Source organism: Rhododendron vialii, chromosome 12a (assembly GCF_030253575.1).
Source record: "Rhododendron vialii isolate Sample 1 chromosome 12a, ASM3025357v1".
NCBI classification, from domain to species: Eukaryota; Viridiplantae; Streptophyta; class Magnoliopsida; order Ericales; family Ericaceae; genus Rhododendron; species Rhododendron vialii.
In genome coordinates, this window is record NC_080568.1 from 16,209,506 (window position 1) to 16,323,104 (window position 113,599).

Below are 113,599 nucleotides of genomic sequence, written 5' to 3' on the forward strand. Positions count from 1 at the left end.
AAAATGTAACGAATTGTAATCAAAATACTTACACATGGACAAAACAACATCAACCAATAGTGAATTTTTCATTAAACCTACGACCAGATAAAGCAATGAAAGATTCGATTCGTTTACAGAAGATAGAGTATATAATACTCCAGTTGTTAGCCATCAAGTCTACGGAGATACTACGTACTAGCTAGTACTATAACAAAAGAAAGTGCGAGGAAGGAGAAGTCCCAATTGACGAAGTCGCCCTTCTCTTCCACTTGGTTGTTTGTTTGTAAGACAATAACTAAAACGTGCATTTGGGGAGAAATAAAGTGATATTCAAAGTCAGCTAGCTGGCCTTAATTAATAAAGATATCAAGAGATTTAGTAATTGTTATATGGTCGTCGATCGTTTCCAGCTTTCTAACACGTCTCTCTCTCTCTCCAGCTCTCTAACACCTCTCTCTCTCTCTTCCTAATCTCCATCATGTGCTTTAAGTATTCTTCCCAGAAATTCCATGCTCCCTCGGATTACCGCAAGGCGAAACTAGAGTAAGCCTGCAAGCAATTCCAAACTCGTTACTAGGACTACTTCGTTGGAGAACAGTAGTACTCCAGTTAGTTACTGTAATGTGTATTTGACACACGCGTATATTGGAATACGTATGGGAAATTACTTATTGAATATTGATCTCCTGTGATAATTAGGCCACCTAACCCATGTTGTAAGGTGGTTTATTAGTAAAAATAATCACCATAGGCGACACATACTTCCAAATAGCTAGCTGTCTAAACAAAACATAAATAACCAAGTTTCCAGGTCACTTTCAGTTTTTACACAACTACTTAGACTCAGGTATACTCTCCGTGTAAACCTTTCACTTCTATTTCTCCCCTTGGACGAGGGGGCAAGGATTTCTTCCTCAAAATCCCTAATCAAAAATTAAAAAATAAAAAAGCGAAATCCTCCTCTCCAAGAATTTCTTCCACTATTATCAGCTAAAAGTGGAGAAAAGAAAAAAAAAATCTCTTTATTGTTCCAATTTTATCCAATGTCCCCAAAAGGAGAAAAAAGAAATCCATATGCACTCAACTGGTGTGTCTCAGCCATCAGCCAAACCTCCGTGCATACTCAAGTGAATAACTAGAAATTAGCTGCCAAATAATCTGCTGAGAAACCTTATATCCTTTAAAATCTGAAATGAAATTGAGCTAGCAGTCCAAGAATTAATATGCAGCTCCAATGCTCCATACAACCTTTTATCTAACTGTTCCATTAGTCTGCTCCAATTAAGATCCAAACTGGGAAGGCTACTTAATGAAGGACCTTAAGAGTGCAAGTATCTAATTTTAGTGCTACTTCAGTTATCTTTGTTACGTTTTTGCCCACTTAATTCATGCATTGTAAATGGTTAATTTGAAAACAATTACACTAAGTTATCTATGTTGCAATGGCATGAATATTACATTTGCGATCCCAATTTTGGTTTAGAAGCCAGACGATTGGACCATCCCTAAAACGTTTCCCCATTTCATATAGGATCCATGGTTGCAGTTCACTTAGATTGATGAGATAAATGATACACATAATTGTTGCAAAAATATAGAGAAAAGTACTTCTTAAGTCTCTCTTGGTCTCATAATTTTACCTCTCGTTGGTGATATTATCAATACAATTCCAGTTTAACTTTAAAATAAGTTATCACTAGTTATCACTCCACTTCAAAAGAGTGGAACAAAAGAAGGGAAGTAGTAATTTTCACACGCTCCTTTTTTCAATCCACACTTTTTTTTTTGTCTTTATCTACATGAATTTACAATATATGTTACCCATTTTCAATACTCCCTCCGTCCCTTTTTTTGTGTCCAGTATTCCATTTTGGGCTGTCCCTTAATAAGTGTCCATTTTGTAAAGTTAGAGGGGTAAAAGTTGGTGTATTGTCTATTTTGTCCCTAAAAGTAGATTTTATTTTGAAAAGTTAGTGAGTAAAAGTGTAATGATGATGGGTAAGTAGGAAAAGTGGAGGAAAAAGTTGATATGAAAGATGTAATAATGATGTCTTTTTAATAAATTGAAGTTACAAAGCAGGACATTTAAAAATGGACGGAGGGAGTATATATTTTTCAACATCCAAGGACAACATTATAATTCATGTGGATAAAGACAAAAAATGAATTGTGGATTGTAAAAAGAGGAGTGTGAAAATCATTTCAAACAGTGGAACAATGAACTAACAAATTACAGGCGGAGGGTGAGTACTTCAAAAAATTAAACCAAAACAATATTTTTTGTTGTTTTTTAGAACACATATTTGTTGGTTCAACTACGTTTTATGCTATTCGTTTAATTGGTAGTGACATTTTTCGATTTCCGTCCATTTCAACTTAATTAGATGCATATACATAAGACCAGAATTTCCGAAGTACAAAAAAAAAAAAAAAGTATACACGAGATCTTTGACATGACCAATCAGGTGCAAAAGATCACAAGGGGGTAAATTATAGAAAAACGCGGGAAATAGTAGAAAAAGACGTTTAGAATTTCAAAAAGCCCAAGGCAAAGCATCAAGGAAAGGATAAGATCTGATGGGAGAGGGAGCACTACCTCTCTTTACGCTTCTCCAGAAACCTCTGTAGCGACTTTCTACGGGCGATTGGGAGATCTGCGCATGCACCCAAAAAAAACAAACACCAATCTAATTATTTGCTCATTTTCCTGGCTCTTCTTTATTCTCAAGTTTTACACAATCGTCACGAGTTCCTATTCCCATGCCTATAAACTTCAACCAAGGCAAGAATTTAAGGGTCGTACTATGAGTATGAGTATAGAAGGGTGGACTATAGCCATGATTAGCTTTGAAAAAAAAGAAATTTTATATGAAAATTTTAGTTCAAATAATTTTGCAGTCTGTTTGAAACTTATGGAAAAGAAAAGAAAATTAAAAAAAATTTCATTCCGCTGTTTGGTTGGAAAAGAAAGAGGTTGAAAAAGAAAAAGAGAAGAAAATAAAAGTTTTAAGTTCAATGAATAGTAAATTTTTTCTCCTATTTTCCTCTCATTTTCTTTTTCTTTCCTTTTTTTTCTTTTCTATAAGTTCCAAACAAAGCCTTAATTCAACCCATTCCATCCACCAATCCATTTTAGCCTAGGCTGAAATTCCCTGTTTCGCTTTCCATCAACAAAGAAGACAAGATAATGAATTAATGGTTATCCAACAGAACAGGGGCTGACCTCCGTGAAGGGTTTCCAGTAGTTGGCGTCCATCTCCTCCCTCAAAAATTTTGGAGACTCCTCCCTCAGCAAGTTTCAATATATTCTCTGCCTGAACGATTAATTTATCGCCAGTTTTTAATCAGTCAACGTACACTGATGAACCAAATAATCAATCAAGACAGAAAAAAAAAAAACTAAAAAACGAAAAGAAAAGAACTTAATTAGATTGTTTACGGACATTGTGGCGATGGACATTGAAGACGGTAACGGTTCCGTTGTAGAAGATCGTCAGTGGAGCTGTTTCAGGGGTACTGCTTTCAGAATTTCCACAACTATTGCTCCTGGCAGGCAAAACAAGAAAAACGAATGTCATCATTTCGCATGCGATTTGGAACATACTCCTATATAGAGTAAGAAAGATTAAAACCGAAATTTATTACTGATTGAAAATGATTCCATACCAAAAGGCTGGAGTGTAGACAGGCAAAGAGGGAAACGGATTCCCGTCGTGCTTGGGGGTTGAGGGGACCGAAAACGACGAGGTTTTCGACGGGAGAGAGGTCTGATCGACGGAGCCAGTTGCTATCACAGCCTTGAGAAGCTCAGGGTTCAACTTCGAAATCACACTCTGAATATCTGCAGCAGAGACATAATACTAATAATCAATAAACAGGTGCCCGGCGTGCATACATATATACATACAACCGCGACGATTCCAAAGAAGGAAAACAAAAGGAAGACAAGATTAAAAAGTAATGTAGTACTAGTAAATGTTGTCGAAGGTAGGGACCTCGGAAGCTTGTACGGCGATGGAAGAGTTTTTTGGGCGTTGGTTTGGTGGAGGTGGTTTCCTTCTCCATTTGAAAGAAATCGAGTTCTACAGCTGCTGCTGATCCTGTTGCCATTGCCAGCTAGCTAACTAATCTGGTTCAACAACAACTACCACTCTTTTTTGTTTCCTGATTGATGATGACGACGACGATTTGGGCGTGTCCCTATTTAACCGCTACTGCGAATTTATAGGAGTAGTGGTAATAAATTGCGAGAGGCAGAAAGGGGGTGAGTAGTTGTTGTAGTTTTTTTGTTTGTGGAGGGAGGAGGCACGAGATAAACGAGAGAGAGAGAGAGAGAGAGAGAGAGACAGAGAGAGAGAGAAGCCGAGAATGGTAAGAGAAGGAGAGTTGGTGGTGGGGTCTAGTACCGAGATGGCACGTATTCCACGAGAGTTGTCATAATTTTAAGGAAGCAGCAACAGGACGCGGCAGAAATTACGGGACAGGTATACATAAGGGTGTTCGGACAAATAAATTAAAGTGATTTATTTTTTATTTTTATTTAAATTTTTTTTTTATTATTAGGTTTATTTTTATTTTTTTGAAATTATTGCATCATCATGACGAGAGGAATCTAAAAAGTATAAAATTTTGATCGAAATCCAATATTTTTTGAATAAAAACGAAAAAAATGACTTATTGACTTATTTTTATTTTTATGTGGATTTGTTTGACTCATTTTTTGCGAAAAGCCAATGACTTTTTTAGAAGAACAAGCCCATAGTGAGTATACATGCACTGGGCATCAAACGGGCCCCACGCTTTCTACTTTTTAGATCCGACTTCACTATTATTAGCTCCGGTTTCACATAGATTAGCTTTTGAGGCTTTATCATTTTTTAAAAAAGAATGTGTTATGTTTAGATGAGGCGGAAACTTGTGGGCCTTACCGAGCATTACTTGTAATAATTTAAACCGTTCATCTCAAAAGACTCGCAATGTAATATGTCTACGCAAAAAATTGGCTTGATTGGATATCAATAACTATGTCAAAAAGTGAATTTTGATTTATAAAACGAACGGCCTGATTCTGTCACTAGTATTTTAAGTTATATTGTCCATGACCGTCAATTTTATGAAGCAAATTTTAAATTTGGGGACATATAACTTTTTAGGCCCTACAAGATGAACGATTCAGATTACTACAGTAAATGCTCAATATGACCCACAATGAGTCATGGTTTCCACCTATTCCGAAAAGAATTTAATCTCTTTTAAAAAATGAGAGGACTCATAATATCCAAACCATGAAAGTAAATGATTGTTCTTGATTCACATAGCAATGAATCTATGAATCTGGATCATTCATTTATTTTTATAGATATTTTCATGGTCCAAATGTCATGGATTGTATTTGGGGACATATAACTTTTTGGGCCCAAAATGAACGGTTCAGATTACTACAGTGAATGCTCAATAGGACCTACATGGTTTCCACTTCATCCGAAAAGAATTTAATCTCTTTTAAAAAAAATGAGATAACTCATAATATCCAAACCATGAAAGTAAATGATTTGTCTAGATTCACAGTGCAATAAATCTGGATCATTCATTTATTTTTATAGATATTTTCATGGTCCGAATGTCATAGATTGTATTTAGAGACATATAACTTTTTGGGCCCTACAAGATGAACGATTCAGATTACTACAGTAAATGCTCAAAAGGACCCAAAATGGGTCATGGTTTCCACCTCATCCAGAAAGAATTTAATCTCTTTTAAAAAATGAGAGGACTCATAATATCCAAACCATGAAAGTAAATGATTTGTCTAGATTCACAGTGCAATGAATCTGGATCATTCATTTATTTTTATAGATATTTTTATGGTCCCGGATGTCATGGATTGTACTACCCCTCTTTGATTTTTTGTTCTTGCTCAAATTTTTCGCAATGGTTAATTTTGCGTCAAAATTTTATAAATTATTGATTTGTCTCATCAAAAAGAGTCGAAAAAATAAAAAAAACTATGACTTTTATCCAAACATTATTCAAAAAAATATCATAGATAAAGCTAAAAATATATATTTTTGGGCTTTATCTTACATACTTTCCAAAATATTTGGGTAAAAATCATAATTTTTTACTTTCAGCTTTAACTCATCAAGATAAACCAATAATCCACAAAAATTTAACTCAAAATTAACAAATTAAAGACGAAAACCAAAAATTCTAAAAAAAATAAACTATGTCAAACAGGCATTTATTCTTATCTACTCTTTCATCTTAAGGTAATCTCCCTAGACACGTGAAACTCGTTCACGCTATTTTTTTATTTTTTTTAACAATTTGTGCCAAATTGCATGTTGTTCACACTGATTAACCAATTTTGGCATTTTAGCATAACAACTTATTGACGCTATTTCACTCATAATCAACAACCAAAATTACGTATTGTTCACACTAATCAACAATTTATTCACACTTTTTTTTTCCCTCAAAAATGAGAAATTTGTATTGATAAATGCTTAGAAACATTTATAAAACGGAGATCATTACAAAGAATTGGACAAAACTAAACTAATCTTCTAACAAATATAAAATGAGTAAATCACAAGACAATCGATATTTTTCATCCTAACTCAGGCAACAGCGACACTTTTAAACTGTCTAACATTTAATTAAAAGTCTCAACCGAGAAAAAAGTGCAAAGTTAAGGATAAAAAATACCAAATACTCAGACGATCAGATACACTCCAACCACGTATGAACGCACCAATGAACTCCCAAAAACTACAGATTTGCCAAGCTGCCACGAGGTGCCCCGCCAAAGACATCGTGTAAGTATAGAATGTTGAAGCACATATATCGTTGTGAAGCAACCTCAATTGAGAGAATCCGATTTGTAGACAAAATTCGGCTAAAGACAAAACTAACAACTCTCATAAAACGAGAGACAAAAATCTCACATATTAGACAACAAGTCGTTGATCTGGAGAGTCAGAAGAAAAAAAGGGAAAAACAAAGAAAGGGAGTTGGAATAGTATCATGGTCTTCCCCTCCAGCCACCGCACATGGATATGAACCCACAGGGGACGGGAAGGAAGAAGAGGAGTTGTGATGGCTATGGTTGAGAGAGAAGGAGAGAGAGATAAGGTCGGTTAGGGTTGAATTTTGAAACTAACTTATTCATGCTAACTTATTCATTAGTATAAATAAAAACCCCTTAAATGTGCTTAGAAAAGCAGGATCGCTAAATTTGCCCCCTTTTTGGTTATCTATTTTTAATAACCCGAGTATAGAAGCCGCTTATGGGTTTATCAATGGACCAATCTCATCGTTCACCAGGGTGCACATGGTTCGGATTAGTCTGGTTCTTTAGAAAACTAGTAACTGGACCATTCCAAACGGTTCTAAAAAATTAGGAACCAAAACCTAACCAATATATGTGTGAAATTTAACTTGAACCAAACCGCAAGACCGGTCCAATGTTGGGTCAATTCCGGTTCTATCCAATTAGCATCAAAACACGACCAAGCTCGTTTTGGGATTTTGAATTTGGATTCTGTGAGAACCCATCATCCCACGTCAGAGAAATGGGAGAAATTGATGTAAAATATAAGAACTCGCCCACCAGCTACTATATAACTTGAGGTTAACCTTTTGAGCTACGTGATTAGGCTAAGAGTTAAGCAGGTCAGCTGGAGCGAGTCGTTACAGATGGTATCAGAACTTGCACCAACCAGAAGTGTGGGGCAGGTCCTGCTAGGAGACATGCTTGAGATGAGCCCGAGGAGCTCGACGTGCTTAAGCGGGTAAATTAAATAAACTTTAGCAAGGAAAAGATTAACTTGCCAAATAAAATGCATAATTAATCCTTAGCCTAAACACGTGGCTCAAAAAGTTAATCTCAAATTATACAGTAACTGATCAGAATCTCTTATAAATTACTTTACTTTTTCCCATTTCCCTAAAGTGAGACTTATGGGCTTAGGGTTTCACAATCTCTCCACCTTATGATGCAACATCCCTGTTGCAATGGCCCAGCAACATTTTCTTGGTGGCCATGGTGGTGCTCATACCATATTCTAGAAGTGGCCCCCATCATGTAGACTAGGGTTGTTCTTTGATACCATCTGTAATGACCTACACCAGCTGATCTACTTAACTTTTAGCCTAACTACGTGACTCAAAAGGTTAATCTCAAGTTATGCTAGCAAGTCATAATCTCTCATAAATTACTTTACTTTTTCTCATTTCCCCGATGGGGGACTTATGGGCTTGGGGTCTCACAATAATAATATATATATTAATCTAAAAGATCCAGTTTGGTTCTAACCACGGATCTTTAATTAAAAATCAGTAACCAAACTAAAATTAATGGTTATTATTTTCCTAGAATTATAACTTGACCAATGAACCATAGAACCAAACCAAATAGGACAGTTTGGCCTGAAATAGACCGATTTTGCGGTTCGAGCAGTTTTCTTGAGCACCCTTATCGTTCACTAGCGGGGGTTCTATTAAAATCGAAGCAGAGTTCTATAGTCTATATGAACTGGCTCCAAAGAAACAGATGGCACTTGAAGGTTTTAAACTTGAAAACTTAGGAGAGAGGTCTCAAGTATTGACCATCATGCCAATCCATTGGATTTTTAGGTGGTGTTTCCACTAAACTAACAAGAATACACAAGATGATTGGAAAAAAAAACCAGGAATACACAAGATGTTTCGCTTAACATATAGACAAGTTGACTAAAAAACCATAAACTTGTTCCCCTAAACTAAAATAGTAAACAAGTTACACTAAACTAAATGAACAAGTTTAGTAGCCGATCAAAAAAAATTAACAAATTTAGTGAAAATAAGTTGGCTGAAGGCAAGAAGCTGTAGATAAAAAAATAAAAATAAAAATACTACAGTAGAGGATACTACAGTCCATGAAAGCGTCCATGAAACTAAGATAAACAGTTTAGATTATTCTGTGAATCTGAACCGTTCATTTCAGTTTCATGGGCGCTTTCATGTTTTCTTTTCATGTATCCTAACACTTTTGTATCAAATACTGGAAGACAAATTCAACCTCACCATTTGCACATATTTTAGGTTCAATTCTGCTAAAGTTTGTTTATTATCAGCGTGTTTGGCCCAACTCCTTGCCAAATTATTTCTTGTAATTTTTGTTTCACATGAATTTTCATTACTTTCACATTAAATTTCTTGAATTTTTTTTCGTCACAAAAAAATAGAACATATAGAAAAGGATTATTAAAAATTCACTACAGACAAAATAATTCAAAATTTGTATCTTTGTCTTATTTTTATCTTTATCTTTATTTAACGTTATAAATTTTTTATCATAAATTTTTATCTTTTAAACTTTTATTGTCAAGACAAATAAATTATATAAAGATATTTAATGCAAAACGATACAAAGTCATGTAAGACTAAAATATTTGGAAAATATTGAAGTCGCGTTCCATAAAATTCATCTTGAAGTCACTTCCCATCATATGAAAACAGATTTAAGAATAATTTTCTCCACAAATTTCTTTTAACATTGTATAACGACCCGCTCCAACTGACCTGCTAACCCTTAGCCTAACCATGTGGCTCAAAAAGTTAATCTCAAATGATACAGTAGCTACACACAAATCTTTATAAATCATTCCATTTTCCCTTAGATTCTCTATGTGGGATGTAACACACTCTCCCACTAAGGACCGCAACGTCCTCTTTGCGCCACATGATCCATCACTTCCACTCACCAAGCGACGTAGGACAAGTACCCGCTTAAGCACGACAAACACCTCAAGCTCGTCTCATGTGATACCAACTGTAAGTCTATAACTACCCGCCCCGGCTGACCTGTTAACCCTTAGCCTAACCACGTAACTCAAAAAAATTAACCTAAAGTTATACCAGGGTTGTGCTCTGATACCAATTGTAACGACCCGCCCTAACTGACCTGCTAATCCTTAGTCGGACCACGAAACTTAAAAGATTAACATCAAGTTATACAATAATTGCTCGCAAATCCTTATAAATTAGTCCATTTTCCCTTAGATTCCCAATGTGGGATGTAACACATTGCCCCCAAACAGGGGTGTTTTGACTAAATAAGCTAAGTGATTTTTTTTTTTTTTGGTTATTATTTAAAACAAAATTGCATTTGTTAGGTTAGTGTGAAATTTTTGTAAATTATTGGTTCGTCTGAACTAGAGAAATCAAAAAAGTAAAAAATTATAGTTCAACCTTAAAATTTTTTTGAATAAAAGACAAAAATTAGCCAAAAAAATCACATTTTTTGGCTTTGTTAAAAAAAATTGAGTTTGGATCACAATTTTCTACTTTTTCGATTTCTCTCATCGAGACGAACTAATAATCCACAAAAATTTGATGGGAGGCTAATAAATGAGAATTGTTTTTTTGAATAAAGACACGCACACACAAAAAAAAAAACACTTGGCTTATTTAGCCAAACATCCTCACTTACAAAAGGAAAAAAGCACGTGACCGAATTGAAAGGATATGAGTATTTGCCAAATGAGGGCCTAAAGTTCAAATTACAAATTGCGGTTGTTGTGGTCAGCCAATTTGCTTGCCAAATTGAATAGGTCAGGGGTGCGGCCGCAGCTTAGCTGTCGTGCTAGGCCAGGCAACGTGAAACAAGAAGCACGTGACCGAATTTGTTTCTCGAATTCACGCTTTCTGGAATGGAACGTTTCCATTCAACTTGACTAGAATAACTAGATGTAGACCAGAGTAAAGAAAAAAGAATATTCCATTCAACTATACAAGTTTGAATGTGGTGAGTATCTAATATGAGATCTCTAAACCTAGATTTGTCGGTGAAATTCAAGTTCCTTGCTTTGTGGGTTTTAGTTTTCAGGGCAAGTTTAACCTAACTTTTCTTCACGGTCATTTTGATTACTTTCTACAAATTTTTACAAGTTTTGGATCAAATTTTTACAGCATAGTTTTGGCTCAACGAGATAAATAAAAACCATATAAAAACATACACCAAAGCTTTAAAAAATTCATATTAGATAGTTGCGCTTGTTGCGGGACTTAACCCAACCTTACAGCACGAGCTAACAATAGTCATGCATCTCCTGTATTCACGTTCTCAAAGGCACCCCTCTCTTTTCAAGAGAATTCGCAACATGTCAAGCCACGGTAAGGTTCTTCGTTTTGTATCGAATTAAAACCACATGCTCCACCGCTTGTGCATGCTCCAGTTAATTCCTTTGAGTTTCATTCTTGCGATAGTACTCCCTAGACGGGATACTTAACACGTTAGCTACAAACGTTGTACGGTAGATACACACAGTGCCTAGTAACCGACGAAAAAGTTTTTTTTTTTTTAATCTTTTTCTGTCGTCTTATGATTTTTTTTTCACTTTGCTTATACTTTTCCGATTCCTCTAGTCAAAACACGGTATAAAAATTCAACCCGAAATGAATAAAACAATTAGACATTGAAGGCATGAGTGGAGGAAGAGATAGATAATTGCGGATTACGCAAGGTGGAAGTGCCTTTTCACCAATTTTGTCAACCATAACGTGTTCCGAATCAACGGACTAACAAGAAGCCTCTTCTGGATTGTAACGTAACTGAATGGACTAAGTGTTCCAACTAAAGAAAAAGAAGGTTTTGGAAAAAGAAAGGTAATTTCAAGTTCAAAAATCATGTGTTTACGCAAATAATTCTTCTACCAATATGGATCTTGTTTGATAGATTTCATTGAGATCTTTTATACGGTGCAAGAAAAATCAAAAAATTATTTTTCATTTTCATTATATTTGAACTTGAAAATTGAAGAAAAAGAACTTTTAAGAAAAGAACCTTACCTGGAACACCCCCTAATAAAATGAATTCTGGCAAATTTTCATTTGTTCTGATTAATAAAATGAATTCTGGCAAGTACGAAGACAGGTCAAATGCCTGTTTTGGATGCTTAAATTGGAGCTAAAAACGCCATCGATGGTAATGCTAAGACCACATTCCGCTAAAGTTCTTATTTTTTAACTACTTATATCTCATTTTACAAGATAGGTCATTCTCTCACAATACATTACCTTTAATTCAACCCTTAGTGGAACGGGGCCTAAGTAGTGTCATTTGAAAGTTTGCGCCAAGTAATTTTGTAAACTCTTCAAGTAATAAGTTTCAAAACAGTGTAAAATCAACTACGAAACGTATACACCCATACAAAGATAGTGTTTATTCCAAGAGAACGTTTGAAATGCTTGGTCCATACAAGTCCCCATTCTGCAGAGCTATGAATACTTCTCTTGCAATCTGGATATTTAGCAATGCTTATGAGATATGCACCAACACCACGTTGCCGATAAATGTGTGAATGAATAAAATCTAAAATACACACTTAGCAACTACAAACAGGCTTTACGAGTAGTGTAGGAAGAAGCAGATTCAAGGTTAGATTGGGCTATAAGTTCACCTACCAACTGTATGCTATTCCTGCCAATTGCCATTAGTTTTTCCCAGTTTGAATTATTCATACAAATTGACTTCCACCCCACCATGAGCGGAATTATGATTTATGCAATGCAAGTACAATACATATAACACTCCATTTACTAGGTTCTCCATATAAAATTGGAACAAATAAAGAGGGAATCCAACCGAATTATACCTTGATTTGGAACAGATTACAATGTAAGAGGTCAACGATGAGAGGCGTTATTAGTCTTCGACAACTGATTAAGAAGGTGCCTGAAGTATATGGACAAAGAGAAGTTGTTTCACAGTATCATAAAGCTATCAATTTGTATCACACACAAAGTAGGCTGCAGTTCCTGAGAAATCATTCTCTGCATCAACAACTAATTATTTATGTATTCCTTGATCAAGCCTATTTCTCAGCGTAGAAGCCGCAGCACTCCTCCAGCATACAACAGCAACAAAGAGCAGCCAAACTGTGAAGAAACAAAGTGTGGAAAGAAAAATGTTACGTCACATCCATCGGTCTGGTGACTACAGATCAACAAAAAACTTGCAATGAAGTAGAAAATTAGGTTCCATTTAAATCAAGTATATGGTCGTTGACGAGGTCTTAGCGTATCACAAGCTGTGCTAAGATTAATTATCTACTGAAAATGACACAAAAGGAAGCAAAAAACAATTATTGTCCACTGAAAATGACACAAAAGGAAGCAAAAAACAATTAATGTCCGCAGAGGTTTCAAAATGTCTTGCACAGTTTGGATCCAGGACTGGTTAATGAAGTCATACCTCAAAGGACCAGTAGCTTATAAGACTACATAATACCACCAATGTGTTTCAAAAGTGTAGAATGGACAGAACCATTCACATCCCTTCATCATGAAACCACAGACAAAAAACTTGGCATCATCAGAAAACACATAGGTTCTCAAGCTCCAAAGAGTGTTGTAATAATCAAAACTATAAGAAAAGAGATGTGAAAGTCTTTAGAAAAGGCTTGGCAATCTGGTATACGCATAGAAAAACACTTATTCCTATTGTGATCCCTTTCTCTTGAGTTGTACTTCCACTACTTAGTATTTTGTTCCCCAAACAATTTAAACAATATATATAGGGTTTTGGAAGCTGGAACTCTCTCTTTTGCGGAGACCTACGGTGGATTTCCAGAGGTGGGTGGCATGGTAGAAGATACTATGATACAAGACCTAAGCTGGATCCCAAAGGCATTCAAGCACAGCTTGTTGTGCACATGGATTATATAAGATAGGCTTAAGTCCATATGGATGTGGATTCCTTGTTTGGATTGCAAGGTCTAGTGTAATTGCACTTTGATTCATAATACTTAGATTTCTAGACAAGGTCCTATCGTTTCACCCCGTTGGCATTTTCCACAAAAAACTGTGTGCCTCTCTGGTGTGCTAAACATAATTTAGTGTATACAATGATAATAGTTTTTGACTAATTTAATTAAGCCTCGATTAGCATAAAATTGGGCGTTGATCGTTCCTTTCATTTCCAAGTGTTAAAGCAATTTCCCTACCGATTACATACATTAAATAGTATCATTTGCAAAGGAAATTTCAATCGATGTTAGAACCGGTAGAGAATTTTAATTTTCAATAATGAATTTGCCTAAGAAAGGGACTTCCACTGCGAGACCTCCACTGATTGATGGCAACAATTTCAGCACTGGGAAGCTAGGATGAGAGCATTCTTAGTCTGAAATCCAATGACGAACGAGCATGGTTCTTGTCTTGTCTGTTGTTGTTATCAATGAAATTCCAACAACCATCAAAGATGGTTTGGTCATCCCCAAACATCTATGGATCAGGAATATGGGATAAAGCAGATTTACAAGAATTCGGTTGGCATATCACTATCAAGGCTATAATGTCACTGCTGAAGAATTTAGGCACCTGAATCCGCTAAAGCAGCTTGGAACATTTTGATTTCATCATGCAGGTACGGAATGAAAACTTGGAATGCTCCATTTTAAAAACCTTAATTATGCAAAAGGGTAAGTCCTTCGACAAATTTTATTGAAAGGTGTGTGCGACATTGTTAATGCTTGTTACAAACTTACAACCTTGGTGAGAGCAGTCCCAACCACAATTGTGAAAAAGGTCTTGAGGTACACCAAAAGAAACTGTTATTCAAGATGTTCTAAATCAAGAGGATATGGTTGAAAACCTCCAAACCTAGGAGGCATGTTTGCCAAATCAAAGACTGGTAATCAAAATCAAAAGACTAAGTACAAAAAAGTACTAGGTAGTAACAAGTAACAACCAACTTGGACGCTGAGGATGGATTGGACCATGAGGCAATGGCCATGTTTACAAAGAAGTTAAATTAGATCCCCAAAACAAGAACAAACTGCCCAGCAATCACACACAAAAGTGAGGCAATGGTAATCTCAAGGTCGAGACACGCAAGGAAAACAAGAATAACAGTGGAAAAGAGCAATCTTAAGGCATTCACTACTAGAACTGTGTGGTAATACAACTCAACAATATACAAAACAAAATTTGAAACAAGAAAATGTACAGTGTCACACTCTATGATGGTTAACAGTGACTTTCAAGCGCCTAAAGAGGAAAGAGGTAACAATGGTGATATGGCAACTTTATTTCCTTCATCGCTTCTTTGCATTCACAAGGAACTGGTTGATAACTCTCTAAAAGGATCGAATAATGTTGAATCACATGATAAAGACAAGGAGGAAAGAGAAGACATTGAAAAGTTGAAATTTATGGAGAAGCCTATAAACTGGAGCACTTGTTCGAACGGTTGTGTAACTACACGTCAGTGCATTGAGATTGTGGGTTCAATTTGTACGGATAGAAAGTTGATCCCTTGTTGAGGCCGGGTGGGGACGCAAGGGTTCAAGGTACTACAAAATTTTCTGACTTTAAGACCAAAAAAGAAAGGAAGCCTATAACAAGCTTCAAAAAAGAACCTTTGAAAGGGAGTAGGTTGAATCCTAGGTTAACAAAGAAGATAAAGTTGAGTTAGACATCTAATGGGAATCTGAAGCAAGAGCTTTTAAAAGCTCAATCACAAGGGATTGAATCGGAGACCAATGAGAAGTTAATTGTTCGTGAATGTGACGATCTTCAGGAAAAGTTCATTACACCTGACCTGAATCAAATTTGTGTACTTGTTTTGAAGTAAAAGTTCGCTTGAATACAAGGTTTTGAAGTTATAAAGTGATCTCAAGGATGTTAATGCTACAGCATTTCATTTAACAAAGGCATATGATTGCATCCTTAGTCCTCGATCAAAAGAAGGCTTTGGATAAAGCAGGAGTTTTGACATACTGATGTTCTCCAACATCCAAGGCCGTAGGATAAACTATGTTTTCAAGCCCAAGGATAATGTTCCTACTTCTCCCAAGTTTAAAGATCCACCACCAATGAGGACGTGTTAAAGACCTTCAAGTTTAAGCCTTCATCACATCACTGTGGCCCGTGGGCTTACATGCCTCTTATTAGTAACATGCAGACAAAGTTCATTGACATTATATGAAATTTTTTGCCTACACAGCAATTTCTTTTGGATAACTCATAGTGCCCAGACGAGCACACGTGCATCTTGACTTAGCCTTTGAGACCAATCCCAGGGTCCACTAGTGGGACAAAGCCTCGTATGGCCATACATATCATTTTTGTTGACTGAAAGGACATATTAGACCTGAATTTTTTAATTGAATGCTAATAACCATGCCACTTCAAAAAATCGAAGTGATATTCTTTCCCATGTTGTTACCAAGTTGGATTTAAACAAGGAAAACCATAATATCAATCATAGTTAAGTGTTAACCACTAAAAATGACAAAGTGGGTAGGCTAAGTTAGGTCTAGTTTTGCAAAGAACTATGAGCTGTTTTACAGACCGATCAAATTACTAATAGCAAAACTCGGATCAGACATTGATCTTGACATTGGATTTCAGACTACTTAGTTCTCAACAAGCAAAATCCACTCCAGGAAAAACATGTTATAACCAAGAGTTTGTGTGTTGGTGGGGGCGGAGGGAATTAAGGCCCAAAGGGTTGACGTGCCCCCTGGATTTTTATCACCTAAAATCATTTTATTTTACAACCTACTCAAAAATTGTTAAGAGGAATTGGAAATTTTGGGTGTTGGGCTTATTGTCTACTATGTTGTCGTGGCTTTCCAACGGAATCAATAGACCCCTTCAAGAATTAAATGCTTGTTTCATCGAGGAAAATAGTGAATTGGCATGTTTTGAATCCATCCAACTCATTTTCTAGCTTTTCGAATTAAAAATTGAACAATCGAGTGTGAAACCAAATGAACAATCAACCAGCAATGACTAGATTATACACAGAGCGAGATGTTTTTAATGGGTTTAGTAACGAAGCCTTCATGCAGAACTTCCAAAAGATGAAAACTCATCTGGTCAGTTGTAAAGAAATTTAGCAACGAATATTTAGATTCTTTTGCTTATGTTTAGAAGCTTTTGTTCCTAATAGAGAATTTTCGAACTTTTGTGTATAGTATTTATTTATTACTATATTTTACGATAAAACTTTTAAACTTATTGTAAAAAGGTGCCCCTCGGAATGGGATTCGTGGCGGAGCCACTGTGTGTTAACAGAAAAATAAAAAAATACAACCTGAAACTGAAACCTGCAACTTTACAAGACGGAATCAATCACCACTCAAAAAAGAGGCCTGGTAATTGAGCACAATTAGTAATATGCCCATGACAAAAAACAAAAAAAAAACCAAAAGTATTGTGCACAATAATATGTCCACTAAAAAGAACATTTTGATAACAAGTTGAAGACATTTAACAATTTCTCAAGTAGTACACTACAAACTGGGTGAGCCAAAAGCACCCACTTATGAAACTCACTGTAAGCCCCAAAATATCACGAAGCCCAAAAGTAAGCCCTATTAAAAGTTTTGGAGAAGGAGAGAGATGACATTACCAGCCTCTGAGGAATGAAGGACATGAAGCGTCTTGTTGGTGATAGTGGTGATGCGCGTACTGAGGCTGTGGTGGGTAGTCGTTAAAGTAACCTTGATAGCTAGGTGGACCAGGAGGCCGCGGCGCCGGAGGGTACCCTCCGAATTGTGGTAGAGCCGAAGGGTAGTCACCCGGCGGCTGCGGCGGACCTGGCCCGTACCCTGAAATCAGAAGAAACAGAATTACTTCTTCGATCAGTTTTAATATGAATTAATTACGGTATGTTATATAAATTCTAATATCTGGGGAAAGAAAACGGTGAATTTGCCTGGTGGATGGCCGGGGCCTTGATGGCTCGTGTGGTAAACTTGACTCATTTGCTCGCTCGCTCGCGCTTTCTCTCTCTCTCTCTGGGTCTCCTTCTCCTTGTGGTGATTGAGTTCATCTATCTAGTCTAGAATTGAAACAAAGACGGTTTTGGTTGTCCGAAAGGAACGAGAACGTACGCGTGTTTAATGATGAGTCTGTATGCACACTAAGGCTTTGTTTGGAATTCATAAATGTGTCGATTGTTGCTAAGAAATCAATTGGGAACCTTAACGAGAAAGTTTCCCTGAGGCAGAGCGGTGGGTGGACCCATTAATTTTTTAGGAGTATTTCTCTTTGTCTTGTTATTGACAATTCAAAAAGACTACTAATTGTTTAACAAAAACTTACCAAAAGAAAAAAAAAATCAGTAATGAGACCCATACAAAATTAAAGAATACATACTCCGACAAATTTGTGTGACGTGTCCAAAATTATCCGGGCATATAAAATCCCCTTACATACGGGTCAAAACATGTTGGACAATTCTAAACATATGTGTAGTGGCGAAGCTAGGAATCGAAGTCGGAGGGAGCAGAAATATTAATGAAAATTTTGGTTCTATGATTTTTTCAAGACTAAATCCACTATGAGACGATTTTGATAAATTGAAGGATTAATCTCAAGTATTGTTGCTATTTTATTATTCGGCGAACACATTATCGTTATTGTACGGTATCATTTATCACAATTTATTGTTTTCAAAATGAAAAGTGATCTTACTTTTAATTAAGTTTCTAAGTTTTTATCAATATTTATAAGAAAATATGTAAAAATATACTCCAAAATATGAAATTGGATGGGCCCACTATATACCTCCACCCTTGAATTTGTGGGTCCGAATCTATAAATTTTCATTATTGTAGATATGTGAACTATATATGACATTTCCTTGAAGAATTGTGTTACCATTAATATTAAAAAATGTACTCCAGTATAAACAGATAAATATTTTTTCAAATCTTATTCACTGATCGAAAAGTTTCAATTAAAACTTTTCTTTGGTGTAAAAAAAGTTATGAAAAATCGTTTAAGAGAATACACCGCTTTTGAGCTGAACATTTGGCACAATTTTTTTTTTCTTAAAAGAACGTTTGGAGACGTAAAAATAATGTACAGTATTTATTTTGTTCAGTTGTTAGAGCTAGCATCTCAAACATCCTAAACAAACTTAAGTTTTACCAAAATGGCTATCCCGAAACTAAATGGCATGACCCAACAACGACTCAAGTGGAGCTCACTAGTTTTCGAGTCACTGTAGCACTGGGCAGCTTCGATTTTCGTCCCTAGATATCTCTCTCTCACACACGCAAACTCATCCAGACCCAACCGGTGAGCTCCTCCACAATCGATCATCCTCGCTCCTTCACCTCCACAACCGTCAACATCCTACACCGCTACAACCGATATCCTCCTTAACCGAGTGGGTCCGGTCGATGTGCGAACCACTCCCTCCCTAGGTTGGCCATGGCTCGATGTTTGTGAAAGTAAAACCAAGGGATTTGCGGTGAGATGAGAAAATTAGGCTCTGTTTGGAACCTAAAGAAAATAAAATAAAGAAAAGAAAAAGATAAAGGGAGGAAAATGAGAGAAAAATGGGCTGGAGGAAAATTTTATTACTCACTGAACTCGGAATTTTTTTTTTCTTTTTCTTTTTCTCTTCCAACCAAATAATGGAAGGGAATTTTTTTTAATTTTCCTTTTTTTTTTTTCATAAGTTCCAAGGTTTTGGGCCTGATTGAGGGAGTCAAGAAGTGTTTTCGGATAGAAAGTGAAAACGTTACACTGTCATTTGAACAGACTAATTAATGCCTATATTGTTATATCTAGTGACATATTTCAAGAGACATTTTGTTTAAGAACCGCTGAATAAGCTCTTAGATATTAAAACAAAAAAATTCAAAAATAAAAAAAGGAAATTTTCAGTTTGACCCCTCGTGATTTGGGCCGGGTGCGGATACCCCCTCCCCCTTTGAATATCAGCACATAACATCTCCTGGTTTGTGGACCAATGTGCACGGTTACATTTTCCATCCGATTTGACAGAAAATGAAAAATGACGATAGTGCCCTCTTATATTTTTTGCCTCTTTCTTCTTCCCCATCTCTTTCTTCCTTTGTTCCTGTGTTTCTCACCCTTTTCTCAATTTTTCACATATATTCTCACAATTTTACACACAATCATAATACGTAGAGGTAATGGGAACAAAAAATACAAACGCCGCCATACACAATCCAAGCATAAAAGCTTTAATTGGATGTCATGAAAAAATAAACATCCATCAACATACCTAGTTGAATATAATCTCTTTTCCACCTAATAAAAATAAATAAATCCAGTCGAATGCCCCAAATCAAACCATTAGAATGCCATGGGAAAATTGTTGTAAAACCCTAATCAGAAATCAAATCTAAATGTGTATTGGTTTGATTTTTTTAAAATATGACTAAACATATATCTGTATACATACATATACATGTGTATATATATGGAGAGAGGGAGAGTGGGTGTGTGGGTGTGTGTGAGAGAGTTACAAAGTGGGGAAGCTGAATTGATGGCTGGATTAATACTTGGGTCTTCAATTTTGCCAAAAAGAAATTACCAAAACCAAAAACAGAGTGGGTGAATCGATTCAGTCGAACCAAATCAGAGGCTTCTGAGGATGAGAGAAAGAGAGAGAATGCTGCAGAGAGAAGAAGGAGTGAATGACCGACGATGGTCGTCGTGGCCAACGTCGGCGATGAGGACGAGGTTTGATTTTGCTTTGAGATTTCCGATTGGAGTTCATTGATTTGGGTTTGATATACATTTGGTAAAAGAATGAAGTTTTGTTGCATTTAGGGACCCAATTCATATATAGCTCTACAAAGTAACATATTCAAAAACCTACAAGTATAAAGTCTTCTCAATGAATATTCATGTATTTGTATACAGGTATGATTCAAAGAACATGAGAGAGAGAGATATGATGGAGGAATATTCTGAATATTACGGGTGTTCTGATGTGGGAAAAGAAGTGAGGAAAAAAAAGGATGGCACTTGTGTAATTTTGGAGATAGATTAGGGTATTTTGTTTCAAAATTGTTGTATACTTACATTCACTCTCAACACAGGCGAGTGAACCACACCTCCAGTCAAATTGGATGGAAAGTATAACTGTGCACATTGGCCCACAAATCAAGAGGTGTTATGTGCTGATATTCAAAGGGGGAGGAGGGTATCCGCATTCGGCCCCAAACCATAAGGGGTCAAACTGAAAATTTCCCAAAAGTAAAACGCTTGCAAGTTTTCATTGATTTGACAAATGTTACCAGAGAGAGCTCCCAGGTGTTCTCGAAACTAAGTCCTGGTCTATTTTATAATTATTTTTCGTTTAGTTTCAGGTTGTAGGCCTATTCCGATCGAAATGACATTAATGCGAAGAATCATTTATTTTTGGGGGAATTGGTGTTCAGTGGCCCTTGGGGCAAACTATTACCAAGTAATGGACATGTTTTTTTGAAATTGCTCTAATATGAAACGGAAAATCTTAATTGAGAGTACATGGAAAATATTTAATGTACCCCCACTATTGAAACCATAAAACCAATTCTCTTTTTCCCCTTTCCCATTAGTACGCAGCCCACCCACCCACCCACCCCTCTCTCTCTCTCTCTCTCTCGTTCCGACCCGGATTCCACCATGCCTCCAAACCCGACCACCGGCCTCACCATATCCAACACCGACTCTATTCACTCATTCCTCACCTCAGCCTCCTCCGACCCTCACCTCCCCCAAGACCTCCGTCAATCCGCTGCCGACATCTCCTCCCGTTCCTCCGTCCGGTTCACTCTTGGTAATTCCTGATGGAGTAATACAAGGCCCTCCGATCCATCTAGTTCGCTTCCAAACCTGATACCTGACCCGAAATCATCTGCCTCTTCTTCGGATTCGACTTTATCTTCACCTGCCCCAAACCTAGAGAAAAGGTAAGCCCCGTTTGACAACATGGCTTACACAATCTTGGCCTATTGCTCCCACTCAGATCTTCGCTCCTCCGTTGGATCCGACCTCGCCTTCGCTCAAATCGACGCCTTTGTCTTGTCTTTATCATATCCTTTTTGAAAGGTGTTTGGTAGGGATGTAATGGTGTTTTGCTGTAGTATTTGGATTGACCCTGAAAGAAAAATGGGTCTCTCTTTCAAAAATGGGAAAAAAGGGTTCAAAATTTATGTACTCATTCGGAATAATTAGTATTGCTCTTTTAATCACATAATATTACACTTTCAATTAAATTATATTGCTCTTTCAATCATATAATGTTGCGAGGAAAACCAAATTTGCAGCTGGAATCGAAGGAGTGCATGTAGGGAAAACAATTTTTATTTCGTTTGAGAGAGAATAAAACTGTATGTACATGAAATTTCAAATTGTGCGTTGATACTATAAAATTATCATACATAGCTTCCAAAATCCAAACTTACATCACCTGGACATCTAGGATCTTCTTGTGCTCGTAAGCCCAAGAAAGTCCAGCAAACCCAGCGCCGACAACCACGACGCTGGTGTCGGCGTAGGTGATCATATCCATCATGTACCTGCGAGCCATTTCTCGCGACACAATCGACTCCTTAATCGGACCGAACTTGAACAACTTAGAGAACTTAAGGCGGCGGCTAACATGGTGATGGCGAGGTGGTTGTTGTGTGCCTCGGTGGGTCAGACCGCGCCCAGTCGATGAACCACCTCCACCAGCGATAAATACACAACTACACGCATAAATCACTCTCTGTGCAAGAAGCATCATGGACATTAAACTATTATAGCAACTAATTGAGTAAAAGTTCTTTACAAAAATACACCAAAATCAGTCCCTAAAGACACACATAGAGCAGAGCAATTTAACCGACACAAGTACAGATCCACAACATAACAAACTCATCGAAAGGATCATGACAAACTTGGTAAATTGCATGATCAGTTCCATGGTGCCTTGCTTGGGCAGCAATTATCTCGTCACCTCCATCAATAATAACATAGTAATCGCATCGATTACTATTTGGATAACTTGCATGGTCTTTCATAAAACAAACGGATAAAGGGAGCATTAATCACCATAATAATACTGCAGCGCCAGAAGAACACAGGGATAAAACACAAAACAAAATAACTATCTGGAGTTATTAGTCCGAATATATTGACTATTGAATTTACAAATAAATCCAAGCACAAATGGAGAATATTGTCATATACATAAATTATGTACGGGGAGAATGCTACATTCCTAGGGGTAAACTAATGAAAGGAAAGGTCCAATGCATAATTATTTTATTTCTACAGTGTATTCATAAATCTACTTCTACATTTCTCATTAGTAACAGATTTTGTCAATAAAAGAATCCACATACAAAGCTAAGCACAACAGTAGCACTTGTTGGAAGCATCTACAGAATTCTTTATTTTTTTAGTAACATACCTTGGCGTATTTATGAGGGACAAAATATATAAGGGAATGGTCAATACCATGCGCAGAGAAAGCTCAGGAAAACAGCAATAAAACTAATAAATACACCCTCAATGGCAAATATATATTGGAAAGGAAAACACTACAAACAGGTCTATAAGCCTGGGGGAGGAACTATTTCACAAAATAACACACTATCAATAAAAACTATATTACTGGGCCTAGAGTCGCAACAACTTTCTAAATTTTATATTTCATAACTCTTAAACTCCACCACAACGCACGCATCTGGGAAATCTGGTCTGGTAAAATTACAAACGAAACAAATCAGAAACAAAACAAATTGACGAAACTATCTTTCTGTGTGTGTATACATATAGATATATATAGAGATTTTTTTGTAAACATATATCGAAGACAGAACTATAGCCTCCGTCAAAGTTGATAACTAACTATCTACAGCGTACAACAACCAGTACAAGAGATGCCTAAATATTTATAGGGAGAACTATAGCCTCCGTCGAGGTCGGATAGCAACAATCTATGGCGTACAACGGCGACAACCAACACAAGAAATGCCTCAATATAAACCAATCATATAGAAGAACCGATTTCTTGGAGAAGTTATGGGAAGAGATCGGGAAAACCTGACGAAGAAAAAGCATAAACCATTGAGATTCAGCCAGCAGAGGTCCCCATTGTGATGAACCGGAGCTCTAGAAACATTTATTTTCCTTCTTGAAGCGTGTATAAGAAATAGCGGTACTCAACCTGCATGGGGAACCGTGCACAATGCTATCATGACGATGTAAGCACAGTGCTGGAGTTGGAAAGACGAAATTACCCTTAGAGTTATAAGGAGAGCTCAGCAATTTGAAGGGCTCAATTGGAAAATTTGGCCCAAAAAATGGCAAGCCATTCAAATGGCTTCAAGGCTCTTTTACTTAACGGGATAGATAATGACATCCACAGAACAACCACCAAATTATTCCATAAGCTAAAATGCTAATGCCAAATTGAGCTATGGGACTAGCAAGATTAACACAGCCAAAGTGTAAGAGACAAGAATTCTAATACTCATTCCAAAGCTTACTACAGACTCGTAAAAGAAAAATATTTTCCCCGCACTAGTTGGTTTCAAACTGAGAAAAGGTAAGGCAAAATAGAAAGCCTATTTGAAACCAACGCCTCAAATAGAATCAAACTTCAAAGGACAATCAAGAAATTAAGTTTTTTCCACCCTCGAGAGTTGAATCTAGTAAATCTATCTTACAGAAATAATCTCAAAGGCAATGTTGTCCTTTTAAAGATTAAATCTTGGAAAAATTGTTTAGCTTCAAGAGGACGGGGTGGGGGGAAGGGAACTCCATGAGAAATACAGTAAAATATACCTGCCAAAAATTTATCATAGAATCAACAACATAAGATCAGTCCCGTTCCGAAATTCTGCAAAATTATCAAGAATATTAGAGAAGAACACATTACAAAATGAAGATACATCTAAGTTCGCTTTTGAAGTTTCACGTACCTCTGTAGACCTGTAGTTCTAGCTCATTTAGGTCATTGACAACAGGAACCCATATCTCTGTAACTCGATTCTGAAGGGCAGGAGATAGTTCCTTCTTCCCATAATCACCACCAGGATTCATTATTGCAAGAATCATAAAGTCAGGATGAGCCGTTATTTTCTCAAGATCAAGACATCCTTTCTCAGCCAAAGTTTGCAGGAAAAAAATAAAACAGAAATTTTTGAAAAATCCTCCAAACCATCAACAAAACCAAACAGATTTTCTCAAGATCAAGGCCTCCTTTCTCAACCAAAGTTTGCAGGAAAAAATTAAAACAAATTTTCGAAAAATCCTCCAAACCATCAACCGAACCAAACAGACTGGAAGAGTACAAGTAGATTGTCAATGCTCGATGGAAGTTACATTAAACAACCTGGACAGCCATGAAACAAACCGAAATAGACTGGGTGAAAACTACATACACACCACTTACCTTAAGGAGAACAAGCAAGTGAACATGTGCCGAAAAATGGGCAAAGAATATGCAGACAGCACTAGAAAACAATCACCTGCAAATTCCAAAAAACAGAAAAAAGCACCTGCCAATTCCAAAAAATTCGGTAAAGACTAAAAACAACAAATATATAAATAGAACCACGATGAACAATAAGAGTGTATGAATAATACCGAAAAACGGACAAAAGCACCTGCAAATTCCAAAAAGTTTGGTACAGACTAAAAGCAACGAATATATAAATAGAATCACGATGAACAATAAGAGTGCATGAATAATAACGATTCAAGAATTAAAAACATAAGAACCTGATCAAAGAAATACAAGAATTATGTTTTCAAATGCTGCAAATAGGTTAAAACAGAAGGGCGGAAGCTCTAGATTTTGATCTTGCTTTGCTTGTTGTGGCTTATTTGGAGAGAGCAAAATAGTAGAGATTTTGATTGGGTGGAGAGCATAGTTGTCAAATCGAGAATCGAATCGAGAATCGAAAAGGCCCATTTGCGAATCGTGAATCGTATCGAATCGTGAATCGTTCCGATTCAGTCAAATTCTTAAAAATGCATAAAAAATATAGATTTGAAGTTTGAATAATGATCTTGTGATCTAAATATGCAATACACTAGTTAAAAAGAAGTTTATTAGACTATGTTTTGCTTTTTTTATTTTTTGATAAAGGACTTTATATACTCTGATGTTTGGACACTCCATGGAACACATCTCCCACTGACTAATATATATATAAACACCCCACTACTAAAATATATATACTATATTATATACACCCACTAACTAGAATATACTATAATAAATACACCCCACTAACTAGGAATATATATATAATATACACCCATTAACTAGTGAATGTATAAAAGACAAAGAAAAAACTCAGTAAACTCACCGACAGGCGACAACAACGAGATGCAGTTCAGGCGTCGACGTCGAAGGTTTCGATGGAGCTCGAAGCTTCATCACGAGGGCTTGGGTCTGTGTTTTCGTGGATCGTTTGGATTCTCTACAGGTTAGAAAACATATCCCGACCCCTCGCCTCCCATAAAGGTAATGTATTTTCCGATTTATGCCCAGAAATTTGACCGAATCTGCCAGAAAACTCACTCATTCGAAAATAAACTGAATCGTACGATTCTCATGATTCACCTCACGATTCACCGATTCAAAGCACGATTCTGCGATTCTCACTTCGATTCTTACCTATTCACGATTCATATAATCGATCCGAATCGTTTCATACCTGAATCGAACCGAATCGTACGATTCGAATCGGGAATCGTACGATTTCGATAACTATGGTGGAGAGGCCTATGTTTAGGCTTAGGAGTCTTTTTCTTTCTAGTTTCCAAAATAGGGAGGCTAGGGACTATAATTCTACCCTTGACCAATTTGTTGATAGGATATGTATTTTTTAAGTATAAAGTGCAATACAGTAGGCTACAAAGCTTTTTCGGTAATAGGCTTTTAGGCTTTTTGATGAAGAGGACTTTTTTTGTCCTTCGCCTTCTTTTGTAAAAGGGTGGCATCCCCTTGATGCCCTCTAAAAGGGCAAACTCAATGCACGAGGCTCCCGCCATTGAGGTGTCCAGGGAAGGGTTGATGTACGCAGCCTTATCCCTGCAAGCAGAGAGGCTGTTTTCGCGACTCGAACCCGTGACCTCCAAGTCACAATGGAGCAACTTTATTGTTGTGCTGGGCCCTTCCCTTGATGACTTCTCTACAAATTTATTGATTGTCAAAAAAATTATAGAAAAGGCCAGGCAATGGAAAGAAAGCACTCAACTCCAGCTTATAAAGACTGTCATGGCCCGTAAAATGCACTTTGCAGAATCACAATTATGAGGAACTGAGTGCATGCAGGTCAGGTGCCAATATCATATCTGATGGTAAAAAGACAACACTGAGGCACTTTCATATGACACTGATGAGTTTTAAAACCTACAGAGAGATACTGAAAAAGGCCATCCAGTTGTTGGGGCTTCATATACACACCCCCAGTTATGTAAGAAGCATGTCGTACAGATGTGCAAACACTATCATTAAATAAATCAAGAAAAGCCTTTCTCAATGATTGAATAAATTTGGCCACAGGAATTTCCAAAATGAAAATACATGCTACCTGCTGCAGGAAAGCAGAATGTTGTGCCCCCAGTAAGCAAGAATCTATGGGCACCTACAACACGAAGCAAACTGAACATACTTAGGCATGTTTCAGAACCAATGACATGACCACATAAATCTCAGGAATAAGTCACAAATACTTGCAAGTTAATTATTTTGTTGGGTTTGATAGGATGCACCGATGCGCATTATTGGACAGCCATCAACTCCTCATGAACTGCTGAGTATTAATGGTAGTACTAGCAATTTCAAGAACCTAAACATACTATAAGCCCATGTATGGAAATTAGATGAATATGACACACAAATACCCGCATCCAAGTCCACTACGCAGAGGTAGAAACTTAGTCACATAATCCGCGTGGGTGAGAGCGAGCGTGAAAGCGACTTCCAAAAACATCCCAACCTACCATAATCCGCGTGGGTGAGAGCGAGCATGAAAGCGACTTCCGCAAAAATCCCAACCTACCATAATTCGCGAGAGTGAGGATTGAGAGCGGGAGCGAAAGGTCCTACTAAAGGACTATGTGACTTAAGGTAGGAACCATAGTAGCCTACAGACTGACAAAAAGAAAACTATAGCGACAATTCTAGCTATTCGAATTCTCCTGACACAGATTTTTGTTGGTGCTACTTAGGCAAAGGAAAACCCTTAACTCATAAGAGATGTTACAATCAAATGGTAAGTACCGGCACTAACCGAAAGACTCACTAAAAAAATTGTGAACAAACCAAAGTCTTCTACCCCACTAAAAACTAGTTGATAGGAGAAAAACTAGGGGTGAGCAAATATCCGACCAACCCGCGGGCCCAACCCGACCTGGACGACTGACGACCAACGGTCGGTTTTTTCATGTTTCTCGGACGGGTTCGGGTGAAAGGAAGACAAAAAATGCAGGTTTCGGATGGGTAGTGGGTTGAGTGATATTCAATCCATCGAAACCGACCCGACCCGACCTGACATTTAAATTAAAGAGTCTAAAGTTCTGAACCTACGACGTCTACTGCTAGGCACTAGCTAGTGCAGTATGCATGCTACCCAATTAATGAGTACGTGGCAAGAATATTTGGTGTGGGGGACTACACCTTTATCATATTGGAACTTCAACTCTTCACATCTCTCTCTCTCTCTCGAAGTACGTCTTTACAAAACCAGTACACTCTCTATCTTCATATGCTTCTGAGCTACAACAGCTCTGTCTCTAATGAAGCTGGAGATGAAGGCAACGTTGCTGTTGCGAGAAGGATCAGAAAAGAAGGCTTGATTTGTGGAGTATTTAGGATTTTAGGTCCCAATTTTTAGAGTTTGTGATGCTATTACTAATATTGTTTCAATCTCCTTTTTTCTCTCGTTTTTCTTCTTCAAATCTGTGAAATTGTTTTGTTTGTACTCGAGGTCATATGCTATTCTAGATCTGTGGTCACGAGTTTTTTGGTGTCGTCGCTTTCGATCGAAAGCGACCGATAACGTAGATGGTTTTGCACCGGAAGTTCTGCACAGACGGTTGGTCGGCTGCGGGTATAAAGATTCTCTACCCAACATGATCGGGTCGGTGCCGGGTTCGGGCCAAGACCAACCCGACCTGTGCTCACCCCTAAGAAAGACTAACAAAGCAAGGAAGAAAATATCTCAAATCTGCTTAAAAGAATACCATCGACGGCTGAGCTGAGAATATTGCATTCATGATTGCTACATATCTGTGAAAAGGAAATCCTGTCAGAGTACAATAAGCAAGAAAAAAAAATTAGTGGACACTACAGAAGATCTTAAAAACCGACTGTTCAAGTGCATCAGGGTATCCATGCAAACACAATATCTGCCACCATATCAGTAATTTCATTAGATTATACATTAATCTGAAGTCAAAGAGAAACATCAATGACATTGACAATGACTAAAACCTCCAAAACTAATTACAAAGAGAGAGGATTTGAATGCAATGCTAACTCAATAATAACATTTGGGTTTTCCATAACGATGTAGAAATGCAAAAATATGTTATTCAGTTCACTGTCAGAAACTTCAAACCTCAATCCTTATGTAGCAAATTTGCAGCTTAATAACACATGCAATTAATTGGGCGTTCTTCACGACTTGGAAGTTGTCGAAGTCAATGGCGTATACTCGTGTACATGCGCCTTTTTCAATCTGTATTGCCATAGATTGTGCACATTTTGACATACATAGAAAATCCACTTGAACACCATTACATATGTATGATAGTCCACATCAAATTCCCCATCAAGAAGACAATTAGAGAATGATGGACCAATCAATACAAGTAACTTCAGTTCACCTTACTTGTACAAACTACATATAAAAGTATAAACAATCAATTATACAATCAAACATAAATGTCAGTCAGCATACTTGTCCAACTATGCATATAGCCTATGTAGTACGGACACTTCGTTGGAGCTCACGTACCGGTGTTGGACACTTCTCGGACACTGACACTCTCTGGACAAATGTCCGACACTTCTCCCAGAGTGTCTTGTTTTTTTTTTTCCCAATATTTGGGGTCCGACACTTTAGGGACACTTCGGGGGTAAAAATGCAATTATAAGGGCTTTTAAAATAGATCAAAGTGTACACTTTAGGGACACTCTCTTTGTTTGAACATGTTCTCTCTTTCTTTCTCTCTCTGATCAGATTTAGGGCTATCTAGGGCTATTTGGTTATAATATTATTTAATTTTTAATTTTTGATATATATATATATATACACACACACACATACATATAGAGGAATTTCCAAGGGAGGGATCCCTCATTTTGTTAAAATGAGGGACTTTCATTTCCCGATCAAATTTTGAAAATCCGAACCGTTCAATGTGTGCAGAACGTAATTTTAAGGGTCCCCGCGAGAAATCAGCAAAACAAATGACCGGGAAGAGCGTCATCAGAGCAGTTTTTTTTGAACCGTTCAATGAAAACTGCTCGGATGAAGCCCTTCCCGGTCATTTTTTTTGCTGATTTCTCACGGGGACCCTTAAAATCACGTTCTGATCACTTTGAGCGGCTCGGATCATCGAAATTCAATCGGGAAGGGGAGTCCCGCATTTTAATAAAATGAGGGATCCCTCACCGGAACCTAACTCATATATATATATATATAACGTGTCCCCCAACGTGTTGTATCCCCCATGTTCTGACAATTTGCGTGTCGGGGTGTCCGTGTCCCGTGTCCATGCTACAAAGCATATAGCCATGAACACTTACTCGAGGCTGGGGATGATGTGGCCCTGAACGAAACACCCGCTGTATATCTATAGCATGAAATTAAATCCAACAATTATGTTGTACCATAGGTAAAAAATCAAAAGCCAAACAACACAGTTAAGGATACAACAAGGGGCCATTGACAAAGATCCAGATAGAAGTGATGACCCAATCCCATCCACAGAGTCTTCCTTGCCCAATTGCTTATCTTTAATCACAAACTCCACCAACTTCTGCAACAAACTCTTTGCCCTCTGATTCGGCAGGGCCCCCGCTGCTGCCAAATTGTAGACATAGTCACAGGTGTTGAAACTAGTGGCAATCACCACAACTTGGTTGAGTTGGTTCAGAAGGAGAACTGAGTTCAAGAACGCAACGACCTGCATATAACTGTGAAGATGAGAATTGTGACGAATATGCTCGTTGGGTTTTTCTTTCAAAAAGATGGAACTAAGGTTTTTGAGTTACATGTGAGAAATTTGGAAGAAAGGGTTTATGTCGAGTAAGACCATGACAAGACTAACATCATCTGCAATTACAAAAACAAAATCTAAAAAAACAGTTGCTTTATAAAGGTGTATTTATCTATTTCCATTTGCAAACCCCATAAGTTTAAGATTAGGTTTAGCGAAGACCTGTGGAGAGCTTCGGTTGGGAGTGGCCCAAATTATATCAGGTGAGAAATGCAACTAATACAATATAAGAACACATCACTCGTAATTGGATGTAGCTGAGAATACCTGGTATATGGGGCATGGCCTTTCATAGTTGTGCACACGACCATATAAGGCTGTCAACCTTGTACTTCTACCAAAGTTTCTGAAGACTCTCTCTTCCCATTGCTTCCTCAAAGATCCTTCAACAGCATACCAATCAGCAGAAGAATAACCCAACACTCTATGTGCGAGGAATTTGAGCCCTTGTTTTTGTCTATAAACGGACGCCAAACAATGCTCAATGAAGTTATATGCTCCTGCTCCCTCTCTCCAATTATGCTCCATGTCAGCTATGCAGAATCAAAACATGCCATAGTCAGTGGCGCCGCATACCTAGCAGCAGAAAATAATACTTATCACTTATGTTTAGTGAGAGTAGCAGTAAAACTATTATCCTTAGTGAACAAGCATAGAGCGTGTTGGCAATTCTGTAACGAAAGCTGATTCTAGTCTTAAAACATTATATCCTTAGTGAACAAGAAAAGAGTGTTTCGTTACCATTTGTGTCATTGCATGAAAAATCTCAGATAAAAAATCCCAATTAGATGGTGATCTTCTGGCCCCTTTTTCGTTAGATTCAATCAAAAAATATGAAATTGAAATAGAAAAATTTCTCCGAGTAAGCTGGATATTTACCGATTTATGGCCATTCGAACCTCATCCATCTATCTTCCATTGATCAAGGGCCAGGGCTTTCCTTTTGGGGTAGACAACACAGGAAGATTCAAGTGAACATCTAATCAAGCTGGAGCAATCTGCAGAGATCGCTCAACGCTGTATCATCTCGGTTCTTCCTCGGAACGGAAGTGAATTCGGCAGCGGCGAGGCAAAAATGAAACCGCCAAGCCGGCATAGAGTTTTCGACCTAATCTGCTTGTGGACTGTCTGCGGCGGCCTCAGTTCCTCCCCTCAACAAAGCCACTTCCATACTTTGTTAATGATTTCTTGGAATTGCAGCCCCTGGAAAATAGAAAACAAATAGACTTTTGGATTTTCTTAATCCAAACGCAGAAGATAGTAAAAGACAAAGTCGCTTTACAAGCTTACAATGAACCCACAGTTAGGTCCATATAATGACTTTTATTATCTCCTCATTCGTTAATGCCCACAACATAACAAAGTTTGAATAGTACCAACGAGTTGTAAATTTGGCTTACTTTCTTAATTAGGTCAACAGCACAATGAGAGAAGGTATCAATTGTTATCTTAGTTTTCAATCTGTAACAAGACTCTTATAGCTTGAAACTTTAGCCTAATTAGGACCCTTTTCTAGAACTGCGCCATTATCACCCATAAAAACAACTCAAAAGGTTGTGCAAAGAGACAAATGGCAAGAGAGAGCATGAAGTAATTTCTTACCTCAAGCGAAAGCAATCACGTGTAGCAAGGTCTCATGGTGCCGTTTGATGCTCCCTTCATCTCGGATTTGAAAAGAAGTTGGGACCCATGAAATCAGACTTAAAGTTCTTTTACTCACAAGTGATTGGATATGAAATAGGCTAAGCTAGTTGTATGTAAACAGATGGCGAAAATAAAGAACTATATCATAGACTCATCTAACAAGACATGTTAGGTTCTTTAGTTTCTTACCCTTTCAAATGGTGGCTTTCCGTCACTTGATGAACCCTGTATGTAAAAGTATGGCAACTTATTAATTAACATGTTGATACAAGGCTAGACAACATGTGATTAACTGTTATTAGTGACATTTGGACTCGTAGATGAATATTAAGTTAGCTTATGAATTTTCATGCTGAAGTGATGTTTACACTAAACTCCTTGGAGGGCACCACCTTACGCTCTACCGATTGTGCATCAGCAACGCCTATCTTCTGATGTTGCCTTCGCAAACATCAAGATTCTCTTCCCATATAATTTCTAGGGATTAATAAAATAGAAATCGTTTTATACCATGCTCATTCACCCAAAGTAAAATAAACATATAGTGGGAGATTAGGCTCATATCAGATGAAATACACAAATAGTTGGAGTTTTGGCTTCATACCTCCGCACAAATCCAGTGAGCAAGATCAAAGGGATCCATGAATCAAATCATTCTGCTCTTGGCCCAGACCTAAGGACATGTAGTTTAACAAAAATTATAGATCCACCAAAATATATCCGACTAATAAACATCTTAAAGCGAAAAGATGGAGATTTCTTGGGCTAGCAAGCATATGGATTCTAAAAATATGAATTATACAAGAATTTTTCTTTATCTGTATATTACTTCTCCCTTCTTCCTCTTTTATCACTTCAGTTTTCACTATCATGCACATAACTATACAACCCACAATTACATCATCAAACAAAATGTATGAACATTATAAAGCCAAACACCATAGGTAGTTCAATTTTTGAACTAACCATTATGCCTCTTGATCCTTCTTACAAACACAACTAATCATAACATAATCATAGATTGAATACATGCATCATTTAAAACGGCAATAATAAACCAAAATTAGAACTACATTACCATACCACACAAACAACAGAAGCTGAAAACCAAAGCAAATTTACCTCTGCAAAATAGAAACTCCAAAACAGACCAAAGCACGTGTTTTCTATCTTGGAGCCCTAACGAACACAGAAATGAAGCAATAAGTAATGGAGGTCTCCTCTGAAGGACAGCAACAGCCGCTACAATAGTCGGATCTGGAAGGAGTGCATAAAGGTTCCAGAAACAAAACAAATTCCCCTCCCTCTCTGGATGAAAGTTATGAGAACCCAAGCCTGATCGATGATCTGATCGATCATATCCATCATCGTGGCCGCTGAAATTGAAGGAATGGAATGATGGGAAAACAACTGTCCATTTCGTTTGAGAGAGAGAGAGAGAGGCAGTCGTTGATTTTGAGAGACAAGAATGCTGAATAACAACCGAAATTCCCGGGGAACAGTGGATTTGGTAGGTGATTTTACCAAAAAGCCCTCTAGCCCAGCAGCACTAAAGGACAAATAATATAATGTTTACGCTTGTTAGGGGTAAAACCTATGATGCCCCAACACGAACACCGAAACCGACACCGGGACACGGGAATTCTAAAAAAATGGGGACACGCCACGTGTATATTTATTTATTTATAAATATAAATAAATAAATAATTATAGTTTGACACCCAAAAATTTAAAAAAAATTACAGTTTGGCCCCCAAATTTTTAAAAAAATTGCAGTTTGGCCCCTGCCGTGTCCCCATCGGTGTCCCCGCGGTGTCCCCAGCCGTGTCCCCGTGAAAAATTCAAATTAAATTATGGGACACGCCACGTGGCGTGTCCCGTACGTGTCTCCGCGGTGTCCCCGTGTCCGACACTGCGATACCTCAGCCTCTAGAGGTGTCGGTGCTTCATAATCACCGTAAAACTGAGATACTAATAATTAGAGGATAACAATTGAGTGTCAAACTGAAATACTTTATAATTATAGGGTATGAATGCGATTCAATCTGGTGATATGGCACTCCAATCAAAAAGTCAAGGGTCGATATCGTGAATACATCAACTTTCGAAGTTTAATCAGGTGATTTAGGGTTTGAATAAGCAAGATTGGGCTTTGATTCTTAGACCCAATTCGATTTCGTACCTCTAAGATGCAGATTAGGGCTCGAAATGGCTCGAATATTGTTGTACAGTGTTCGAATCAGTGTGAGATGGGTTCAAAGCAAGTCAATCAGGTGCGATTAGGGTTTACAGCCATCGAATCACTTGAGTTCACTGTTGCTGCTGATCGATCAGTAAGACCCAGAGAAATTGATCCCCTGCTAACACAAGGCAGGCGCCTACCCTGAGCCTTGCCTCGCCTGGCGCGTGCCTGGGCGCGCTTTTGACAACTATGGCATATACAAATGTAGAGAATGGAGGAACTGATTGCAAATGCCGAAATCGATTAAGCTGTCCCAGCCTGAAAGCATGAAAACATGGCTTGAGATTTGTATTCGACAATACTCCATCTTCATGACTAAATTGACCATCTCTTTAACTTTAACTGACCATCCCATACTAACTGGACTGAAAATCAAGACCAACTGGAACCCCACCAACCAACTGGAACCCCACCAATGTATAGCCTAATGACCTACGCCCTTGATTTGCCCACAGACCAACAAAATTGCCCACCCATTTGCTCAACCAGAGCTAGTGCCCCAAATATTAGACACATATGAGTTAACTTCTCTCAACACAAGGAAAAACCTCACACACAACACTCCATTTGTTTATATCACCTCTCAGCAAGATCTAAAATGGGAGATGAAATCCGTTGACGTAAGCAAAACGTTTTGTGTATGCCGCGTATCATGGGTACAACATCAAAGAAATGTGACACCAAATAAAGCAAGATTGACAAAGACAAGCAATACTCACTGAAAGTGAATGAATGAGAAATTAATGCATCACCTTAGCAAGTATCTTGATGTCACAGGAATGATTGGATCATGGGCATGATAAGCTCTTGAAAGAGAGGATATCAGCCCAGTAATGTCAAACCTTCTGTTTCAAACCACTGAAAAATAATCAATGTTACGCATATTCAACATTCATCAAGACAAAACTTAACATCCACTAGGAAAAGCCAAAAGGCATATATGTGCAAAACCTGATTATACCATCAAATGAACAACTAAAACAGCTGAAAGTTCATAAACAAAGGTAAATAAGATGGGAAAAAAGAAGAAAGGAATTAGAAGAAACCAAGAATGATATAAGAGGCAACTGGAGGAATTTTTCGGAAGAGGTTGGAATCCTGGTTCTGAAATTGCTCACAGGTATCAAAAGAAGAAATTTGGCCACTCATAAAGCAATCATATTGGCATTTATTAAGGAGTTTGATAAAGTGATGTTGGTTGGCATCAATAGGGGAGTTAGGTTGAATAGAGAGCTGAATCCTCAGATGGGGAAATTATCAGAAGGCAGAACGTAACAGCTCCATGATTAGAAGTTATTGAAAGGTTGTTTCCCCTGCAGAAGGGCTCCGAGCATTCAAAGGTTTAACCTTGATAGGTTGTCCAAGAAGTAGCTGACCAGAGAGATCAACAGCCATCAAGGCATATATCGGATCATCAAATTCAATATACCTGCATTTTCAATGGGCTCATAATGTGTTTGACAGTGCAAAATAAGCCAAAAAGGCAATTCCAAATTCACAAACATACTATGTTCAAGCTTGCATGATACTCATGAAAAGAAAATATTAGCTCGCTACCGTAGAATGCAAGTATGATGACTAAAAAACATCAGTAAATAAAACCGAAAAGATTTCATATATACATAACAATTTCCGATGGGAGTCAGCAGTTCACAAGGCAAAACAACAATCAATAGTCTTCCACAGAATTTCCATAATTATGAAAGATAAGTTACTAGTGATGATGAAGCCTCGAGTAGACTTAAGCATCCATAAGTAACATGTTTCAATTTCCAACCACACAGGCAGCAGATGAAGTTAAGGTAATTTCTTCACCACCACAGAGAATCAGAATGACCTTAAGTCAACTGAAAAGTGAATACCATAAACACCTATAGAGATTTCCCATCAGCTGAAAGGATTTATATCAGCTAATAGAACTTGCCAAGCAAAGTGATCAGTGTTTAAGAGATTCCACTCATACGGGCACATGACAAACTAAATTATGACATGAAGGGGTCACACATACGTCAAAAGAGGCACAAAAGGTGTGATAATGGTCACATACGCAGGCAACACATCATAAAATGCAAACAGCCATTGTTAAAGAATTGCCAAGACTCAAGACTCAAGACTCAAGAGTTCATCTAGGGAACCGGTATTAGTAACAACTAATTCCAGCCGATAATATACTCCCATTAAGCATAGAACTAGCAGGCATGGTCTATGAAAGAGTTAATATAGAAACAAAGTCTAGAGCATATTTGGAAGCATCTCTAAGAACAAGTTAAAATTTCCTACCAATAGGCAGCGGAAAGATTTCAGACAATAAGTTTTATCCCATCCAGATACACCAAGCGCCGTCAAACTTAACAAACTCAGGTAAACGTCAAGAGACTGTTTTCTTCAATCAGCAATTTGAGTAGAAATGAGTCAACAGAACTTGTGAAGCACAACGAGAAGGATTTGGGAAGTGAGGCAGTCATAAGAGGTATAAAATGGTGTTGGAATCATGTGCGTCAGCTCACAGCAGTAGAAATAAATACAAACTATGATATTAAAAATTGTAAAAAGGGCTATAGCACAAAGTCTTTATATTGCAAATAACTGAAGGTATTCTACTCTTTTGCAAATACCCACAACATTCCTTTAAGAAGTCAGTATTTGGTCACATCCAAGAAAGGCATTATAGTGTGTTCCGTAGATGAGTCAATATGGAGACGAAGCCTAAAGTAGACTTCGAAGCATCACTAAATTCCAAGTTCAACTTCCAACCCCGTAGGCAATTGAAAGAATTTGGCCAATTCTTCGTCACCTGTCCAGACAAGCAGACTAGCCTAGAATAAACTCAATAAGATAAATTCCTCCAGAATTCCTTCCACTAGAAAGGATTGCATCAGCCAACAAAACAAGCCACACAGAACCAACAGCTTAACACATTTGTGCCCCCACTACACACATTTCGTGTTTATATTTCAAACAAATAGCAAAAGGGAATATATGAATGACAAAGGATCCATAGCAACGTTATCCCCGGGGAAGAATTATATGACCCAACATAAGCCAAAGTTCTCCCAAAAATGGGGCGATATGGTGCTCATGTAGGCAGGAACTATGCCAAGTTCAATCCTAGACAATAACTACCATCAAGATCATTGATATCATTGTAGGATAGTGAAATTTCAGCCTAAAGCAGGATATTAAAAGGGAATTGATTTCCACATTCCCTTTTTTGATAACCACACTCCTTTTTTGGATTTTAGTGTTGAAAGTGTATGTATTTTTTTTGCTAAAAGACAAAAAAAGGGAGTGTGGATATCAAAAAAGGGAGTGTGGAAATCAACTCCCTATTAAAAGCAACACGAACGGCTATGGCATGATGTAATACAAAAAGGAAGGCCACATCCAATCAATGGAACCAATAATACAGGATAAAGAGGGGAAACCAGAAACTATAATTCAAGTCATTTACCTAAAGGTAATCCCCACAATTTGTCATCACGAATTTATGGCAATGCTAGAATGCTAAAGTGCTAGATGCTAGTGCATTTAGAAAATCAGCTGGAGTGGGAGAATAAAACAAAGCATCAAAGCTTGTTTAAACTCAACTTTCAGAGAAGAAAACAACAATACTGGCAAAGAATGGCAAAGAATCACGATACTTCTTCCATTATATCAGACACCAATTTTTCTGTTCACCAAGAGAAACGAATAAGAAACTTTGTAGTATGAAGGGAACTTACCCCACTGCCTTTGGTACTCTCAAACTCGGTCCAAGATTAGATCGATATTCCTTACCTGGAATTGAAAAACTGAATCAGTTGAACAGAGAAATAAGTACTTGCAAAGGTAATTTATACAGCACCACTCTAGACATTCATACTGCATGTTTCAACAGTCGCCCATTGGGGCAATTACAACCCTCAGTAATAACAAACATTGATCATCTCCGAACCACCAGTCAAGCAACAGAAGCACAAATTAATCTTTACACAAGGAGGCAGCAAAGAAAATTTTCGAAAAGCCAAAATATTGCATAGTCCACTTCAGTAAGACAATATATACACAAAGCACCCAATCCGAGATTAGAACAATAGAGTAACGTGCAAAATGGATTAAATCATTCAAATGGTACAGATCGAACATAAATCCCTCTAACCTTGCATACACTTGAAAAGAATATGTTAACTTCTTCCCTGGACGCCCTCAAAGGGATCTGCCATGACAACATTCATATCAGCAAAAGAAGAATAAGAGGAAACAAGTGCATGACAAAAGCACGAAAGAACATTCATGCCTATCAATCACTTAAAACTGAAGAGACACTGGCAAGCTACATACCCCACAGACAAACAGTTCTTTGGTCCCTTTCTACATCAGCTTTAGGGTCCACCACTTCTTTGTTTGCTTTGGATACGATGTACATCATCTAAAGTCTAAACTATACTCCTTTACTAATGTCATTAATAAATATTGGCCTCGTTTGACTTCAGTTGATCAACTAAAAAGTCAGTTTGTTATCATTCTTTGATGTATCTATATAAATAGGAAACAACCCACACACACAAAAAATGGAGTCGGCTACTTCTATTGTGAAATACTCCATAGATACATGGCAACCACTCATATTTCAAGAATATGTACACAACCCATCAGGATAACGAGCAGATGCAGGGTGGCCAATTTCTTGTAAAAACAAGAGCAACTAAAAAAGGCAAAAAATGTGAAGAGAAAAACAGTCAATTAAGAAAATACCAGAAAGAATCCACAAATGTTGATATTGTTTTGATGTCTATCCCGCAAGCTTCGGCATGTGTTGCCAAAAATCAGGTAGGTGAACCCGATGAGCTCCTGAAATTATCTCCTCCCCTAAAGTCAAAGGAAATGACAAATGAAGTAGTTAGAATGCTGAGAGACAAAAGATGATAACTAAAAGAACAAAATGTTGCAAGACTGCGGATGGGTTACACTATGGCACACGCACCTCAGGCCCTTGTCAGTCATCTTCAAGGAATGACCTTCACGGTTATGGCTATTATGAAGCTTGTGTGCGTGCATGAACGTGCATATGCAACAATATTGAGAGCCATGCTAATGGGCTACAGTGAATTTAGGCTCATTGTCAGTAATCAAAAAATTGCTGTATTTCTTTTCTTTCTTTCTTTTTTATCAGCAACATTGCTGTATTTCTACTATTGCATTTACCATACATATAATCACAATTATGATTTGAAAAAGACTCTTAGTAGCAAGAGCCATTGGCCAATCAAGCAGTAGTTCTTATGGGTGGGGTTGGGGGCGTGCTATGAAGCACGTACATCTCACAGGAGATATGTCTAGTTTCGGACATGTATACTCTGCGGAACACTGGCAATCAAAAGTGGTCATTTGGTCTCAACTTTTTCTTGTTCCATTTGGACACTACAGGGACAATCTAGTACACCATACTGCCATAGATATGGACACTCGAGAGACAAGTTGGAGGTGTCAAATCAAATAGAAGGCTCCGGTTAAAGCATGGAGAAGGGTACTTTTCACATAATAGATGACGGTAAATCATAAATACCAATGTGGATAATGAAATGTTTTTTTGTTGGAAAACTCTTGGGAATGATGTAATAACTCATGAAAAATGTGAACTATGTAACAACATATGAGAATAAAGGCATATTTGTAATGCATTGTGCCCTCTATTCTTTTGCAAGCATGAAGTGCCACAGTCATGTTTGTGTCCATGTTAGTGCCACAATTGTCAAACTCTTGGGAATGATGTAATAACACATGAAAAACTTGAAAGATGTAACAACATAAAAGATGAAAGGCATATTTGGGACTTATATGATATTATTTCTTGGGGCCGGTTCCACCCACACAATTTTTGACACAAAATTTGACTGGGAATGGCAAAGGGGCGGATCAGGGCAGATATTAGAATATTCGTACCCGATACCCGAAAAAATAAGCTACCCGAATCCGCCCCAATACCCACAGGGATATAACAAGCAGACTCATATCCGCTCCGAACGGGGTTCAGGGAATACCCGAACCCGAACGGATATCCGGAGGCATTATTTAATGGCAACAAGGCGGATTGGGACGGATATTAGAATATCCGTACCCGATACCCGAAAAGATAAGCTATCCGAATCCGCCCCAATACCCACGGGGATATAACAAGCAGACTCATATCCACTCCAAACGGGGTTCAGCGAATACCCGAACCTCAACGGATATCCGAAGGCATTATTTAAAATTTAAAACCCATGCCTTGGGACTCTTTTCTAACGGAGAGACACTTGTCTCTTATACCAACCAAAGAAGGTTTTACTTCTTCAGTAGTTTCAATGTGGGACACTAGAACTAAATACTAATGTTCTCCCCCCCCCCCCCCCCCCCCAAATGCCCCAATCATCACTCTAAATCAGGAGCTTCAGCCTCTCTCTCTCTCTCCTCCTCTTCCTCTCTCTCTTCTCTCCCTCTCAAAGACTCAAACTACGGAGTAGTCATCGTTGATCAAAATCTGGTCATCTTTTCTTCTCATATCATCTTTTGACATATATAATTATACGGAGCGGTTCAAGAGACACCCAAAAAAACACCTCAAATCTCAATCTCATAGTTCCCGATCAAATTTTTATGATCTGAACAGAATGTGATTTTAAGGGTGCCAGCAAGAAATTAGCAAAAAAAAAAAATTTTGCTAATTTCTCGTGAGTACCTTTAAAATCACGTTCTGATCACATTGAGCGGCTCAGATCATCAAAATTTGATTGGGAACTATGAGGTATTTTTTTGGGTGTCCCCGAAACCGTCCAGTTAATTATATATATGTATATATACAGACACGCACACGCATATCTAGGGTATATTTCGTAATTTTAAGCGTTCAATTCGTATATCGGTTCGGGTATCAAACCATAACCGAACCGATACCTATTCGGTTATCCAAGGCTTCAACCGTACCCATATCCACGGGGAAAAATTCGGCTATGGTTCGGAAAAAAACTTCAGTTACGGTTCGGGTACCCATCGATTCGGTCAATATTGTCATCCCTAAATTTGACACTCAATCTCAACCATTGAAATCAATGGTCGAGATTAAAACTTAACAAGAACAATCTCTCTGTTCCTAAACACTACCACACCCTAAAATTACCCCATCTTCTCCCCCAAAACATTCACACCACTATCACCAAACCCTAACCCTAGCTGCCACTCATCTCCGGCGAGGCCCTCTCCGGCGAACCCATCAGCAAACCCCATCTTCGGTGAAGAGAGAGAGAGAGATTCCAAAAACCCATCCACTGGACAAGTGGGTAACTAGATCAATTAATGAAAGTAATTGAGCTTGGAATCACTCGAAATAATCTGTGCTTATCTTCACTATAGACCAATCGAATGCCCCAAAGAAATGTTAAGAGTTTTTTTTTTTTTTTTTGGGTTCAGAGTAGCCAACTGCTGTGTTAATATACAGACAAAAGAATTGTGGAAATCTCCATTTGAGAGACCTTGAAATAAAATGGGACCCGTTGTTGTCTTAAGATCAAGAATGTCCTAATCTAGTATTTAGTTCTTCTCTGGTGTATTTTAACAGATTGAGTATTGCTACAAATTTTGATATGGTGAGGAAAGGTAAAACAATGAGTCGATGGGTTTTGACGGTGGCAGGATGGAGGTCATTTGGGTGGAATCGATGGCGGCAGTGGCAGGTGGGATTTTGTTTTGGGTGGATACTGTGGGGGAGTAGATGCGGTCGAGAGAAGAAGTTGGGCTCACCGGAGTTGGGGTTCACTGGAGATGGGGCTGGCCGAAGAGGGAATGAGACATGTCTAGCAGGAGTTAGGTCGGCCAGACATGGAGGTGCCGGAGAGGGGATGAGAGTCACAGGGCTGTGGTGAGGGAGAGAGGGAGGGAGAGAGGGAGATTAGATGCGAGTGAGATAGAGGGGAGATAATACAATATCATCTCAACCATTGATTTCAATGGTTGAGATCGAGTGTCAAATTTTGTGTCAAAAATTTTGTGGGTGGAACCGGCCCCTTGTTTCTTTATTCACTTTTATTTTTACTTCAACATCCAGGATATGAGAAAAGTACATGGAAATATTTCATGACAAGCTGCCAATGCAATGTGCCCTCCATTCTTTTGCAAACATGGAGTGCCAAAGTCATGTTTGTGTCCATGTTAATGCCACAAAGGGGGCATACGCTAAGAAGTATAGACATGTCTATTGGCCTCACATATCTATGTTCGACCCATGTCAGACATGAATACTACGTTATCGACAGGTGTTAACAACGCTTAGAAATTTACCCAAATTTAAGTGTGTTAGACACACTAGGTCTGGCTACTACACCTTGTTGACACACTGAGAAGTCGAAGAGGGGACACATTTAAGAGGCCAGAATACAATTTTCAAAATTGCCATGGATGCTTAGTGTATTAGTACTTTCTTAGTGATTATTGTTGTCATCTTCAGAAGGCTAAATGCAATTTATGTTTCTCATCCTTATTTGGGGGAAATGATGTCATAATTTTATATGTATACAGAGTGATGTATAATCATCACAATTCTTGAAAGAAAAAAGAAACGTCTCTTCATGGATCGTCAAGAATGTTGAAGGTATGTTCATCATAGTTAAACGTCAACTTTCTGCAGTTCAAACAAAATAATAATAAAACCATAATTCAGCGTCCTCCTAACAAAAACTGACATTTCTAAGTAGTTCATTTGTCTCACTCGTTGGATAAACGCACTCATTTGACACTCTTGAGACACGTGTCAAAAAGGTGTTCTAGTATATTTTTAACTACAAAACCATACCCGCACTGGATACCTAAAGTACATCGCTATACATACATCAAGGCTGAACTCTGAAGCACATTGTCCATTTGGATTTTGGAGAAAAAAAAAAAAACATAAGATCCAATGATAACATAAAATAGTGAAGATTTACAAATATAGTCCCTTGGTCCATTTTAGTCTACAAATCTAAAAGCTCAAAACTTCCAATAGCTTTAGTAAGAGAGATTATGTAAATGCATATGTTAAAGACTTTTTTCTCATACTATTTCCCAATAAGTAGAATGTAGAACATATTCTAAAACTAATTAGATAGCTATACATAAAGTAAACAGAAAAACAATTAAACAAAACTGATATTATTTTCACAACTATGAGCATGTTACTCCTTTTTTAAAGGTCAAGTCGGCGTCCATGTATCATGTCGGTATCCACGTCCCGTGGTCATGTGGGGCTATTTAGGTGTTCTTGTTCCCCTTATGCAACAATCAAGGTTCTAGTTCTTTAATTACGAGAAAAGAGAACATAACAGTCAGCGGAACAAAACATTGTGAATATCAACAGCAATACAACAAAACTGAAACGTACTACAAATTGCTTATAATTTCATGAAAACATGCCATAATTGAATGCTTACCTCAAATGAATACGTCAAATGAATTACTGTAAGTTGGATCATCACTGCAAGGTATGGTATAGAGTGGTCGAACGGCCAATGGATATTGGTAGAACTCAGTGCCATACCAATTTTCAAAAGAAGTCCAATTCATTGATTACTGATTTATGGGATACCAATGTCAGATAGAGCCATAGAGGTACTAGAAAGAAAAAATAAGGACGGGAAAGTAAGGAAAACAAGTCAAATGTAGGTAAGTAAAATATAGTTCACGTCTCCAAAACAAGTTGCCCCAGCTTTCTCAGAAAGCTGTGTTCAGGTCCCCTAGAGGATCAATTTCAACGCCAGCTTCCAGTAGAAACATATAATTCAAGAATTGCAGCTCCAAAATGCTGAATGCAGCAAGGATGAATTTATTTAAGGACTGCAGCGAGCATCAAAGAAATTTCAAAACAAAGAAAGCTATTTAGATATATCTTGATTAAGAAATTTGTTTCAGCTTGATGTTGCATTTTTGCTATCTGGAGTTACTAGAATATCTTCTCTTGTTGTAGTACTTCAAGGTTGGAAAGTAAAGACCAAGAGTTAGAAGCAACTACTTTAGCATATTCCACTCCATGTCACCTTGACTAGTGACATGAAACCTTCCCCAAAAGATTCTAGAGAACAATAGGAAGACAAAACAGAGCACAACATTGGTTTCCAAATGTGGAGCCAATTTTCTTAAGAACAAAAATATAGTGACAATAAAGCATAGATTTGGACCAAGTTTAATAAGTTCATGCAAAATAACTTGCACTCTCCGTGAAAACTAAATTTGTCAACTAAAGAGCAAATAGATTCAAACAAGATTCTTGTGTTCCATAGTAATTTTCAGGTCCAGGCATGTTGTTTACCTTGCCTTGCCAGTCCATATCCGGTATCCATGCCTACCTCTAAAGGAAATATCCTTCATATTCAAAACTGGGAATCCAGATAGAATCCTAGACAACCCCAACCATCTAAGTTTTTTTTTTTTTTTATTCATATTCAAAGCAGGCCATCAACTTACATACCAGTGAGAAGAGAGCCAAGGAATCTGCGTCTCATTAGGTTATATTATTTTTTATTATTTTTATGTTTGGATGAGCAAAACAGGTATAGGGGGCCATTGTTTCAGAGGTATTCTGAGAGCAGCCACTTTGTGCATATTGCCAAAGGTTAGGTCTGTCTCCAATCCTCTACCGCCCATACCCCCAATGATTGGGGACTTCATGGGTTATGTTATTGTTGTTGTTGGATGAGAAACAAAAGAAATACGTAAAACAAGAAAGGAAGTAAAACAGATCAAGGACAACAAGTCCACCTATAAACAAGTAGGGAAAAAAGCACAACATAACAAATCATATATTGCTCTCCAATCCGGTACTCAAAAAAATAAGTCGCAATATCCACACCTCAAAACTCAAGCATTCTCTCCAGCCAAATAAATAAACATGGGCACTTGAACTAATTTGGCTGGTGTACTGTATAGACTACCCCAAAAATGGGCATCACACTTCCTTCTAAGTTGCATTCTCTAACTAAACTTCAACCAGTACAAACTCAATCAATTTAGCTAGTCGCACAACAGATCTTTCGGTCATAGTGGTTTCTGTAGATTTTTCGTCTTTATATTTTTCATTTTCCTTCTGTTGTCCAGACAAGTTTGCGGGCATTTTTGTTACTAGCCCAGCATTTTCAAGAAAATGCACGACTTTTATAGAGGTGTATTTTTGTTCATCCAACATGTGAGATTTAATTCACTTTCTAAATACAGATAATATGTACTATACATTTTCTATATAAAAATGGAGAACATTCCCTGCAGAAAGGAGAAAATGACCTACAACCTGCCACGCAGGTTTTCATATGCAGTAAACATTCAACACATGCACATTGTAATTCCTTTAACGTGATATTAATTATATGGAGAAGAAGGACGAGTACTCATACCTTTAGCAATTGGACCCCCTCTTGAAAAGTAAGCCATAAGGTCTTTCTCGAGTACTGTACAGCCAATCAATCGCAATAGTCAGCACAAACAAGTGTATAGCTATGAAGAATGGATTTACAAGATACAAATACGATACAACACGGATACAGCTGTAACAGAAACTCTGAAAAACTAGGATATGGGTATAGCCAAAATACGTTAGACTACGAAGTATCATTACAATATTTTACCATTGCAGTACGTATAATGCAAGTATGGTGAGAACCGTTTTGTGCTCTTCGTGTGCAAAAGTGTTGTACACAAGTTTACACGGTTACTTGTTGAAATCCAATTTTATGAACACATGTATGCCACAATAAATGTATTAAAAACAATTAAAAATATTGATACAATTTTCATCATAATAAATCTTCCTCTCTCTAAAAAGTAAAGTATTAGACATTAACATTATCTGAATCCCTATTTCCTAACAATTTACTCAACTACTGTGCAAGAAGTGCCACAATCTTAATTTCATAAAGTTCAAATACATGACCAAGACTAACCAAAAGGGATCCGATATTTCAATAATCAAAAAATTAATTCATACACAGTCGATGCTTATGAAATATGCATCCGTGATTATGGGAGGAGAATCAGCATGCAATAAGGATACAACTCCCATATAGAAGTTATTTGTGCAAAATAGGAGTATACCCACTTGATAGGAATATTAAAATCGTTTATATTAACTTTCATATAATAACATCAGAATCTACATCACATTGATAATGGTTCACAGAAATTTAAAGGCTCAAATGGATATTGTTTTCCAATGGCTTCAAGCTCTTTCTGGCATCTTTCATTCAAACTGTCAAACAATTCAACAAACAAGCGGTCCACACTGTCCATAACCTGCATGAAAAAGCTAGGCATCTTAACATCACACAGGTTATAACCTTTGTTAATTGGGGATCCTTACACTCATAAGCCACCAACTCAATTACCTCAGAATAGTGCTCCTTGATCTCCATCTCAACATCAAGACCTGTAAACTCGCACAAGTGTCTGTGGGTAAAGGAATCCTCTGCTCTGAAAACAGGACCTACCTCAAAAACACAGCCAAAATCACCACAAATGGCCATTTGATTATGAAGCTGAGGTGACTGAGCTAGACATGCAGGTTGCCCTTTGTAGTCCAGCCTGAAAATAGCTGAGCCACCCTCACTAGAGCCTGCTATCAACTTTGGGGTATGAATCCCCACAAAGCCTTCAGATAGCAAGAACTGCCCGAACATCTGTAGAACAACTTAAACTGAATTAAAAACCAGTCTACTAGTCACGCCATGTGCTCAAGTCTAAGTGTAAAACAAAAATGAAAGAAAAAGGAAAATTGGTATGTACAGCTGTAACAAAACATACGTGTCATACAGAGTGCATGAACAATAATAAAGATGAAAAACTATTGCCAAAATAGCCTACACTAAACTACTGTTTGAAATTGATAGCAACCACAAAAAGAACACCGAGCAATTACAAATGAGAAGGCAATAATTATATCAAAAATCAACCTTGCTTTGAAAGAAGGCTAGTACAAATCGAACAAAAAGAGTGCATACACAATCATTGCCAACAAATAAACAGAGGATCTAGAAAACCCATGAATGGTCCACTACTGCAGTGAGTTAAATGGTATAGTCAAGCCTATATAAACGATTGGTAATGCCTACATGATAACCTTGAAGATAAAGAATCTGATGGCCAAAGATCCACAGCCATTTTTGAATGTCAATAAGTCATTTTGTGATCTTAAGTTCTCCTTTTCTTCTCCCTTTGAATATACAACAGTTGAAAGCAACTACAAATACACCAAAGGTAAAGAAGGTGAAAATGGGGTTAAGCGCAGGTTGTGGTGGCTACTGTGGTGATCATTCATGGGGATGCCGAACAGAGAAAAGTGGAAATCTTGCAGTAATGAATAATGATGATCCAAGAAGAGTGATTAATCTTCTCTTGCCCTTTGTTCTACGTTCTAGGATGTCAACTTAATATTGCCAAAATGGGAGATAAAGAAAATTACGTAAGCAGTTCCAACCATAGTTGCACGGAGCGGGAGAAGGAGCAGGGGAATATAGAAGCTCCCAAGGTTAGGAGGGTGAAAGGAACGTGTACCTATATCATGAACATAATATAGCATAGATATGCACTTTAACATTACAATCATTTTAGGGAGCAAAAATATGGTCAAGTCCACCATAAGTGTATGAGTTCTTTTCAAGAGATCATGCTTGGACTATATATGAGTTCATCAACAAGACTAATTATACATGGATCGAACAAAAACTCCTATCTTCGTAAGGAGTGTGCTCCCATCTCAATGGGAGCGGGCTCCTGTCAAGCTTCTTAGGTGGGAGCTACCCCACTTTAGGAGCTCCTTGCTACTAGGGTTGCGAACAAGCAAGGATGGCACATTCTATACTAGAATTAATTTCATTACCCACCAAGTTATATAAGCTCGCCACCCGTGTTAAAATCATGATTCCATCTCTGTCCAAGAAGGTGGCAAAAAGCCAATTGTCACAACCCAAGGGTGAATATAGTAATATCAATTAAAAATAGTTCATTATCTGAAAACCAATGTTGTAGTTTGTTTTATCACCGTCATTGGAAAGTAAGGAAAGAAATATTTTGTTATATCTCATCTAGCCTCTTTGGACTGTGTGGGAGTCAATAATCTACAAATCTCCATCTCTAAAATCACTCCAACTAGTCATGTGTTCGATGCATGTTGCATTGTGATCCTTTATGTGTAAGCACACAAGAAAGTATTCAGTGTACATATGGGTACTTGGAGGTCCTCCGCAAGAAAGTATTCAGTGTACATACACATACGGGTACTTGGAGGTCCTCTGCCCCACTAAGGCTACCGGCGGACCATCCTTGCCTCCTTGGCTTCCTCACACCCACGCATTTAATGGCAACTCCGCATTTGAGGTACCTCCGTACTTACGGTGGCTCTGCACAACACCCTAGGCTAGGAGCAAGGCCTATGTACCTTACTTGGGACCTAAGAAGGAATGTGGATTGGAGGCTAGAGTAAAGGGATTGTCAAGGGTCACCTCCGAGGTGAGCTCCAACTTGACCTGACATAGAGAGAGGGGGGTTCGCCAATGGCCCAACGTCATCCCAACGTATGAGGATCTCTGCAGTATCCCGCCTAATAAGCAAATGCATAAGGGTCTGTATCATACCCAATGTTCTAAATGGCGCTTGGCACTAGTCGGGCGGTGACCCGTCGCCAAGCACCTAGCCCACCTAGGCACCGCCGAGCCAATTGGCATTTTTTTTTTTTAAAATTAATATTTTTAATATATTATGTATATATTTTATATACTCCAGCCAACACACATGCACTGTTGCACAGTAGCACAAAGCACCCCACGCCACGCATGCACATTGCTCAAAGAAAAAGGACAGCTGGAGTGCTATATTCCTGATAAAAAAAAAGTACTATTTTGTACTATATTAGTGTATCTTTTAATAAAGGACAGCTGTGATTCAAAGAAAATTAAAAAATGGCAGCCTTGTTGCAGCCTTTTGACTTGAATAGGCAGTTGTGCAATGAAGGATAGCTTTGTTGCAGCCTTTTCACTAGAATAGGCAGGCTTTTTGACCTTTTGATAGCATATTAGCAGAAAATGTGGTAATCCTTTTACTCTTTCAATCCTTCTTCTCCGTTTTACTGGTTCGAAAAATTGCCGTCAAGGCCCGTCGAGGCCTACCAGGCTGCCAAGTCTAAGCGCCGCCAAAGGCCGCCTATCTCCGCCAAAGCCTTTCTAGCCCGCCAAACGAACCACCGAGGGGCGTAGGCTGGCGGTGACCTGCCGCCGAGCACCTAGGCGGCCATTTAGAACATTGATCATACCTACCACCGGGCCATGACACAGGTATCAGCCAACTGTCTGGGAGTTCCTTCTTGCAGAACTCCAGTACTGGTTATAACACTAAAAGAGGAACCCGTACTCTGGTGAGCATTAATGAGGAGAGTCGCCTTCTCCTCCAAGGCTCTAGAGCTCCTATATAAGGAGTTAACTCTCATTAAAGACAAGCATTCAATACACAGCTACTCTCCACTACCATCCCCCTCTCTCTCTCTGAGGCTGCCCCAAGCTCTCTCCTCCTGCACCTCCAATGGTCCTGAGTCACTGTAGTAACCACCATACGCCCAGAGGGCAACCTCAAGTACTCTTCCCACCTCTCATACTCACACTACACTCAACAGTACCCTTCAACAGCAAGTCATTCATTTGATACAGATTGTACTGGATCTTTTCCTTCACAGATTGTACATGATTTTTTTTTTTAAATCCTGACTTCTTTCATCTCTTCTTTTTTTAAAGCAGGAGCCACATTTTTATCACCAGATCCACCAGCCACCGGCAATAATTTCTTAACCACTGTCAAAAGGATGACTTGCTTCATAGACCCTTCTTTGCTAGCAACAATATTGATAAACATTCCAAGAAACCGTGCTATAGATTTCAAAAAAAAAAAAATGAGAAGACAGAGGGATGGATGCACTGTGAAGAATATAAACCACATAATGCAAACTTACTAACTTACGTTTTCAACTTGGCATTGAATGCGATGAATCCCTTGATTACTAGGTGTGCGCAGGTCAAGAACCCAAAAAATTTAGACGGGTATCCTGATTGACACAGTTGTTCTCCAGCCTACACCCATCGAAAAACAAAATTGACAAACAATTGAGAAGGCAGTAAGCACATGAATACAATTCATCACAATCACAAAGCTCGTTATGATATCCACAATCGTTACGATACAATTTAATATGTAGGATTCATCAACTACAAGCACCCAATAAGTTACGTGTGAAAGATAATGCAAAACCGATATACCTGCAAAGTCTTGTCAATTTCAACTTCACTAAGTGCAGCATCCTCGATATTAATAGGTAAGGTAGGCACTGCCTTGCTAACGCAGCAAACCTTCCTCACTTGAATTTCCACCTGCAATGCTAAAATAGGTTCTTTTAAGTTTTAACAACTTATGTCAATATCCTAACAGATATCACAAGTCATTTTCCAGACTTTACCCATCACAAAAAGATTAAGGTGAAAGTACACGGAGACCCCCTCAACTATGCCTTTTTTTCACGAAGACCCCCTAACATTTAAAACTGCTCATACAGACCCCCTCAACTATATGAAATGAAAAATTGGCTAACTCTGTTAACGGAATGAGGAAAAATGACGATTCTACCCCTAAAAAGTCGTCCACACTGACCCCCTCATCTATAAAAATCGTCTACACCCCTTCATCTTAACGGTGTTTTTGACAAAAGGGTGTTAATTGGTAACGGTTATAGTTGAGGGGGTTTGTATGGGCGGTTTTAAATGTTAGGGGGTCTCCATGGAAAAAAGGCAAGGTTGAGGGGGTCTCCATGGAAAAAAGGCAAGGTTGAGGGGGTCTCTGTGTACTTTTACCAAAGATTAAAAAAAACCCAAAAATTGTGCCAAAAGCCAATGGGTATCTAACTAATGCCAAAAGAGATAACATCATCCAGAATTCAAATTTGCTAAGAAAATCCCTAAGTGTTCTAAACTAGTGTAAATAAAAATAAAATTGAGATCATTCCCAAACAGCATTGAATAGATCAAAGAACCCACTGAATGTAGTTTGCAAGAACACGAACTAGGTGAAGTGAGAAAAGTCAAAAAGGTAGCTCCTCTATATGTCAGCACTGGGAGTCATGCTTCAACCAAATAGTAATTACCTCAAGAACACAGGTAGGGAGTTGGGGCTTTGATAGAGGATTCCTCAGGGTGTAAAAGCACAAATATATAGAAATCCATGTATATAAATGTAACTCAAGTTAAGATATACGTATTTATTTATACCTACTTAGAAGCACCATAAATGTGTCCGATAAATATATATCGTCAAGATCCTAACACAAATTTCATATCATTTCCCAACTTAACGCACCATATGTACACAGAAATAAAAACCAAAATTGCGCCGCATATTTAAATGGATGTTTACCAAATGCCAACAAAGGATAACATCATGAACATTTTCCAAGTTTAAAAAAATCCCTTAAAGCATTCTAAACTAGGGGAATTAAGATCAATCATAAACTTGCACATACAATTGTATTCCTTTTCTCTTACCAAGCAAGGCTACCATACACAATGTAAAACGGGTATTCAATATTCCAACCACAAAAGAACGTAGCACCACACAAAAAAAAAAAATAGTTCTTCGCTAGCGCCCACAAAAGTATATAACATATCTGCGCAGAAAACCTGTAAGTTTTCCCGCCACAAGTCCTTGTACTACAAAATGACTCGTGGAATTGACTGCAAAATGTGAACCACAGATTTCACCTTTGTTTTCATACAAATGTAAATGCAAAGTGAAGAGAGCATACTGCATATGCATACCATCCAGAGTTTTAAGTAAACTGATCGACGCAATGCATATAGCACTACACAAATAATAGGTGGGGCATCTGGTGTCCATTCCCAGTACGCTATGTAGAACACAATTGCAGAACCCTAAGGCCTTGTTCTTCCTAAATTAGTTGGTCTGGTACTATCTCAGGTATTATTTACTTCTCATAGTTTCTTGTTTAGCTTTTTATCAAAAAAGTTTTACAAGCAATCATTCCTCAACGAGAAGAAATAAAGAAGTACAAAAATGAGAACCAAATTGTACAAAGATCATAAGACAACATTAAAACAAGAAAGACAGCATCCTTTTTCATGTTTAGCAACTTTGTTGCGTTCGGTCATAATTTTCTCTCCCTCTGTCCCATAAAGTTAGTCCCTTACGAAACTACGTGCAATTTTTAAGCTTAAAGACAATGTACTTACTCAAATAATTTTTTGTGCAATATCAGTCTTGTTCAATAGATCTCGATGAGGTCTTTTGAAAGGTGCAAAATAAATTGAAATTTTATTTTAGTAAATACATTATTTTTAAGTTCAAAAATTGCAGGGGATTAACTTTATGAGACGGAAAGAGTATTTTTAAACTCTTTTTGTTGAGACAATAAGGAGCACTTCAAATTTGATGTAAATTTAACAAAAATTCAGAAAGAACAAACACCAAACCCATCATTTAGGAAGAACCAAGCCTTAACATTGCTGCGTAATTTTATTTGTTTTATACCTGCTGAGAAGCACCTTCGATGGGGCTAATGGGCACAGAAACAGTCCCCTCAACATCAACATACGACTCCCTACTCAAACCCGTGGCAAACTTCACCATCCCAAGGCTAACCACGTACGCACTGCACAGTGAACCCCTTCTCTCTAACAATCAGAAACGCCATCTTCTTGCTGATGGCGCGAACAGTGCCTGGCCCTACGCGAGCACCGTCCGGTCCTTGAGCTCCTCTGTCAGCGACCCACCTCGGTCCACTCGCGGTCTGTGACGGCCTTAGACTGGAGCTCCTCCAAGGGTACATCACCGTAGTGGGCCACAAGGGGGTCGGGGGCGTCAGGAGAGGTAGCGGAGGAGAGGGAGGAGGCAGCGGCCCTGGAGTGGAGTTTTTGCTGCTTGGCGGTTTCTTTCTTGGCGGCTTTTTTGCCGATGGAGCTCGCATTGTTGTAGGCGGCGTCTGGTTGTTCTTCTTCTCTGGGATTGAGAGGGTTTTGTGTGTGGGATGACATTGGGACGAGGAGAGAGGGATTGAGAGGGTTTTGATTTGATCCGGATATTTCTGTATGTTGCTGGTTGGGCTGCGATCGAGCCAAGCCAAACTTTGGCATGCTCGGGGGCTTAGCTTGCAAGAAAAATGGTGGGCTCGAGCTCGGCTCAAACTCGAGTCAAGCTATAGATTGGGTAAATTATAGATAACCCCCTCCAACTATGCCTCGAACACACTTAACCCCCTATAACTAATTTTTTTAGCACTTAACCCCTTTTAACTAATGGAAACTCTTCTTATGTTTGTATTCTGTTAGGAACTGGATGATAAATGTCATGTGCAGGTCACATGTCCTCCCATTCCAAAATTGTGGATATTATTGCCTTTCCCTCTAGTTTCTCTCTCTCTCCTCTACCCTACCAAATGCTCCTCCGATCCCCACATAAACGACGCCTCCTACTCCGGCGAATAAACCCACCCTCATCCAACTAACTGCAATTCCCTCAGAACCACCTGCACCAAGTTCTCATCAAGAGCCACTCCTGCCGGACACTCATCTGCCCACCCTCCGCCGCTGCCATACCTACCCCCCTCTATCTCTCTAGAAAAACACACAACCCACTCTCTCTCTCTACACAATAGATAAGTCTAGTAAAATTCAATCGATACTATTTCATATCTCGCGAGGTCTAGCGGAGAAGATGGAGTTGACAGTATCATACTGGTGCCACAGGTGCACCCCATTCGTCTGCACCTGCTCCGAACAAATGGTAGTTCCCCCCACCGCAACAACAGATTCATGGAGGCGGTCACCGCTGCACAGCCATCATCGGATTGCCCCCGTCCCTTCTCCGCTGCCACCATGTAAATGATCGGGCCCACCCGCCTCGATCCGGACTGGGACTCCAACCTCCAATCCCGTCCGCAGCGGCGGACCCACGTTTACGAACATCAGAACATGGATGGGGGGTTTAATAATGATGGAGGTCGGGCTGACCATATGGAGATTACCTGGTGGGGGGTTTGTAGGGGGGAGGTTCGCCGGGGGAGGAGGGCTAGGGAGAGGGAGATCCCAGCCATGTCACTGAGATGAATATATACTGAAAAGAGTTGAAGACTAAGAAAAGATATACTGCAGATGCGTGTTTTCATCAGGGGCAAAATGGTAAATTGAGGCCTCTCCATTTCGGAAGTCAGCCGAATAAAAGTTTTCATTAGTTAGGAGGTTAAGTGCCAAAAAAAATAGTTAGACGGGGTTATGTGCCTATGAGTCATAGTTGGAGGGGGTTAACTGTAAATTACCCTTATCAAAATAATTTACTCTAAAAAAAATTCAAACAACCTCATTGTACATGGCACGTATGATGAGTCTCAACACACTCAACCAATAACCTTGTAACTAGGGCTCAATCAATCAAATACCTTTACATATGTATATGCACACATACATAAAAAAAATTGCAAGGCTCATAAAAATAAGTCAAGCATATATAATTCACACATAATCACAATGTTAACCTATTTAACAAATAAAGTAAACACGGGTCTCTACAATCTCCCCTTCTAAAAGGAATTTCATCCCCGAAATTTAACAAGTGAAGTCCAAAAACTAACAACTAATCCAAGGGCACACCGATTCTAAGACTGAATGGGTCTAACCAACGCTATGGATCAAGTGGTCGCAACATTCCAATAACAAGAATAATACCAAGTCATCAAATCAACAATTACAAAAAAATAAAAAAACATAATAATCGTATTAATTAATAATATACAACACATGATTTCAAAAACATAAACAACTCATCATGTGAATATAAACTGAAACATATCTTGAATTAAAGAATAAACAAGTACAAAATGAGCTTCCTATTTATCAATCCACAAGGAGGAAGTCAACAAGTATCTGCAAAAGCAATTAATCCATTTATACCTCATCATCATTCAAGTACCCTCATCACTAAATCACTAAACAATAAAAGGTTCTCTTTATAACATGTCCCAATTTATATCATTCGAACTATTTAGAGCTCTCGGCCATTGCTGCAAACGTGATTTCCTAATTTTACACCTCAACCATTCACACGTCCAAATTAAATCACATGGTTTCGTCAAATGATTTTTTTTCTTAGAAAAAAAGACTGGAAAAATATAACACATCAAGTCCAAATTACACTTTTAAAGCAACTCAAGTCCACGGTCCCACACTGTCTAATTAAAACTCAATTCTTTAATTCAACAACAGGCTAGACACATACAACTAATAAAGTAAAATACCAATGAAAAAGGCAACACATGACTTTAATAGAAATGTAAATCAAACACATTGCCAAGTACGCAATTAAGGGAAAGGTACAAACAGTTTTTTTTTTTTTTAGGGGGGGGAGGGTGGGGTTTCTTCAAACCTAAAACAAAAAATACAAATTAGATACATATTTTTTTCTAACATTCATAAATGTCTATAAATGGTTTGTTTCCAAGTGAGAAAAAGAAATACATTCAACACTATTCAACAGCAAAATAGAATGAAAAATTTTAACTTCCCAGATTATTATGCTTCAAGCCAAAGGATATCAAACACCCTAATACAACCCCAAACATAACGACTAATGATCTAGGTTTATAAACTTTAGTGTATAAAATCATTTAAATACGCCATTACAAGGTCAAACACTAGGCTCTACTTTTATGACTCTAATCACATCAAGTTCTTGCTTTGTGCACATACTCGTGAAATATGCTATTGTACAATTGAAAGGGGGAAAAAAAATCATCCACTGAAATTAAACTCAATGGAGACTATTTGTCAAACAGTAATATTATCTTAAACATCAAATACTAATTTAAAGTCCAAAAGTATACAACAACTATCCAATTTACATACCAAGGCAACAAGCATTCTCATCCCAACCATTTTTTTTTCATTTGTTATCCGTGGAGATCAATAACCAATTCAAACATACACCCCACCTCATTTTTCTTTTCAAATTTCATCCCAAAGAAAAACAAATTATCATCTACAAATATGTAAACGAGGGTGTCCTGTTGGAGACAAAGAATATTAGCTCAACAAAGCAATAAACCACGAGAGGAAAAGAAAAAATGCAATAGCAAGCAAAATGCAATAAAAGCTACCCCTTACTCAAAGGAAGGCCACATTAGATCCTACCACTTTTTCATCTATCTACAAAAACCTCGCATTGTCATCTTTCCTCAGTCATTTTTGTGGCACATTTTTTTAAACACGTTCAATAATCTAAACCCCATTCACTCCCACATTAAAATTCCTTTAGCAGGTTAATCATCAATTTCAAGCATCTACATAAGCACAACATCAAAGGATTTTTACTGAACATAACAATAGAGCGCATTCACAAAAGGGAATCACATTCCTCTCCTATCTAGTTTTGTTCTATTCCAAAAGACTAACAAGACTATGATCTAATCATTTACCCCAAAAAAAGACTGATCTAATCAACCATTGAATACAATGTTACTCTCCAATGTTCAATACCACAAATTTCCACATGTTAAAGGATTTCAAGTTCTACAATGCATGTCACTTAAAACACCACATTATATACATCATTCATAACAATCACATGTTGCAAATTCTCCTTCCTCATGTACACTACCATGCCACTACTACGATCTACATTTGTATCTACCTCTCTCTTGTGAGCAATTAATTATGTGACTAAGAATGCAACTAATCAACACCTCTTTTAATAACTAAGCTTAACACAACGTCATGCATATACACCCATAGTACTTGGTTCAACTCAATCTTACAAATTATAATTTCCATACTTTATTTCATTGCATACTTCACTTCTAAATCTAACACGATAATAGGTCAATGCAAACATGTTCTCCTAAAGTCAAGGGAAACCAAAAATGACAAGGCAAAGCGAAAATATGATATTACAAATAAAGATATCCGCACATTAGGTTTGCACCTAAAAACATGTCTTAATTATCTTGTTACGGTGATGGGCGGCACTAGAAATTTGTCCCGAAGCACCCCGGTTGGTCGCTCTCCAAGTCAAATACTAACATCGTTCTCAACACCATTTGTGTCATACCATAATATTACGTACCTAGGGGAAAATACTAACAGCATTGAACACATTACCAAATTATAAGCTATACCTTACACAAACTCATATACCCATATACCTACACAATGGTTCATATTGAAGTTACTAACGATAATCAATATCAAATCCTTCACAAATTTTCAAACCACGAGGATTATAATACACAGGCATGAGAGCTAGCATGTCAATAGTTAAACAAGCTAGGGAATCTTAGTCCCTCCTAAGTACCTTTCAAACCATTTTCACCCAATCAGATTTTCACAGCAATACATGAGATCCCAATATAATCTCAATTTAGGCTTATCAAGCTTAATACCATCAAATTAGTCAACAAGAACTACTCGTCCAAGAAACTACACCCCTTTTTAAGAAAAAATAAGTAACCGATCCAATCTTTTCTTTTCTTTTTTCCAGAAAACATACCCACCATAAGCATGACTCCTTTCCTTTCCCATTTCAATTTCCAAAGCCAAGTTTCAGGTCAAAGAATAATGACTTTTCAAAATCATGCAATCAAGTATAATACTACACATTGAACTCACATGCAACCAATAATGTGATAAACTTGGCATTCATATAAAAATGATACATTTAAACCATACTATCTTGCAAAATTTCATAATCAAACATATATAAAACCAGAAAATGAACAAAGTATTTTGCATACAACTATACGTGAAGCTGACATCTTACTATTTCAACATATGATAGCAAATTTTATTCTCTCTCTTTCTTGTCAAAACTATTAGGCATATGTGAAAACTTTCAAAATTACTAAGCGTATGATTTAGCTCAGCAAACATAACTCAATCATTCACGTAATCTCAATAAGCATTAAGGATGTCACCTTACGGCACATAAAAAGCACGTGGGCACCTTAACCACATAAGATTCATGTAGACATGTAATTCATACAACACGTAACACACCAATCATATTATTTAGCTAATTCCCATCTATCCAACGCACATGAGGAACGATCCCATCCCACGGCTACCAAGTATTCAAACCCGGTAGCTCTGATACCATGTTGTCACGCCCCAAATTTTATATATTTCGGAAAATATGATTTGAAAGTGTGATTAACTATGACTAAGTTTAAAAATATGATATTCACCAATAAGAAAAGATTTTTCGTTTTTCAATTATGCATCAAGTGCTTTACCTTTGCTTTACCTTGGCACGTAAAGCACTTGAGCTGCCCTACATAGATACGTCTCCAAGCATCAAACATCGGCTACATGAAAATTTTAAGTTTTTCCCCCTTACAATCTCTCAAGCAACAGGACTATCATAGCAAAACTTTAACTTCAGAAGTAAGAAAACATTCTTAAATTACATGTTTTTATACCAATACTTCTAAACTTGTGACTAACTTTCTAGAAACTAAATAGCAAAAAAAAAACTTCTCTTGGTGATTTGAATGGATTGTGTAGACCGTGTTTAGGGCACTTGGGTAAGCTTTCCAAGAATGGTTGCCTACGCAGACAACAATTAAAAATCTTTGTGCGCAGATAATTTAGAATGAGATGAAATATTAATTGCCTACATTTGTGAGAGAAGAGAAAGATTGATTACATAACCTAGATATAGAACTCTTGTGACTACCAACTACCTAGAGGATCCAGAATTGTATTCAAGTTGGGAGGATTTCCTATCCATTTCCCTGCACTAAAAATGGTGACAACGAGGTTAATTAGTATTTGATAGTAAAGATGCGACAAAGTTGGAGTCATGCTTCTGGGACTGACAACGTAATTATCATCATATTCATCAAATGAATCTCATTGCTTTAAACTACAGGTACAACAAACTATTAGCTGCATCTAATATGGCCAACCACAGATCATCAATTTCCAAACATATACACGACACAAAAATCAAACGAGACACCCAACAAAAACCCAATTTTTAAAGTTCAATAATCACAATACTCCATAGAAATTTCAAGGAAAGAGAAAGCCCTAGCCTTTGAGATCAAATAAAAATCAAACCCTATTCTAATTCATGATGTTGCTCCATACCTATATTCGAGAAGAAATCGAAAGGGAAAGTGAAGACTTGAAATTTACAGCCATCGTCAATCTTAAGCAAAAATACTTACATGATTTGGATTGTCTATGAGCATTTAAAGTAGATGAGAGAGAGAGGGGGGAGGACATACTAGTTTGGAGCTGTTCCGAAGAGATTTTCGAGAAGATCCGGTTAAGACGGGTTACTTTAGTCTGATCCGGCACCGCAAGATGGTCTAAGAGTACATTTTCTCACAAAGCACAGAAAAGGAAGAGACTTGAGAAAGCAATCAGGCATAGTGGTTTAGGAAAATCAGCAAAAGCCCACAAAATGCGCCTAGCCACGCTATATGCCGGGAAACAAGTACACGAGAAAAAGACAATCTGCCCCTTACCAGAAAAACACAATCCATTTAGAATACAGCGGGCATTTTGGTCAAGCTGTGCCAAAAAGAAAGCCATTCCAAAGTACAAACTCTTTCTTCTAACGGGACATTACCACGAGGATGTAACTCTTCATTGGGCCTAAATCTAAGGCTTCCTATTTAAATGGAAAAAATACCAAACTATCGATCAGCTTAGGCACATAACCCCAAGGGGTTGGCCTAGTGGTCAATGGGACTTCGGGGTTTGCTCCCTCATAAGGTCTCAGGTTCGAAACCTCTTAGGAGCTATAAACTCCTTTGCGACCAATCCATATAGAGCATTGCTCTGGCTTTAATTGGGAAACCCACAAGTGGGCAGTGGGATTGGTGCCCTAGGATTAGTCGACGTGCACTTAAGCTGGCCCGGACACCTTGGTTATCAAACAAAAAACAGCTTAGACACATATAGTATGATAAAACGGTAAAATTAGTGGTCCATTCGCACCAAGGGAAAATAAACTCCTTAAATCCAACACCCAATGTGGAAATTCTACAACAGCATGCTGACTTGACCAACTTGGTGATGTAGAAAGCAAAAAGAGAACCCGTGCAAAGAAGAAAAGCCACATCATAAGTTAGTCATATTTCAATCCAACAAAAAAACACAAAAAAACTACAATGAACAAAAACTACTTGAAGGGGATACATATCCCTCTCCCTTTCTCTCTTCCTGTCTCTTCATTCAGGTATTCATACAATGTTTTCAGAAATTTAGCCTATAAAGAACTCACATTTCTAAGCCTATGTTGTATTTACACCTTTTTCGTATCCTCATTTTTTGTTTAAATTCTTACTATAGAAGAAAATCTATTATCATGAAGAAAAAGAAATGACTGGTGCACAAATTTTTATTGGTGTTTAGGGAAAAACCAAATTTGTATACCCTACTTAGAAACTCAAACATACGTAGTCAACATATTCTCAACCCAAGTTCAAAGTATGGCTCAAAGGACAAAGATGAGTACCTAAACACAATCAAAAAGGGGAAAAATATAAAGCTACCTTTTCCAATCAGCCAAAACAAAAGGTCATCACTTGTAAGCACTATCTCAGCTTTTATATCATCAACTTCAACAATTTGGAATATGGATTTCAGCATCTATAAGGCTGTTAAATAACTATTTCAGCACTTAATCTCCAATATGGTACTGAATGCATGCTTTCAAAAAGGTAGTTTCAGTAATATACATTACGTCCAAACAGCTAGTTTATACCCTTCAGTAACATTCAGTCACTACTCTTCATGAGCAAAAAAAATTGATAAAAGCAGTAATTATTAGAACTAAAATAGCGGAACGCCTAGCCAGAAGCAGCATGCCTCGAGAATTTTCAAAAAGGAATTAGGATATTCACATGCAAAAATTGTTATCTACAAGAAAATTCAAATAATCAAATCGTTATCATCAATTAACTAAAAATCCTCAACTGAAATTTATTGCACCGCACTAAAACTCATTGTCGCAGAAACAAACAAACCAAATAGTAATAAAAAAAAGGTTCTATTCGCACAAAGGTGGAGTAAATTATTAAAGTTTTGCTTAGTACAAAATGATACCGTTGACTGTTCCTTCCCAATGAGCCTATGAGTAGAAAATGGAACAAATAAAGCCTTAAGACCCGAACTGAATGCATGAAAAATTAGAAACTTCAAAGAAGCCAAAGAGTGATAAAAACCTAATGAACAGAAATTACCATTATTGGAATTTCAGGAGTTGGCTTCGAAATGGAAGAGTATTGGTGATAGCGACACTTAGCATGTGTTAGACATTTGGCAACCTGTAACACAAATTGGAAACTGAAAAACAAAACCCAGAAACTGCAAATTGAAAAGAAAAAATCTAAGCCCTCAATGTAATGCTACTTTGGACGACCCAGTCTCACTGAGCGACAAATTTAGTTGGAGAAGCAACTGGGCTTGGGCTCTCTCGATCCTATCATAAAAAGTTCAAGCTATCAAAAATCACCCCAGTCCTTCTCGTCTTTGTGATCCAGTACAGAAACCAACTAAAAATAAGAAGGCCCTCTGAAATTTGAAAGTGTAAGTGGTACTTGTAACCATAGCATAGCCAACAAAAAAAAAAAACTAAGTCAAGCACAACCAATAAACAAACAATACCCGACATAGAATTCTAATGTTTAATGGTACTGCATCACAAAACCATGTTCAAATGGACAAATATCTAGAGTTCAAATGACACAATTCAAGTGCGGCACATGTCACAAACTATTTGAAATCCTACCCTTTTTCATAATCACATCTATCAGAGCCTTCCCCGCCAGCCAACATATATAGAATTTAAACTATTTTGGATGCCCTCAACCCTCTTTACCTCATGACCCATTGTTGGGCATTTAGTCAAACACCTAGTAGCCGCTATCTTCTAATGTTTTTCCACTCTTTAATTCCCTAACCAATGGGTTATGGCTAAGCATTGTAACTCAGTTTAACAAAAACTATATAATAGCGCACTATTAGGAGAAAGTGCTAGAAAGTAAATTTAAGGACAAATTCAATGCAACTCATTTACCCTACTTTCATTAACACATTATTAATTACACAGTCATCAAAACAACCAAGACAGTTGTGACATGAGCAAATTGAAAGAAGCCTAACTCTTGACCAAGAAGGTTATCAGTGAGAAATCAAATTGAATGAATAAAAAAAAAAGACACGAACATGTTCATTATGCTCCAAAAATTACAGAAAGAGAAGTTTTACCAGTGAGCGTAAAAGTGAACATCATTTAATAAGCTTGACTGATATGTTTAGATCAATTCTTTACCGAGCTTGTTGATATGAAAACTAGAAAACAAATGAAAATACAAAGAAATTACCAAAACAAAGATCTTGTCAAACACAAATCATTCCAAATTCATCAATCCTCAACGCTGAATTAATAAGAGAGAGGGGATGATTGTTGGCTTTAGATTTAGAGGGTTTGTAGACAGATGGAGATTATAGAGAAGGGTTTGTAGACAGATGGAGATTACAGAGAAGGGTTTGTGGTGAAAGATTTTGTGTCTTCAAAATTGGGATAGATATAGGATTATTAAGATTGGTAGCTGATCCATTATACCAACATGCCTATTCACCAGTTAGCTGTACTATTTATCACAATACACAGTTTTTTCCTTCTTTTGTAATGGGAACCTATGATTCGCAATGCCTGTTAAAGAGTGTCTCAACTACTTGGCCAACCTATGGTCAAGCACAAAAAGTTCAAAATGCATTGTTCTTGCCAACCAGTAGGCTTTGTGGCCAGGAACTCACTGGCTGTTAAGTGCTTTGATTTTTAATAAACCAAGAAAACAAATATAAGGTCCTAACCTATAAATGATAAAGTACTGACCACGTCTAAGTTTCAGCTTTTATCATTGTCTTTACATGGCTAGAAGTGAATGAAAGGCCAGACAGAAACTATTACCTATCCATGCTGCTTTCAAGAAGGCCTGTAAGGAGCGGAAGTAGACAAGTGCAGGTATCCAATCAAAAAGCGTATCACATCAGCAAGAACCTACAAGTGGCAACACATGAAAAGAGGTAAATTCAGATAGTTTGATAACAAACCTCAACACAACCCCCCCCCCCCCCCCCCCCCCCCCCCCCCCAAAAAAAAAAAAAACAAAAAAACAAAAAAAAAAGTTTAAAGTGTTCTAAAATGAAGTTGAGCTTACAGCATGATCAGCCATCTTCTCCATGGCATCAATGGCCCCCCTAACATCATGCCTTTTCGGTGGACTATCTGTGACAAATACGACAGAATGTTCAGCAACCTTTAAATATATATTAGCAGAAATGCAAAAATATGTAGGAGAAGATCTTCAGTCGTTCTATGGCCCACTATTTCTGATGAATGAATATCTCCTTGCAAACAAAAATGATTGAAGAGCAGTAATAGGAGATGTTTGTAATAAATTCTCATCTAATTTTTCCCCTTTCAGGAAGAAATTGCAATAAATGAGAATGAAAGCAAATAGGTACAAAACTGATAAACCCACGATCAACAGCCAACTTAAGTATTCGTTATGATCACAAGCTCAAGTGAGGGTCTGACCCGGGCGTTCACTAAAGCAGAAGTTTCCAGATGTGAAATACTCCATAGATAGATGACAACCACTATGCTACAATTCAATATTACTCATCGCTACCACACACACAATGCCACAATAAGTTCATACAAGGGGCACCATGTCTCTTTCCAAATGCACTTGTAATGTAAGTCATCATGATAGTGTTAGCCAATACAAATGCAATATTGCATCTAAAGCATAAGTTTATTTTCTATCAACTAGCATCTAAAATGTTGTAAAATATGAGAAGAGTCCCTATAAAATCTACAAGAGTCAGGTACTTCTATTGTGAAATACTCCATAGATAGATGGCAACCACTCCAATTTCAAGAATATGCACACAACCCATCACGATAAGTATTAACTTTCACAATTAAAGTGAAGTATGTATATGCACAGCCAAGAAGTGGTAAAACTGAACTTCAAGGTGCACAAAAGCAAGCAGAGTGGCGGTTCTTGTTTTAAAACAATGCACTAAGGGACTTGCCAATATTTATATTCAAAAAATAATGTGAATAAACATAATGCGCACTCGTAAGCACACCCAAGCAATAAGCAAGTAAACCAAACAGGAAAAGCACAAATTTTAAATCCAAAAGCACAAAAATATCATAGCCATAATGCTTGAGAGTCTAAAAATTTGCAAGGGAAGAGATCTGATTATATTTGTTATCAACAATAAGAACTACAATGAATAAGTATAAAGTCCAACATGTGTCACTGAAAATGGATACATGCATAAATTGTAGTCTGCCTCAAAACTTCATGTTTATAGCTCCAAAGAATTTTATACTTTAGAACACCACAAATGGCAACATAATTGACACAAGAATATCCCTCTTTGCCAAAAGGGAGCATGTAAAGGGTACCGAGTTATAAACTATGTTAGCAAATTAGTTTCAATTTGGTTCAAGCGACAAACATTCAACAAAACAATGTTTTCTCATCTATTCCAACAAAAAACATTTCCAAGATCATTATGACTATTTTTTGTGCATTTTGTCTAGCTAAAGGCCCACTGCCTCTAAATTTTGAGCTTATCACAATTGATTGTTTTCTTCTAAGCAAATTGACAAGCAAATAAATAACAAAAGATATTAGAATTTATTTGAATCTCTAAACTCTAGATTGTGTAATGAAGGTGTATAAAGCAAACTAATGTTTGGGAATCCCTCCTAATCATCGAAACGGTATCTCGCGCAGATCATCATAAAAAAAAAAAGCGTAAGGAAAGCAAGTCAGAAAAGGGAAAAACAAAGGTAAGCAAACCGGATAGGCATCAATGGCAGAAGGCACAGCTACTATCTATCTGCAAGCCATTGATTTCTTCAGCAGTTACTCTCCACAATTCCTCTCAGCAGCAGCTCAATAAATTCCTTTGTAACCAAGCTTGGAAACATAACAAATCCAGTTCATTAAGCGAAATAACAATGGAAATCAGACAAACCCAGTTACGTATGCATCCATGAAAGAGTAAAGTAAAATCATAGTCTCGAAACGGAGCCAAATCGTACCTTTCTCAAGTAACTAGTGTCACCACTCGTGCGTTGCATGAAACGCATGCTCAGTATAATAGTTTAGATATGAGTTTCAATAAGTTGTCTAATACGTGCATTGTATAGTCGTTAAACATGTGCAAATGGTATAGCAAACGTATGCAGCTGCGGTGGAGAGACAAGACAAAAGGGTTGGAGTTATAGTTGCCAAATTGATGCATGTGAACATGGTGAAGCTGGCAACGGAACTACAACAACAACAAAACTCATGTAGTCTCCAATCATTGGGGTATGGGTGGAGGAGGATTAGAGACAGACCTAACCTTTGGCAACGGAACTAATTACCAAAAAATCTGGAAGATAAGCCGACAATTACAGAGTTGCTAACTAAAACCAGAGTAGTCAGCCTTCCTAATTTAAACTTGCATTTTCTACCTACGTACATACGAGTAACATACAAGCTCATAATCCTTACATAGGCCATACTAATTTGACTGATGGTGGTAGTTCAAAAATATAAATTCAATTGATCAGTCAAAAATATGAATTCAATCACGTTATTCAGTTCAAGCCCAGTCATGTGGACCAAACACCAAGGTGTGCAATTCTACATTTACATTAGGGTTCAGCACTAATGCGTGGTAGGTTGACAGGTTGTGTCCACAAACAAATGACTTCCACCTATCGCCAAAGAAAAATCCAGCAACATCTGAGGAGAGAGCTTCTTGGATGTCCTAATGTTCAAGTCCTCAAGAGAGGCCAAGGGGTGAACTACATCATCTCCCCTCCTTTGCCTTCGTCCTCTGCTACTACCACCACTTGATAACCAACAATATAAATCCATCAAAAACTTCGATACTTAATATCTACAACGCTTACTAAATAATCAACCAACTTTGGAAAGAGCTAATGCTTGGCATCTCACCTCCAAATAGGCTTCCACGACCAAAAATAGCTGGAAGATATCAAATGGGTCATGCATACCAGCGCCACCACCCATTCCTTGTTTGAGTGCATCCTCACCATATTGATAACAGATCTCACGAAAGGAAATGTATCTGGCTCCTTCGAATCTGCCTAGAGTTACATATCAAACCAATCATCAAAAACCAGAGGTATCAAATGCTATCTTAGAATCTGGTTTGTTATTCCTTTTTTTAAACCTCTACGCAAAAAACGAACTACAAGAGATCTGTTCTTGAAATCCCTTCACTTTATTTATGTTCTTTAATGTGATTGTATCTATGCATAAGATGGCTTAATGAACGCATTTGATCTATGGTTGCTCCCTAGCTAGGATCAATATATAACTCCAACAATGCTACGCTTGCCATTTCAATCCGAGGAGGGAAAGAGATATGGAGAGGGAAAATGAAGGACAAGGAGGAAGAATAAAAGATTCCAAATTCAATCCTCATGTTTGGTTGTGTAGAGAAAATAATAGATCTATTTGATATATAACCGCAACCCTCACCCAAATAGAGATGTGGAAACTAAAGTGGTTTAATGCCCATGTATAATCTTTAAAAATAAACCATCGAGCAAAAAGATTGTAACCTACTTAAGAAACTCGTCATGCCAATTTTGAAGTGTCTCAAATGACTTGAGTATATTCACATCATATACAAGGATGCAGACTTTCTTGCCCAGCCATGTCCCAAATCTAAAAAACGCGATTAACACATAAATTCAGCATATGTGAGTAAACTAATATGTCGTTTCATGCAAAATACATAGATTAGTATTAGGTTGAGCTGATTACACACTTCCAAAGTGACCGGTTTTCCATCAATCTTTGGTTCTTTTGTGACAAAATCGGCTCCAATTGTAGACATATATTGTTGCCTGAATTTCTTGTAGATATATCTGGAGTAATCGTTAAAGAACCACAAACATTACAGTGGTTTCTAACACAATGAACTCAAATGCAGGGGGCACATGGCACCGTTTATGCACTAAAATGACGTAGTTTTCAAGCATTGAAAACCCCGTTGTAAAACTGATATGCACTTGGTTAAGTAATCCCTCCGCCATTTACCACAGCGAAAAATACTAAAAATGCATTCTCATATACTTTGTAATACAATGTTACTCTAATCTAGAAATCAAACATGGCATAATATTAAAATCACTAAGTAGCAATTTTATTTGTCACTTTTTAACGAAAACCCTGTCTGCTAATACACCAGCAGTAAATGATCTTGCAAAAGTGGTGTTTATATGCCCAAGTTTAGGATGCTGATTCATCAAAGATGTCTTCCCTACCCTGAAGAAAACACAACAGGAATTAGAAGGAATGAAGTATTACGTGATTTCGAAACAAAACAAACTCCCATGATGCTTTAAACCAAGCCAGAGAAACAAACCCAATTGCCAAATCAAATATTAACGACCAGCATCATACCCGATATAGCCGAGGACGATGACCTTGAGCAAAGCCAAAGCCCGAAATACATCTCCTCAGGAAACTCTTCAAACTAGGCAAAATAATGGAGAATACAAAACCCCGATCCAATCCATACCTAATCACGTTCTTGATCTTTAGAAACTGTATCCAGAAACCCTAACTAGACAATAAGCCTACTCAAGAAACTCTTCAAAACACAAAAAAAACTATCCACGACCCATTACTCATCTCAGTATTTCAAATAATGGTTCATACTAAGAAAAAATTTTGAAAAACAAATTGCACAAAAAAGATTTAAAATCCGCAACTCTTTAGTCCAAAAATACTAAAAACTTCCCTACAAACCCACAACAAATTTAACAAAATGATACAAAACCCACAAAGCTTTAGTAAAATTTCTGAAAGGTAATTAATAAAATTATCAGTTTGTCTTTGTATGATTTAGTCTTACCGTTTCAAAGATCGTCGACGGGAAGGGTTACCGTTTCAAAGATCGTCGACGGACTACCCTTCCCCTAGTAGACTGCTGTCCAACATGAGAAATCTGCAAACATACACGAACAACTCATAGTTTTCTTGGCAAGGTCATCGTCCGTTACCGGTCCAGGACAGAAATAAACGTCATTGCCCGTAATCTTCTTCGAAAACAGTACCTACTAACGGCACCTTCTTCTGAGCTTTCTTGGCAAGGTACTGGGCAACGCCATCGTCCGTAATCTTCTTCGAAGACGATCTCTTCCTCCTCCTGCCATCGTCGCTGTCCTCAGAATCGCGGCGCCGTCGGCCGTGGTGGCTGTGACTCCGCTGCGGCGGCGAGTCCTGGCTGTCCGCATTGGAATCGGATGCTGACGCCGGGTCGGAGTCTGGTCTTGTTCTTCTTCGTTTGCGTGAATCGTCATCGTGTGCAGGGGACGAGTGCGGTGAATCGTCATCGTGTGCAGGGATGGGTTTTCTTGTGTGGGTTTGGCCGTTGGGGGAGCGGATTGGGGAGCGTGGGTGGGGCGGACCGGGCGGTGTGAGAGTGGAAGAAATTGTGTATAAAAGAGAATTTGAATGCTTGGTCGGTGATAAGTAGGGCCGTAAACCAGCCGAGCCTAGCTGAGTTTTAGAGTGTTCGAGCTTGGCTCGCCAAAAATTTAGTTAGCTCGAGCTCGTAACGAGCTGCAGGACTCGAGCTCGAGCTCGAGCTCGGCTCGAGATGCACTTGCAGAACTCGAGCTCGGCTCGTTTATGAAACAAATATATATATATATATAAGTAGGGCTGTAAACGAGCCGAGCCGAGCCGAGTTTTAGAGTGTTCGAGCTCGGCTCGCCAAAAATTTAGTTGGCTTGAGCTCGTGACGAGCTGCAGGACTCGAGCTCGAGCTCGGCTCGAGATGCACTTACAGAGCTCGAGCTCGGCTCGTTTATTAAACAAATATATATATATATATATATATATATATATATATATATATATATACACACACACATAAACGAGCCGAGCTCAAGCTCTGTAAGTAATCATAAACGAGCCGAGTGAGCCGAACTCGAGCTCTGTAAGTAATATATATATATATATATATATATATAATAAAAAATAGTTGGGCTCGCGAGCCAATTCGAGCCGAGTTTCGACTAGCTCGAGCTCGGCTCGTTTCATAAACGAGCCGAACATTTTAGCTCGAACTCGTTCGTTTGTGTCTCGAACTGAGCCGAGCCGAGCCGAGCCTCGAGCCGCTCGCAAGCGGCTCGGATCGTTTGCAGCCCTAGTGATAAGTAGGGTTTCACGCGCAGGTCCCACCCTTCAAATGTTTGGTCGGTGATAAGTAGGGTTTCACGCGCGGATCCCACCCCTCAAAATGTATTGGGTTTTATTCTTCCTATAAGACTGCAAGTGGATAGTGAAATTGGTCTTCCTCCGAGATTAGTTGATTTGTGCGTAAGTAGATCCACAGACACTTGAGTTACGTTAAAAAAAATGTTTTAAGTTGTAGACTTTGAACACAAAGACAATATCATCAAATATGAAAATTTGAAAACCAATTCATACAATCAAGGTAGGGATAGAAACTATTGTGCTCCGAAGTTTCCAAAAATAATATGTGGGAGTGGTTTTTTTTTTGGTTAATTCCAAACAAGCTAGTAAAAGTTTGTAATTGAGTTAGGAAGCAGGAATAAGCAATCAACACAATTAAATTCTTTCATTAGTGGATATAGGAAAGGGAAATTTTAGCACATACTCTCAGGGCGACACGACAACATAAACTCAACAAATTTTAGCACATAGGAAAGGGAAATTTTAGCATATACTCTCAGGGCGACACGACTACACAAACAAGATTCATATTGGATATAAAATTCATTACCAATTTAAAGATATAACTCATTTTTTATCCAGTTAGAATTGAACGAGGGACTACTAAATCCGGACGGAGGGAGTACTTGTTTGCCAAACATGCCCTTTTATTTTCTTCGTTTCTCCGAGGAAGACACCCTCCCTTTCTCCTAAAAGCATTTTCATTTACTCCATCTGTTCCTAAATGAGAGTCCATGTAACTATTTTGGACATTTAAAAAAGGAAAATGATAATGCCAAAGCTGTTTTTTTTAGTGCCAAAACTCTAGTGAATAAAAGACTTGTATCATGTACAATGTACAAGACTTTTAGATACTAGAGTTTTGGCATCAACAAAAACAATTTTGGCATTATCACTACCCTCAAAAAATTGTTTAAATCTTTCAATCTATAATGCTAAAACTATCCAATATAAATCTTGTTTGATACCAATACCGGTACCAATATATACTTTATTCTCTCTATTTTTCTAATTTTTGGCGTTAAGAGTGTGCGCCTTGTTTTGAGCTAATGTATTAGGTGTTCAATTGTGATTTACCTAAATTAATGAGTGTTCATAGTATAGAACTAAGTGTTGAAACCAAACCTAAAATAAAATTACTAACTTATATCCAGAAATAAAAAATTTGGGTGTTCAAATGACCACCCACACTTACATTTAGAGCTGCCTATGAGTAAAAACAAACCAACACAAAGCACAATAAAATAATTTATGGAATGCTATACATTGTTATCTCACTTGACTGCACAATCCATCTAATAAACAAAATATTCTATCTGTCCATTCTTTAAAGTCTAGTATTTTATTTTGGATTTTTTTCTCTTAATAAGTGTCCATTTTGTAAACTTAGTGGGTAAAAGTTAATACATTTTTTATTTTGTGTAATAACTCGCGCCAGCGAACCTATTTACCCTTGCCTAACCACGTGACTCAAAGGATTAGCCTTATGTTATATAATAGCTGCTCACGAATCCTTATATACAACTTAATTCCTTTCAAATTTCTCGTTGTGGGATGTACTCCCTCCGTCCTTTATTTAGAGTTCAGTATTTCATTTTAGGTTGTCCCTAAATAAATGTCCGTTTTTATAAAGTTAGTGGGTAAAAGTTAGTGCATTGTCTATTTTGTTCCTAAAAATAGATTCCATTTTGAAAAATAAGTGAGTAAAAGTGTAATGATGATGGATAAGTAGGAAAAGTAGAGGAAAAAGTTAATGTGAAAGGTATAATAATATTTTTTTAATAAGTTGGAGTTACGAAGTAAAATACTTAAAAATAGACGGAGGGAGTAACATTTTGTCCCTAAAAGTATATTCTATTTTGAGAAGTTAGTGAGTAAAAATGTAATGATAATATTTTCTTGGAGAGTAAATATGAAAAGTGAAGGTAAAAGTTGATATGAAATGTGTAATAATAATGTCTCATAAACAAGTTGAAATTACGAAACTGGACACTTAAAAAGGGACGGAGAGAATAATATATAAGCCTGCACATACCAAATTGATTTAGTCTCAATGTATTCACACAAATTGCGAAATTGCGTAATTCTTCAAGATGCATTTTAGTCCCACTTCAATCATTTCGGTATGAAAGCTGTTACCCACACAGACAAAAGTGCACAAATTTTTTTGTGGGGTTTACCATAGGTCTCACACAAACGATTCAAGCCCATTCATTAAATGTAAATCATTTTTCAAGGGTTTTCGTAAAAAATCAACTCAATCCGATATTTATAAGTTCTCAATCCAATCATCTAACTTTTCATTGAGATTTTAAGATAATGAAAAGTTAAATGATTGGATCAAGCACTTATAATTATCGAATTGAGCTTATTTTTTATGGGGATCCTTGAAAAAGTATTTTACATTTAATAAATGGCTCGGATCATTTGTGTGAAACTCGTGATGTGTCCTACACAAAAATCTGTGCATGAAATGTTTGTGTGGACAGACTTTCTGTTTCGCAATAGTGCTAATGACACAGATTTTTCATGCACAGATTGTGATGTAAGGCTCATTACGGGTTCCACACAAATAATCTGAGTTGTTCATTAAATTTAAAACATTTTTTCAAAGGCGTCTGTGAGAAATCATCTCAATTCGATACCTATAAGTGCTCGATTCAATCATCTAACTTTTCATTCAGGTTTTAAGATCTTTAAAACTGAATGTTAAGTAAGATGATTGGATCAAATACTTATAGGAAGTGGATTAAGTTGATTTATTACGGAGACCTTTGAAAACATATTTTAAATTTAATGAACGGCTCGGATCATTTGTGCAGGTCCCATGTCATGATCTGTGCGTGAAAAACCTTTGTGCACAGACTTATTAGGTGAACTTGTGGGCTTGTGAAATGTTTATAGTGAACTTATCATTAAATCTCGTAAAAGTTTAACCTGTTGGTTTGAAAATGCGTTTCAAAATTATACCCAAATAGTATCCGATTAACGTCATTTCAGACACGGTCAATGTTGCCAATAAATTTCAAAAAGTTAAACGATTCCGATTATTGATGTGCTTTTTGAAAGAACCCACAAATGGTCAAAACCCGATTGGGCCAGATGAAATGAAATTGGATGGGAGCCCATTCCAATTCAGAAAGTCTAAGCTTCCCGACCAAAAATTCCGATCGGAATCTCGACGCCCCTCTGGGCACATTCCGGCCACCGGATGGCCAATCCGAGTCGTCCAAAAATTCTAAAAAAAAAATTCGAGTGGGCTTGCGCGAGAATAAATAGCATCCAACGTGTGTAGATGGCCGATCCAAATAATCCATTTTTGTGTTTGGATCGGCCAAAAATGGATTGTTTGGATCGGCCAAAAATGGAGTGTTTGGATCAGCCATTTACATTTGCTGGATGCCATTTATTCTAGCGCAAACCCATTCGATTTTTTTTTATAGAATTTTTGAACGACTCGGATCGGTCGTCCGGTGGCCGGAGCGTGCCCAGCGAGACGTCGGGATTCCGATCAAAAATCCTTCCGTTGGGAACTGTAGCACCACTGATTCTAATTACATTAGCATTTTCCACACACTAAAAAGTGTAAAAGTATTATATATTGTTTTTGAAAGGTGTGTAAAAGTACAAAAATGCTACGCGCTCAATTATCAAAAGTGCTACCCACAATGATTGGTCAATAATTCTAACACCACATCCAATTATACATCTAAATACATATTCATACTCACAATAGAGGTGGGGCCCACACACACTGGGTGTGTAGTGTGTGCGAGCTCCACCCCTATTATGAGTATGGATGTGTAGTTGGATGTGGTTGTAGAATGACTCTTGGTTGGTTATATAAAATACAATACATAATCAATCTCTAGCCGTTCATTATTATATACATTGTCAGGACTTACTCAAACTCTTTTTTGAAAAAGTTAAATTTTTCCCTAGAAGAATTTTTTTATATCTAGACCGTTCAAATACATCTAGACAGTTAAAATTACGTGCACAACCAACACAATAGTTATCAAAAACCAACACAATAATTGAGGGACAATACTACTCACACAATAATTCAAACATAACATCAAACACGAGCTCTCACGTAGTAGTGTGTGGAGCTCTATTGTATGTGAAAAGTCGTGTTTGGTGGTGTGTAAATAACATTTAGGCTCCGTTCCAGAACACCTTCTTAAAAAATAAGTATTTATTTCATATTTTCAAACTCAAAAATAATGTAAATGAAAAATAATTTTTTGATTATTTTTGCACCGTATAAAAGATCTCGATGAGATCTATCAAACAAGATCCATATTGATAAAAAATTATTTGCGTAAACACATTATTTTTTAGCTTGAAATTACCTTCTTAAAAAATAAGTACTTATATTGAGTACTGGAACGGAGCCTTAATCTCTCTCTCTTTCCCTCTCTCTCTCTCTCTCTCTTTCCCTCTCTCTCTCAACTGTGTTTTTATCTGCAACAGCCCAGGGCAACCACCACCGTTCCTTCTTCCTCGTGTGCCCCCATTCCAATCCCAACAAAACAAAATTTCCCAGTACCAACTTGCTCAGACGGTATCCAAAAAACGGACACAAACCTGATCCGCGAAATTCGTACTACTTTAGATACAGTACTATTTCTCCTCTTCTTCTTTTCACGTCTCATCTCTCTCACAGTCACAGTCTTCCAAAAACGCAAAATTAATCAAAACCACCTGACCTGAGTAGTCCGCATCTGTTTGTTCAATTTCTAGGAGGGTTTGAAAATGGTCAGTCCGAAAGCGAGAACCGGAGACGACGGCGTGCCCTGCGACTACTGCAACCAACACAGCGCCGTCCTCTACTGCAGAGCCGACTCCGCCAAACTGTGCCTGCTGTGCGACAACCACGTCCATTCCGCCAACGCCCTCTCCAGGAAACACCTCCGCTCCCAGATCTGCGACAACTGCGCCTCGCAGCCCGTCTCCAGCCGCTGCCACACCGACAACCTCCTCCTCTGCCAGGACTGCGACTGGGACGCCCACGGCACCACCACCTCCTTCCACCGTCGCTCCCCCGTCGATGCCTTCTCCGGATGCCCCTCCGCCCTCCACCTCGCCTCCGCTTGGGGCCTCGATTTGCTGGGTGCCAAGAGACCCCACCATATTGTCAACTGGACTTGTTATCAGGACCCCGATAACGTTAATAATAATAACAATAATCCTTTCGATTCTTCGTGGATGTATGATAAGTCATTGCAGGATTTGATGGTACCGAGTGGGAATTGGAATGGCAGGATTGTTTATTCGACGGATGATATTTGTTACGATGTTGGTTCTAAGAAGCAAAAGCAGCAGGTGGTGTCGAGGCAGTTGATTGAGCTGTTTAATAGAGAGGGAGTGGGAGTGGATTGTGGTGGGGAGAAGTTGGTTTTGGATACGCCACCAAACAGGCGTGGTTGGGAGGGGAATGTTGAAGCTGGTATTGGTTTGGGAAATGGGGGTGATGAGGGTATGGATGTGAATCAATCCCTGCAACCACGACGAGAAGAAGAGGAACAAGAAGAAGCACCCTTTGATAACTCCCTATTTATGGTTCAGACGCATGTGGATCTGAAAGATAGGGATCCAGTTGCTGTTGGGAACAACACCACATGGGAGATTAATCCCAAGGGTCTGGGTGCTCAGGTTCTCTTTCTTGCTCAACTTGGAGTTTCAGTTCTGTGCAGATTTTGTTTTAGGGTTGATAAATCTTCAATTTAAGAACAGGAAAATGTATTACTAGAAGATTAGACATCCACTAGGGACATATGGACTGTTTATATTCAAACTTGGCAAAGTGCGACCAAATGCATCTGTGTATGAATAACAATCTAATTGTGTTGATAGCTACGGTCATCTACAAGAAAATAGATAAATGTTTCTTTCATATTACAAAATTTATTTTGGTAATCAATTCTAATCTGAATGTCAGAAACCAATATCTTTTTCTTAATGGGATTGGTGAACGTTTAAATCCCAAGTTTTTTAATACTACTTGTCATGGAGTCTACTTGTTCAAGACATAAAGAGAGAGGGAGCGATTAGGTGCCAGAACCCTTTGCTTGCTATTATAGTATTATGTAATATACATTGCTTCTTTTCATGTAATACATTGTGTTTAGACCTCATAGAGGGTGTACCAGCACTATAGAAGCTTGCTATTATGTTATGTACACACTGCTTATGGGTTGTTGATAGCAAGTCATGGCACCCCACTTCATTACCTACGGTTGCCTTTGCTTATGTGCTTGTAGATTTATACTCTTCACTTCTCCTACTTGTTTCTTGTCTATACTCCTGTGCCTTCTATTGTGATCATCAGGATATGTTACTAATTTGGTTTGTAAGTAACCAAGCTTCGGTTGGCGTCTTTCTTGGTTCTGTTGGCTCCTGCCCTACATGAATTTTGTCTAGTTTTTCTTCTTTTCATGGAACTGTTCCTGATACCACAGCTTCTATGATCCGAGCATATTCTCATAGTACATTAGTTATGACATTTTGAGAGGGCGTTTTGTGGGGCTACCAGTCTACATGCTTGGTGGGACTTCTGTCTATTCCTCGAGTTGAGGAATTGAGCTGTGTTCTCCGTTGTAATTAGGATTTCTTTATCTAGACATGGAGTAATCTATATTCTCAATGGGATACTGGCAAACAAATTTCTATCCGACTTGGATCTGAAACTTATTCTCAATGGTATACTGGCAAAGAACATCTGAACAACAACAACATAACATAACCCATCTAGTCCCCAATCATTGGGGGTATGAGCGGGAGATGATTGGAGACAGACCTAACCTTTGGCAATATATGCACAAAGTGGCTGCTCTCAGAATACCACTAAAACAGTGGCCCCCCTAAACCTCCAAGAACCGAGGAGCTACAAGGACGTTTTGTTGTAAAACCATGCCCCCAAATCAAAGCCGCATCAAAGAGGGCAGGCCTAGAGACCCAAATCAATTTATGTTCACATTACCATGCTTCCTTCATTGATAGTCCAGAGCATCAGTATGCACAATTAAAGAACATCTGAACAAGAGGATTAATTTATCTCCTTGTATTAATTAATATCTTTAGGAGGATTTTAGATACCAAGAAAGAGGAAAAACGCATTCTATATATTGAAATGCAATCTCAATAACTTAAAGTGGATTGATGGATGTAATAGTCAAACATGTGATCAACCGACTCTCACCGGAAATGTGATTGAACACTAGAATCCAGGGTTGGAGCAGGGGAGAAGTGATGCATGTCTTGATTCCACACTCAGGGAAGCGGAGTAGACTATAAATTGGTTACTTTGGAATGGATTATGAATTCCCAACGTGCTGTGCACTAAGTTTCGTGTAGAGTGGGATCGTGGATAACAGAAGTCCTTTACCTGAATTTCTTTTATGTTCTCTCAACTTACTCCATTTCCTCTTTATTCCTCTTGCCAGTTGCTTCTGCTTCCGTTATTACTTCATTCACATGTTGTGAAGTAAATAATCTACTGGTACTCATTGTTCCTTTGCCTTTGCAGATATGGGATTTTAACTTAGGGCGGTTGAGGGGCACTGAAGAATCTGGTCAGTCGGAAGTAGTATATGCTGCAAGCAATTCAGGTTTTATGATGAAGAGTTATAGTGAACTCTTGAAAGAAGCATCTTTGGTGACTACAAAAGGTTGTGGAGACATCTTTGGGGTGAATCCCTCCATGGCGCATGAGGATACCGCGACATTCAATGTAAGCCTTGTAATCATTCATATCTAGTATTTCAAAATTTATCTCATTGTACAAAATATATGTAAGTTGCTTTTGGGATTGCGTTATTCTTTATAAGCTTTAGTTGTTTTACTCGGATTTATTCTGAGGGATGCTGATATTGGTATAACTATGGTTGGAAGAAATGCTCTTTTGACTTTGCCATCCATATGTGATAAACTTAAACTTAATCCTTCTGAGGTTTATGATGACTTTTCCCTGGGATTGGGGTTAGAAAGCAGCCAGCGGGATTGTTTACCTTAACAGCAATACTGTCTAGCTTAGACTGGTGAAAATGGATACTGGAGTTTATCAACCTCTAGTGTGGAATCCTTGGAAGTATAACACTATCTATGAATAGTAATCTTAGTGAAAGACATTTTTTAAACACTAATGACCAAAGATTGCTTACAAGGTGAATTTGGAAGAATATCAATACGTCATTACTTATAGTTATAGCAGAATGAGATAAGTCATAAAGTATTTCTCAGGAAGCCAAGTGGAAGAACGAAAAACACCATGAGCTGGGTTAATCAAGGGAGGGTCCTCGTTTCACTTCTAGTTTGATTTGGAGGAGAATGTATTTCAAGCTCTTAAAAAACGTAATTTACTGGCCAGGAAAGTATTCATGTTTTAGTTGATGATGCAGCATAGCCCAAATAATGCAACGGCAAGCCAGGAGCCTGCAACATCAGAGAGTAACAATTTACCTGTAGCAAGACCACCCTTGTCACGTTTGGCCTTTGGTAACTCAAAATGCTATCCATGGGAAATCCATTTTGCGGACCAGTCTGTTCTGATGAGAGATGAGACCACAAGAACAGCATCAGTAACGAAGGCTGATGTGGAGGTGCTTGTGCAAAACAGAGGAAATGCCATGCTACGCTACAAGGAAAAGAAGAAGACCCGAAGGTACATGGTGCCACTGTTTCTATTTTACCCTGTTCTATCCAATTGACTGTTTTACCAAAGATACCATTTTGTAACTTCTTGCATTGTAAATAGATATGATAAGCACATCCGGTACGAGTCCAGGAAGGCCAGAGCAGACACTAGGAAGCGAGTGAAAGGTCGATTTGTAAAGGCTACAGAGGCTCCAGATGGTTAAGTCCCTTCTGAATGACTTCTTTCAGATGTAGTTTTCCTGATCCATCTTGTATGTATATTCATATTTTCTCCCACTTAAATGTACAAGTCATGTGGCCTTTTGTTTCTTGTGTGATGGCAACACTTTTATTCCAGCATGATCTCTCTTTCTCCACACAACAACTATGCCATTTGAGTCTTATTTTACTGATGTGAATAATAGTAGCTGGCAGGATATATGGGCTGGTGCCATCAAATATGCACACAAGGGTGAAAATGCAAAGCCGGAATGGGTAGCTGCTATGGAATATTTCTTCTGGGAAATGATATTCAGTGTCAATCCTATAGTAGTTTGACTCTTCATCTTTTTGATGAAAATAATCTTTGCTTTCATTTAATTCTATTTATCAGCAGAGTCGTGGACACCTTCTTTCGTTTTTCATCTTCCAGTGGCAATAGCATTGTGTTATGGATTGGGATGTAGAGGGATCTCTTTCATGGTCGAGGGTATTGAACATGTCAATAATTGCATTGAACTATAAACATCCGGAATCAGTTCATTTCTTGCCGAGAACATCTGAATGAAGGTTCCGTGTCCTCAAGAACATATAGTTCGATGTAATAGTTCGATTCTTTTTTTCTTCTGGATAGGATTTTCATAGAAATGTGTCTATCCATATTATGTGCTCATAAGTTGATATCATTGTGCTACTCTCCAGGCCTCTAAAATACTCATCCAGGGGTAAATTTTGTTCCACCCATAAGACAGTGCAATCATCGGTTTCAGGTTGGATTGACTTGGTTGGTTGGTTTTCTAGTTCAATTTTTACTATCAAAAAAACTATGAGCAGAGACAATTTGCAGAGAACCACGCAGAGACAAATGTGTTTGGCCCCATTTCGGGTCTCAAAAAAATCTAGAAAAATATTCATAAATTTTTGAATATTATTTTATGGGGCCCTGTAAAAAATCAGCTCCAGTGGATATCGGTAAGTATTACTTTTTGATTTGTAAGGCGAACTGAGCAGTTTCGCCCCCACGGATCAAAAAATAATAGTTACCGATATCCACTGGAGCTGATTTTTTACAGGGCTCCATAAAATAATATTCAAAAATTTATGGATATTTTTCTAGATTTTTTTGGGATCCGAAATAGGGCCAAACGCGTTTGTCTCTGCGTGGTTCTCTGCGAATTGTCTCTGCTGTTGGCAGAGCTCTTTTACTATAAAGATTCAACTGTACGATACCTAACCATCTGTGGACGCAATTGATGAGGAACCTATCCCTGCCATTCCTACATGACTGGAAACAGGTGGTTAGTCTTGAAACCAAGTAGGACGAGAGTATCATGACCCCTCTAAATACGCCCCAGGGTGAGCCATAGCTCGACTCCAGTCCCACCTATGGGTAATTGGAAGTTGGTCGAGGGTGCGAGATACCAGCCCGCAACTGAGGAGAATACCCAAACGTGCTAATCAAAGCCTGATTTTAGTCTGGTGATTGGCGGTATCATTTCATCCAATACGAAATTCCACCGAGTGGTTGGGCCTAGAATATAGCTGGATTGTGTGAGGCAAAGGTGTGTCGTTTAGAATGATAACGTTTTTTTTTTTTGTTTTTACACTTCATTTTTTTTTTCCCTTGTCTTCTCCGTCTCAGATCTGTTTTTTTCGACCCCTTTTCCCTTGCCGTTTTTCTTCCGTTCCTCGGCCGTTAGTCAACCTGTTTGTTCCCGGTCAGAGGTTCTGCTGGGTCCTCTGATTTTTGCTTAACAGCTAGGGTCCTTTCGGGCTTGGATGGAGTGGTCGGTGTTGGCTTCCGCCGTGGCCGTTGTTGGGCGGCCCAATTCTCGCCTAACGGCTTGGTGCAGCTCCGCGGCAGTTTGGGTTTGCTGGCTTCGGTTTTCTTACCGTGGGTTGCCTGTGGTGGCTTGGTGGATGTCGGTGGTGAACTGCTGGTGGTGGTGGTGGCTCTATTTGTGGCGGGAGAAGGCGGATGTTGGGTTAGGTTTAGGATTTTCTTATGGGTTGAATTTTCATTGTTGTATTTGGGCTTGTAGGCCCTTTGGATTTTATGTGTTGTTTATTATATATCTAGGCTTTTAGGCCCTCAGGTGTTGCATTGTGCTCGTCCCTTTGCCTTGGTTTCAATTTTTGGTTGGATACCTTTCCCCTCCCCCTAATAAAATACTATTTTGCCGTTAAAAAAAAATGGACCTACCTTAAAGTGCTTTTGCAGAGAGGCAGGGGGAAATCTTGTGAAGAAGCCTTTTCGTTCCTTCATGTGAGTGTTGTTAAGGCCATTCAACAAACAAAATTTCACACCGCTCCCCATTTACTCGGCTCAAGTTTCATAAATTCTCCAACACCCCTCTTCTACCATTTAACTCTCAATTCTCCCTCTTCAAGACTTCAAACCCCACCTCTTCTTCTTCTTCTTCCGTTATGTTCTTCTGTGTGTGCTAACACAATGAAGGACTTTTCCTTCTTTCTCCTCAAAAACTCTCTTGGAGCCAAGATGAGGAAAGGCTTTAGAAGCTCTTGCAACGGCGACGGCTCCACGTCCACTCTCAACCAACGCAAAACTGACGGTGTCGATTACTCCTGCATTGCAACCCAATCTCTTTCTGGTTCTCCTTTCGTTGATGCGACATCGGGGCAAGAAACGAGGACAACTTTGGAGGAGATGATATTACAGTTGGAATTTGAAGAGAAGATGGCCAGAAAAGCAAAGGCGGATGAGTACAGTGCTGAAATGGAGCAGCGTCGGATGTCGTGCGTGGACAATGCTGACATTCTACGATCGGCGCGGAATGCGTTGAATCAGTACCCTAGGTTCTCCCTCGATGGTAAGGATGCCATGTATCGGTCTTCCTTTCAAAATCTGGCTCCTATTAGTACCGCTTGGAGCAGGAAGTCATTTTGCTGCAACCCTAGGTTAAGAAAGGGCATAATGATCAAAGAGGGTTTAAATTCTGAACTGAGGAAAACTCCTTGTTTTCCCCCGATAGTAGGAGGAGAGAGTGTGGTTTGGTGCAAACCAGGGGTGGTGGCCAAATTGATGGGGCTTGAGGCCGTTCCAATTCCGGTGCGAAGCTACACTTGTAAAGAGAAGTGGAGCTCTGCGATTAAGCAGCAGAATCTGAGGAAGAGAGCTGAAAGACATGAAATGGAGAGAAGAAAACTTGTGAGAGATATGAATGGCGGGAATGAAATTAAGGGAAGGATGATGAGTTCCTGTTCGAGAACCGGATACTGTGTTATGAAACCAATTGTTGTCGATCCTTCAAATGATGGCTGCACGGGTTGGCCTATTCGGGGTTTGCGGTAGAAGCAAGGAACTGATCACGCGGTCAGTCGAGACTCTCTCTCTCTCTCCACAATAGGAGTATGAAGTTGGGATGGATGATTCTTGTGGAAATGTTCAAAGTTGAAGATAAACAGCGGATAGTGTTGATCTCTATAGAAAAGGCATTTTAATGAGGATTTCAATTTCAAGAGCCGAGTGTGTGTGTGTGGTGGTGGTGGTGGTGGGGGGTAGAGTGTTTCAAATTCTTTAGGCTAGAATTTAAATATGGCTAGCAAGACTGAAGCCATGCTGAGAGTTTAGTTTTCAATTTAGTGCAACTCTATCTTTTCTTTCGTAATTTTTTTTCTGTATATGACTAGTAATAACTAATAAGTGATCTTTAATTGCGTGTAAACGTTGCCCTTATGAACAGTAATCAATTCATTCCAAGAAGACATGGCCCCTTCCCTCAACACATTCTATTGTACTCCCATAGAGTGATACTCGTATTAGATCTTTTGGAACATGTTTGGAATGAGTTTGCCGGGGAAAAAAAAACCGTTTGGAAAGAGTTTGCAGTTGGTTAGTTTACATTCCGTTACAATATCGTTATTTCCTTTTTCATGCAACTAAAAAGAAAAAAAAAATTGTTCGTTTTCGCTATATTAAGAGACTACATGCTAATGACAATAGTCAAATTGTTTCCGTTGATTAGTATTTTAGTTGATACTCTATGCGAGAACAATGGTCTGCCCAGAAATTTGGAAAAAAAATCTCAATCATGACATCCCTTGTCTCCCACTGAAGGATTTTGGTGGTCTTTTTTGAATTTTTGTTAGATTTGCATAAAATCTTTTCGATTAATTATTCATTTCGATGAGATGAGTCTAAAAAGTAAAAAATTATGACCAAAAGCAAAATAAAATTCAAAAATTTTGACCAAAAGCAAAAAAAAAAACTAAAGACGAAAAAGACCAAATATAGCTGTCTTATATGAACTTTTTTTAACACTGATCCACATTTGTATACTTTTTTGATTCCTTTGGTTGAGACGAATGATTAATCCAAAAAATTATTACGAAAAATTCAACAAAAAGTAAAAAAACCGAAAAAGTTTTGGACAAAAAAATTTACAAAAAATCAACTTTAGTTTAGGGGAAGGGGAAACGCCCCCTTGGTTATCTTGGTCATGTGATAGGAGAATTCCGGATACCATTTACTGTATCCCAATGTGATTTCTCTCGCTTTTTTTTTGCCCTGAAAGGATCCATTGATGTGATCTCTTTTACAGAAATTCTAGGTGCACAACAAGAAACACAACCACTGACATCATGCTAGCATTAGCTTCATGGTCGATGTCGTTTTGCCTATATAAAAAAAAATGTCAAAATTGAAACTCGCATTGCGCATGTGGTTTTTCTTCCCCTTTCCTCCACTTTCACGATACAGAGGGGAGAGAGAGGGGGGCTCCCACCACCAGAGACCACCACAGCCCAATCCAGTGCTCCCCCACCTCCGGCGACCACCGCTGCCGCCGCCGCCTTCTGGGCACTCCACCACAAAGCGCTCCCTCTCTCTCTCTGAGGAGTTGCTTGAAAAAAACTCTAAATTGAGTCTTTGGAAAAAAACCCCTAATTCAAAAATTAGGGTTTCATTTCGAATTAGGGGTTAGTAGCTTTTACATTGAATTCATGACAGTGTATGATAGTATGAAGCTCGCCAAAATCATCTACTGATTACATGGATGTGAGCTGATATTTTGAATGGGCGAATCATTGGTAGACCTACTTGTTTCGCTACTGTCTTCTTTAATGGTTTCCATGTGTTTCTAAAATTAGGGTTTCATTTCGAACCTAGAGTCAAATTGGCTTGAATGTCAAACTGGCTTGAGTGTAGAATCTAGAGTCAATTGATGTATTGCACTTGAGAAATATTGAGTGTCGAATTGGCTTGTGTCTTAGCTTCTTTTATCTTATATCGTTGTTCACTCTATTCATTGCATTATCAGTTCATTATTTTGGCAAAATGGGATTTGGCATGTATATAATTATTATTATTTTTTAAACCAAATGATTTTATTTTGGCAAGATGGAAAGTTGAAGAATGTAACTATGAATACAGTCGTGTTGGAAAGGCAAGGGTAAAAACAAGCAACCCGGTCAGATCACGACCACAAGTAAAATTGGTTGTCCAGCCAACGTTACTGTTGTGATACAACCGGATGGAAAGTGGAGGTTAAACCAGGTTGCTTTAGAGAACAATCATGACTAGAGCCCGAGAAAAGCAAGATATTTCAAGAGCGATAGTGTACTCGATGAGCATGTGAAAAGAAAGCTAGCTTGAATTGAATGATAAAACCAAGATCCAACTAAACAAGACTTATAACTCACTTCAGCTTGAGGCTGGGGGACCTGGTAAGGTTCCATACATCCAGAAAGATTGCCTAAATTATATGAATAAATGGCGACGTTCACTACTTGTGGAAGGAGATGCTGAGGCGATGCACAATTATTTCATGAAGATAAAAGCCGACAATTCTGACTTCTTTTTTGCAATGGATTTGGATGATGAGAGTCAACTAAGGAATGTATTATGTGCTAATGCAAGGAGTAGGATAGCTTGTAAGGAGTTCGATGATGTTGTGATATTTAACACAACGTACTTGATAAACAGGTATAACATATCTTTTGCTCCATTTGTAGGCGTAAATCATCATGATCAGTCTATTTTATTGGGATGTGGGCTCATTAATTTGCCATGAAGACACAGAGTCATTTTAGTGGTTATTTCAGACTTGGAAGACATGCATGTGAGATTGTGCTCTGAGAGCAATTATTACCGACCAATTTAAAACCCACGTTGGGCCGTTCTCATCACAATTATCAATTACATACGAAGTTATGTTTCACAAAACTACAATTTGATACTACAACTTGATATTCCAAATTACAATAAATTAATCATTATTCTTGGCCTTTGATTCACTTGAATAGCCAATCTCTTTCACTGCTTTTGATTTACTTGCAACTTGGTAATGTCACTTATTGTGCTGCTGGTATAGGAGTTATATAAGACCAATGGACCTGACCTATTCTCTGGGGTATTATGTTGAGAGGGTGACGTGCTCTTGAATAGCGCGTGGCGTCTCGAAGTTGTTGATCTGTCAAGTGGAGTCATTTCTGTGCTGATATCTCTTTGTTTAACCTCATGAATCATCTCGGTCGTTGCAGCTTTTTTGGGTTTTTCATCCAATTTTCCAAACAAAAACCCTTCTTTTGTTGGCTCCAAGCATTTGTATCTGGGGAAAATGGGTCCAACTTCTACCTCATTTGTGAACTTATAATCTGCAGTAATAAAATGCAAATGAGTTCTCCTCAATATTAGCCCAAAAACGATTACACTTCCACATAGCTATTATATGGCATTTGGGTTTTGGCCAAAATGCTAAAGTCATGTACTGATAGAGCCAGAAATAAAACAAAAGAAACATCGATCTAAGAAATTGAAGGACTGGAAATTGAGGTCTTTGGGTTCCTTTGAACACCCTGTTGTTCCTTTCTTGCCATACGTAATATACCATAGCAGCCCAAGCCATTTTCCTGGTGATGCTGTGAAAGGATTTCCCCTCTTGATTTGCCACCAAACTAAAAGAAAAAACAAGGTTGTATGAGGAAATGGAATACCCAGTTGTATATATGTCAGAAAGTCACCATTAGTGCAGCAAATAAAACACTAGTATGAGCAATTAATTTGATAGCATTTCCATAACAAAGCATTTTTTACACAACTAAACAGAGCTTCATTACAGTTAATAGGGCCAAACTCATAGATACAGATCAGAACCAAAATATAATTCGGTAGTCAGTCTCATTTTAATCATGGATCTTTAGGAGTTGGACAATGCAGTCAATTGAACTAGCTAGCTCTCGTTACATCTTGAACAAACCCATCCAACCCATAAAAGTGCATGTACCACTTTCTTTCCAAGATACGAGGTTTCTGATTCGTTCTGTTACCGCTCCTCAATCCCTCATACTAATTAAGTATTAATTTAATAGAACCAGTCCACACTTAAATCTTCTGGATTTGCCACCAAAATCACAGCAATATCATTGATACAATAAGAAACACAAAATAATGCTCAATTTCACTGTACAAGGCCTAAGCAAAAATAAACGAAAACACCATGCTAGATATGTCAACCAAACGAGAAAATTTTGGGGTTTTTTTTTCTTCGAAATGAAACCCTAATTTTAGTAATTAGGGGTGTTTTTTACAGGACCTCAATTTAGGAATCGGAAAAATAACTCCGATCGAAAAAATTAGCTTGCTTTGGCTTTTTCAGAATATTGGTCCGATTTGTTACCCAAAAGGGCAACCGAAGGGGGGGGGGGGGTGGGTGAAAAGGTTGCTAAAGCCAATAAAGATTATCTCTAACAATCTTTTAATCAAAACAATATGAGTAAGTAAAAGAGAGAGAGTTAGAGAGATAGAACCCGATCATAGTGGTTCGGCCCGGATTTGTCCACGGTCCGGCCTAGTCCACTTCTCCTCAAGCAACTACTTGAAGGTTCCTTTAATCTTCAAAAAGATTACAGTAAGTTTTGCGGGTGCTTACAACGACCTTATCCCCTATCTTTCCCGATGAGCTAGTACAACCGCAAGAGTTTTCTCCGAAATCACTCAAAAACAATAACACCCAAATTCAAACCCGAATTTGGTCTTCTAAGCTTTCAAGTGTTTGACTCAAACACTCGCTTAGGAATTACAAGTATGCGGAGAAATTTGAAGCTCTCAAATTACAATAACTTCACAAGGTAGATATGAAAGTGGAAGCTCTCAACTTATACAAAATCTCTCTCAATATAGATATGAAAGTGTTGGCTTGATCTTTGGAGAATTTGCTTGGGGTGATATGGAATGTTGTAGCTTGAATCCCCACTCATCAATGAGCTCTTTGAACCTTTATATAGCCATCTAATCTCCTACTAGCCGTTTGAAAAGTGATAGAACCGTTGGAGAGTTGAGTGGAGGAACTAGCCGTTGGAACTTTACTGATCAGCAGAAATTACTCTGATTAGTCGTCCGGGTGGTCAACCGTCCGGTCATCCGGTGGGTCATCCGGTCTGTCATCCGATGGTCTTTGAGTGTCACAGCTCTCTGTTCAGACAGCCGGTTCGTCAACCTGTGGCTCAAAATTTCATCTAAATAAATTCGTTACAGCATGTATTGAGCTCATTAAGTCTTTGTAAGATTTGAACTTTGAATCCAAGAGATTTTATGCAATGTTTCAAGGCCTAGAACATTTAGTCCGAAAAAGACTTTTCGAAAGATTAGCATTTGCCGAAACATCATCAAAATAGATAATACCATTTTTTCTAACAGTCATCAAAATAAATATATAAATGTAATACATATAATTTTCCTCAAATTATTATGCATACATTTTTCAACATGATTAATCTTTTAGTTTTCAAAGACAATTGGATCAATTATGTAGTCTTCTTTTTTTTTTTTTTTTTTTTATAAATTTGGTCAAAGTAGAACCATATTAAACTGAGCCGAATCAATTCTTCTTAATTTGTGATTTACTGGGAGATTATTGAAAATCACTTTTTGAAAAATTTACTCACACCAAGTAGTACTGTTCCTTTCCATATTGGAGTAGATTGATAACAAACTAACAATTTACTCCTCTTTTTACTACCATTATGACGTAGGAGAAAAGAAAAGGTGATTACCCCAAAAGCTCGGGTCATCCCTGTAACGACTTTGATTTTCAATAAATAAAATTTTTGTTATATATTGGAATTTCTTTTTAATTACTTGGTATTACTTTTAAAAATTCCTTTTTAATCCCTATAATCTGTCATAATTAGATTTAAGCCCTTTAAAATTATATTTCTTGACTAGAAATCCTACATGGCAAGTAGAATTAGTTATCAACCGATTAGTTGGAGAAACCGAACTACCAATTCACCTAGTTACAATCTCCTAACCCTAGATGGACTTTTTTGACCATCTTTAAGCCTTGTGAACCCCTCCCAACCCTAATTGAACCATTAGGCCATAAAAGGTAATCATTATACCCATGACTAGTCATTTCAAGGCCATACCAATCATCATTACCTCTTTACCCATTGGACAATGGACATTAGATTTCCAATGAATATGACAAGACAAATCATGGACCATAGGAAACCATCATTTTGCTTTCAAAAGAAGCAAACTTAGCCTTGCCATGCATGCAACCCTAAGACTAATAGCCTTAAACCTAAATTGCCTACCAAAGTCACTTTCCTAGATTCTCTAAATACATATATGTGCTTATATATAGATATATATACCTCATAGCCTATTAAACAAGCCTATATACTTAGGTATACACTTTCTAGAAAAAATCTTCACCCTTGGTCAATAGGATATTACTTGAAAAACCCTCCATAATCTTTTCTCTTTTCCTAGACTTAAGACTACCTAGACCTAAAACTATTTAGTCTTACTCATATATGTATATATATACACCTAGTACTAGAGAGAGAGAGAGAGAGAGAGAGAGAGAGAGAGAGAGAGAGAGAGAGAGAGAGAGGCCAAGAGAGAGGGAGAGGGGCCGAGAGAGAGAGAGAGGGAGAGGGAGAGGGAGAGAGTGTGTATGTGTGTGTGTGTGCATGCTTTTGTACACTCCATCAAGCTATCTCTTTAGGCCAACCTCACACTCAACCTAAGTACAACTTTACAAACCAATTCTAGACTCTTAAGCACAATCTAGCCCAATCATTTTGTTTTTTCTTGCAAGCAACCCAACTTAGGACAAGACAAGCCAAAAACCCTTCATGATAACCTAGGATATGGCCTAGAATGGAAATGACAAGTGAGGGAAGGCATGGCATGCTTGATTTGACCATACAATGGAGCAAAATCCATGGGAGAGAGAGAGAGAGAGAGAGAGAGAGAGAGAGAGAGAGAGAGAGAGAGAATTTGGCTAGAGAGAGGGAGGGGGAGCCCAAAATTTTGCTATAAATAGCACCTCATTCTCACCATTCAACTCACACCTTCAACCCTTTAACTTCTCTCTCAAGAAAATTCTAGTGTTCTTACTTTGTTCTTCTTGATCTTAAGTTGTTCTTGAAGTTCTTTCTAAGTTCTTCAAGAAACTCATCCTAAACCACCCTTTCCATCCATAAAGTTTAGTAGTTTTAGTCAAGAACTAGTTTCGAGAGAAACCTTTCTCTTTCGAAGCTACCGGAAGCATACCGTAGGAAGTTACTCCGTCCGATAACCAACTCACTTTCCGTAGCCGCCCGACCGCCAAAGAAGAACGGTAGAATCTTCTTATCCCCTATCTCTAAGTATATGTAGAATATTTCTACTCTCTACTCTAAGTATAATCGAAGTTTGTATAATTTGAAAAGCATAAAGAAAGATAGCTAGTATACTTATTTTGCTAAAGTGATATATGAGCATGTTGAATAATCGACCTTTACTTCAATAAACATATGTTGTTTTGAACTTCCCACAAAGGAAGAAAGAATGGATTTTGAAAGATAGGAATTTAACGTTTGATTAGAAGTATTCATATTTTGATCTTTAGGATGGTTATGAGCATGCATACACGAATTGTTTGTATTACTTGTTGTGTGATAAAAGCATAAGTGAATTTCACTCCAAAGGCGTCCGTACATGTGGCGTTATGCTTTAAGTGGTGGTTTGAGCATGAGAAGTAATATAGAATTGGATGATCTTGCTAGTTTATTTTCAAGATTTTGATGAATGATTTATGATTATGTATGTGAAAAGTCCTACCGCGGAGTCGTTGCATGAAAATGAGACACGGAAATCGAGAAAGTAGAAACATGATACTTAGGGTGTGGTTAATGAAAAGATGAGTTTTGGACAAGAGAAACGGTTTGAAAACCGCAATGTGGCCGGACATGGTAGCCCATTGCATGGTGTGCGCGTGCGCGCGCGCGCGCGCTAATGGGAACCTAGTGCGGCGGAACCATTGTGAGGATACTCGGGAGACCGGAACGGCGGAACCGAGGTTGGGTGTGTAGCTTGGTTATCTACGTAGAGGAGCCAATGCAAGTTTTGTGTGCCAATGGGAACCCTGTGCGGCAGAACCATTGTGAGGATACTCAGGAGATTGGAACGGCAGAACTGAGGTTGAGTGTGTAAAAATGATTTTTGAAATGATGATTTGATTTATGAAATGTGGAAAATTGTGACACGGTCTACGAGAAGTCGCGTAGGAAAAACTCAGAAAATCATGAAAACCAATGCTAGATTGGATAGTGAATGTAGATGTATCATTGTTAGCTGTTTTGTCGAATATGCATGTACTATGTGGAAAACGTTAATTTTATGATCTATTTTTCATAAGTTAAGGGTTAGTGGGTATGGATTATTTTATTGAGTTTTTGTAACTCACGGTGTTACCTTTGGTGACCCTGACATATTATATTGGTGGCGACGTTGGTATAATGTGTCAGACCTTATAAATGAACAGGGTGAACTTTACACCTTGGAAACTTTTGGAGACGAGGAGCTGACTATGATGGAAGAACAGGCGGAGCAGTAGATAGGAACCCTAGTTTCCCTTCTATGTTTGAATAAACGTACTTTCATAAGAGTTATGTTGTAATATCGAGTCAGACTCTATTTAGTTTTCAATAAATTTGTCTATTTAACGTTCCCAAAATTTGGGGCATTACAATCCCCATTTAGAAAAATGGATCAAAGGAATAAGGCACAAGTCCACAATCAAGAATAAGAAAGCTAATTGTTTGAGCACAATGCATGAAACAAGGTTCGAACTAAAAACCTCCTATTATGGAAAAATATGAGTTCTAGGCTAGCCCCAATGGCTAATAAATAGATAACGTCAAATAATTTCTTGTGAATTCTTAGTCCTAAGTTGATGACTTGCTTTTGACTGGACCAAGGAGAAAAATAGTCAATGTGCTCGTAAGCTAGTCAAAAGACCCCTTACCGACATAACAAAAAAGAAAAAAAGGAAAAAATAAACGTCAAGTAAATCCACTTTGACTCCTGGAAAAAAATGTCACTTAACTTGATGAATCTTCTAACTGTTGTTCACAAGTTACAAGAAAGCTTGAAACTTTTTTTTTTTGAAAAGAGAAAGCTTGAAACAAGTTGTTTTGGGCTTGGGCTTTCCTCTTCGTGGGTTTTATCAGTTAGTATTCGGGAAATGACAGGGCGATCCCATTTTTTGTTGGGGTTCTATGTCAACCCTTTTTTGTCATGCTATCTTGACCTTTTTAGAGATGTTTTACTATTTTGCCCTTATCACTTTTTACACCACAAGAAGTCACACCTTAAGAATTCACATCCCCTAAAATTCACACTCTACATAATTCACATTTCCTAAAATTCACACCTAGTTAAGCTATAAGTCAGAATATTCATTGAAAGGGTCTCGGAGACCCAGGAAAACAAGCACGAAAGACAGATCAGAAAAAGAATGCCCAAGAGTATAAGCACATGGATAAGGTCACCTAAGTATAAGATAGAGATTTATATATTTATTTATTTATTTATATACGATATTTTCATTTATTTATATACGATAGGTCCCGAGTCATTTTTTCGGGGGTGTGAAATCTTAAGGGTGTGAATTTTTTGGATTCAGATCCTCTGTCCCAATCCCTTTGTCCGAGTTCTCTATCCCAGTCCTCAAACAGCGACACGTGTCCTTCCTAACACAAACCAAAAGGTCACACCATACCGAATCCCTCCCCCTTCACCCTTATCTTCTCCATCTGCTTCCTCCATTCGAAAACCTAATTCACTCAGCCTCTCTCACTCATCAATACCCACATCGCATTCAGCCCCCACGATCCCCAAGTAGAAGCAACAAAAACCTAATTGATGAAAATTAGAACCTCACGAAATTAAAATCGATCGAAATTGGAAAACAGAAATACATATTTGGACATGTACTGTTGGATGTGTGCATATATTTGTATATATGTTTGTGTTATATATATATATATATATAAGGGTACGGATCTCAAAAGGAATGATATGGTGGTGGAGGAGGAGTGACGAGGAGGGAGGGAGGTCGATGTTAAATGGCCACCAGGAGGTATGGTTCGGCAACGATTGTGGATCAAATCAAATGGTTGCAGTCTGATTTTTTTTTTAAACAGATGGAAAAGACAAGGGTCAAGAGGGAGGGATTGGGTGTGGTGTGACCTATTGGTGTGTGGTAAGAGGACACGTGTCGTCGTTTGAGGACTGGGACAAAGAACTCGGACAGAGAGATTGGGATAGAGGATCCGAATCCAAATTTTTTTGATGTGAATTTTGCCGAGTGTGAATTCACATTTTTTTGCAGAATTCATCCCCAAATTCACACCCACCCCATCTGCAATTTCACAATTTCCAATGTTGGTTAACAATATCTCAAAAAAAAAGGTCGGTTAATGATTTCCGAAAACCACCGTGTCTCAATGGCCTCCATCAGCAGCATTCCCTACGAGGTGAATTCTTTTTTATCCACGTTCAATCCATCTTCATCGCCAAGAATGGTGCCGTGTTCCATCAATCCACGATCGAAAAACGACACTATTCGGAACACCGCCTCGAATCTCCACCACAACAACGGCGTCGAATTCCTCTGTACTCGCGCCACGTTCCGTAAACGACGGCATCCTATTTTTCAAAACGCTCGACGAGTGGATGAGAGATCTGATAGCGGAGATCGTTCATAACCTTCAAAAAGTGCTGATTCTCGTGCAAATCTAAGCGAGTGACGGAGTAGCTGAAAAGGTGGAGACAGAGAAGGCAGTCGCCGACAAGTGGCCGGTGGTCACGCATAAGTGGAAGGACGGCATCGCGCTACCGCCGGACAAAGTGATCCTTGTTGAAGAGCACACTAGAGACAGAGGAGAAGATGAGGGGACGAAATTCTAACAGTGTAGTGTTGTTGCGGTAAATTGGGTATTTCACTTAAATCAGGACTTATGTGGATAGGGTAAGACGCAGAGTGGGCCTAGAGAGGTAAAAATTGACAAAAGGGGCCGTCTTGTAAGAAGCCCGTTAGTAGTGTCTTGTGGCTCGACTGGCCCCAGACCTCTCCACCATATTGGTCTGTTCGGGTTATTCGGCCCAGGCTCGGGCCTAGATATATAGGATTGAAGCGTTGTATTCATTGTGAAATGTTGGATTCATTCGAGTATTACGTTACAGTATACTACTACTACTACTCTCTCCGTCCCAAACTAAATGTACGTTTTTCGGCGTGATGTCATTTGTAAATTACTTTTAGATAGTATACATAATTAAGATTTATAAAATAAGATCCATATTGCATATTTGAAAATATAAAACAATTTTTTGAGATGTCCATAATGGTCATAGGGGACAAGAAATTTGGGACACAAGGAGTAATTTTGACGTTTATCAACGTGTATGTCACATAATGCTCTTTCTCTTCTGAGAAATTTTTTTTAAAAAAAATCACAAAATTCCACGTCAGCAGCTTTTATTCTTCTTACCTCCCTATTCATTTTTCCACTCGAAAGACAAAAATCTTCAAGCAACCCCTCAAATTTACAATTTATGGTGCTGAAAGTAATATTCTATAGCTGGTGGATATATGGAGTACTTTATTTGCATATCCATTTTTCTTAAAAAAAAAAGAAGAAGAAAAAAAAGAAAGAGAGAATAATACTAATGGACTCAAGAGAAGTTGGATTCCATAACTAAACCAAAAAAAAAAAAAAGGAAAAGAAAAAGAAGTTGGATTCTATTGTTCCATCATTGTTAAAAGAAAAAGAAGAAGAAGAAGATAAGAAATTGATATAGTCGATGCATGCTACAGGAGAAAGAAAGATTAAGAGTTGCCGTCCAAAAGAGGAAAAGGAAAGAAAGAAAGATTGAGATCGATCAAAAGGTTGAAAAGCTAATTGAATAATTTGGAGCAATGTTCGTTTTTTAAACGTGCAGTTTTTAAATTTAAGTAATCCCCTCGTTTGAAAGTGATTAATTAGCCAGAAAGGATTATTACATGCACTATATATCAACTAGCCATAAACAGACAAATTGGCCGGAGAGTTACCTAGGTACCAAGCACAATGCTTGTCCAACTGGTCCCCCTCCATGAGATCTAGAGGTTCTCCCCTGTGAGCAGGGTAGGGGGGACCGATAGCTCATGGAAAATTTATTTGGTGGTTGTGTGCCCCAAATCTACCACACTTTTCTGTGGTGCTAACACTAGGTGTATGATCCAACAAAAATGTGAAATTAACATGATATTCTTCTTTCCAATGTATGTATGTATGTCTCTACGTGAAATATGACTGATTAGTCATCCTTTATCAGTTTGCAACTACGGCAATTATTCGGCGGTTCTATTGGCGCGTTATGCCCAAAACTCTAAGTTATCAACTTCAATTTAATTATAGGTATGAATATTACGTACTGGCTAAAGCGTGGCCATGCTTCAAAGACAATTAAATAGGAATTGGGGATGGTCTTGTGCAGGGCTGGCTCAATGGGAAGGCCCAAGAGGCCGCTGCCTTGGGCTTTCACATTTTGAGCCAAAAATGAGGCACCACTTTGGCACTTTCTAGATAAGTGTGTGTGTGTGTGTGTGTGTGTATATATATATATATATATATATATATATATATTTTTTTTTTTTTTTTCTGTGTGCAACTATAATACAAACTCCTTTGGTGGTTCACTGGTAAAGTGTTTGCTTTTTTATATAAGGTGCCTAGGTTCAAATCCTGGTAGGCTACTTTTTTGTAGTGTCTTTTTGCCAAAAAAAATTTCCTCCTATCATATAAATTGGGGCTGCTGTGATTCAAACATGAGTCTACTAAATATTATTGCAACCGCACCAACCATTAGGGCCGAAACATTTACCATGTTGAATAATATGAATGAAAATTATATATAGAAAAGTATTTCTGTTTATTATTTTTAAATTAAAAAATTTATGTGGGGCACTATTCCACCCCTTGGCCTAGGGCATCCAAATACCTTGGACCGGCCCTAGTGTTGTGCAGGGTGCACACCATCGTGTTGTGCACATCGATACCGTTGATTTCGGCTATCAACGGTCTAAATTAAAAACAAATTTTTATTGATAAAAGATATTTATTACCAGTCAAAGTTAAAAAACATATCTCAACCATTGATTGTCGAGATCAATGGTCCAAATGTGCATTGTAACGACCTTGATTTTCGGTAAATAAAAATTTCGTTAAATATTTAAATTTTATTTTAATTACTTGGATTTCTTTTAAAATTTCGTTTTTATTTCTAATAATCCGTCATAATTAGATTTGAAATTTATAAAATTATATCTTTTCGTCCTGGACAATTTAGTTCTTTTCTAAAGACAAGTTTGCTTGTAGAAGCACTTGCATATTTTCTTAGCAAGTTAAATAAAATCCTAAAATTATATTTCTTGGCTAGAAATTCTACATGGCAAGTAGGATTAGCTACCAACTGATTAGTTGGAGAAACCTAACTACCAATTCATTTAGTTACATTCTCCTAACCTTAGATGAACCTTTTTGACCATCTTTGAGCCTTATGAACCCCTCCAACCCTAGGTGAACCTTTTAGACCTAGGGAGGTAATTATTACACTTCATGTCTAGTCTTTTCAAGCTTTACTATCATTATTATTCCTTTACCCGTTGGATAATAATTGTTTGAGAAAATTTTATCCTTTGGGTAATAGAAATAAGTCTTGTCAAAAAAATAATAATCCAAGAAGTACACCTAGATTTGACTAGTCAAGTCAAAACTAAATCCCATCATATTGCTTCCAAAAGAAGTAAACCTATTTTCTTTTCATTGAGTTGTCACTTGAAAGCCCATAACCCTCACTCTTTTCCTAGACCTAGTAAGCTAGACCTATTAGGACTACTTGGTACTTAAAGTGTACTTATATATATACATAGGCATATTTATATACATAGTACGAGAGAGAGAGAGAGAGAGGGAGTGAAGTGTGTGATTGTGTTTTGATACACTTACACAAGCTAAACCTTTTAGCCACCCTCACACTCAACCTAAGTACAACATGACAACCCATTTCTAGACTTTATTTTGTTCTGCAAGCAAGCCATCCTAGGACAAGACAAGACAAGACCAAAAACCCTTCATGATTTGTCACTTCAAGACTATACCTATCATAATTGTCCCTTTACCCATTAGACAATAATTGCTAGGGAAAAATTTATCCCTTGGATAATAGAAGTTAGTCTTGCCAATGGAAGCCAAGATTTTTACTATAAATAGCACCCCTCACTTACCATTCAACTCACACCTTCCATCCTTCAACTTCTCTCTCTAGAATCCTTGCATTTGTTATTTGTTCTTTTTGTTCTTGAGTTTTTTTGAAGTTCTTCAAGAGTTTTTTTGAAGTTCTTCAAGAAACTCAACCTAGGCCGCCACCAAACCACCACTCGATCACCCTTTCGATCCAAAAAAATTAGTAGTTTTAGTCAAGAACTAGTTTCGAGAGAAACCTTTCTCTTTTGAAACAACCGTAAGCTTACCGTGGGAAGTCACTCCGTTCGTTAGCCGACGTACTTACTTTTCCGTAGCCGCCCTACCGCCAAGAAGAACGGTAGATTTTTCTGTCCTCGTTATCTCTAAAGTATATGTAGATTATCCTTACTTACTTCTCTAAGTATAACTAGAAGTAGTATATTACTTGTACGTTTGAAATGCATGTTAGTTAATAATCTTATTTTTGCTAATGGAGATATGAACATGTGGAATAACCAACTTTTACTTTAATAAACATATGTTGTTTTAAACTTCCCACAAAGGAGGAAAGAACGGATTTTTGAAGATAAGATTTTATCATTTGATAGAAGTATTCGTATTTTGATCTTTAGGATGATTATGAGCATGTATACATAAATTGTTTGTATTACTTGTTGTGTGATAAAGCATAAGTGATTTTCACTCCAAAAGCGTCCGTACATGTGGCGTTATGCTTTAAGTGGTGATTTGAGCATGATTAGTAATATAGAGTTGGATGATCTTGCTAGTTTAGTTTCAAGATTACAATGAATGATTTATGATTACGTATGTGAAAAGTCCTACCTCGGAGTCGTTGCATGAAAATGAGACACAGAAATCGAGAAAGTAGAAACATGACACCTAGGGTGTGGTTAATGGAATAATGTGATTTGTAAAAGAGAAATATTTTGAAAATTGCAATGTGGCCGGACTTAGTAGCCCATTGTGAGGAGTGCGTGTGTAAACTATTTTCGAAAATCCAATTGGAACTCAGAACGGTGGAACGATTGTGGTATACTCAAGAACCCGGAACGGTGGAACCGAGGGATGAATTGTGGTTTGGTTATCCGCGGAGAGGAGCCAACGCAATTGGTTTAATGATTTTCGAAAACTCACATAGGAACCCGGACCAGCGGAACCATTGTGGTATACTCAGGAACCCGGAGCGGCGTAACTGAGGGTTTTGAATTGTGGATTGGTTATCCGTGGAGAGGAGCCAATGCCAAATTCAATATTTTTGTGTGCCAATGGAAACTCGGTGCGGCGGAACCATTGTGAAAATACTCGGGAGACCGGAACGGCGGAACCGAGGTTGGGTGTGTTAAAAACGATTTTGAAAATGTTGATTTGATATAAAAATGGTGACATGGTCTACGAGAAGTCGCGTAGGAGAAACTCAAAAAAATCATGAACACCAACGTTAGTTTGGATATTGAATGTGGATGTGTCATTGTTAACTATTTGTTAGATATGCAAGTACTATGTGGAAATTGTCAAACTATGATCTTCTGCTTGTAAGTTAAGGGTTAGTGGGCATGGATTATTCTATTGAGCTTTTGTAGCTCACGGTGTTATCTTTGGTGACCCTGACATATTATATTGGTGGCGACGCTAGTATAATGTGTCAGACCTTATAGATGAACGTGGTGAACTTTACACCTTGAAAGTTTTTGGAGCTGAAGAGCTGGCTAGAATGGAGGAGCAGGCAGAGCTGTAGTTAGGAACCCTAGTTTCCCTCCCTATTGTAATGAAAGTACTCTTATGGAGGTTGTGATGTAATAATGGGCCACACTCTATTTTGAAGTTCCAATAAAATTGTCTATTTAACGTACTCAAAATTCGGGGCGTTACATGCATAGTACCGTTCACAGCACGATGTCGCATAGCACCTACTCCAGGTACCATTAAATACTACTAATCTTTCCCCTAATTAGGAGACACTTTGTACTGGCTAATGCTCTGAGGCTGTTGTGAATGCCCTAGGAAACAAAACAATGTCTTGTTTTCTACCAAAATTTGCAAATAAGTTTTAAATTAATAATAAGATGAAATCAAATAACTAAGACGATAAAGAGAAAGGTGAATCGGGACCATTGGAAATTGAGAGAGGTATTCAATTATTGTAGGACAAATTTAGCATAAAAATTTTGTACACTCCACTCACGAACCCACTCTCAATATTTAATTCTACAATAATGAATTCACTTTTTTTATCAAAATGTTTAAATTTATTCCGGTCTTTTTCCAAAAATATTTTATTTAATGAACCGAATTTTTGAGATGTTACAATTTCAATCCTCAATCTAGCGTTTATCGCTCCCAATCCTGGTCCTCATGAATTTTTAGTAATTTGGAAGATTTTTTAAAGACACTTTCTCACTCTCACTTCCGTTTTCGCTCAACACACACACATTATGTGGGGACTTATCATGCACCTCTGTATTGTCATCTCTTTTGAAGATAGACAGTGGAATCGGTGTCTATCAGCCTACGTTCTAGAAGGATTTGGGCAGGCCATCTGCCTTTTTTACGTTTCACATTTTATTTGAGATATGAAGGTGAAATTGATCAGACTAGGGGTAGTTAGCTTTCAAATTTCTTCTACCTAGTTGTTGGTTGTGAAAGTATTCGACAAGTAACAGTTTATACTTTGTACACTGACGGTTTTAACCTTTTTTCCCCTTAATTGATAATAATAACAAGGTGTACAGTTTCAACTAAATTAGTTATTCTTGAAGACACTGGGTATTTGTTAATTACCAATCAAAGAATTTATATTAGTATCTGATTTCAGACCAATCCATTAGCAAAGACATCAACTTCCTCCTCCACTTTGTAGGTTTTAAATCCACAACCTCGAAGCATTCAGGTGTAGTTACACAACCACGAAAAGGAACGCCTCGATTTATGTGAGCTTAACCTTTTTCACATGCGCTTTTCGGCTTTATTTTATTCAATTTTTTACTTAACAAATGAAGGAGTTCACAAAAAAGAACGTAAATTGAGGAAAAAGAAAATAAATCACACTCACCAACTAAAAAATATATAAAAATCTTGAAATAAATAGCGAATATTGGGAATCAATTTTTTCCACCCAGCTTGTTTCATCCGCACTTTCTTTTTCTATATATATGCATGGTTTGCTTTCTAAGTTCATAATATTGTCATTTCATCATTTTCTGTTTGAACACATGAAATAGAAAAGTTGTAAAAGTTATGTAGTACTCCATTCGTCCCAAATTGAGAGTCCCTTTTGGGAATTTCAACTATTTAAGGGAACATATAATGATTACATCTACATTCAAATTTAATGTCTATCATTTTCACCATTATCCCTATATTCTACCTGCTTCACCAAGTTTCTCCTTCTTTTTTTGGAAAAAGGACCATTATTTTGGAATAACCCAAATAAAATAATGAACTCTCTCAATTAGGAACGGAGGGAGTAATATACGTAAATACTCTACAAACAAACACTACTACAATAAAAAACGGTAAAAAAGAAAAAGAAAAAAAAAGGAAGAGAGTGTAAAGTGGTTCGATTAATTTTTCACCCACCCGGGTAACTTGCCTGAGATATTTTCACGCGCTCCACATGTCCCAAGAAAGAAAGTGGAAGAATAATTCCACACAACACAACCGTTTCGAGCTCAGTAGCCTTATTTTTCTATGATGCCCCAATGTGGTATTGGGGCATGATGCCCCCATTTAATATGGGCCTTTAGATCAAGTTTTAGGTGAATCTGAGCCCTTGGATCAAAACCACTCCCAAAAAGTATGGTGGTTTTGCCTTTTTTTTCAGAAAAAAACGTTATTATACTTACCATGAACACTGGCTCTACTTACCATAGTTTATGCTGACATTTACTACAAAATATTGTATACTTACCACAATAAAAGACTACACTTCAACGTTTTTGCCCTTCCACTCTCTAACTTGTTCTCTAGGTAGCCGGTTTGGCAGGAAAATAATTTTTTTTGCGGAAAAATGTACCTTTTTGCAAGAATTTTTTTAATTATTGAAAATTTATAAGTTCAGACCACTTTTTGTCATATTCACCCTACTTTTTTTCATTTTCCTAATCATTTGTGTAATAGACTATCAAATATTAGGTGAAAATATAAATTTCATTTAATAATATTTAATTTGTAAACAAATTTTTCATAACAAAATTTTCAAAACTAAATATTTAAGCCAAAAATTGCCTTGATTTTAGATTCATGTTGTTAATATATTTTATTACATTATTTTTAATTAAAAAGTATTTTACAAATATTATTGAGAAAACATTTATTCATTTATTGTTTTGAATAACTTACAATTAATGTTGTTAATATATTCCATTAAATTTTTACTTTGTGTATATATGTTTCTTATAACAATTTTTTTAAAATAATAAATATAAACCATATTATTTTAATAATCTCCTAATTATATTTAAATTATTTATTTGAAATGATTTCTGCAATTGATTAACGTGATACTGTAACAATTAGTAATGATTGACTATAGTAGCCGGAGTTATTGGCCAATTGTATTAATGCTATATTAATGGTTGAGCATTAATACAATTGGCTAAAATGAATTGGTTAATGTAGATTGATAGTGATCATGTCATTAGTAGATGACATGATGGTGATCATGTCATATTCAATGAGTGATAATTGACTATAGTAGCTAGAGTCATTGGCCAATTGTATTAACGTTATAGTAATGGTTGAGCATTAATACAATTGGCTAAAATGAATTGGTTAATGTAGGTTGATAGTGATCATGTCATTAGTAGATGTAATAGTTAACAATAGTGTTGGTTGTGATCAATGAGTGAATGCTACCATTAGCTAATGTATGAGTAACCACTAACTATTGATCCATAATGGTCATTCCATTACTTAGTTTTATTAATCATTGAGGTATTATGCTTTAATTACAAGGTAATACAAATTAAGTAGAACTAAGTGACATTAAATTTGTTATGTTAGTTACCTTTTTAACTACCTTTATTATGATCCATTAGTTACGTTACATAAATTCATACTTACTCATCATTAATGTCACACTTACCATAGAATAAGGCTACGCATACTGCAAAATAAGGCTACGCATACTGCAACAACTGATCATTGTGACCACCATGACATTCGGTTGTTACTTCATGATGTGAATATCCCACGGTTTATGCTAGTACTTACTTTTTGAAAATGATACACTTATTACATATTCAGACTTTTTTGCCAACTTCTTTGGTGCAACAAATCTAAAGTCTTGCTTACCATCCTTACCATAGTATAAGGCCACGCTTACCACAAAAATGATCAAACTTACTAATTAGTAACAATTACTTACCAATATAAATTAGAAAAATATATTGTGATTTGTGATAATACATACCTCTAGTTATATCAATATATCAAAGAGTAGTATCTCTATTACGAAACAATAAAATTTCTGCTATTATCTCTTGATGCGATCATACCACGATTTTTGCTACGTACTACTTAAGAAAGCTTGTTTTAGATGTCATTCTAAGATCATTCTGTGTTAAGTATGTCCAGTTTGAAGTCAATACATCCAGTATTCGTGATAAGTATATTTATTGATATGGTAAGTAGCTTCAGTTGCCAAGAATTTTCTTCCCAAGTCTATGTTTAGTACATTCAATTTCAAGTAAATACATACAGTATTTACGGTAAGTACGTTCATTAACTTGGTAAGTACCTTCAATTTATGGAATACCCACCAAAATGGTAGGATATCTCTCCATTTATCAACACTGATATATATTAATAGTTAGCAGCAGTAAATACACCAACAAGGTCAACCAAAACAGAAAATTCATCAAAAGATTCAAAACAAAGAAAAGCCAAGGCATCGCATTTACCAACATTCATCAAAACAAAGAAGAACCACAATGTCACCCACCATTATTTCCCAATGTAAGTATTCAATTCATCTTATAAAATTAACTACTCCACACAAGTGTGAAAAAGAATATGTATTACAAGAAACGTTTCAACCACTACCAGGACTACACAGAATGTTACTCAACATAAGGATTCATAAATTCATTTAACACAATCTACAACTCCCAGGACTAACGGACCGCCAAAGTAATGACCGCTTCCCCAACCACCGGTATTGATCTTGCCCAATGAAAGCCTTCGCCTGTAGGAGCTCGCTCTTTAATTATTGGACCGTCTATATGCTGAAGTTTCCTAAATGGACAAAGTAAACAAAGCCCAAATCAAGAAAAATTCCTTCAGATGTTGAATATTCAACAATAAAAGGAGAGAAATTACCATACACCGACTCTTTTAATAAGCAACAAATCTGCCATTCGTTTGTGAAAGAAATAATCCGATATGATGGTCATCTGCTCATGTCTAAATCCCAATCGCAACTACAATACCACCAAGCTAAAGGGAGTTTAAGTTCTTTGTAACTATAAGCTACGTTGGTAAAAATTCTCTTACAACTAAGTAATTTTTCCACTCCAACCATTGGGTGCTTGAATGGTAACTTCAGTAACAAATTCATTCAAGCATATTGTCGCACAATGGATAGGCAGGAACAGAAAAAAAAATTACTACATGTAGATTAGTTTCAATGATTCACAAGCCATACTTTTAAATTTTGACATAGCTACCTCAGTTGCCCCAAGAGAAGATAATCCCTGAGAGCAAATGGAAAAATTTCAAAATAGCCCCCAACCTTTACACTAAAATTCAATTAGACTCCCAACATTTTAAAAACTTCAATTTTACTCCCAATGTTATATTCCGTTAATCAAAATGCCTCCTTCCGTCTGAATGACTAACAGATTCCGTTAAAAGCTCCGTTAAATAGCGTCTCGATCGAATTTCAATAATCCGAGCCGCTTAATGTGTTCAAAACGTGATTTTAAGGTTACTCACTAGAAATCAGCAAAAAAAAAAGATCGGGAAGGGTTTGATCTGAACAGTTTTTTATTGAACTATTCAATAAAAAACTGTTCAGATCAAACCCTTTTCGGTCTTTTTTTTTTGCTGATTTCACTCGGGTACCTTTAAAATCACGTTTTAATCATATTGAATGGCTCGGATCATTGAAATTCGATTTGGAAAGGGGAGGTGTGGATCGATCCGGATTTTGTTCAAGTCCGGACGTTCGAATTTTGCTTCGGTCGGCACCTTCCCTTTTCCGATTGAATTTCGATGATCCGAGTCGCTCAATGTGATTAAAACATGATTTTAAGGGTACCTATGAGAAATTAACAAAAAAAATGACCAGAAAATGCTTGATTTGAACAATTTCTTATTAAACTATTCAATAAAAAACTGTTCAGATGAAGCCCTTCGCGGTCATTTTTTTTTGCTGATTTCTTCCAAAGTATCCTTAAAATTACATTTTGAAAACATTGAGCGGCTCGGATCATCAAAATTCAATCGGGTCGATATTTAACGGAGTCTTTAACGGAATCCGTTAGTCATTTGGACGGAAGGGGGCGTTTTGATTAACGGAATATAACGTTAGGAGTAAAATTAAAATTTTTAAAAGATTGAGAGTCTAATTAAATTTTGGTGTAAAAGTTGGGGGCTATTTTGAAATTTTCCCAGAGCAAATCAAACAATTAGTGGGGAATCACCGGGGTGCCAACATATTCTACATGGGTTACCTTTCACACACACGGAGAGATAGAGAGAGAGGTGTCGAAGGATAGAGAGACGTACCGAGAGGAGAAAGTGAGGGATCAACCGGAGAAAGAGTGGCATAAACGGGCTCTGTGGAGGAGCTATGGAGGAGATATAGAGACGTGAGGCGTGGTCGCATGAGGAGATGGAGGAATCGCAAAAAAAAATTAGGGCTTTTTTTAATGTTTTTAGTAACCGGTTTAGAAGGTTAGAGGGAGAGAGAGTGGGGCATGGATCCAATGGTTGGGATTAAAAGAAAAAGATCAAGGGTTCAGAAAAAACAGGGGCATGATGCCCCAATACCGCCTTGGGCATCACAGCCGAAGCCGAGGCAGCCTGAGCTCCTTCTTTCTTTACAAGTACTTTTTTGTTCGTGAGTGTTTGGGAGAAAAAAAATTGGCAAAAAAAATATTCTTAAAGTGTATATGAACTGTTCAGTGGATCTGAGTAGTGTATCTGAGCAGTTTATATACACTTTAAGGGCATTTTCTTTGCAACTAGCGTTTCTCTTCTTTTTCTCGAGTAGAGTAGAGTACTAGGGTTTGCCTCATTCCCCTTCTCCGGAAGGGAAGGAATCAACGCAGGCATTATACTCCAACACCATTGCCATTTGTTTGCATCGTCATTAATCAAATCAAATGCAAAAGGATATTGTAAGAGCAGCAGCATTGCCATTTCTCCCCGATTTCTCACTAGTACTACTACTACTTTTTTCTCACAAACACAAACACACACGAATATATATACTATGTCGATGATGCATCTCTGATTTGACGTTTTACTTATTTTCCATGGGTTTAGTTTGGATATCAGGATATCATTTGTGGGTTTCGTTTTGAAGTTTGTACTACTCCGTCTCCGTATATAGCCTTTGAATAGGTAAGTTGAAATACATGAGAATCATGAGATTGGTTTGTATTGTTGAGGAAATGTTGATGACATTGGTTTTTGTATGGATTACTCGACACCTGCGAGAAAGCTGGCCCGACTACGTTGAGTTATCCAAAAGAAAATATGTCAAATATCCCCGTATACAACACATATGACTGTTTGCTTAACAAGACTCTTTTAATTCATGATTTGCAACCATGGATGGAGCGCTGAGAAAGTGAGCTACAATTTCTGGTTGCATGTAACAAACAACTTTCATTCTAAATTTTAGACGGTCTATTATTAGGTAAGTTATGGACGACTTAGTTCCCTTATTCTTTCCAGGGTATAATAGGTTTCTTATCCTCGTGTTGAAGGAATATTGGCTTTCCTTGTATTGTATTTATTGGGTACAATGAATATAGCTTGTCCGTCTTCACTCGATCATTTCTTTCGTAAGAGATCGAGATTCACCTTCTTTCCCTCCTATACTTTGGAGATGAACTTAGTTACGTGCATTGCTTACTCTGCTCATTTCTGAATTTTTTGTTTTCTCTATGTGTCTTCCATACAGTTCTAATAGGAATTTGGTAAGCTTAATAGGTTTATAGTTATTGGCCGACCTTATTCTTGCCTTCTTTAAGTCCACTTCAGCGTATGCTTGATATCGAGTTTCCTCTCTACGTGTGCACTCGCTTGCGCGCACGTGTGTGTTTGTATGTGTGTGTATGTGAGAGAGAGAGAGTATGTGTATGCGTGTTCTTTTTTGTTTCTCTGGTACTTTGGAAGATGTGTAAGGGCTTTTTTTTTTGGTACTTCGGAAGATGTGTATGGGTGTTCTAGTGCTTATATATATCGCAACTATTTCGACTTGTACTGTCATCTTCGTAATCTCTTATTTTGTTAAAAGTTGTATTTTTTCCTTTCATCACCATCAGAGCTACTCTTGCATTTTGAGTTCTATGTCTACCTTTCATAGTTCTTTTGGAACTTTTGTAATGCATTGATAAATCTCTTGAGTATTGAAGTCAAGATCCTTGGTCAACTTATGTGCATTCTAGTTCACTAGTGATTTTTAAGGATCATGAGTCCATGACATTCACCTGTTCCTAACTGCGTTATCAAAATTTAAGAAGTATGACATTTTCCTGTTCGTAAACTGCTTTGTTGAAATAAATCCTAATTACGTTGAAGTTCTTATCATGTTGAACACCACTTGACAATTGCTGACAGAGTTGAAAGAACGTGAACATTCAACTTCATCAAGAAAGGTCAATAGACCTACCAACCTCGGGCCTTAGACACGGTTTCTTTAGTTAGTTGTGCTGAAGTGACCAAAAATCAAACTTAAGTAAGTTTAAATTCCATTTTTTAGAAGGGGAATGGCTGTGCAGTGGGTTCTGGATCCATAAGAGCTAAGAACTAGATCATCTATAGCTCTAAGTCTCTAATTGAAGTACTTGCAGATATCATCTTAATTTGAATTGACACCTCCCTTGTCATAAGTTGCTTTGGCAGTTTGACATTACTTAAGGAGTTCTACGTATCTATTATGTTGTCTTATTACTAGTTGGGACCACATTATCCTTTTCTTTTTTTTTTTAATCGGGACCTCATTTTCCTGGATCAACCATGAAGTGCAAAGGTTTTCTTGGTATCATCCTAGTAGCTTCCTGTCTAATTTCGATATGTGATATCTTAGAGGCCTATAACTTTCTCCATTTGCAGAGATAAATGAATTAACGTTTTTCCTGTTATGATCACTTCTTGAAATAGAAAATTTACTTTCCAATGACTAGTATATTTTTGCGTGCAATGTTTTCATTCTTATTGTGTGCTTGTTTCTTGTATGATAATTAATTGGGATTCTTCGTTGTTAACACACTCTCCTTGAACTGATACCTTGTCACAAAAACAGCTATGCCGCCAAATGATTTTAGGAAGAAGAGTGCTTGTGGAAATGCTCCTGAATTTGGAGCTATCTTCATGTCAAACCGGAGTACAATAAAAGAGTGTTTTGAGAGAAAACTATTTGGTCTTCCACATGCTTTTGCTGAGTTTGTGAAAGAAGTCAAAGCTGGAATGATTTTATTTCTTTTTGAGTATCAGCAGAAAAAACTTTATGGTGTTTTTGGGGCTGTGTCTGATGGAAGAATGGATATTGTACCCCATGCGTATCATTCAACCGGGAAAAAGTTCCGTGCACAGGTAATGCTTGTTGGTTCTACCATATTATCTTGTTTTCTTGCCAGGTTCATTCTTTCATGCTTTCCAATTGGTTTATAGTTGTTATATAATACCTTCAGGTAATGTGAAGCAATGAACATTGTTGCTTTGAGCTGTAACCTTTTTCCCCTTTTCAAATCTAGTTTATCTCAATTCTGCAGGTTTTGCCTGTCCAGGTTTCTTTTACTGTTATTTGGAATTGTTGTCCACTTTCTGAACCTGATTTTTGTGACGCGATTAGAGAGAATTACTTTACAGAGCAGAAGTTCAACATTGGTCTGTCTAAATATCAGGTTTTATCTTAATCACATCTCTTTAATTAGAATCTAAGCATATTAGTTTGGTAAAGGTTCATGCCCTTGTTCTGGGGAAATGACGGCCAAGGATGTGTTTTGATAAATAATACCTGCCAAAGACATTTCAGCATTAACAATTGTTCTCAGCATGTCCTTGGCGGGTATTAATTATCAAAACATGTCCTGGGCCGTCATTTTCCCCGTTCTTTACATGTTGAAAGGCTACTCTTCTTATTTCACTCTACAACGGTTATATTCAGAAATCTTTGAGCAAAAAGCAAGTCAAGAAAAAGGCACTCTAATGCTACGGTTAAAGTATATACCTCCCTAGATTCTACAGAGGATTCCGTGGTTGAAAGTCAGGCTACTAAATTAGTGGATGTTCCCCAGACACTGAATGAAAGGACTTCTCATTTTAAGCCCACTGGAACCAGCAACCTTTTTACCTCTTTGCATGAAAATATCACTCCCTCTAGTGATGCAATAGCAAGCTCATGTTTTTCTGAATGTCAACCAGTCCCATTGGAAAGAGAATCAGAGTGCATAGGTGTCTCTTCTTATACAACTTCATCAGGCCTTGGCGATTACATACCTTTGTCTTCCCCTGAACAGTTCGAACCAACAGAGATTGCGCAAGCTTTCTCAGAGGCTACCTGTGATGGTCATAAAGATTTGTCCTTGGCTGAAGCATGTATATTTCCAATGTCTTTTGGAGTGAGGGATTCAACTCAGCCATCCTCTGTACACAAGGCAGATGGAGGTCAATGTGATGAAAGCTCTCCAGCTCATCAAAGTAACAGCTATCCAAGGGTCAAGGGCCTATATTCTGATATTCCAGACAAAAAAGGTAGTGCGTTTAAATTTTGAGTCTAAAGCTTCTTTGGAAAAGAATGAAGACAACTCGGAAGTGACTGAATCAATTCATGAAATTATGAAAAAGTTGCAAAAGTCTCACAAAAATTGGGAAAAAGCAAATCGGAAAACTAAAAGTGTCGTACATGGAATAGGAGATAGAACCCTGGAAAACAGATCTAGTGTGTTTTCTCGCTTAAGTACTGGTTTGGGAGATGTACAAAGAAAGGATGTCAAGAACTGGAATACTTGGAGGCATGAAACTGGGGCCAAAGTCCATGAAGATGGTGAGGTGTGTGGTTGTTCTTCTGAAAATAGGCAGAAGAAGAGAAGATTGGTTAGTCTTGTTCTTAGACACGAGTTAGACGTCGACGATAAAATACGCCATAGGTGGTGTCCGGAAGTTTAGATGCAACCTCAGGAAAGTTCTGCTGGCAAAGAGAAAGGTGGAAGTTGGGAAGGTTCAACCAGAAGTGATAAAAGTGGTGATAATGAGATTGGGTTTCCTCCAAAGGACATAGTATTATCTGTCATACCCGACCACCAGTGATGGGAAAGGTGAAGAGCAAGGAAGGGGCTTGACCAACATGGATTTGATGCCGGGAAAGGAAGATGGTTCCATAGCCAACTGTTTTAACGAGGTGGACACGAAACCTTTGAAGACATACCAACGTCGTCGTCGGGTTGCGATACTGAGCTGGTTTCTCTTGTCAATATTGAAACTGGCAATGTTATGTGCTGAAGAACTGGTTATTGCCAAAGTGTGCTGAAATCTCTACGTATTGAGGAAGTGTTTTTTGAAGGAAATTGGGGAAGGGAAGCATCTTTATTATTCTAGTTTAGGCATGAGTGTAAACGAAAGAAGTTTGTAGGGACAAATAAGTTCCAATAGGAATTAGAATGAAAATAGAATTCCACAAGTAGTTATAGGGTAGGAACATAATAGGATCCTTGCAGCTTGTGATGATACATCTGAAGTACAGTAATTGGTTGGTACAACGCACTTTGGGCGACATCCTTCTCGTTACACTATTCTGGTTGATTGAACAAGATTTCGTGTCCCCTGACTTTGTTCGTTTGGTAAATATATTTGCTCGGTGTTTGCAAATTCTGTCCATGCATGTAAATCAGTTGGCACTGAATCAAATGTGATCTTCTGCTGAAATTCTTAGACTGGTTGAATAGATATGCATTACTCCCATAACTAATATCACTCCGGTTTCAATACGGCCTCACACTGCTAAACATTGGATGGGACTGTTTTACCTCCCACATTACATTAGGATTGCCAGCAGCATCCTTCCCCAATTGTGTGCAAGCAAGGTGCCTAATTCAGTGGTGGATTGATCCGTCTTGTCTGTGAGGTTTATGCGGTTGTTGGTTCAACACCCCAACCTCCTGAAAAAACATCATCGGTCATGCTCGTCTCTATGATTGGCTCTTCAATACACTACTAGAACTTAATTGCAGTATAATCTCGTCTCAGTAATAAAAAGTCCTATCAAAAAAGCGAAGAATGTTGAGGAAAATCTAACACTAGCTCCTTCCTCTTCGTAATAGATTACTACCAGATTCTTCTTTAGTGAACTCCTAGTATAATCTCATCTCATAATAATGTTTGTTACTTGCGGTGAGTTTGTTTTTATTTGTAGTATTAAAACAGTAATATCATTTAGTAGCATGAACCGAAGTTTAAAAAAGAAAGTTGGGATAAGACTAAAGACAATAAAAATAGTTGCTTCTTTTTTTCTTTTTTCTTTTTTTGATCCGAATAAAAATAGTTGCTTCATTCTTTTGTTTTCAGTGTCCATTTCTTTTTACTTGTGAATCGAACAATATGACGTAAAAATTAAATCCGAATCTAATAAGATATAAGAGAATATACTAAAAAAGACCGTGATAAAAAGACACTAAAATGAACTTTCTAAATTGTGTTACTGAATGTTTTCTAAGCTGACTACTTCATATATACTGATTTTCAATTATACTAATCTCTGAGTAGAATACCGAAAAGAACTGAACTTTCTCACTTCACTATGTTTGGTCTTCATTGCTGTTTCTAGACAGTGATGCTGATCTATTTGGCAGATTCAAACTATGCCCTTAAAAGTATGATTCACAAGTTCAATTTTCCTGGCGTGCTTGTTTTTAAATGATCTTTGAATCTCCTTTGAAGCTGCCGAATCTGTTGACCTTTCAAAGTCTAGGCCTCCTTTGCTTCGCAGATTAAAATTTATGGGATTACAGTTTTGCGATTTCAGTCCATAGACTATTTGTCCTGGATTAATTTTATCTCTAATTCTATCTGATCCCATGTCTGATTCGCATAAGATTACATATGGGAGTAAGGAACAAATTATTTTTTGAAAAAATTTTCTGAAATTTTTTTTATAAAAAAAGAAACTATTGAAAACAATTTTTTGAAAAAAATAGTTTTTCAAAAACAGTTTTATTAAGAATTTTTTTATTACAAAAACTACTTTTTGAAAAATAGTCTTTGAATTCAGTTTGTCTTTCAAAAAAAGTTTTGAAAAAAGATTTTTTGAAAAAAACTAGTGAAAGAAAATAAAGTTTTGAAAACAATTTTGCAAATTATTTTATGAAAAAGATAGTTTTGAAAAACATTTTCCGAAAAAAAATTATGAGAATAGTTTTTTTATTAAGAATTTTTTGAAAACATTTGTTCGATATAAATTTTTACAAAAGATAATTTTGAAAATACTTTTTGAGAACAATTCCAATGTCATCCGAATATTTTTTAAAACAATTCCTTCTTTATTAATCCTACCCAAACCCACCTAACGAGATTATTTAGTAAATTAATACCAGGATTGATAATCCCGATGGTCATTTTGGAAACCAAACGTGGGATTACTTGGGATTAAGTACAGTTAGTTCTATTCCTGGCAGTTAATTCGCGAATCAAACGAGACCAAAAATATATTGAAGGACAATGGTACAAGGTCTTTTGTTATTGCATGCACTACCAGGGCCTAGTGCGCTTCGGTGAGCTTACTGACATAACGACGTTTAATTTCTTTTTTTAACGTTGTACTAATATTAAATCACCGTCATATAAAACGTTTTATTTGTAGAATTCGCTGGACACTATAATCGTACCAAATATATAGTCAAGAGACCTTTTTCTTCTTCTTCTTCCTTTTTTTAACAGTTAATTTTGAAAATTACACAATCCCTTTGTTTGACCATTTCATATACAGAATGCCTTCTACAAATAGAGCCACATGCAATGCAACAAAGCGATATGAGAAAATATCCTTTCGATCTTCCAATTATATACCACTCCTGCTTAATGAGATCTCAAACTCTGATATTCGTTGTCTTTGCTCTTGCTGTGGTGACAGCGGAATGCAACTCAGAAGGTATGAGGATTAACTTCATTTATCTTGTTCTTAAAATCTTATTGAATCCCTAAGTTGTTCTAGCCAGTTTTCACTTTATTTTTGTCCTACGTTTTTTTTTTTTTGGTCATAAGTTGGAAGAATCTATATTACAGTAAACAACTTCCCAATCTATCAAGAACGAGATTAACTTCTTCTCTTTAAGAGTTGAATTCACAACCTCAGTATAATAATAAAACAAGGGTAATAGGATGTGTAATCTCATTGATGAGTAAACATGGGAAGGTAAACGGAGTCACCTAACCCTACTCTATTGGAATTCTCCACAGAGATATGTATATATTTTTGGATGTTTTGGTAATTTTTCCCCATTACATTATACTTAGGGCTGCAAACGAACCGAGCCATTCGCAAGCGGCTCATGACTCCGCTCGCTAACTCCGCTCGCTAACGGCTTGTTCGAGCTTGATTCATCAAGTAAACGAATGAGCTCAAACCACTTGATGCTTGGCTCGTTCGTTGAACTCGCAAGCTCCCTTATACATATATACTAAATACAATACAAGTATATATATACTTATATAGTCAGTCTCAAATGAGGGAGTCCTTATTTTAGTTAAAATGCGGACCTCCTCATTTCTCCTATTTTCCGATCGAATTTTGATGATCCGAGCCGCTCAATGTGTTCAGAACGTGATTTTAAGGGTACCCGCGAGAAATCGACAAAAAAAAAGACCGGGAAGGGCTTCATCCGAGCAGTTTTTGTTTGAACCGTTCGATAAAAAACAAACAAAAACTGCTCGGATGAAGCCTTTTCCGGTCATTTTTTTGCTGATTTCTCACGGGTACCCTAAAAATCACGTTCTGAACACATTGAGCGGCTCAGATTATCGAAATTCAATCGGGAAAGAGAGGTCCGCATTTTATTAAAATGAAGTGGTCATTTTTTTTGCTGATTTCTCACGAGTACCTTAAAAATCACGTTCTGAACATATTGAGCAGCTCAGATAATCGAAATTCAATCGGAAAAAAGAGATCCTGATTTTATTAAAATGAAGTGATCATTACGATAGACGGACTATATACTTATATACACATATACAGACATACATATACCCATATATACACGAGTAGAGACAATTTTTTATACTTAACCTTACCACGTTATTGCACACAAAAGCGTGGATAATTACCCACAACTTTGGCCCACTGCATATTTATATAGGGAGGAGTGGATACTCCTTGCATGTCTTTTGCCGATGTGGGACAAGTGTTGCGGAAGGTTGAGAGGAAAAATATTAGTCCCACATCGCCCATCCATGAGAACTTCCAATCCCTGTACCAGTATAAACTAATAATCCCGCTCCTGCACTCCAATGTCTGTAATGCAAGGGCCTCGGACAAACTTCAAACGAGTTATGCGAGCCGAACTCGAGCTCATATAATTCAGCTCAATTCGAGCTCGTAGGAATATATTTCAGCTCGATTCAAGCTCGAGCTCGAGTTGAGGAAAATTAAAGCGAGCTAGAGTTTGAATAAGGTAAAATTCGGTTCGATTCGGTTCGTTTGTAATTTTAATTATACTCATTGTTATATCTGGCCCTAAGTAATATTGAAAAATTACTTGCCTAATTTATTTCACCTAGTGGTT

General features: G+C 37.7%; 7 protein-coding genes, 2 long non-coding RNA genes, 1 other non-coding gene and 1 pseudogene across 27 annotated transcripts; 4 read left to right on the forward strand and 7 right to left on the reverse strand.

The window, feature by feature from the left end:
* Nucleotides 1-49: 49 nt before the first annotated feature.
* On the reverse strand, nucleotides 50-4,394 carry LOC131311782 (protein TIFY 9-like). Of its 5 annotated transcripts, XM_058339354.1 has the most exons (7): nucleotides 3,978-4,334; nucleotides 3,649-3,823; nucleotides 3,426-3,528; nucleotides 3,206-3,296; nucleotides 2,579-2,636; nucleotides 433-531; nucleotides 50-396 (listed from the first exon to the last, which is right to left on the reverse strand). In XM_058339354.1, the coding sequence occupies exons 1-6, from the start codon at nucleotides 4,090-4,092 to the stop codon at nucleotides 468-470; spliced, it is 606 nt and encodes a 201-aa protein (XP_058195337.1). In that variant the 5' UTR covers nucleotides 4,093-4,334; the 3' UTR covers nucleotides 50-396; nucleotides 433-467. The 5 variants fall into 5 exon arrangements, 4 of the variants coding, with proteins under 4 accessions (XP_058195337.1, XP_058195336.1, XP_058195338.1 ...); XR_009195582.1 differs by lacking the exon at nucleotides 2,579-2,636 and having other exon boundaries at nucleotides 3,978-4,336; XM_058339353.1 differs by having other exon boundaries at nucleotides 50-531; nucleotides 3,978-4,394.
* An 8,166-nt stretch (nucleotides 4,395-12,560) lies between these two features.
* LOC131311717 (protein CYSTEINE-RICH TRANSMEMBRANE MODULE 13-like) lies at nucleotides 12,561-17,929 on the reverse strand. 2 transcript variants are annotated; one of them, XM_058339273.1, is made up of 3 exons: nucleotides 17,693-17,929; nucleotides 17,387-17,585; nucleotides 12,561-12,903 (listed from the first exon to the last, which is right to left on the reverse strand). In XM_058339273.1, exons 1-3 carry the CDS (start codon nucleotides 17,739-17,741, stop codon nucleotides 12,840-12,842), a joined length of 312 nt encoding a protein of 103 aa, XP_058195256.1. In that variant the 5' UTR covers nucleotides 17,742-17,929; the 3' UTR covers nucleotides 12,561-12,839. The 2 variants fall into 2 exon arrangements, with proteins under 2 accessions (XP_058195256.1, XP_058195257.1); XM_058339274.1 differs by lacking the exon at nucleotides 12,561-12,903 and adding an exon at nucleotides 17,099-17,126 and having other exon boundaries at nucleotides 17,693-17,903.
* Nucleotides 17,930-22,038: 4,109 nt separating this feature from the next.
* LOC131310187 (uncharacterized) lies at nucleotides 22,039-25,644 on the reverse strand. 2 transcript variants are annotated; one of them, XR_009195140.1, is made up of 2 exons: nucleotides 24,702-25,644; nucleotides 22,039-22,498 (listed from the first exon to the last, which is right to left on the reverse strand). XR_009195140.1 is itself a non-coding variant. In XM_058337083.1 (2 exons), the coding sequence occupies exons 1-2, from the start codon at nucleotides 22,815-22,817 to the stop codon at nucleotides 22,190-22,192; spliced, it is 456 nt and encodes a 151-aa protein (XP_058193066.1). In that variant the 5' UTR covers nucleotides 22,818-24,431; the 3' UTR covers nucleotides 22,039-22,189. The 2 variants fall into 2 exon arrangements, 1 of the variants encoding a protein (XP_058193066.1); XM_058337083.1 differs by lacking the exon at nucleotides 24,702-25,644 and adding an exon at nucleotides 22,671-24,431.
* An 866-nt stretch (nucleotides 25,645-26,510) lies between these two features.
* Nucleotides 26,511-44,668, reverse strand: LOC131310186 (general transcription and DNA repair factor IIH subunit TFB4-like). 9 transcript variants are annotated; one of them, XM_058337075.1, is made up of 14 exons: nucleotides 44,581-44,668; nucleotides 39,644-39,757; nucleotides 39,048-39,424; nucleotides 38,632-38,686; nucleotides 35,662-36,338; nucleotides 33,272-33,340; nucleotides 32,626-32,892; nucleotides 31,903-32,226; nucleotides 31,291-31,599; nucleotides 30,678-30,930; nucleotides 30,551-30,597; nucleotides 29,108-29,145; nucleotides 28,981-29,026; nucleotides 26,511-27,380 (listed from the first exon to the last, which is right to left on the reverse strand). In XM_058337075.1, exons 9-14 carry the CDS (start codon nucleotides 31,549-31,551, stop codon nucleotides 27,069-27,071), a joined length of 957 nt encoding a protein of 318 aa, XP_058193058.1. In that variant the 5' UTR covers nucleotides 31,552-31,599; nucleotides 31,903-32,226; nucleotides 32,626-32,892; nucleotides 33,272-33,340; nucleotides 35,662-36,338; nucleotides 38,632-38,686; nucleotides 39,048-39,424; nucleotides 39,644-39,757; nucleotides 44,581-44,668; the 3' UTR covers nucleotides 26,511-27,068. The 9 variants fall into 9 exon arrangements, with proteins under 9 accessions (XP_058193058.1, XP_058193059.1, XP_058193057.1 ...); XM_058337076.1 differs by lacking the exons at nucleotides 38,632-38,686; nucleotides 39,048-39,424; nucleotides 39,644-39,757; nucleotides 44,581-44,668 and adding an exon at nucleotides 37,190-37,813; XM_058337074.1 differs by lacking the exons at nucleotides 38,632-38,686; nucleotides 39,048-39,424; nucleotides 39,644-39,757; nucleotides 44,581-44,668 and adding an exon at nucleotides 34,850-35,167 and having other exon boundaries at nucleotides 35,662-37,813.
* A 1-nt stretch (nucleotide 44,669) lies between these two features.
* Nucleotides 44,670-47,394, forward strand: LOC131310190 (uncharacterized). Its single transcript, XR_009195142.1, has 2 exons — nucleotides 44,670-45,444; nucleotides 45,601-47,394. It is a non-coding gene; the product is annotated as an uncharacterized LOC131310190 (long non-coding RNA).
* LOC131310185 (aspartate--tRNA ligase 2, cytoplasmic-like) lies at nucleotides 46,986-54,344 on the reverse strand (annotated as a pseudogene).
* Nucleotides 54,345-61,604: 7,260 nt separating this feature from the next.
* LOC131310189 (uncharacterized) lies at nucleotides 61,605-69,355 on the reverse strand. Its single transcript, XR_009195141.1, has 10 exons — nucleotides 69,050-69,355; nucleotides 68,933-68,994; nucleotides 68,448-68,565; nucleotides 67,810-68,309; nucleotides 66,969-67,706; nucleotides 65,817-65,936; nucleotides 64,152-64,219; nucleotides 63,902-63,991; nucleotides 62,169-62,292; nucleotides 61,605-62,056 (listed from the first exon to the last, which is right to left on the reverse strand). It is a non-coding gene; the product is annotated as an uncharacterized LOC131310189 (long non-coding RNA).
* A 5,296-nt stretch (nucleotides 69,356-74,651) lies between these two features.
* Nucleotides 74,652-79,526, forward strand: LOC131311277 (zinc finger protein CONSTANS-LIKE 14-like). Of its 3 annotated transcripts, XM_058338650.1 has the most exons (5): nucleotides 74,695-75,701; nucleotides 75,732-75,908; nucleotides 77,782-77,985; nucleotides 78,641-78,915; nucleotides 79,009-79,526. In XM_058338650.1, exons 1-5 carry the CDS (start codon nucleotides 75,009-75,011, stop codon nucleotides 79,109-79,111), a joined length of 1,452 nt encoding a protein of 483 aa, XP_058194633.1. In that variant the 5' UTR covers nucleotides 74,695-75,008; the 3' UTR covers nucleotides 79,112-79,526. The 3 variants fall into 3 exon arrangements, with proteins under 3 accessions (XP_058194632.1, XP_058194633.1, XP_058194631.1); XM_058338649.1 differs by having other exon boundaries at nucleotides 74,652-75,908; nucleotides 78,653-78,915; XM_058338648.1 differs by having other exon boundaries at nucleotides 74,695-75,908.
* Nucleotides 77,149-77,251, reverse strand: LOC131312168 (small nucleolar RNA snoR100). Its single transcript, XR_009195745.1, has one exon. It is a non-coding gene; the product is annotated as a small nucleolar RNA snoR100 (small nucleolar RNA).
* Nucleotides 79,527-80,312: 786 nt separating the features above from the next.
* Nucleotides 80,313-82,831, forward strand: LOC131310909 (uncharacterized). Its single transcript, XM_058338175.1, has 3 exons — nucleotides 80,313-80,668; nucleotides 81,328-82,603; nucleotides 82,649-82,831. Exon 2 carries the CDS (start codon nucleotides 81,559-81,561, stop codon nucleotides 82,417-82,419), a length of 861 nt encoding a protein of 286 aa, XP_058194158.1. The 5' UTR covers nucleotides 80,313-80,668; nucleotides 81,328-81,558; the 3' UTR covers nucleotides 82,420-82,603; nucleotides 82,649-82,831.
* Nucleotides 82,832-105,993: 23,162 nt separating this feature from the next.
* LOC131311028 (B2 protein-like) lies at nucleotides 105,994-109,841 on the forward strand. 2 transcript variants are annotated; one of them, XM_058338341.1, is made up of 3 exons: nucleotides 105,994-107,420; nucleotides 107,600-108,728; nucleotides 108,816-109,841. In XM_058338341.1, the coding sequence occupies exons 1-2, from the start codon at nucleotides 107,133-107,135 to the stop codon at nucleotides 107,741-107,743; spliced, it is 432 nt and encodes a 143-aa protein (XP_058194324.1). In that variant the 5' UTR covers nucleotides 105,994-107,132; the 3' UTR covers nucleotides 107,744-108,728; nucleotides 108,816-109,841. The 2 variants fall into 2 exon arrangements, with proteins under 2 accessions (XP_058194324.1, XP_058194325.1); XM_058338342.1 differs by lacking the exon at nucleotides 108,816-109,841 and having other exon boundaries at nucleotides 106,741-107,420; nucleotides 107,615-107,798.
* The last annotated feature ends 3,758 nt before the right edge of the window (nucleotides 109,842-113,599 follow it).

Excerpts from the sequence above, each read along its gene's own strand:
- LOC131311782 (XM_058339353.1), bottom strand. The coding sequence starts at position 4,092 with ATGGCAACAGGATCAGCAGCAGCTGTAGAACTCGATTTCTTTCAAATG. Across the intron at positions 3,529-3,648 it reads GTCTACACTCCAGCCTTTTG|GAGCAATAGTTGTGGAAATT; the intron begins GTATGGAATCAT and ends TTTGCCTGCCAG. Across the intron at positions 2,637-3,205 it reads ACTGGAAACCCTTCACGGAG|ATCTCCCAATCGCCCGTAGA; the intron begins GTCAGCCCCTGT and ends GTGCATGCGCAG.
- LOC131310186 (XM_058337075.1), bottom strand. The coding sequence starts at position 31,551 with ATGGAGCATAATTGGAGAGAGGGAGCAGGAGCATATAACTTCATTGAG. Across the intron at positions 30,598-30,677 it reads TTTGTCAATGGCCCCTTGTT|ATATACAGCGGGTGTTTCGT; the intron begins GTATCCTTAACT and ends TTCATGCTATAG. Across the intron at positions 29,027-29,107 it reads TACCCTGATGCACTTGAACA|ATATGTAGCAATCATGAATG; the intron begins GTCGGTTTTTAA and ends TCCTTTTCACAG.
- LOC131311717 (XM_058339273.1), bottom strand. The coding sequence starts at position 17,741 with ATGAGTCAAGTTTACCACACGAGCCATCAAGGCCCCGGCCATCCACCA. Across the intron at positions 17,586-17,692 it reads AGGCCCCGGCCATCCACCAG|GGTACGGGCCAGGTCCGCCG; the intron begins GCAAATTCACCG and ends TTCTGATTTCAG. Across the intron at positions 12,904-17,386 it reads CCTTCATTCCTCAGAGGCTG|TTTGGCTGCTCTTTGTTGCT; the intron begins GTAATGTCATCT and ends GTTTCTTCACAG.
- LOC131311028 (XM_058338341.1), top strand. The coding sequence starts at position 107,133 with ATGCCGCCAAATGATTTTAGGAAGAAGAGTGCTTGTGGAAATGCTCCT. Across the intron at positions 107,421-107,599 it reads GGAAAAAGTTCCGTGCACAG|GTTTTGCCTGTCCAGGTTTC; the intron begins GTAATGCTTGTT and ends TCAATTCTGCAG.
- LOC131310187 (XM_058337083.1), bottom strand. The coding sequence starts at position 22,817 with ATGCTCCCTTTATCCGTTTGTTTTATGAAAGACCATGCAAGTTATCCA. Across the intron at positions 22,499-22,670 it reads CTGATCATGCAATTTACCAA|AGAGTGATTTATGCGTGTAG; the intron begins GTTTGTCATGAT and ends CTTCTTGCACAG.
- LOC131311277 (XM_058338648.1), top strand. The coding sequence starts at position 75,009 with ATGGTCAGTCCGAAAGCGAGAACCGGAGACGACGGCGTGCCCTGCGAC. Across the intron at positions 75,909-77,781 it reads CCAAGGGTCTGGGTGCTCAG|ATATGGGATTTTAACTTAGG; the intron begins GTTCTCTTTCTT and ends TTGCCTTTGCAG. Across the intron at positions 78,916-79,008 it reads GAAAAGAAGAAGACCCGAAG|ATATGATAAGCACATCCGGT; the intron begins GTACATGGTGCC and ends CATTGTAAATAG.
- LOC131310909 (XM_058338175.1), top strand. The coding sequence starts at position 81,559 with ATGAAGGACTTTTCCTTCTTTCTCCTCAAAAACTCTCTTGGAGCCAAG.